This window comes from Myodes glareolus, chromosome 2 (genome assembly GCF_982192425.1).
Source record: "Myodes glareolus chromosome 2, mMyoGla1.1, whole genome shotgun sequence".
In the NCBI taxonomy this organism is placed as follows: Eukaryota; Metazoa; Chordata; class Mammalia; order Rodentia; family Cricetidae; genus Myodes; species Myodes glareolus.
In genome coordinates, this window is record NC_142027.1 from 99,865,284 (window position 1) to 99,990,078 (window position 124,795).

At 46.3% G+C, this 124,795-nt stretch overlaps 6 protein-coding genes and 1 long non-coding RNA gene across 14 annotated transcripts in view; 4 read left to right on the forward strand and 3 right to left on the reverse strand.

The window, feature by feature from the left end:
• The window catches only part of Znf655 (zinc finger protein 655), a 16,439-nt gene extending 12,709 nt beyond the window's left edge, over positions 1-3,730 (forward strand). For all 5 annotated transcript variants that reach the window (XM_087903282.1, XM_048436734.2, XM_087903280.1 and 2 more), the window contains one exon: positions 1-3,730. This exon is cut by the window's left edge and continues 21 nt beyond it. In XM_087903282.1, the coding sequence (XP_087759408.1) occupies positions 1-1,355 (1,355 nt within the window). In that variant the 3' untranslated portion in view covers positions 1,356-3,730.
• Positions 3,731-20,315: 16,585 nt separating this feature from the next.
• On the forward strand, positions 20,316-24,965 carry LOC148123091 (pentatricopeptide repeat-containing protein 1, mitochondrial-like). The gene is made up of 2 exons (XM_087903293.1): positions 20,316-21,225; positions 23,623-24,965. The coding sequence occupies exons 1-2, from the start codon at positions 21,052-21,054 to the stop codon at positions 23,803-23,805; spliced, it is 357 nt and encodes a 118-aa protein (XP_087759419.1). The 5' UTR covers positions 20,316-21,051; the 3' UTR covers positions 23,806-24,965.
• Positions 24,090-32,258, reverse strand: Bud31 (BUD31 spliceosome associated protein). Of its 2 annotated transcripts, XM_087903290.1 has the most exons (6): positions 31,996-32,118; positions 31,064-31,200; positions 29,813-29,929; positions 27,019-27,141; positions 25,826-25,992; positions 24,090-24,322 (listed from the first exon to the last, which is right to left on the reverse strand). In XM_087903290.1, the coding sequence occupies exons 3-6, from the start codon at positions 29,904-29,906 to the stop codon at positions 24,272-24,274; spliced, it is 435 nt and encodes a 144-aa protein (XP_087759416.1). In that variant the 5' UTR covers positions 29,907-29,929; positions 31,064-31,200; positions 31,996-32,118; the 3' UTR covers positions 24,090-24,271. The 2 variants fall into 2 exon arrangements, with proteins under 2 accessions (XP_087759416.1, XP_087759417.1); XM_087903291.1 differs by lacking the exons at positions 31,064-31,200; positions 31,996-32,118 and adding an exon at positions 32,126-32,258.
• A 190-nt stretch (positions 32,259-32,448) lies between these two features.
• On the forward strand, positions 32,449-43,035 carry Pdap1 (PDGFA associated protein 1). The gene is made up of 6 exons (XM_048436749.3): positions 32,449-32,594; positions 36,098-36,189; positions 37,451-37,558; positions 39,656-39,777; positions 41,187-41,338; positions 42,324-43,035. Exons 1-6 carry the CDS (start codon positions 32,582-32,584, stop codon positions 42,380-42,382), a joined length of 546 nt encoding a protein of 181 aa, XP_048292706.1. The 5' UTR covers positions 32,449-32,581; the 3' UTR covers positions 42,383-43,035.
• A 940-nt stretch (positions 43,036-43,975) lies between these two features.
• Positions 43,976-57,891, reverse strand: Arpc1b (actin related protein 2/3 complex subunit 1B). 3 transcript variants are annotated; one of them, XM_048436746.3, is made up of 11 exons: positions 57,746-57,880; positions 53,268-53,333; positions 50,725-50,801; positions 49,882-49,986; positions 48,792-49,014; positions 47,742-47,849; positions 46,593-46,799; positions 46,422-46,497; positions 45,254-45,459; positions 44,671-44,761; positions 43,976-44,461 (listed from the first exon to the last, which is right to left on the reverse strand). In XM_048436746.3, exons 3-11 carry the CDS (start codon positions 50,786-50,788, stop codon positions 44,423-44,425), a joined length of 1,119 nt encoding a protein of 372 aa, XP_048292703.1. In that variant the 5' UTR covers positions 50,789-50,801; positions 53,268-53,333; positions 57,746-57,880; the 3' UTR covers positions 43,976-44,422. The 3 variants fall into 3 exon arrangements, with proteins under 3 accessions (XP_048292703.1, XP_048292705.1, XP_048292704.1); XM_048436748.3 differs by lacking the exon at positions 57,746-57,880 and adding an exon at positions 56,170-56,299; XM_048436747.2 differs by lacking the exon at positions 53,268-53,333 and having other exon boundaries at positions 57,746-57,891.
• A 6,000-nt stretch (positions 57,892-63,891) lies between these two features.
• Arpc1a (actin related protein 2/3 complex subunit 1A) lies at positions 63,892-88,058 on the reverse strand. The gene is made up of 10 exons (XM_048436752.2): positions 87,919-88,058; positions 80,936-81,029; positions 80,257-80,361; positions 76,805-77,027; positions 75,770-75,877; positions 71,389-71,601; positions 67,899-67,974; positions 67,534-67,727; positions 65,544-65,634; positions 63,892-64,275 (listed from the first exon to the last, which is right to left on the reverse strand). The coding sequence occupies exons 2-10, from the start codon at positions 80,997-80,999 to the stop codon at positions 64,237-64,239; spliced, it is 1,113 nt and encodes a 370-aa protein (XP_048292709.2). The 5' UTR covers positions 81,000-81,029; positions 87,919-88,058; the 3' UTR covers positions 63,892-64,236.
• LOC146895509 (uncharacterized) lies at positions 78,841-80,386 on the forward strand. Its single transcript, XR_015000018.1, has 2 exons — positions 78,841-78,972; positions 80,209-80,386. It is a non-coding gene; the product is annotated as an uncharacterized LOC146895509 (long non-coding RNA).
• Positions 88,059-124,795: the final 36,737 nt, after the last annotated feature.

Below are 124,795 nucleotides of genomic sequence, written 5' to 3' on the forward strand. Positions count from 1 at the left end.
ACAAGCTGTTGATCCCTAAGCGGAAAATTTCAGAAGAAGTACATTCATACAAAGTGAGAGTAGGAAAATTCAAACAGAATATTACCCAAGTTCCTGAGACCAGAGAGGTGTATAAGTCTGAGGACAGATTAGAAAGGCTCCAGGAAATTCTAAGGAAATTTCTCTTTCTGGAGAGAGAGTTTAGACAAATAACAATCAGCAAGAAAAACTTCACCAATGAGAAGAACAGTGAACCTGAAAAAAGCTTCAGTCTAGACTCTACACTTGATTCAGATCAGAGAGTTCTTAGAATACAGACCATTGATGACAATAAGTATGACATGAACTTCAACCAGAACCCAGCTGTTGGTGAACAAGAACCCATAAATCTAACACAGAGTAGTGACTATAAAGAAAGCTTAATGGATCTGTCCCACCTTAATAAATGGGAGAACATGCCTACCACTGACAGATCCTATAAATGTGATACATGCGGGAAAACCTTCCATCAGGCCTCAGCTCTTACTAGACATCAGAGAATTCACACAAGAGAGAAACCCTACAAATGTAAGGAATGTGAGAAATCTTTCAGTCAGAGCTCAAGTCTTAGTCGACACAAAAGAATACACACTAGAGAGAAATCCTACAAATGTGAAGCGTCTGATAAATCCTGTGATGCCCCTGAGAAGCCATGTGGCCAGAGCTCAGATGTGCTTCAGCATAAGAAGGTTCAGGCCAAAGCCAAGTCTTACAAGTGTGGCAGCTGTGAGAGAGTCTTCAGCCGAAGTGTGCATCTTACTCAGCATCAGAGAACTCATAAGGACATGGCCTGTAAATGTACCGTGTGTGGCAGTGACTTCTGCCACACCTCATATCTAGTTGAACATCAGAGGGTACATCATCAAGAGAAGTCCTATGAGTATGATGAATGTGGGCTGGCCTATGTGAAACAGCAAGGAGCCCGTTTCCGAGAAAAGCCCTACACATGTACTGAATGTGGGAAAGACTTCAGATTGAACTCCCATCTTATTCAGCATCAAAGAATTCACACGGGAGAGAAACTGCATGAATGTAATGAGTGTGGAAAAGCTTTCAGCCAAACCTCATGCCTTATTCAGCATCACAAAATGCACAGGAAAGAGAAATCATATGATTACAACGATTATGAAGAAACTTTCAGTCACAACTCCGATCTTACTCTGCAGCAAGAAGTTCACGTTAGAGAGAGAGTCTTTGATTGTGATGCATGGGACGAGAACTTCAGTCAGAGAGCACACCTTATCCAGCATGAAAGGGTCCATACCAAAGAGAAACCTTATGAATGCAATGAACTTGGGGAGACATTTAGTCAAGTTCAGGCATCATTCAGTATGTGAGAAAGAAAGACTGCAGAAGTCACATATGTACTGAATGTGGTAATGTCTTCAGTCATAGTCTGGCCCTTGGACAGCATCAGAATTCATACCAGAGAGAAACCCGCTGAATGTGATGAATATTAGGAAGTATTTTGATGTTAAACTCTTCATTGACTCCTGTAAGTCAGTGCTAGAATATATAGGACATGGTACATTCTTCAGCTTATTTTCATACCTTAGTCCCAGTTGGGAATTTGTATTGGAGTAGAATTCCACTGTCAAATGTGAAAAAGCCATCTGTCATCTACCTTGTTGGTTCAGTGTCACATTTGTGCCATGCAGAAAGTCTGTGAAGATAGGTGTGTATGTGAGAAAACTCAGTCATGCCCCAGTGCTTGCTCACATAGAAGAATCAATGCCCGAGAAATCACTTGGGTGTAGTAAACATTGCAAATCTGTGAGCAGGGGTTCATCTGTCATCAGAATATACCAGGTGAGAATCAAGATGATGAAAATGGTAAGTTCAGAACGTCTGCAGCAGTTGAGACTGATAGAATGAAAATGGTGAAACTTAGCACTCTGTTTCAGGCCTTATCCAGTATCAAAGTATTGGAGAGAAAATGGTTACTTCTGTGTGTAATTATTCCTGTTTAGTTCCAGTGTTTTTCAGTGTAGAATAACTAAATCCAGAAGATCATTTGGTGAACGTGTTTTCTCACAGCATCCTTTAATAAGTATTCTAAGTAGGTACGAGTATTTTATTTATAGAACTCATTTTAAGTGAGTTTAATTTGGCCTATACACATTAAAACATGTTTTTCCTTAAAATTGATTCATATTCACAGTTTGCCTAGGATGCTGTTTTTCTACCAATGTTGACATGCTTCTGACAGTAGCTCTGTGAGCTTTCTCTGTTCTTGGCTTGAGTGCCAAGGAGTTGAGTCTCCACAGGAGACTTGGGCCTTTCTTTTCAGAGGACCCTACATGCTATTATTTCTATAGCCATACCCTTGGCTTCCTGTTGATTTCTGCATTCTCATAGGAATCTTTAAATGATGTCCTGGTTGTAACCTTATCTCTAGCTGACACTGTTCTTCTTTGGGATCTTCTCTTCTGTGGTGAAGCTTCTTTTAAAGTTGTATTTCCATATTAGCCATCCACCTTTGGAGGATTCAGTCTTCCTGAGTTTGTGGCAGGCACCCAAACACTTACAAGTAATGCCCGAGTTTTTAGCTGCCTTGTTTGCATCCACAGCCCTCTAGAAGAAATGCCAAGGACATCAGGGAGCTAGTAAGACTCCTGGTGGCCTAGCTACATTCATTCAGTGCCTACTTTGCATGTATGTGTACGTTTAGAAACCTTTTATATGCCTATATTGAAGGCCAACAAAATGCTCAGGTCTGCTTTTGATAGGGAAACAAAGAACACACAAATCAGAGAAATTGGTAAGGAAATACAGCCTTCTAATAAAGATGTTGGCTGTTCTTAGTGATGTATCTAGACAGTATTTCAAGAGAGTGGCAGGTCCGTTCCTGGTAAAATTGTGACCATTAGGATTGCTTCTTTATCTGTCTCCCCTCCGCGCCCTTCATCAAGCCAGGGTAGCATTTTGAAGCTTAGGGCTTTGTGCACAGTTGTTTGTGCATTGCCATACTTTGTGTTGAGATGCGGTCGTACTTTGTTGCCCAGGCTGGTCTTGAATTCCTGGGTTCATGCAATCTTCCTGCCTCCCAAGTAGCTGGGACTATAGGCATGCGCTCCTGTGCCTGGATTTTATTTTTGTATTTTAATAGAATCTACAGGCCATATAAAAGATCATGGCTGTTTTGATTTATAGATGTGATCACAGGTATTGAGTTCAGGGTCCCTGCCCTATACTACATAGAGTTCATGATTCTTTACATGATGTCAAGGCATTTTTTTTCACCTTAAAATTCATAACATTTTATGAATAAGAAAAGTATTATTTAAAATTCTAGTTGTCAATCAAGCAGTTGAGGCTTTCATAGTTCAGATGTTGTAATGTTCCCTAGGATCCTCAACCAATATATAAGATAAATTGCACTCTGTAAACCTTGTGGCTAACCTCTAGGATAGTCCTACCACTGTATTTTACTTCTTTGCCATCAGCAAGCGTAGTGTTTCATCAGGGCAAGAAAATCAACATATATCAAATTGATCTAAATGTAAAAGCAAATGAAAAAAATGCATGTTTTTTTGGTCCCTATCAAACTTGTATACTCTTACTTATAGAGACCAATAGTCACCTGTGGTGGCTGAGGCAGAGGATTGATTCATCCTTAAGTAGCAGAATCTGTAAAAATCACATGTATGCATTTGGGTTAGGAACGTGCTTTTGTATTTCTACTTGAATAAAGGTGTGTTCAATGCTCTTAGACTCTTGTTTTGAACCAAGCCTGGAGGCCCCAGCTAAAAGCACTGAGCAACGTGAAATTCCTCACCTTTTTGCCTGCAGCAAGCTCCTCTGTGAGACTCTTCTCATAAGAAGTGAGTCTCCATAGAGGCCAGAAGAGAACATCAGATCCCTTGAAACTGGAGTTATAATTTTGGGCTGCCACATGGGTGCTGAGAATCAAAATCCTGTTCTCTGTAAGAGCAGCCAATGTTCTTAACCACAGAGCCAGCACTCTAGCACCTGGAGTTAGTGTTGATCCAGTTGGAATGCTTAAGAACATAAAAGCAATCGATTTGTGATTTCAGTAGAGCTTTGAATGTTGTGGTAGGTAAAACAAATTTAAAAAGAATGCGGAAGTTTCAGCTTGTCTGTTCAAGTAGATAAATTTGGTAAAATGACAGTGTGAGTTTCTATTAAGTCTTTGATCCTAGGAGAGGGAGAGAAGTCTGTTAGCTGGACACATTATTTTCATTTACTGCATGCATACACCTATGTAGACATTCAAGCTTGATTTTCAACACAGTTTTGCGAGAGAGCTGGGTTGTTAAAGATTTACTGAGGCACCAAGAAGCTGAAGATCTTAGGGTCTCACAGCAAGTTACTGTCTCAGGGTGTGACATGGCTGACTCCAGACGACAGGGGTTTTTTTTTTTTGCTGCTGTTTTTTTAAGCTCTTCCTATGGTATCCAGTATTGTCAGCTCCAGCTGATCCAAAGGCTCCCAGAGCTAATGTCAGAAGAGAGTATCTTAAGTACTTTTTTTAAGGAAATAATTGGTAGGCTTAAGATAATTTTTGACACAATGGGTTAACCAGGCTACCCACCCCCCTCATTTCCTATTTTTCCTGCCTAGACATCGCTGCCCCATCAGTTTCTCTTGTTCATTAGCTTTTCAGATTTGGTCTTAGCCAAAACTAGCTGATGGACCTAGAACTCTTGATCTGGAGCAAAATAGGTAAGCAAGCTTCATTCCTATGCACATGAAAAAAGACTTGTAGAGCACCATGGAAGAGTGTCATACACAGAACTACATTTTCAATCTGACCTACGTTTATGGGAGTTAAAAGGATGCCCCAGATAGTCACTTCAGCAAAGCACAATGATGTTCCCACACCTGAAACTGTAGGTCCATCCATCCATCTTATCTAGTTGTTCTGTGTATGACATTAGTGCTAGCCAATGTGGCCGTTAATCAAGTGAATTAATCCATGGGATAAAGTGAACTGGTTATTAATGCAATGCTTTGGAAGTAGACATAGATGGGCTTTATTCAACTCTATTAAAGCGTCACTTGAGATTTTTATATAACTCACCTATGCAATAAAAGCATAGTTAAAGATAAATGTAAAGGGTACCAGCCACATAGCAAGAGCTCAGAAAGTTCATGAGGCAGTAAGATGGGTCAGCCTACAGTAAGGATGCTTGCTGCCAAGTCTGTTGGTCCTTCCATCCATGGACTCCATATTCCTGTTGTGCACAGGCACGTTGAAAGTTCAATTTCCAAAAAAGTAATTCTTAAAAATGCAACTTGGGAGATGGCTCAATGTATTAAGCGCACTTGTTCTTTCATAGTAACTATGTTCAGTTTCCAGCACTCACATGGTGGCTCACAGCTTTAACTAGTTCCTGGGGATCTGACACCTGGTTTCCGTGGGCACTGCAAATGTGTATTGCACAGACATACATGGAGGCAAAATGCCATACACATAAAAAATGTTTATTAAATATTTTCTGTTATTTTATCTTTTCTGTTATTTTTGTTTTTTTCTAGACAGGGTTTTACTATGTAGCCCTAGCTGTCCAGCAACTCACTATGTAGACTGGGCTGGCCTCGAAATCACAAAGATCCACCTGACTCTGCTGGAGTTAAAGGTAGGTGCCACCATGTATGCTAGGACCTGAATTCAAGTCCCAGCAGCCATGTCAGGTTACCTACAACTTAAGGCTAATTCTAGCTCTGGGGGTTTTACAGTCTGGGCTCCTCAGTACATCTAAGTACACACACACATACCCACGAGAATGTATTTTAAAACTTCCAAAATTGGGCCAGGAGAATGGTTCAGTATAAAGATGCTGCAATGTCCTGATGACATAAGTTCTAACCCTAGAACCCGATTCTCCCTGTTAATATACATAAAGTTACAAGAACCAATTTAAAGAAGTTGTTAAGAAATGAATGAATAGGGCTGGAGAGATGGCTCAGAGGTTAAGAGCATTCCCTGCTCTTCCAAGGGTCCTGAGTTCAATTCCCAGCAACCACATGGTGGCTCACAACCATCTGTAATGGGGTATGGTGTCGTCTTCTGGCCTGCAGGCATACATACAGACAGAATATTGTATACATACTAAATAAATAAATAAATAAATAAATAGTTTTTAAAAAATGAATGAATAAACATCTAGCTGTGGAAATTTGATTTGTGTGGGGGATGGAAACCCTAAATTTGGAGACATGACTAGAGAATAGTCGGAACTGTTTGCTGTTTGAGTAATCAAACTGGCATCTGTCTCAACGTTTGTGTTCCCCCTTCAGAATACAAGCTAATGATTTAAGACTACAATAGATTTTAAAAATTAACCAAAGCAAAAGTAATGAGCATTGAAATTAATTTACTGACTTTTTCTTCTATTCTTCAAAAAATGAGCCCTTTATATTTCATTCATGTTTTTAAATTGTCAACTTGAGGTGTAAAATAAAAGATTCCTCTTCTGCTCGTTTTACAAATACCCAGTCTTCCACAGCCCATCATGAGTCTAGTTAGATGTTTGGGCTCTGGTTTGATGTGCGGTTCAACACCTATGTTTGTGTTCTTCGTTGTGACTGGTACAGAAAAATAGGAAAAGAGGTGCATGAGGATTAATGACAGGTCAGCTTAAGTGCCCAACAACTGGTGCTGCTGTTTCTGCATAATAAATAATAAATATGAACGATTCACTTTCCCCCTTTTCTCCCTTGCTTCATTACTAAGAAGTATGATTTCTGCCTTGTTCCGGGGGTTTTATCTTCTCTTCTTCCTCTTCTTTCTTTTCTTGCTATTTCACTCACTGGAACTCCTCCTTCTAAAGGTTTGTGAAGGACTGGATGAAGGACTATTGGATGGGAGTTCAGCCCACCGGGGTTGGCTTGACTTTGTGATCATCTAGACAGGTTAGTATGTGGCTGGGGAATTCAGGAGAACTGAGGGGTGCACTTGAGGCCATGATGAAGAGGAAGTTGACTGCAAACCAAACTCCAGGTCCAGTGAAGTGAAGATGGGTAGGTATAGAGTCCATAGGTGATGACAATGGACACCCAAATGATAGGTGTGGTCGATTGGTAATTCGAATTAACCAGACTAGCTTAATATAAAATATTTGGCTTTAATAAATAGAAGAAAGGGAGCTTACAAAACCAGGGTTCCAGCGATCCAGAAGCGCAGGGAACAAAAAGGACAGAGCCAAACACACCTGGACTTTTATTTGTTTTGTGTGAGTTCCTCATCACCCAAAACATCCTATTCCGGACAATCCACCAAGTTAGACCTCTGAGCCTCCTAGAGGGAACCAGGAAGTGCACGCAGATTTTGCCCTATGATCAGTGGCCCAGGTCCTGACGAAAGCTGAGCATCATCTGCCCTGAGCTGAGTAAGGTGAGACAGTGCTAGGCCTGGGCAGTGTTAACCTTGGTGGAGGACTTCTGGAGACAGGAATGGGGCAACTCCATACTGCCCTGTCCCTTGGTCTCAGGTGTCCTTAGCCATTTGGGCAAACTTAAGCGGGGAAGATGGAACTAAATTCTGGGAGAAAGAAGTCAGAGAGCCACCATGAGTCAAACATGCCAAATCTTTCCTGGTAAGCCACTGGCACATGGCAATACACAGATTAATAGAAATGGGTTAAATTAAGATGGAAGAATTAGCCAATAAAAAAACTAGAGTTAATGGGCCAAGCAGTGTTTTAATGAATACAGTTTTTGTGTGATTATTTCAGGTGTAAGCTAGCTGGGCGGCCCCTTCTGCAACAGTGGGCTATATAAGACCTTGTTTGGAAGCGAAAAGCAGTGCTGGCCAGGTAACTCAGTGGATAAAGACACTTGCTGCCATGTCTGAAAACCTGTGTTCCATCTCTGAGACCCTGTGGTGGAGGGAAACGGTCCTCAAATTGTCCTCTGACCTCCATGTGTGTGCTGTGTGTGACTCAGGCACAGAATACACATACAACTACACAGACTTTAAAACAATAGTTGTAAAAAAAATCACTATACCATACAGTGGTGAATGCATTTAATCCCAGCACTCCAAAGGTAGAGACAGGCAGATCTCTGAGTTCAAGGCCAGCCTAGTCTACAGCCAGGACCAGACAGAGAAACCTTGTCTCTGAAAAAAAAAAAATCTGTCTCTGAATAAATTATGCATTATAAATTTTAAAAAAAGCCAGAGAGTTTCTGAAAGTTCTTCTGTTGGGTGTGGTGGTGTCACAGCTATTCTAAAGGACTGGAGAGGTGGCTCGGTGGTCAAGATCAATGGCTGCTCTTCTGGACAACCTGGAGTCAGTCCTTGGAACCCACATCAGGCAGCTTATAATTATAGCTCCAGGGAATCTGATGCCCTCTTCCCACAGGTAGACACATATTCACAGACATAAGACTAATTAAGTAGTTAAAATATATTTATTCTGGGTATTTAGGAGGGTACTCTATTTCCTTCTGAATTCTTTTGAGATAGAATCTTGATGGTCTAGGATGACCTTGAACTCTTGATCCTCCTGCCTTCTTGATTTTAGGCACTTGCTATCATACCTGGCCTCAAATACTTTTAAACACAATTTTAAAGATCAGATCAGGGCTCAGGGATATGGCCCAGAGAGTAAAGCCCTTGCTGTGCACGTGTGCCTGAGTTCCAATCCCTAGAACCCCATAAAAGAAAAGTGGGACATAGCAGTCAGAGTCTCTAACCTTAAAGGATAGAGGGGAGTCCCCAGAAGCTCACCAGCCAGCTAACCCTCAGCCTCAGACAAGATGGAAGGCTAAGACTGACATCCAGGTTGTCCTCTGACCTCCACATGAGTGCTGTGCCCGTTGTGTACATGAAGTCACACACATGCCACACAATTCATACACTCACACGCATTCTTTTAAAAATTAGATCTGAGACTAGGAAGAGGATTCAGTGGGTAAAGTGCTTGCTGCTGAAGTCTGAGGACCTGCCCAAGCCTGATCCTCAGCTCCCGTGTGAAAAGCAGGTATAGTGAGGCACATCTGTAATCCTAGCACCTGGAGTTCACTGCTCAGCCACTCTAGCAGAATTGCTGAGATCCGTATTCAGTGAGAGGCTTTGTCTCAAGAAGTAAGATAGAGCCAGGTGTGGTGGTACACACCTTTAAACCCAGTGCTGAGAAGGTAGAGCTGGCGAATGTCTGAGTTTGGGGCCAGCCTGGTCTCTACGTGATGAAAGATTCTGTCTCAAATGATGATGATAATCACCATGATGGTCATCATCAAGGAAGATGCCTGCATGGGTGCATGCATTCCTTCCCACAAGTGCACACAGTGTCAATTAAAAAAGAATATTCTGCTTATTCTGCTCTGGGTCTAGGGTTTGAAGTGCTGCCTTAGGTGATCCTAGCTCACTGATCACTGGAGTGTAGCTCACTTCTGCCACCTGGTTCATAGCTTTGGCTAGAGTGCAATGAAATTTGTGACCCTAGCTGGGCCAATCAAAATGTTTCCCTGGGAAATTTCGAAGGATGTGGGGGTGAGGAAGACGCTCCTTTCCTTAGAGTAGCTTAGTGTTAGGGCCTGAGTCTTGAGGCTGATGATATTAGGGGGTGGAGCCCAAAAGTGGGTAGATAACCCTTCTGGGCTCTGTGACCTGGCTCCCCACAGTCAAGTCAGTGAAGATCTCCGCTGCCTGACCACTCCCAAACTGTGTGTGATGCGCTGCCGAGTCCTACCATATGCTTCTGACACACAGATCATCCCATCGATAGTGGTTCATTCACACTGCCTCCTCTTTTTTTTTTTTAAAATATTTATTTATGGGCTGGAGAGATGGCTCGGAGGTTAAGAGCAGTGACTGCTCTTCAAGAGGTCCTGAGTTCAGTTCCCAGCATCCACATGGTGGCTCACAATCATCTAGAATGAGGTCTGATGCCTTCTTCTGGCATTCTGGCATACATGCAGGCAGAACACTGTGTACATAATAAACAAATCTTTAAAAAATATTTATTTATTTATTATGTATACAATATTCTGTCTATGTATATGCCTGCAGGCCAAAAGGGGGCACCAGACCTCATTACAGATTGTTGTGAATCACCTTGTCATTGCTGGGAATTGAACTCGGGACCTTTGGAAGAACAGGCAATGCTCTTAACCACTGAGCCATCTCTCCAGCCAAACACACTGCCTCTTCTTACTGTTCTTTGAATGTGAACTGGCTGGAGGGGAGGGGGAGGCGCCCAGCCAGACCCTGCCTCAATTTTTGTTTTTAAATGATTATTATTTTAAATTATGTATAGCTGAGTGTGTGCATGTGAGTGAAGGTACCTATGGAGGCCAGAGGCATCAGACACCCTTGGAGATGGAGTAATAAGTAACTGAGCTGTCTGTCATGAGGGTTTGAGATCCAATTCTCAGGATCTCTGCAAGGAGATTAAACTATCTAGTTCTATGGCTCATTTTTATTTGAGACAGCATCTTATGTAGCCCAGGCTCACCTAAAACTTACTACATAGCAGTGAGTGACCTTGAATGTCCGCGCCTCCTGTCTTGACCTCCTAAGGATGAATGAATTTGCAGCCTTGCTTGGTTTAATGATTGAACCCAGGGCCTTATGCATGCAAGGCCTTTTTCTAACAGAACTCCAGATCCATCTCTGTGATCCTGGCATTTTAAATCTTATGAATTATGCTGGGTGTGGTGGTGCATGCCTTTGCTACCAGCACTCAAGAGGTAGGGACAGATGGGCCTCTGTGAGTTCAAGTCCAGCCTGGTCTATATAGCTCATTCGAGTTCAGCCTGAGCTACAGAGAGAACCCTGTCAAAACAAAACAAAAACAAAACAAACAAAAAAAACCCTACCAAACCAAAACTTTATGAGTTACTTATGGAGATTATGGTGGCTTGAATAAGAGTGGTCTCATGGTTCATACATGAATGCTTAGTCACTAAGGAGTGGCTCTATTTGAAAGGCTTAGAAGGACTGGGAGGTGTGGCCTTGTTGGAGGAAGTGTGTCACTGGGTTTGGACTTTGAGGCTATAAAATGCCACATAGGCCTAGCCTCACTCTCTCTGCCTATGGATCAGGATGTAGCTCTCTACAACTTCCCCAGCACCATGCCTGCCATGCTCCCCACTACGTTGATAATCGACTAAGCCTCAGAAACTTAAAGCAAGCCCCTGATTAAATAAAGTGCTTTCAAAAAAGAGAATTGTCTTGGTCATGGTGTCTATACACACCAATATAACAATGACTAAGACAGAGGTGAGCAGAATCATGTCCTGTGCATGAAAATGGAAGGAACTGGAAAGCATTTGATATAAAGTAGGACAAATTCTGGAAGAGATGTATGTATGGAGTTGTTTCTCTGATCTGTGCAAAAGAGATGTGAAGAAAAAAATTACCTGAATGTAGAAGAGACTATCTGGGCAGGTCAGGAACCAACAGAAGGGAGGAAGGAGACAATAGCTAGGCAGTGGTACCAGCACTTGGGAGGCAGAAGCAGATAGATCTCTAAGTTTGAGGCCAACCTGGTCTACAGAGAAAGTTCCAGGACAGCCAGGGCTGTTACACAGAGAAATTTTTTCAAACAAACAACCCAAAACAACAACAAAAAGAGAGTGACAGAAAGTGAAAACTGTCAAAGTACATTGTTCACGTGCGTGAGAATGTCATAAGGTGACACATTTTATACAGTTGATATGCATTAACAAAAAAGACTGGCCTGGCAAGATGGTTCAGGGGATAAAGACATTTGTTGCCAGACCTGACAACCTGACTTTCATCTTTGTTGTCCTCCACATGTGCTTCATGACACAACTCGCTCTCCCTCCCCCCCATACACACACACACACACAAAATGTAAGAATTTTAGAAAGCAAAGAGTGCTGCTCAACCTGTTAACTCAAGCCTGTAATCCCACATAGTTGTGAGGCAGAAGTAGGAGAGTCCCAAATTCCAAGTTCATAGGTTTCCAGGAAAACTTTTTGTGACTGTGTCCAAAAATGAGGAAAAGCAAAGAAAACAAACAAAAAAACCAAAAGACCCCAGAAGAGTGGGAAAAGACCAAAGGCATTCACAAGACCCTAGACTGTAATCACCATAAATAATAAAGAAAATGAAAGAAAGCATTGTACAGCAATGAACCAACCAAAATCTTTCCCCCCCCTTTGACATTTTTCTTTTATTTTCCCAACTTTTTTTTTTGAGACTTTTTTTAGCTTTGGAGACTGTCCTGGAACTAGCTCTTGTAGACCAGGCTGGCCTCAAACTCACAGAGTTCCATCCTCTGCCTCCTGAGTACTGTGATTAGAGGTGTGTGCCACCACCACTCAGCTCCCAACATAATATTTTTATTGATTATTTGGGAATATCATAATGTACCCTGATCACGCTCACTTTCTATTCCTCCCAGGTTCACCTCCACCCTTGTGCTCTCTGACCCCAAAGAAAAAAATGCACCAAGTCCAATTTATGTTGCCCATATAGTCATTGGAGCATGGTCAAACACCTAGTGGCCAGCCCCAGAAAGATAACTGAGCACAGCCCCACAGCCTGCCCCGGACACCAGACTTCATTAACTGTGAAGAGCTGCATTTCAGCATCTTTATCACAAGTTTTAAGGATTTCCTTCAATGACTTTTTGCCTAGACTGTTTCCCTTTTTTGGACAAAGAGTGCCACAGAAGCCTTCAGCATCTCTCATTGTCAATTCTAAGTCTGCAGTCTCTGTACCACTTCAAAAGAAGCTTCCTTGCCCACAACAGCCAGGGACAGCATGGATCAAGGGCTCCCACAAGGCCTCTGCTGATGTCATGCTTCCAATGAGTTCAGTTTTTTTCTTTTTCTTTTTTTATTGATATTTATTGAGCTCTACATTTTTCTCTGCTCCCCTCCCTGACTCTCTCCTTCCCCCTTCAATCCTCCCCCAAGGTCCACAAGCGTCCAATTTACTCAGGAGATCTTGTCTTTTTCTACTTCCCATGTAGATTAGATCTATGTAAGTCTCTCTTAGTGTCTGCATTGTTGTCTAAGTTCTCTGGGATCATGGTTTGTAGGCAGGATTTCTTTGCTTTATGTTTAAAACCCACTTATGAGTGAGTATCTGTGATAATTGTCCTTCTATGTCTGGGTAACCTCACTCAAAATAATGTTTTCTAGCTCCATCCATTTTCCTGAAAAATTCAAGCTGTCGTTATTTTTTTCTGCTGTGTAGTACTCCATTGTGTAAATGTACTATATTTTCCTTATCCATTCTTCAGTTGAGGGGAATTTAGGTTGTTTCCAGGTTCTGGTTATGACAAACAAAGCTGCTATGAACATAGTTGAGCACATGCCCTTGTGGCACGATTAAGCATCCGTTGAATATATAACCAAAAGTGGTATTACTGGGTCTTGAGGAAGGTTGTTTCCTAATTTTCTGAGAAATTGCCACACTGACATCCAAAGGGGTTGTACCAGCTTGCATTCCCACCAGCATTGCAGAAGTGTTCCCTTTTCCCTACAACCTCTCCATTATGAGTTGTCATCAGTGTTGAACTTGGCCATTCTTTCAGGTGTAAGATGGAATCTTAGAGTTGTTTTGATTTGTATTTCTCTGATGATTAAGGATGTTGAACATTTCCTTAAGTGTTTCAGCCATTTTAGATTCCTCTGTTGATAGTTCTCTGTTTATGTCTGTACTCCATTTTTTTATTGGATTATGTGATCTTTTGGTGTCCAATTTCATGATTTCTTTGTATATTTTGGAGATCAGAACTCTGTCTGATGTGGGGTTAGTGAAGATCTTTTCCCATTCTGAAGGCTGTCGTTTTGTCTTGTTGACCATGTCCTTTGCTTTACAGAAGGTTTTCAGTTTCAGGAGGTTTCATTTATTAACTGTTTCTCTCAGTGTCTGTGCTACTGGGGTTCTATTTAGGAAGTGGTTCCCTGTGCCAATGCGTTCAAATGTACTTCCCACTTTCTCTTCTATAGGTTCAGTGTGGCTGGCTTTATGTTGAAGTCTTTGATCCATTTGAACTTGAGTTTTGTGCATAGTGGTAGATATGGGTCTATTTTCATTCTTCTCCATGTTGATATCCAGTTATGCCAGCACCATTTGTTAAAGATGCTTTCTTTCTTCAATTGTATAATTTTAGCTCCTCTGTCAAAAATCAGGTATTCATGTTAGTGGATTAATATCCAGGTCTTCAGTTCAATTCCATTGGTCATCATCTCTGTTTTTATGCCAATACCAAGCTGTTTTCATTACTGTAGCTCTGTAATAGAGTTTGAAGTCAGGGATGGTAATGCCTCCGGAAGTTCCTTTATTGTATAGGATTGTTTTGGCTATCCTGGATTTTTTGTTTTTCCATATAAAGTTGATTATTGTTCTTTCAAGGACTGTGAAGAATTTTGTTGGGATTTTGATGGGGATTGCACTGAATCTATAGATTGCCTTTGGTAGGATTGCCATTTTTATTATGTTGATCCTACCAATCCAAGAGCATGAGAGATCTTTTCATTTTTTGGTATCCTCTTCGATTTCTTTCTTCAAAGAATTAAAGTTCTTCTCAAATAGATCTTTCACTTCCTTGGTTAGTGCTAACCCAAGATACTTTATGCTATTTGGGGCTATCGTGAAAGATGATGTTTTTCTGATTTCCCTCTCAGCTTCTTTATTCTTTGTGTATGGGAGAGCTACTGATTTTTTTTAAAGTTGATCTTGTATCCTGCCACATCGCTGAAGGTATTAATCAGCTGTAGGAATTTTCTGGTAGAGTTTCTGGGGTCACTGATGCACATTATCATATCATCTGCAAATAATGAAAGTTTGACTTCTTCCTTTCCAATTCAGATCTCCTTGATCTCCTTATGTTGTCTTATCGCTACTGCTAGAACTTCAAGCACTATGTTGAAGAGATGTGGAGAGAGTAGATAACCTTGTCTTGTTCCTGATTTTAGTAGAATCACTTTGAGTTTCTCTGAATTTTATTTGATATTAGCTGTGTGATGTTAGCTGTCGGCTTGCTGTATATTGTTGCTTTTATTATATTTAGATATGATCCTTGTATCCCTAATCTCTCCAATACCTTTATCATAAAGGGGTGTTGAATTTTGTTAAATGCTTTTTCAGCATCTAGTGAAATGATCATATGTTTTTTTCTTTCCGTTTATTTATATGATGAATTACATTGATAGATTTTCTTATGTTGAAGCAGTCCTTCATCTCTGGGTTGAAACTGACTTGATCATGGTAGATAATTTTTTGATGTGTTCTTGGTTTCAGTTTTCTAATATTTTATTGAGTATATTTGCATTCATGTTCATGAATGAGATTGGTCTGTAATTCTCTTTCTTGGTTGAGTCTTTGTGTGGTTTTTGTATCAGGATAACTGTAGCTTCATAGAAAGAGTTTGGCAATGACTCTTCTGTTTCTTTTATGAGGAACACATTAAGGACTATAGGTATTAGCTCTTCTTTAAAGTTTTGGTAGAATTCTGCACTAAAACCATCTGGCCCTGGGATTTTTTTTGATTGGGAGGTTTTTGTTGACAGCTTCTATTTCTTCGTGACTTATAGGTCTGTTTAAATTGCTCACCTGATCTTGATTTAATTTTGGTATATGGTACTTATCTAAAAAATTGTCCATTTCTTTTACATTTTCCAATTTTGTGGAGTACAATCCTAATGATTCTCTGAATTTTCTCAGTGTCTGTTGTTATGTCTCCCTTTTCATTTCTGATCTTGTTAATTTGCTTGTTCTCTTCCTGCCTTTTGATTAGTTTGGCTAGGGTTTTGTCAATCTTGTTGATTTTCTCAAAGAACCAGCTCTTTGTTTCATTGATTCTTTGAATTGTTTTCTTTGTTTATATTTTATTGATTTCAGCCCTCAGTTTGATTATTTCCAGTCTTCTATGCTTCCTGGGTGAGTCTGCTTCTTTTTTCTCTCACTTCAAACATTACTCTTAAGCTTTTTTTTTTCTAGAGCTTTCAGGTGTACTGCTAAGTCTCTAATGTGAGCTTTCTCTGTTTTCTTTATGTGGGCACTTAGTGCTATGAACTTTCCTCTTAGCATTGCTTTCATAGTGTCCGATTTGTTTGGGTATGTTGTGTCTTCATTTTCATTGAATTCAAGGAAGACTTTAATTTCTTTATTTCTTCATTGACCCAGGGGTGATTCAGTAGTTGACTTTTCAATTTTCTTGAGTTTGTAAGCTTTCTGGGGGTAGTAGTGTTGTTAAATTCTAACTTTACTCCATGGTGATCCGATAAGACACAGGTGGTTATACCAATATTTTTTTGTATCTGTGGATGTTTGCTTTGTTACCAAGTATGTGATCAGTTTTCAAGAAGGTTCCATGAGGTGCTGAGAAGAAGGTATATTATTTCCTGTTTAGGTGGAATGTTCTATAGATGTCTGTTAAGTCCATTTGATTCATGACATCTGTTAGTTCTCTTATTTCTCTGTTAAGTTTTTGTCTGGTTGACCTATCCATTGGTGAGAGAGGAGTGTTGAAATCTACTATTTGTGTGTTGGGTTTGATGTGCAATTTGAGTTTTAGTAATGTTTCTTTTACATATGTGGGTGCTTTTATATTAGGGGCATAGATATTCAGGATTGAGACTTCATCCTGATGAATTGTTCCTGTTATGAGTATAAAGTGTCCGTCTCCATCTCTTCTGATTGATCTTAGTTTGAAATCAATTTTGTTAGATATTAGGATAGCCACACCTACTTGTTTCTTAGGTCTGTTTGATTGGAAAACCTTTTCCAAACCTTTACTCTGAGGTAGTGTCTGTCTTTGAGGTTGAGGTGTGTTTCTTCTAAACAGTAGAATGTTGGATCCTGTTTTCGTATTCATTCTCTTATCCTGTGCCTTTTTTAATAGGTGAATTGAGTCCATTATATTAAGCGATATTAATGACCAGTGTTGTTAACTCTGGTTATTTTTTTGGTGGTAGTGTTTGTGTGTTTTCCTTCTTTGAGTTTTGTTGGTGGAGGGTTGTTATATGTCTGTGCTGTTGTGGGTGTTGTTGGCTTCTTTGGGTTGAGGTTTTCTTTCTAGTACTCTCTGTAAGGCTGCGTTTGTGGATACGTATTGTTTTTTTTTAAAGATTTATTTATTTATTATGTATACAGTGTTCTGTCTTTCTGTATGCTTGCTGGCCAGAAGAGGGCACCAGATCTCATTACAGATGGTCATGAGCCATCATGTGGTTGCTGAGAATTGAACTCAGGACCTCTGGGAGAGCAGTCTGTGCTCTTAACCTCTGAGCCATCTCTCCAGCCCCAGATATGTATAGTTTAAATCTGTTTTTTTGTCATGGAATATCTTGTTTTCTCCATCGATGGTGAAAGAAAGCTTTGCTGGGTATAGTAGTCTGGGCTTGCATCCATGGTCTCTTACTGTCTGCAGCACACCTATCCAAGACCTTCTGGCTTTCATGGTGTCCACTGAAAAGTCAGGTGTAATTCTGATAGGTTTACTGCTATATGTTACTTGACCTTTTATCTTTGCAGTTCTTAAAATTCTTTCTTTATTCTGTATGTTTTGTGTTTTGATTATTATATGGCGAGGGTATGGGGTTTTTTGATCCAGTCTATTTGATGTTCTGTTTGCTTCTGGTATCTTCATAGGGATATCCTTCTTTAGGTTGGGAAAGTTTTCTTCTATAATTTTGTTGAGTATATTTTCTGGGTCTTTGAGCTGGAGTTCTTTTCCTTCTTCTACTCCTATTATTCTTAGGTTTGGTCTTTTCATGGTGTCCCAGATTTCCTGGATATTTTGTGTTAATAATTTGTTGGATTTGATGTTTTCTTTGATGAATGAGTCTATTTCCTCTATAGTATCTTCAGTGCCCGAGATTCTTTCTTCTATCTCTTGTATTCTGTTGGTTATGCTTGTCTCTGTAGTTCCTGTTCATTTACCCAGATTTTCCATATCCAGCCATCCCTCAGTTCGTGTTTTTTTTTTATTTCCTCCATTTGGGTCTTCAAGTCTTGAACTGTTTCCTTTACCTGTTTGATTGCTTTATCTTGGTTGTCTTGGATATCTTTGAGGAATTTATTAATTTGTTTTAACTTTTTCTTTGTCTTCTCTTCCATTTCTTTTTTAAAAATATTTATTTATTTATTATGTATACAATATTCTGTCTGTGTGTACGTTTGCAGGCCAGAAGAGGGTACCAGACCTCACTACAGATGGTTGTGAGCCATCACGTGGTTGCTGGGACTTGAACTCAGGACCTTTGGAAGAGCAGGCAAAGCTCTTAACCACTGAGCCATCTCTCCAGCCCCCTCTCTTCCATTTCTTTAAGGGAGTTTTTCACTTCGTCTTTAAAGGTCTCCATTCTTTTCATAAGGTTATGTTTAAAGTTGTTTTCTTCTACTTCTTCTGGGTTAGGATGCTCTAGTCTTCCTGTTGCATGTTTGTTGGATTCTGGAGTTACCATGTTGCTTTTAAGGATATTGGAGGAATTCTTGCATTGTCACCTGCCCGTCTCTTTTTCAAATGAGGCCAGCAGAGTCTTGGCGTCTTGGTCCAATCTTTGCTGTGGCTGACTGAGTACTCAGGAGTTTTTCTTGGTCTTCCCTCTCTTAGGTCCCCTCAGCCCTGAAGCAGGCTGTGTTGGGGGTTCCAAGGATCTCACAGAGAAAAAGGCAGATTTGGGGGTGGGGTCGGATGGAGCAAAGAAAGCCAGCAGCAGGGACACACCCCACTGGATGGCTAGAAAGCCTTAGGGAATTGGAGGGGGCCTGGATTCAGTGCCCCCGGGACTCTCCCAGAGAGTGGCCTTCAGTCTGTCCCACCTTGTGGCAGTTTACTCACCTCTTGGGTTACCCTCAGTACAGGAGCAGGGTCTTTTGCAGGGTTCCAAGTACATCACAGACAAAAAGGCAGCTTTTGAGGGCAGGGTAGGATGGGGTAAAGAAAGCCAGCAGCAGGTACACACCCCGCTGGATGGCCAGAAAAACTTAGGGAATTGGAAGAGACCTAGATTCAGTCCCCTCCCCGGGACTGTCCCAGAGAGTGACAATTCAGGCTGTCTGATCCTGTGGCCACTTACTCACCTCTCCAGTTCTCCTAAGTATGGGAGCAGACATTTTTTTTTTTTAGACAGGATTTCTCTGTAGCTTTTGGAGCCTGTCCTGGAACTCACTCTGAAGACCAGGCTGGCCTCAACCTCACAGAGATCCAACTGCCTCTGCCTCCCGAATGCTGGAATTAAAGGTGTGTGCCTCCACCACCCGGCTTCCTATGTGTATTTTTTTTTCCAATACTGAGGATTGATTCTAGGATCTCGTGAATGCTAGATAGTTCTACCATGTTGCTACAAACACTCTCATGCCACTTTATTTGTAGTCCTTCTGCCTGAGGCTGCTAAGTACCAAGAATCTCAGGCCTGCCTAAGACTTTCTTTTTCGGTTTGGTTCTGGTTTTTTGAGATTCTGTCTCATATAGCCTGGTCTTATTTATAGCAGAGGCTACCCTGTACTCCTATGCAGTTTTGAAACACATTTACATGGGTGCGTTGCACAGTGTATGTGCTCAGGTCAGAGAACAAGCTCGCACCACAGCTTCTACCAAGTAGATTCAGGGACCTAACCCAGGTCATCGAGCATGGCAGAAAGCACCTTTACCTGCTGAGACAGGCTCTGGCCCTCTTTGTTGTTGTTGTGTTTTCTTCGGGACAAGGGATCTATGTAGTCCTGACTAGCTTGGAACTCTGCCTCCCAAGTGCTTGGATTAACTGTGTGGTCTACCACACAGTCTCTCTCTCTCTCTCTCTCTCTCTCTCTCTCTCTCTCTCTTTTGAGACAATCCCAGGAAGCGCAGGCTGGCCTTGAAGTTGATATGTAGCTGAGGACGACCTTGTTCTGACTGTTTTCTACCCCGCAAATGCTGAGAGTGTAAATACCACCCATCTCCTACTCCTCATCCCCAGCCTGAGCCCAGGCTTCCTACCTCAGAGCCACCCTTGTATCTGCACTTCTCTCTTCTTTCCAGCTTCCACACAGAGGCTGATGGGTCTTCCTTCTTTTTCTTCATTTCAGGCTGTGGTGGCACAAGAAGGCCAGCGATAGACCTCATGAGACTTTCCCGGCTCTTTTCCGGGCCCCACCCTATAGGACTGTCTGTCCTCCAGCACTGGGATCTTCTTGGATCTACCCGATGGACAGGGGTGAAGGAGGGACTGGCACAGCTGAGGTCGGCATGGCCACATTGGCAGGTGTCGGCAGCCTTCTGCAGCTCTTCTTCCCATCTGCCCCTGGGCCAGGGGAGCCAGAAGAACACGAACAGCTTCTGCTCTGACTCCAATAAGCTCAACTTTGTGACCCATGAGGAGGAGAAGGAAGGACGAAGAGAGCTTTGGGACCCTCTCTGACAAATACTCCTCCTGGAGACTATTCCACAAGTCAACAGCCAAGCTGGATGCCTCCAGTTCTGGGAGAAAACCCTGGGAGTTCTCAAGAAGAAACTTGTGGGGAAAATAGGACCCAGCAGGATCAAATGAGTATGGAGCAGGAATGGCTGTGACCCACTGTGGGAATGAGTAGATACTGAGCTCAGCCCCCCTAACATCTTAGAGTGATGGGAGCTCTGGACAGAGGAGAGATGGACTAGAAGCTTGGAGAGCACAGGGTAGTTTTCAGCTCTGGCCGCTCTGATGCTCATTCTCAGGCCCTCACAAGGTCTTGCACATTCAATTCCAGCCGACCCCAGCAGCGACCACTTCTATAAGGACCAAGTTGTGTTCCCACATTCTACCCCTCTACTAATGCTTACTGTTAGAGACTGACCCCCACCTTGTGGTGAAGACCCTTTGAGCAGTAAGCTGCAGCCAAGAGTGAGAGTGTGGAGATATTTACACCTCGTTTCCTGTCTGTTGACAGCCGAGCAGTCTTTCTCTCCAGATTCTTCAGGGTTGAAGTGACAGGGCAAACTTGCTTTAGTATGGGGTTTGACAGCCCAGCTGTTGCTGTACGGTTCCACCCGTCTTGTTTCTGGTGCCTAGTCTGTGGAGCAGACCTGTCTGTGGATCGGGCCTAGCAGACTCCCTTGTCCTAGCAGCCACCATCATCCTGCTGACCATGTGATGTCCACGTTCTAGAAATCCCAGATGGCCCCTAACACCCACATCTACAGCACTCTCATCAACGCGGCCCTCAAGAAGCTGGACTATGCCTATCTCATTGATATCCTGAAGGACATGAGGCAGAACAGCGTCCCAGTGAATGAAGTGATCATCCGTCAGCTAGAGTTTGCTGCAGAGTACCCTCCCACCTTTGACCGGGTATGTGTGCCACCCTACACTGCTCACCATTGCCTTAGCCGCTGCCATCTCTGGTTTTGGCCTTTGGGGTATGACGTTCATTTCATTTCTGAAAGTTGTTCAGTAGCTTTCCTTAAGAGAACCCCAGGCCCTGAGCCGTATTGAGTACCCTGGAGCTGACAAGTGGCTGTGAGCTGCCTGGTGTGGATGCTAGGACCTGAACTCGGGTCGTCTGGAAGAACAGTACTTTTAACCACTAAGCCATCTCTCCAGCCCACTTTTCATTTTGAGACAGTCTCAGGTAACTCAGGCTGGCCATGAACTACTAATTCTCCTTTCTCCATCTCTCAGATGCTGGGATTACAGGTGTGCACTGTCACGTCCAGCTTAAGTAGCCCTTCTCAGATATGCTTCCTATTCCCCTACAGATAGTCTTGTAGATAGCCATGGTTTACTAGTTCACATGCGGTTATCCTCACTGAACCACCTAGGCTTAGAGGGGTGGAGACTGCCTGGCTCACCTGGTTCCCAATGCTTGTGTGTTGTTTAGTGCTCAGTACTTATTGTTTAGTGGATTGGCAGATGGCCTGCAAAAGATACACTTTGATAAAGGCTGCTGCACATGCTCCCCCTTCAAGGACATCGGGCTCTGTTGAGCCAGGCCCTGTGCTCTTTCCAGAGCATTGAATGGCAACTATGGTCTAGGACACAAACCAGATGGGGAGGGAGGCAGTGATTGGGTGAGAGCGCACACGTCAGGCAGTGCTCAGGGACGGCTCCATGTGTGGCACGCACATGTGTGGCATTTTGAAAGCTATATAAAAATGAGTGTGTCAACGGGCAGACTTTGCCAAGCATTAGGCATAGCTAAACATCTATGAGCCACCTATTTAAAAAAATGTGTATGGGGCCTGGAGGGATGGCTCAGCTGTTAAAGGCTAGGCTCACAACCAAAAATATAAGAGTTCGGTTCCCAGCACCCTCGGCTGTTCCTCCAGGTACTTAAAATGAAAAAAAAAAAAGTTAAAAAAAAAGTAAAAAAAAAAAAAAGAAAAAAAATGTGTATGGGTGTTTTCTTGCATCTGTGCACCATGTATGTGCAGTGCCTAAGGAGGCCGAATCTCTTGGAACTGGAGTTATGGGTGCTTGTCTACCATCTTGTGAGTGCATGGAGCAGAATCCAGGCAGCCAATGCTCTTAATTGCCAAGCTATCTCTCCAGCCCCTAGACTTTTTATCTTTTTTTTTTTAAAGATTTATTTATTTATTATGTGTACAGCATTCCTTCTATGTGTGCCCGCATGCCAGGTCTCATTATAGATGGCTGTGAGCCACCATGTGGGTGCTGGGAATTGAACTCAGGACCTCTGGAAGAGCAGTCAGTACTCTTAACCACTGGGCCATCTCTCCAGCCCCCAGCCCCTAGACTTTTTTTAGTTCCATGTTCTAAATATCTTATCAGGAGATGGTCTCGTTGCTTAGTGCGTAGAGAGGGGCGTTAGGTGCAACTGAAGTCTTCTGTCACTCTTGGAGTTAATTTCTGAGAGGGTCTCACTGACACTGGAGCCCATGTTGGCTAGACTTGCTGTCTTGTCACCTGTCTCAGCTCCCTAGCACAGGGGCTATCACACAAGGCATGGGTACTAGAGTGAATTTGTCCTGTTTGCATACCAACACTTTACCATTGAACCATTTCCTCAGCACACTTAATCTATTGCTTATTACTGAGACAGGGTTTCTGTGTAGCCTTGGATGTCCTGGAACTTGTTTTGTAGACTTGACTGGCCTCAAACTTAAGATATCTGCATGCTTCTCCCTCCCAAGTACTGGGATTAAAGGCATGTATCTCCACACCTGACTTAATCTTTTTAAATCAAACTTTTAATCTCATAATTAACAGGGTTTTTCCTCTCTTTTTTGGTTTGGCCTATTTTTCCTATGTAATCCCTGCCAGCTGTTTCAGGCTCTTCATAGCTCTCTTCCCTACAAGTGGATGCTGCAGTGGTCCAAGGTTATAGTCAGGATGGGAGCAGCTCAGCAAAGCAGGCAGAATTGATGGGGTGCCTCAATTCTAGCTGTGGGGCTGAGGTGACCTCCACAGGGTTAGAAGCGCTACAGTACCCGTAGAATCGATGGCTGTTAGGCAAAGGGCAGCTCGTCCTGCCCCGCAATACAGCAGTGAATTGAATGTCCATTTTTCTATCCTGTCCACTGTAGTCTCCTTGAAAGAAGAGCAGAGGTCAGCTGCTGTTAGCTTTGGGTGACGTGCAGTGGCTTGGATTGCCTGAGAACATTTCTGAGCTCCCTGCTTTTCTTAGTGTCTTCCGTATTCATTGTACAGCGTGATGGGTCTCATGGTGAAGCTTCTGTCCCTGTTCGTCCCTCACCTTGACGTAGTTCTGTTCACTTCTAATTACAGTACAAAGGGAACAACACCTACCTGAAGAAGATTGATGGCTTTCGAGCTTATTACAAGCAGTGGCTGAAAGTGATGCCAGCAGAGGAAGCCCCCCACCCCTGGCAGGAGTTCCGGACCAAGCCTAAGAGGAACCAAGACACCACTGGGAATGTTAGTGTCCAGGGAGGCCTTAGGGACAAGTGATGGAGCATGCTGCTGCGACAAGTTCCCATCTTTCACAGTGCTGGCGGAGCCCAAGAGCTCCTTCCATTTAAAAGCAGAGAATGTGCTGGTGTCGCCTTTCTAGAGGCACCGCAGCGTTTTACAGACGTAGGCACGAGGACAAAATACTGGGCCCAGGTTGCCCTCCCCGTCACTGCTGAGAAAGGTGTGAGCTTCTGCTCACACACTGGCTATGACACCGAGCCACGACTGTGCCCATCCCCTGCATCCCACAGCCTGCTGCTCTGAAAGAATGAATACAGCCAAGAGGTCTCATGGTTTTATTTTTACAGATTTCAGCAACTGGAAAGCCTTCACCGCTAGAGCCCATGTCCCCTCTGGGTCTCTTCTCTGAGCACCACTCTGAGAAGAGCTGCTCTGGAAGGGGGGTGGTCCAATAGGTAGGAACCAACAAAGTCCAAAGTCCAGAATACCACAGTCACGGTTGTCAGCCAGAGCAACCTCTGCAGCCACAGTGCGTGCACTCGATGATGCGACCCTGTAACAGAAGACCGGGACATTGAATACACTGCTACAACCCTGCACATACCTACTGAAACGTGCTGTACAAGGTGCTGGTGGAACAGTCCCTGTCCCTAGACACTTCCATTTGGATAGTTTAGCTCCTTTGGGAAAATGCAAAGAATTACTACTAGCTGAAAGTTACATGTTTGTATGTGATTACGGCAAGACACACTTGTCACAGAGAATCCTCTGTAAACCAACCCCCACACCACCACTTTTTTTTTTTTTCTTTCTTTCTTTCTTTTTTTTTTTTTTGAGACAGGGTCTCTCTCTGTAGCAATCCTAGATGGCCTAGAATTTGCTCTGTAGACCAGGCTGGCCTTGAACTCAGAGATCCAGCTGTCTCTGCTTAAAGGATTAAAGGTGTGTGATCACCTGATGTAAGCCAGCCTTTTTATTCTCCTGGTGGACCTGCTACTGCCTAAGAGGGCTTTGGCCAGAGTTCTTGAGGATACTGGGGCAAAAGGTATGCACTCAAGTTCCTCTGGCCAGAATAGTCTTGTCCCAGGGGCATAGTGGCTGGCTGGGGGACTGGAGCAATGCTGTCTTGACCTTCTTTTCTGGAGTCCAAGAGCCCATTTTAAGCAAATAAAGTTTTCTGGTAAAGTTTTGCTAAATCTTTGAGACAGGTCTCATAATGGATAAACCTAAATTTCACAGCTTAGTCTACAGATGTGCTTAATGGTAGATGGTAGCTTAGTCTACCACATCTGGTTCTATGGGGTGCTGGAGATGGAACCAGGGCCTCTTGCATACAAGGCTGCCCTCTACCAACTGAGCAACAATCCAGAGGCTGGGACACCAAGAGCCTCCTCTTGGGAAACAGCCATCAACCACTAGCCATGGCTTGGCACATCCATACCAGAACCCCACCCTTAGCACAGAGGGCTGATAGAGCTGCCTGCTGAGCTGAGGCCATCTGCACTGAATGAAAGGTGAGCGTATGGTCTACCTGGCCTGATGTCCTGGTATTCCATTTCAAGGGTCTGGAAACGAGTTCAGCCACTATACCCCAGCACCACTGCCTGGTGCCTGGCCTAGCCTTGAATTCATTATTATATTGAAACACGATCTCAGTGCTAGTCCAGGCTGGTCTTAACCTCCCAAATGCTGGGATTAAAGGCATGAGTCACCACTCCTTGCTTTGGAACAAAGTTATGACAGAAGACATACAGAGACTGTCACCATGAGGCCAGAGAGAAAGGGATAGGTTGCCTAGTAGCCACGCCAATGTAGCCCTTCCATCACCTCAGAGCTACTGCCTAAAAAAGAGGCTTGGTCCAGTTATTTGACCACAGGTAGTGTTGAGACCAGTCTTACATCTCACTAGGAAGGATCCTGATTAGAAGGACTCACTCTTGGGAGGGATGGCAGACAGATTTCCAATGACAAAATTCCTTCCCAAAATACCCATTATGGCCAACTAAGGCAGAGCTTTAAACAGAAAGTAATTCCCCGTCCAGCCATCAGGCATTACCACTTCCAGCTTGCTTTTCGGAACCCGGCAAATGCAGTTCGTCCCAAAGTTGGTGTCCCTGGTCTGAATGCAGCGTAGGCAGCACAAATTCTCGTAGCCTTGCTTTTTCCACTTGGCAATTAGGTTTTTGTCTGCATAGCCTTCTTTAATGCAGTATTCATAGAGCTCTGTCAGAAAGGTAGGGACAAGGCATCAGAACATGGCACAATAAACCTGCCTTCATCCTAGACTAGAAAGGAAAATTAAGCTGGATATGGTGGCCTAAGCCTTTGATTCCAGCACTTGGGAAGCAGAGACAGAAAGATTTCTCTGAGTTTGAGGCCAGCCTGGTCTACAAATCAACAGGTGAGTTATGACAACACACGCCCTGCCTCAAAAAAACAAAACAAAACAAAAACAAACCAAAAAGAAGAAACCAACCAACCAAACAAAAAAACCCAAACCCATTTAAGTGGGGAGTCTTTAATTCCAGAATCTGACAGAGGTAGGTAGAGCATTGTTAGTTTGAGGTCAGTGTGGTTTATAAGTTCCAGGCCAGCCCGGGCTACACTGGTGTAACCTTGTTTCAAAAAAGAAAACACACAAACTTCTTCATCAGTAAATTGATGCTTGCTGGGTTTGCAAAGATAAGAACCATTGCATTTATTTATCTATTTATTTATTTTTGGAGTAAGCATCTCACACAACAGTCAAGGCTTGCCTGAAGTACCCACAGTTTTCCTGCTTCTGCTTTCCAAGTTCTGAAACTATAGGTCTCAGCATTCAGCTTTTTCACCTGTTTTGAGATAGGGTTTCTCTGTGCAGCCCCTCACTGTCCTATAATTTGCTATGTAGATCTAGCTAGCCTTGAATTCAGCCAATCACCTGCCTCTGCCTCCCAAACTGCTGGGATTAAATGTTTGTGCCACCAGACCTGGTGACAGCCAGCTTTTTATGAACCACTATATTTATCTCAAAACTAGTCAAATACAAAAGGTCAGCAAGTTTCCTTAGAGGCCAAGAATGCTTTCCATACAGGCCTAATGACCTGAGTTCAACCCCCCAGGCGCACATGGCAAAAGGAGAGAACCAGTTTCTGAAGATTGTCCCACATCCTCCACACTGAAGCCTTGGAATGCACTTGCTCCCACATGTATATGAATAGAGTAACAATAGCTTTTTAAAAGCCAAGGTATTTAGCCAGTCACATTTACCTCTACTAATGGCTTTCCGCTTATAAAACAGGTCAAATATGTATCGTGTTTTCTGGTGATGGATTCTGAAAATGGGCCACAGAGATTCCACTTTTCTCTTTCCCTCATGGGGTTCGGTTTCAGCTGGAGAGAAAAAAGCATGTATATATTTTAGAAGACCGTCTGTATAGCATGCAGCATGTTTGCTTCCTTAACTATAGCTATGATTATTTTATACCCGTGGGGATAGTAATGAAAACAACGGACAATGACAAGAGTGCACAGAACTGGAATCCTCAAGCCCTGCTAGAGGAATGCAGGACGGGGTAGGAAATGTCTAGAGTTACCATGAGTTTAGGAACACACTGAAGCAGGATGAATACAGTTTTTCACCCACTCTATTCCTTTTTAAAAAATTTTTTATCTTTTATTTTTTAAAATATTTATTTATTTATTATGTAGACAATATTCTGTGTGTATGTCTGCAGGCCAGAAGAGGGCATCAGACCTCATTACAGATGGTTGTGAGCCACCATCTGGTTGCCGAGAATTGAATCAGTACCTTTGGAAGAGCAGGCAATGCTCTTATCCACTGAGCCATCTCTCCAGCCCTCCCACTCTATTCCTTTACTGTCAGAGTTGTGCCAAGAGATCTCTTGACCCATACATAGCAAGCTTGACTACTACAAGTTCTGAGTACTGAACAGAAACTGGCACCAACTGTTGTGAAAAGAGAAAGCAAAGTTAATAATGGCTTAGTAATTATTGTATAGGTATGACCTCCCTCAATAGCAATGATCAGATCAGCTGTAAATATGTATTTCAAAGATTGTTTTAAATAGCAATTCAAAGGGGGCTGGAAAGATGGCTCAGTGGATAACAGCACTGGCTGCTTTTGCAGAGAACCCAGGTTCAATTCCTAGCACCTAGGAATTGAATTATGTTGCAACTCCAGTTCCAGGGATCCAACGTCCCTCTTTCAGCCTTTGCAAACACTAAGCACAAACATGGTACACGTGAAGCAAAACATGAAATAGCAATTCAGGATGGTGATGGGATAGCTCAGTGTAAGTACGCTTGCTCCCAAACTACTATGAGACTGATCCCTGGAATCCTCAGGGTAGAGAGAACTGACTTTGGTAAGTTGTCCTCTAACCTCTATCCACGCTTTGTAGTACACGTTTGTGCAAAAGCCACTCTCACACCACACAGATAACAAGCAAGTACTCATACAGCAAGATGTCTTTTGTTTATCTTGGCAGACTTAGAATCACCTAAAGGGGCCTCATGGGAGTAATGAGCTAGATCAAGTTGGCCTGAGATAGAAGATCTACTCTGAATAGAGGCACCATTCTCGGTGTGTGTGTGTGTGTGTGTGTGTGTGTGTGTGTATCCTCAACTGTCTAAGAGTGAAGAAAGGTAGTTGACTAGTTGAGGGCTGCAGAGATGGCTCAGTGGTTAAGAGCACTGCCTGCCATTCCAAAGGTCCCGAGTTTAATTCCCAGTGTTAGCTAACAACCATCTGTAATGAGACCTGGTGCCCTCTTCTGGCCTGCAGGCACACATGCAGACAGAATACTGAGAATGCTGTATATATAATAAATAAATCTAAAAAAAAAAGCTAGTTGAACTGTGTGAGCAAGCACCATGTGTGCATTTACCACTTTTTTTTTTTTTAAAGTTTCTTAGATCATTTACATATGAGTGTTTGGTCTACATGTATGTAGGTACCCAGTGCCCATAGATGTCAGAAGAGGGACTGGATCCCCTGGAACTGGAGTTATAAACAGATGTGCGTAGACATGTGGGTGTTAAGAAATGAGCCTGGGTCCTCAGCAAGAGCTGCATGTGCTTAATCACTGAGTTATTTCTGTAGCCCTGATCTCTGCTCTTTGACTGTGGGTGTGTGTTGTTTTAGTTCCAGTCTGACATCCCCTCAATGATAGACTCTAACCTGGAATTGTAAACCAAATAAACCCTTTCCTTCCCTATGTTGCTTTTGATCAGGGTGTTTTTATCATAGTGACAGCAACCAAACTAGGAGAAGCTGTGCTCACCAAAGGCTAGCATATACTTGGGGCTTCAGATAAAATGTCCAGAGACAAGCTAACTGCCAGGATTCCACAGTGGGGTTGTGATGCAGAAACTGCTACATGGTGCAAAAACCCAGGGATAAAGATTTTCTAAGACCCAGGGCACTACAAGATGGTGATGGTTGGGGGGGTATGGGATAAAAGATGCTTTATATAATGGGGCCGTTCCTGGCACCCACATCAGGGTAGCTACAAGTACCGTAACACCAGCTTTAGGGTATCTGACACTCTTCTGGCCTCCTGTACTTCCATGCATATGTCCCCCCTCTCCCCCAATGTAAACTAAATCTTAAAAAAAAGAAAGGAAAGAGAGACAGAGAAAGAGACAGAGAGCAAGCGAGCAAGCTGTGCATTATGCTATACCTTAATTTCTGTGCTAGGGAGGCACAGGCAGCTCTCCAAGAGCTCGGGGCTAGCCTGATCTACACAGATACAGGATGGCTAGAGGTATGTAGAAACACTATGTCAAAAGTAATGAAAAAAAATTTATACAGTGAGACCCCGTCTCCAACGTAACACTTAAAGCAAAAAAGACACCTGATCTTTCTCTCAGAAATATGCACTCTAATAACCCCATTTCAGAACTTTTGAGCATTCTGAATTGATAAGTAAACAAAATTGACCACTTGGCAATGAGCCTCTTCTCACAGTTGTCTGTCTATCGTTGGAGGCACCTGAGCCTCCTACATCCAACCTACCCAGTTAGGAACACCACCACTTACCTTCTCTCATCTTTTGATCTAATTCATCCAGTGTTGGTTCGATCAATTCCCAGCCATCTGGAGGAGCTTTCCGGCTTCTTTTGACTTTGGGCATTTTCCAGCAAGATTTGTAAAGAACTAGAAGAAAGTCAAGAGCTTTCTGAGTCTGGGACTGCCAGAGGCCTTTGGCAGACATTCCTGGTGCACATTCATTCATTTATTCAAAGTATGAGCAGTTAAGTACCTCCATAAAGGGACGGACTCCTATCCAGACTCCTGAGTTCACACTGCAGGTCTGTCTGTTTTTCACGTCTGTCAAGCCCAGGAAGTGTAATGTATATTATGTTGGTGAGTCACGTGTATGTGTTTTCTGAGCGCCTCTAGAAGTTGGCTCTCCACCCCCTATTTCAGAGCCTAGCACATGTATCTTGGTATCCTCTCCAGTCCTATTTCTGGGCATGGGCTACCTCTCAAAAAGCCCCCTAACTCTACATAGGGAGGAATGATAACAGCAAAACAGAGCAAGAGTGAAAACACCATGGCCTTGGAATCTGCTGGAAGGTACTCTATTTCTAACAGTTAGTACTGTTTACCTTACCATATAAAAGTGTCTACATTAGAAAGGAGAACCTGGAACTTCAACCATGAGAACTTGAGCTGACTACCTCAATTCCCCCAGTCAGTTTCTGCTGGAGGTTGTGAGTAGCAGATCTGATGACATCATCTCAACTTTTTTTTTTTTTTAATCGAATCCATCTGATGGATACTATGGCCAGAACTCTACTGGGCACTCACTCCAGTTGGTTGCCTTAAACAGCTTCCCCAGTAGATTTTTGCTAGACACTTTGCCATCTACTTCCTCCCCCTTCTCTCTAGCTATTCATTTTGTTACTTTGGCTTGCATCCAAAGTCAAAAGTATGCCCACAGTAGATTATTCTTCAGAAGGCCCCAGGCGGCTACTTAGCCTTTAGATGTGAATGGTTGTACACACTTATAGGTTGGAGGCAGAAGAATCAGGAGGCATTCAAGGCTAGCTTTGGATATATTGTGAGTCTGAGGCCAATCTAGCAACCTACAACCAACCTAGAGTATGTCTCAAAAGAAAAAAAAGTTTTCACTTTCTCACCAGTAAAAATAAGTATAATAAGATATGCCTTATGGGATCATTATTAAAAATAGATTACAAGTCAATTACAACGAAAACCTTTAAGTAAAGGGTCTAAGGGCTGGCAGTTTAAAAGAGTAAAACATAGGTATGAAGAGCACAATACCTTCGATCTCTTTCCTATGAGAATATATAAAAATTCCTCCCTGGTCTTTGCAGTTACAAGCCTGTGTTCTTGACCTGATTCACCAATATTCTGTGACTTTGGGAAGATCACTTTTCTTCTTTGGTCCTCTGTCTCATCTGTAAAAAGAAAGCAGAAAAATTGTTTTTCCTTTTTTTTTTTTTTTTTTTGGTGTTCAAGACAGGGTTTCACTGTGTAGCCCAGGCCTGCCTTAAATTTACAGAGATCCACAGGCCTCTGCCTCCTGGAATTAAAGGCATGAGCCACCAAGCCTTTAATCGCCTAAAAGGCAAAAAGCACCTTTTCAAATTGCATTAAGCTTTCTAGCTGGCCAAGAGAATCCTGGCCACTTATTACCTGTTAAGTACAACTGACTCCTGTCTTTCAAGTGTACGCATTCCCACCCACTGTATGGCGAGTGAGCTTTACAACACCCCCACCCTCACACACCTCTCCTTAACAGTTTTACAAATGACTTCAAACAGTAAGGTGGATTCAGGGTCACCCAGCCGAGAACTGGCAGAGTCTGACTGGAGGCTCCAGACTTCCCCATCAGTGGTCTTTGCACCGGTTCTCCCAGCACAAAAGTGAAGAGGTGGATGGAGTCTGAGTCCTTCCCAAGGCGCGCAGCCTCACTAAAGAATCACTTTCTTCCGACCCAGGAGAATTCAACCGAGGAGACTCCCAGGTCAGGAGAAAGGTAAAATGAGAAGGTGAACGTATCAGGAGTTAAGAGGTGTTGGGCGGTTTACAGAGTTTGGGAGAAGAGGTGAACGAGAGGGAAGTTATTGACGAAACAGTGGGGGAAATTCAGAGACCAGCATCTGAGAAACAGGCGGTATTTAGAAAACGGTCCAGGAAGAGAAAACGATGGGGGGGGCACCGAGAAAGAAAGCGCCTCAAATCCACCATACCCTGTGTAGAACGATAAAGACATCAATTTATCAGGGACTACAGCCTCTGTCGCTTACGCAGCTCAGATCTCCTTGGCAGTAACAGTTGCCAAAGAGACAGTGCTCGAGAACAGAGGAAAGAAATACTCACCGGAAGACCAAGCACCTACGGCCGCCGCTTCTTTATTGACGACTTCCGCCCGGGTGAGAAACACTTCGGAATAAGGCCCTTGCGGGACCCCGCCCACCTCGCGCGGAGATTGCGTCATCTTAGGTGTCCAAACACTGCCTTTGTAGAATTTCGGAGGTCCTACGGCCCTTTTCTTTTTACTTTCTGTGGGGGTGGCTGGCACAGCTACGCGTCTCCCCCGACCGGGATCCCGGGGAGTGCGGTTGCCAGGCAGCACGCGGTCGGGCCATAAAATCAGGCAACTCGCAAGACATCCCGGCCTCGGTGAGGTCCCCGTTTCTCGCGGCGGCGGCGGCGGTGGCGGCGGCGGCGGCGTGCCGGGAGGCACTGCCCCGGGCGGAAGAAGTCGATCCCAAGGCATTTCCGGTTCCGGTGTCAGTTCGAGGCGCCGCCGCCGCTGCAGCAGCCGGAGCCGAGATGCCCAAAGGAGGTGAGGGAGTGGGCGCGCGTGGTTCGCGTGACTTCGCTAGGGGCGGCCGTGGGTGGGCTGCCACTGTCCCCTCAACCCGCGGACCTCTAGGAGATCCGCGCCGAAGGAGGCCATTCCCGCCGCCTCACAGCCGAGCGTGGGCCTCGACGCTCAATTGTCCTGCCTGGGAAACAGGATCGCAGTGGTCGAGAGCCTCGCCATCGGGGATTTTAAGGAAATTCCTGGGCGTTAGGTCCTCGCCCCCGAGGAAAAGGGGACCCAGAAGTCGGTCCTCGGAGCCTGGCGAGCATCTGGAATTGCCCTCCCTTTTGGCCGGCCGGAGACTGAGTCACCGTGTCCCGCGCTGGTGCGGAGCCTGTCCGCCGCGAGCAGAAAGTGTGGGTTCTGTGGGGCTCCAACTCGGCCACGCCTGCCTCATAATAAGACCTCGACTTAATGATGTGGATTCTGGCCCACCTTGTTTTGACTCTCTCCTTGCACGGTAGCCATTAAGGATGCGTCTCTGAGCCAGTCGCCTAACTTTCTTTGTGTCTCGGTTTTGTCGTTTCCAAAAGGGGAGGCATTGATTATATCTCTACCTCTTGTTCCGTTTCGAGGCGTAAACTAGGTGGCCCCCGTACTCAGTCTAGTGCCCCGTGGCCCCTAAATGCCCAGGCAAGCCCCCAAAAGACAGTAGAATTGGGAGTTTGAATACCAGATATATCACATCCTAATTCTGTTGCCTCAAACAAGATTTTAGCCTCTTCTAGTTCGTTTTCTGGACCTGAACTACACGGGTGTGAGTTGAGTTGGGGACGCTAGAAGACATCGCACTAAGGACCTGGATAGCTCTTGGCACCGAACAGATGTTCTGTTAATGTTGGGAGCTCACGTGTTAAGCCAGTTAATTCAGTCAGCCTACAGGAACATCTGCCTGGAGCTTTTTCAAGCCTAAATTGCTTCCTGTCAATATGCAGACATTGGGCTTTACAGAGCCAAGTGCGGCTAAACCTAGTTCTCTTCCGATGTATTCTGTGTCTGGAAGAACACTGTCTTTTGTTCCTCTGTCTCATCTGTGAGAGGCAAAGGAACTTTTCCAGCTCCCGAACTCTGACTCCGAGGTTGGAGATTCCAGTTTCTCAGTCCTAAATATGAAATACTGCCTAATGGTCTTTTGATTTGTGAAAAGCCTTGCAGGCAGACAAGGCTTGGGTTATTATGATAAAACTATAAAAAATATATTTTTAAAAAATTCCCCAGGAGCAAGAGACAGATTCTTTTTCTTCATACTGAATTGTTTTCAGAGCCTTGAAAGAGCCTCTGTAAGCCAAGCTAAGGTCAGTATCCCATAGAGAAATGTCGGAAATAAGGGCCAGTAATGACCCGTTTTGAGTTGTTACCGCTGCCTGGAATATTAAGAAGGCAAGAAAGGGTGTTTTGGGAACTTTTTTGTTGTTGTTGTTGTTTAGTTTGTTTTTGTTGGGTTTTTGGATGGGGGGGGGTTCGACACAGGGTTTCTCTGTAGCTTTGGAGCCTGTCCTTTGGAGCTCTTCGTAGACCAGATTGGCCTTGAACTCACAGACATCCACCTGCCTCTGCCTCTGCCTCCTGGGTGCTGGGATTAAGGGTGAGTGCACCACCACCCAGCTGTTTTGAATGGCAAGCTTGGTATCTCACAATAGGCCTTTCATGAGCACACCTAGATACCCTTGGGAACTCAGGTAGTCATTAAAAATGGGTGGTGTGGGCAGTGGCAGCCCAATTACAGCTCTGCAGCTGCTGTCTAGGAAATCAGTGTCTCTGCAGTGTTCTCTAGAGCCTGGAGTAGTTGTGGCTAATTGCAGATTCTCTACTCACAGCAAGGGGCTTTGGGAAATCCAGAGAGGTCATGTTGCAGATGAGCTGTAGCAAGAACTGGGCTAGTGTGCTCCTAGAGCATCAGAGTTAACTTAACCTCTTAGATGAATTGTCACCGATAGTCCAAGTCAGTGTTAGACTGCTGTTGTTGGATCTGTATTCAACATTAATTTTGCCAGTTTAATTTTTCTTGTGTGAGCGAGACGTTTTTGTCTGCATGTATGTAAATGCACCATGTGAGTACAGTCCCAGAGAAGTCAGGAGAGTACATTGGATCACACTGCAACTGGAGTTACATATGATTTTGAGCTGCCGTGTAGGTGCTGGGAGCCAAACAGGACTGTCTCGCAGCTAGTGCTCCTAACTGCTGAGCCGTCTCCAGCCCTATTGGCTAGTTTAATTCTGAACACAGAATTTCCGCTGGTATATTTTTTGGGCTTTTTTTTTTTTTTTTTTTTTTTTTTTTTTGGAGACAGGGTTTCTCTATAGCTTTGGAGCCTGTCCTGGCACACTCTCTGTAGACCAGGCTGGCCTTAAACTAACTCACAGAGATCCGTCTGCCTCTGGCTCCCAAGTGCTGGGATTAAAGGTGTGTGCCACCATCACCTGGCTATTTTGGGCTTTTATCCTGTAAGTATTCTCTTCATATCACGAAGATAAACGTGGAATATTTATTCTTTCTGCTGCCATTGGTGACAGTTCACTGACGGTGCCAGTGGTACCTTAGGTTTTTCTACCAACAGGGTATTAGAACAGATTAGCAGACATTTTGTGTCTTATCCAATGCCACTCACAATTCCAGTTGCTTTCTCTCTCTCTCTCTTTTTTTTTTGTTTTTTTTTTTGTTTGTTTGTTTGTTTTTTGAGACAAGTTTTCTCTATGTAACAGCCCTGGCTGCCCTAGAATTCAGTGAAGGGACTAAAGGCATGTGCCACCATGCCCGGCCTTGCTGCTTTTTGAATGGTAACCGGTTTATTTCCATGGCAGCCTTTATGGGGGGGAACCCCCAAGGCTTTAGGAAAGTGTATACCTGCCCAGAGAGCCACACATTTAGGAAGTGATAAAGCTAGATTGGTACCCAGAGATTTAGGCTTCAGAATTCTTCCTCTTTTGCACTTTGCTTGACAGTAAGTCTCCTTCCCTGTGGTAGAAAACCAGCAGTGGCTTTTGTATTGTACCTTTGTTCTAAGGATCAGATGAGCTGTGACAGAGTGATATTAGCGTAAAAAGCTTTGTAATGCCAGAAAAGGCATACATTTTTTTATGCTTCTCTACTTGGTCTCTCACTATGTGCCCTGCCTAGCTCGCAACTCCTTATGTAGACCAGGCTAGCCTAGAACTCTAGAGGTGTGTCTATATCTTCCCTGCCTCTGCAGTCTGGACTGCAAGGACTAAAGGTGTATGCCACTATACCCAGCCATATTTGGATTTTAAGAAAACAGGATTAAGTCAGACTCCTTCTTATTTTCCTCACCTCAAGTCTTGTTACAAATCTACATCTGGCAATTTGTGCATCAAGTGTCATAAGCTGCTACCTTTTTTTGGGAACACTGTACTTGGTGGGGGTAGGTGAGGTTCCCTTTGTCCCAAGCATACAGCCTCCTGTGGGTCAGTGCAAAAATGGCAGCCTTCTCTCTCACCTTCCTGAATTTCTGATCTTTGTGCAGGTAGAAAGGGAGGCCACAAAGGCCGGGTGAGACAGTATACAAGCCCTGAAGAGATCGATGCCCAGCTACAGGCTGAGAGGCAGAAGGCCAACGTGAGTACATGTCTGATCCAGTGGGCCTGCGTGGTGCCTTGCTTCTGGCTACTGGGGAGGACAGGAGAGGACTGTTCTCCAGGAAAAGTCACCACATGGGGTGGGAAGGGCAGCAGATGGCAGGTGTGATTGGACCAATAAGAAGGGACTTTGCGTCCACTTTGTAGTAGTTGCCTTAGTGGCCTCCACTCTTGGTCCTGTGTGCCTGCCTTGTAGAGGCTTTCCCTCTACCTGCCACTGTCCATCTACAGCTCTGATTTCCTGGAATCACATAGGGAGAGCCAACTTCCCACACCCTCAGCATTGCTCTTGATTTTGTCAGCATCACTGCTACTGTGACTCTTGCTAGTGTTGCCTGTCCTCCTCCAGTCCAAGCTGAACTAGTAGTTCCCTTTCCTCTGGGCCCAGGATACCCTGTCCAATCCACTATAATTTGCATCTCCTGTAATACTGAATACCTACACCTTGATTAAGGGCCTAAGGGTACAGACAGCCCCCTCTCCTACCCCAACCATGAGAAAGGGAGGAGCCATATCTAGCTGGGGAATCTGGTAGGGCTTTGTGGAGTTGCTGGCATTTGCATGGGACCTTGGAGAATGTATGGGTGGGTGTTAAGAGAGAATGGACATAAGGTTTTTATTGGGACTTTTTAAATTTGGTTTTGGGGACAGGATCTCACTATGTGGCCTAGGCTGGCTTTGCACTCTCTTGGCAATCTTTCTGCCTTATTGCTGTGTGCTGAGATTATAGGCATAAGTCATAATGTGGGCTCTTCCAGGTGATTCGGAGGGGGAGTGTCGAGACAGAAAGACTAAAAGCAGTTAGCCTGCCGAGATGTGGTCTTGGGCATTGGGTGCTAAAGGGAGTTTGTGGGCATGCGTGACTATGGGAACATAAAACTAGGAAAGTCACTTTGGCAGCTGCATGCAGCAGGTACCAACTGAGCAGGCACAGTTTTCAGCTCCACATCTGGATCTTTCTCACTTGTGAGATTAGCTGCTTCCCGGACTGACCAAGGTGGCTATGAAGAGAATCAGGACCTTTTGTGGCTGTATCAGAAGCTTTACTGGACTGAAGGGCTGGTCTCTGGTCCATGGTGCTGAGTTACAGGGGTTACAGAGTTAGGACCCTTGTCATACTTGGCCTGAGCCTTCCAAGGATTTAATGTGAAGGTCCACAGTCAGGGGATAGTTGTGGGTATTACATTCTCGGGGGTCTGTTTTGCATTTTTGATTCTGCAGGTTGTCCATTTCTGAAACAGGAAGAAGATGAACAAGAAGAAGGTGGAGATGGGGCTTCGGGTGACCCCAAAAAAGAGAAGAAGTCTCTAGATTCAGATGAGAGTGAAGATGAAGATGATGACTACCAGGTGAGTCTGGAGACTGCAGGCCACACCCATTCTATGGACAGATGAGACAGTCTCATATAACTTGGGCTGGTTATGAACTCCTGACGATTCTGTCTCCGCCTCCCAAAGTGCTTGGTTTATGAACATGTACCACCATGCCCAGTTTGTTAAGTTTTTAATTGGAGGAACATCCATACATACCATGTTGGCATAGGAAGTCAGAGACCGGCTGTGGAGTCAACTCCCCTTCCACTTTGATGTAAGTTCCAGGGATCAAAGTCAGGTTGTCAGGCTCGCAAGGCAAGTTCTTTACCCGCCTAACTATCCCTGGCCCTCTTGTTTTTGTTTTGTTTTGAGTCAGGGTCTCATGTATCCTGACTTGGCCTCAAACTTGCTATATAACCTGTAATCTATCCTGTCTCTGCTGCCTGTGTGTTGAAGTGACATGATATCTGCAAATTTTGAGGACACATTGATTACTAAAAGCTCTTGATGATGATTTTTGAGGGAGTGGGGTTCGAGACAGGGTTTCTGTTTTTTGGAGCCTATCCTAGAACTCACGCTAGACCAGGCTGGCCTTGAACTCACAGAGGTGCATGTGCTGGCATCACCCAGCTCAAACGCTCTTGTTTTTGGTTTGGTTTTGGGTTTTTGTTTTGGTGGGTTTTTTTTTTTTCTTTGAGAGAGGGTTTCTCTGAAACTAGCTCTTATAGACTTAGCCTTGAACTCACTGAAATCTACCTGCCTTAGCTTCCTGAGTGCTGGGATTAAAGGTGTGTGCCACAGCTGCCTGACTAAAAGCTCTTGTTCTTTAAGGACTCATAAGCTAATCAGAACATGTAGTGAAAATAAAGTAAACGAACAGTGCAAGTTCAAACTGAGAAATCCTATGAATCGGTGTGATAGAGGATACTTGAACTGGCATTGTGCTAGTAAGGTGGTTTATGACAAGCCAGGTTAAAACAAGCAAAGAGACAAACAGCAGATGCTAGGCAGAGCAGTTGACCATCAGACTATTAAGTGGAAAGGCCCTGGGATGAGAACAAGCTCTGTATGTTTGAAGAGCAGAAACTGGAGAGCTGTGAGTTAGTGGTCAAGGGCTATTTATGGTGAGGGTCATCATGGGTGTACAAGCATGCTATAGTGTATGTGTGGTCAGACAAACTGCAGAAATCATAGGTCCTTGTGATCAAACATTAAGCTTTGCAGCAAGCACCTTTACCCCATCTAGCCTATCATCATCCCAAGGTTTACTTGCTCTGTAGACCAGGCTGGCCTGGAACTCAGATCTGCCTGAGATTAAAGGTGTGTGCCATCACCACCTCCCAGCTTAAGGTTTACTTTTTAAAGGGCACTGGTTTTAGCTTTTCTGGGGAGCAGATACTAAGGTGTGGTAGAAGCTGGAGACGACAGCTCATGTCTTGCTGTTTAGTTACTGGCATTAGCAGGGTAGAAGAGTGAATAAAATCCAACCATATTTTGTGCACATGAAGGAGAGGAGAGCTCTGGTTGTGTGAGGGTAGTTCTCAGGTCAAGCTGTCATGGATGGGTGCATGTTGTAGAAAGAGAAAGTCAAGTTGAATGTAGACACTGGAAGCTCTTCCTGGTCATTTTGAGGAGAAAAACCAGTTTTGATAGAGCTCATGATTAAGCAAACCTACTGTAAAACTTTGTTTTCTTGGGCCTCGCCAGGTAGGATGGCTTAGCTTCTTAGACATGTGAGCCAAAAGCTCCTTCATCCTGGTGTCATATTTCCTACTCAAAGCTGAGATGGGCAGGAATTGCGCCACCATGGCTCACCCTGCCCTAGAACCCAGCATGTGGTCATTATAGGGAAAATCAGACTTAGAATTCCATGGGAAGCTGCTTCTAGAGACATATTGAAATAGTACTGCTCTCTGTTGATCTTGGGCAACTTACTGAAGCCTGAGCTGCCAGTCTTCCTGGGGCCTGACACAGGCTGGGCTCTCATTGTATGCACTTATTTTCCTTGCCCCTCCCAGACTGCTGAGATACTCTTAAAGTGCTGTTCCCATCCTGATGGGCTCTTGGGAGGTGGTGGACTGACCTTCTGAGGCACCTCAAGACCTAACCTTTAACATTCCTGCTCTATCTTAGCAAAAGCGAAAAGGTGTGGAAGGGCTCATTGACATTGAGAACCCCAACCGGGTGGCACAGACAACCAAGAAGGTCACACAACTGGATCTGGATGGGCCAAAGGAGCTTTCAAGGAGAGAACGGTAATGTCTGCTGGGTGGACCTGCAACCTAAGAATACACACTAGAGCCCCAAAGTAGGCACTCTGTGTTCTAGCCACACCTACAACCTCATTGACTTCCCAAGAGTAGACAACCTCGTGGCCTTTTAACAGACTGAAAGCTGCTAGGATTCCAGCCTACCACCTTGTGCAGATCCCAGGATGACTGAAGAACATGTTTCCAAACTTTACAGAAAAGGGGTTTGGCTGTCGCTAGGGCTGTCACTCTGTTTCTGTACCCCCTCCATTAGTTTCCTTTTTGTGGTTGACTCCCAGAAACCCAGCAGACTGGACTGTTCTTTCCAGAGCAGAAGGGCTCTAGTGCCCACCAGGGTTTTGCCACTTCATTGAGCAGACATGGATAGGTTACTGTCCTCTATTGACCTCAAGTCAAAAACTTGGATCTCTGCGTAACAGAGATGCAGAAATGATGATCATGAAAGACAACACGCTGCCAGTACTTGGCCTTCACTGATTGGGTCCTGCAGAACCTTGAAGCAGCTTGGTTAGTCCTGCATAGCCAAGAGACATTTCAGTCTGGCGCATCCCTGTCAGGGTGAACCTGCTGACCCAATTGTGCTATCTCCACACCTCCATAGTAGATGTCTTGTCTAGTCTCCTGAGTGTAGTATTTCCCCATTGAGCCCTAGCTGGCTGAGTTTCCCCTTGAAGCAGGCCATGCTTTGCTTCCTATTACTACCCAGCCTTGTGGACTGGGAAGGCCTCCAGAAAGCCCCTCTGCTGCTCCTGCCAGGCAAGGCTCTTTCCTCCTTTGCTATTTGACTCCTCCAAGGTTTCAGTGCAAATGGAGTCCTGTGTTCTCACGTCCTAGACAACCCTCTTAGTCAGAACCACACAGAGATTGATGGCCTTTCCTACTCTATTTAGACAGTTGATTACTGACCACACCCTTGTCCCAGGGAATCCTGCTTTTGTTCTCACACCCCACTTGAGGGGGTTAACCTGTTTGGGAGGTACAGGTAAGCTACTGTAAGAATATGCCCTGAAGTCAGGTTCTGTCTCTTTACCATCATTTGTGGCTTGAATTCCCTGCCCTGTACCTTTTTGGTTATGATTATCTTCTCTGAAACACAGCACACTTGTTTTGAGTTCCACCTTCTCATTTTGGCCACTAAACTCAAGTTTTCAGACATCAACCTTGTCCCTGCGACAAGGCATTGTCCCTTCTTGTGCCAAGGTTCTCTCACAGGTTTGCCTTCTGGGCCCATTCCCTCTCCTTGCTTGTTTGAGGGGTGTCCACAGAGACACTTGGAACCAGAGCGTACCCTCAGCACAGTGTCCTTTTCCTTTGCACCTGAGTGCTTACTCCCATGTCTAGCCCAGCTAACAGTGGTGGGAAAACTAGCCCATGACAACATTTTATACAAACAGAGAAGAAATTGAAAAGCAGAAAGCAAAAGAGCGCTACATGAAGATGCATTTGGCTGGGAAGACAGAACAGGCCAAGGCTGATCTTGCCCGGCTGGCAATCATCCGGAAACAGCGGGAGGAAGCAGCAAGAAAGAAAGAAGAAGAGAGGAAAGGTAGGTCCAGGTCTGTTGACTCTGGGTGCAGTTACCTGCTTGGTTCTAGGCAGGGCCCTGGACCCTCCCTGTCTGTGAGGTGGGAGGGGCTAAGGAATGACAGCTGCCTGATCACCTTGTGACCCAGTAAAGCCGTGCGATCTCTGGGGGAGATAGATACTCTTGCCCATCATCATGGAGCAGATGAAGGTTGGGAATCAGTAGAGCATTATCTAACGGTCACTGACTTCAGCAGCAGGCAGCCTTTTGAGAGGCAGCTCAGGTCTTTGAAGTTGCCACCATCCTTTCAGGGGCTTGAGATGGTGGAGCTATATATAAAAGAAAAAGATGCCAGGCATCATACCTGTGTCCACTCCTCACCCTACCCCTGGGTATCTAAAGGTTATCTAGGTTCTCACAGGCCTTGGGGTGTCTAGTATAGGGAAACACTTTACTTGAGACCTTCCATGGGAAAGGAGGCAAGGATGGCTATGAGAGCCCTTAGCTCTCTTTCCTATTTACTGAATTATTAGGAAACTGAGACCTAGAACTGTGAACTCACCGGGGCATCCATCCCTTTCCTGTGCTTAGTTATCCTAACTCATTTGGCTTCCCAAACTCTAAGCAAGGAAGAACTTGACATGTAGCTAAGTGTTGTTGCTGACTTAAGACATTAGACATACACGAAGGGTAGAATTGCAGGGTTCTGCCAGGAATGCCAGAAGTTCTCAGTAGTCACCAGACCATATGTTGGTGGGCCTGAATGGACAGGCAGATTTGACAAGGTAGTGATGGCCATTCAAGTGTAACAGGAATCTGGGCCACGGGGGCAGAAATCCTCTCCCTCAGGTGGCAGCCTGGATCCTTCTTGGCTCTCTTCCTATCTGTTAGCCAGTTTGCACAAAATGTTTTTTGAGGCCTTAGTCCCGAAGTCCTGTGATTCAGAGGGATGTGGGAGTTGTTTTTGCTGTGTTCTAACCCCCACCCTTCCCTTCCAATCCTTCAGCAAAAGATGACGCAACTTTGTCAGGAAAACGAATGCAGTCACTCTCCCTGAATAAGTAAGCTGGCCTGTGGGAGGAGATGCCGGGGAACTGGGCCGTGCCGCCAGGACCTCTGCCATGTCTCACCCACCCTGTGCCCTGGCGCCGCTGCAGCAGCCCCTCATGGCCAGGAGCCCCCACGGCCTGGGGCCTCCTCTTCATCTTGGCACAGAAATTGTTCAGGGGATGTGGGGAGGGCTGGGGGGAGGGGCAAGCTGCTATCTTTGAGACAGAAAGATGCGGGACAGCATTTCATACATAACCATTTGAATGTTTTTGCTGTTTTTAAGGGGTGCCTGGGAAGTGGGGTAAAGAGATTCCATTTGTCCAGTAGATTGCACGTGGGGGAGGGGGGAGAATTAGTGCCAGCAGGCAACTGCTGTGGGAGTTGATGACAACCAGCCCAGATTGTTGTCTGGGTGCTCACTCAGGGGCTGTCAGGAAGCCTGTGCCCCTAAGGGTCCGAGGTTTGTGCCTGGCCAGTTCCGTCCAATGAGGCCTCTCCTCTCTGACCTGTTCTGCCCCCTTTCCATTCACCTGGTCAGGGCTAGTAGCCATTTTTAACCCTACCCATTGATCATTTCAAGAAACCTCTGGTTACTGTGCATCACCCAGACAAGACACGCTCCTTAAATTCAACTTGTATATTTGGCAGATTAAACAACATTATCGTAATCTTTGTATGACAATTCATCTTCTGGCCTCTGTACCCTAATTTTCCTCATGGCAGGGTTCAGGGCACACACCTACCTGGGAAAACAGTCAAACTTTTGCACCAAGCAAGGTGCAGGGCCTAGATCTCAGTATCAGAATAGAGAGAGTACTCAGCTACAGCAGACAAGAGCAGTGCTGAGCTTCCCGTGGGCCTCCAGGTGCTGCCTGCCTGACCATTTCCTATTCCTCAAAGGTAATGCCCAGCACTTACCACAGCCTAAGCTACCAACTTGATCCTTAGCATTATGGCCGTTGAAGCAGCAGATGTAACATAGCCAGTGAGTTACTTGTGCATTCGGGACCAGTGAAAGGCTCATGTCCTGTCCCCATCTGAGCAAGATGCTTCATCTGAATAGCATTGTCCTTTGTGCATCCTCAGAGATCAGGGAGCTTGTGGGGGGTGGTGTCTATGGGTATGTCGGGGTACAAATAGGGGTGGCGCGGTTGCCAGAGGATCAAGCAACATGATGGCATTGAGTCCATTTCCTAGTGATCTCTACCATATACCCTTGGGCCTAAGTCTAATTGATAGCCTCTAGAGGGGAATCCTGTAGCCCAGATTCAAGTTTGGCTCCCAAATGAAGTCTCTCTCAGGGCCAAAGAAGGTGGTAGTGGAGTGTGGTTCAGGGTTGGTGGAGCTCTTTGCCCATCTGAAGAAGACCCATGAATGGCCTTCAGCATAGAATCTGTCATGCAAACTCTTGAGACCTGGGTTGAATCAAGAGCTTGTATGGCTTGGGGCTATCTCTTAGTCTTACAGAATGATGGTTTTCCCTCATTAGGAAATACTTGATGGAATTTGCCAGCTCAGATGCTGGTAACCCAAAGCATGTGACAAAAAGGTCTCAGGCTAAAACAGAAAGAGGAGACTGCATAAAAACCAATGAACATTTGCCAAAAATCAGCTGCCCACATCATAAAAGATTTTTATTATGATCCAGAGCAATGTGTAAGTCTGTTAGAATCTAACCTGAAGCGTAGGTTAGAGAAGGCCCCTTGTACTGAGGGTCAGTATTTTTTTTTCCAGCAGCCCACACCCATACAGCTTCTTTGAGACACAGGCAGGCAGTCCACAGTTGGTGTATTTATTACCCCATATTCTGAAGCGATTCATGACCAGCATTGTGCTTAGGGGCTTTTTTTCTTTCTTTTTTTAAGCAATAAGTGAAAGCATTTCTTTAAAAGGCACATGTTCCTTAAATAGGTAGGAAAGTTCCTACCTGTCTTCTCCCTTCTTGGGGAGCAGCCCCCTACTGGCACCCTAGAAGCATTCAGCAAAGCAACCCTTAGCCTCCCCAGCCCCTTTCCTTCTTTCCCAGCAGCTGGGATGAGGGTGGCACTCCACAACTCATTTGATCTTCAGGTCCTTCAAGGCTGACTCCAAGCTCTGCAAGTAGAGAATGGACAGGCTGGGTCTCCACTGTCCTGCAGACACCCCACACCCATCTTGGCCCCAGCACAAAAGAAGGCAGAGTCATAATCCCAACAGAAGGGCATGCAACCACATAGGTCAGGAAATGATCCCCCACCGTCCGTCCCAGGCCCCAGGGCAGCTGCCAAGGAGAAAATGGGGAGGGCATGCAGGGGCAGCTTTACCTTCACATCCCAGATGCTCATGCCGCCATCCATGCCTGTAGTGCAGAACTGCGAGCACTTGGCCTTGCCTCCACTAAGCACCGAGATTTGACTGTAGGAAGATTGGGTTTAGAGGCTTGGTTTGCTGGCCACAAGCTCCCAGACCTATTCCCATGAAAACTACAAAGATGGAGTAGGGCTAGCCAGGAACAAGGCTTGGAGGAATAGCGTGTAAGACTCTAGATGCCTAGGCAAGGACAAGCCCGAGTGTATAGAGAATGCAGACTCCCTGATTCCTAGTATGCTATAGGGCAGACCCCCGTGACTCTGGGGTTTTGGAGGGTCTCTCACACTTAGAAGGAATCTAGCAAGGGACCCGCCCCCAGGAAGCCCACCAGTCACTGCAACATCCTAGAGGCCCCACCATGCCTAGGCAAATCCCACCAGCCACACAAGTAAAGCTAGGCTGACTGCTAAGTAAGTTCCTACTATTTGAGTGCAGCCTGCTTCCTCCTAGTACATCCTCCAGCACCATGCTATTTCAGCCCCACCTCCCTCTGGCTCCCACCCCAGCCTAGTGGTTCTTCAGTGTCTGCAGAAGCACCTGACACTGTTCTTGTGCAGTGAGTCTAGGCCAGCGCCCGTGGCTGCACCACCCTCAGAGCTGGCCTTCTTGTCCAGGTTCTGGAAGCGTTCACGGGCTGTCAGGCCACGCTGGGAGCTCTGCTTGGGCACGTCCAGCCGACCACCAAAGCTCAGTGTCCCCGCAGCACTGTCATAGGTAAACAGCACAGGAAAGCAGTCGTGGCCCTGAGAACGGACAGGAGTACCATTGAAGCATCATCTGAGGTAGGGATGCTTCTTAAAACAGGGAAACTGAGGTGTGAGGTGAAACATGGCCATGAGGGCATCTGGCAGCAACTGAGGGCTACCAGGAGACCAATGCCCCAGCTACCAAGACCCAGAGAGAGGGACCTCAGCCTCAGATGTATCAAGTAGGCAGTTAAGAAGGCTGCCCTTCCTCCACTATGCAAGGCAAGCATGATGCCCTATCTAGACCCTTTTCATTGGGTGGACCTCCAGGAAGAAAGCAAACTTGGCAACCTCCATATTAATAGAATAGTGGGCAGAAGGAACAGTAGCTTTCGGGACACTCGGTGACTCTTAGTTCATTCCCGCGGGCCTGCTTCTAATTTGGTGTGTATGGGTGCATGTTGAGGTCAGAAGACAACCTGTGAGAGTTGGTTTTCTCCTTTCACTATGTGGGATCCAGGAGTTGAACTCAGAGTCATCAGAGTGGGCAGCAAGTGCTTTCACCCCCAGAGCAATCCTGTAGGCCACAGGCCTGCCTTTCTAGTTAGGAATGACCCTGTCATTTGCACTGGTCAGTGTAAGCAAAGATGTTAGGGCACGATTCTAGGACTCTTCTGCACTCAACCTGGGGAAGCATTGGGAATGAAGTCTCCTTCAAAGTCAGAGTCGTCCCCCCTTCCCCAACACCCACACTGGATAGATGTGCCGGCAAGAACGTGCAGTCCCAGTTCCTCAGGAGGCTGGCCTGGAGAACTCAGAGGGAAAAGGGAAGACTAGCTTAGGCAACATAATGAGACCCTGTCAAAAATACCTTTGTGTCATGCCACACAGAGCAGGGAAATTTTGTTAGTACAGCATAACCCAAACAGTTGTACATAATATACGGATGCGGGAGGGAGGGATGAGTGAAAAGGGACTACTTACTGGCCTCTGCCCTTGTATCCCTAAAGGCCACTTACCGCTGCCACTAGACTGTTTTCTGTGATGAAGGTGATGGCCAGGAGTGGCAAGGTTTCCGAGGCCAGGGTTGCGACACTGAAAGAGAAATGGGTCAGCCACACTGTCCCTTTCACTCCTGCTCTGTGCTCCGTTACCACTGTCCTCCCCACAGCCTCTGTCCCCATACTCACGCCATCTTCTTGTCAGCGTCTGCCAGACACACAGTGCTGTCATGGCTGACCCAAGCCACACGGCTCCCACTGGCTGAGAAGCAGACGCCATGCACCCAGCCACAACTGCTGCTCGACTCAAACATTAGCTCCCCAAAGGGCATCTTAGAGCCCCATGGTGTCGGGGCTGGCCGCTCCTCTACCTCCTTGATATAGGCAGAGAAGATCCTATTAGGGGAAACAAAGGGGCCTGAGAAGGGGATTCTCCCCTAAGTCTTGGGTCCCAGACCTGACTCTGCAGGACTGCTGTATTCAGGCTTGAGCCTCTGCCCTCTATATACCAAGATGGGGCCAGGATGGGGGGCTTAGTTCAGAGTCCTGTGACCTCCCAGCACCCATGGGACCCTAACATGAAAGGTGACTGTTCTTAACTGCTACAGATGGCTCTAGGGGGTGTCCCAGTCCCTGCCAGGCTACAACAGCTCCTGTGCTCCAATTCTGCCCTCCTCTTGGCCCCACAACACCATTCCCACACATATTAAGCTCTTCTTGATCCACCTGTTTAACATCCTTAATAGAAGACCATAAGTTTGAGGACAGCCTGAGCCATAACAGCAAGGCACCAGTTCATGAAAACAAAAGCGGGTGGGGGCCAACAGACCAGCTCCCTGGCTATCAACCTAAAGCCTTGTGGGAAGCCACAATCTCTGGGCCCTGGATCAGGAAACTATAGGCCTATAGTTTCCCAGGTTAAAATTCAGAGATTTGGGAGGAATTTGGGTTCAGTGACCAAGAGAGGTTATAGGGCCGTAAGTAAAAAATAACCAGGTCATCAGCCATTCATATCTTAGTAGGAAGTTTACACTAAACACCATCCTCCTTCAGTAGAAATCAGGACAGCTGTATTGGGGAGGCAGGGAAGGAGGACTTGTGGGAACCCTGCTGACATTCAAGAGACAGCAAGGGACAAGTTTTGCTAAGACTCCATCCTGCGGTGCTAGCAGGCCATGAGGGTGAAAACCCTGTCTGATGCCCCAGGGATCCCCAGGTGACCTGGCTGGTAGCACAGGAGCTGGTCTAGGAGGAGGAGGCGCTTGAGGTTCTTCCTCCATCCTTCAGTCCCTGGTATTGCTTGGCTAGGGTTCCCTCTCAGGTGGATGTCCAGCTTACCTGCACTTGAAGTCACAGGAGCCGGCAGCCAGGAGCACATTGTTGGGGTGCCAGTCAAGGCTGAGGACGGTGGAGCGGATGGGTTTTTTGATGTGCTTGCACACCCACCTATACGCATGGGTGAAAAAGGCAGGCAGGTGGGTGACTGGACAGCAGTGTCCTGAGGGCACTACTGCGTCAGCACTTGAGTGCCTACTCCTGGCAGTGATATACTTTTGAGGTGAGAACTTGCCACCACCAACTGTAGATCGTATGGTTCTGTGGCTAGGGTGGGATTTGAATTCTGGTTTTCCAGACTCAAAACTGTCCTTGTCCTCCAACACTGGCTGGGACAGGCATCTGGTGCACACAAGTACTAGAGAATTGAATTCAAGAGTAGCCTTAGCTACAGAGCAAGATCCTATCTCAACCAAAACTAGGGCTGGCAATGTGGGTCAGTGGCAGAGAACTCTTATCTCACATGCAGGAGACCCTAGGTTTTAATTCCCTAGAGCTGGAAATGTAGTTCAAATGGTGGAGTGTTTGTTCAGCATTCATGGAGTCTTCCGTTCCATTCCTGTCCCTGCATAAATCAGGCATGGTGGTGCATACCTGTCATCCCAAGACTAGGGAGGCAGAGGCAGGGGGACCACAAGTTCAGGGTCACCCTGGCTCTACACTGAGCTTGAAGCCATCCTGTGCTGGGTGTTTGTGAGTGGCCCTTGAAGTATGGCACACCTGAAAGTGGGTAACAGGCCCAGTCCACAGTACTACCAGATAGCTGTGGCAGTGTGTGCAAAGGGCTTGATGGAGTATCCCCCGAAGTAGCACTGGGGTGCTCTGTGTCAAGTCAGAACTGTGGGACCTCAGTAATGACCATCTGCCTCCCCAGTGAGACTCAGTACAGATTTCCCTGGAGTCCTGGGAGCAAGAGCCTTCGCATTTCATTTGCTGCATTCTGGGGTCACTTTGACCCCCCCGTCCCCTGCAGTCCCGAGCTCCAGCAGCACCCCTGCCCCCACCCTGGACGCTCCCACCCCCAGCCTTCTCTGGCCCCGACAAAGCACCCACCAGTCATTCTCCTGCTCAAAGTAACAGATGGAGATGACACGGGAGCCACTGCCCACAGCGAACTTGTTCTCATTGGGGGCCCAGCGCACACAGCGGGCAGCTCGGTTGATCCGCAGGATGACCAGTGTGGGTTTCCACGTGCGGCCCTTCAGTGTCCACACATAGGCATTGCGGTCTGTGCCGCAGGTCACAATGCGGTTACTCTCAGGGGCCCAGTCGATACCTGCAGGACAGGGGCAGAGGACACAAGCTAAAGTCACCCAAGTTCCAGTGACCATGCCTAGACCTGTAACTATGGTGCCCAGTGCCTTGCTCAGACTAACGGGTATGCTACTACCGAGACATGCCTCTAGACCCTCAGTGGGTGATTTTAGGCATGACCCCTGCCCCTGCCTGGGGAATTCTATACAAGTGCTCTACTGCTGAGCCACATCTCCACTCACTAGCATTCCCCACCCCTAACAGACACTCTAGGGGTGACTACTGAAGCTTATTAGGGGGACTACCAATTTCCACAAGATAATCCCAAACATTCTGGAGGTAAAGCTAAGAGACAGGTCATAGTAATGCTGAGCTGCTGGATCTAGCCTCTTGGGAAGTCTACAATCTTTTTACCACTGAAGCCAATTTGACTTTTTGTTTGTTTGGTTTTGGTTTTTCGAGACAGGGCTTCTCTGTAGCTTAGGAGCCTGTCCTGGAACTCACTCTGTAGCCCAGGCTTGGCCTCGAATTCACAGAGATCCACCTGTGTCTGCCTTCCAAGTACTGGGATTAAAGACGTGCGCCACCACTGCCTGGCACCAATTTGACTTTTAATTTTAAAAATTATTTATTTAGTGTTTGTATATGCTAGTTTGTGGAGGTCAGAGAACAATATGCAAGGACTGGTTCTTTTCCTTGTGAGGTCTGAGGATGGAACTCAAGTAAGTCCCCTTTATCAGCTGAGCCGTCTTTATGGTCCCTAAGTCAGTTTGAAGAGGTTTGTTTTCTCTGCAACCCAGACTATTCCCACTAATACAGTGAGTGAGTAGTCAGCTCTGCCTGGACCTGCTGTGCCTTTGCCTCCTCTCAAGAGGGGGTCCTCACCCACCTGTCACCTGCCCGTTGTGCTCCTTAAGCTCGTGAACCTTGTTCCACTTGGCGCCACTCTTCTCATAGATGTGTACCTCATGGTTGTTGGGGCAGATGGCGATCTCTGTAGGAGACAGGCATGACTTTCGGGAGGCAGTGGCACGGGTGCCCACCCTTCCCACCTCTTGTCCTGCTGGGCCACCCATGCCTGGACCCATCCCCTGAACTTCCCACCAGCAATTTGAGGACCCTGGAGCTGCTCCTCCCATCATCCCACAGCTCTAGCACAAGCCGTGCGTGTGTGTGCGGATGGGAGTGCACAGTACGTGAGCGGAGGTCAGAGGGCAACTGAGAGCAGTCAGTTCTTTCCTTCCACTATGTGGGTTCTGGAGAGCAAACTCGTCAGGCTTGGCAAGCAATGCTGAGCCATCCCACTGGCCCATTTTGTTGCTTTTGGAGAAAGGTATCCACTATGTAGCTCAGCCTGGCCTCAAACCCCCTGCCTCAGCCTCTTAAGTTTTAGGATGCCAGGTGTCTACCACCACGGCCTGTCCTTTGTGCTGTTCATAACAATTCTTTCCACTACCCTCCAGAACTGTTCCAGGAGACCCAGGCTGTTAAACCGCTGTCCACCCAATATGCCAACATCTCCTTTTTTACCTGCCTGCCCCTCCCCCCTTGCTTGTTCTTCAGTTCTTTACCCCATTCCAGGAGCACTTGCCTTAAGCACGGAGGCCCAAGGTGTGGAGTCTGGCTGCACCCCACCCCTCAAAGCTGTTTCACTGCCCTGTCACCCCATTGTCCCCAGTTCGTCCCAACCAATCCCAGTTTAAGAGGCCACCTTGCAGAAGTGAGCACTCACGTGTACGGTCCTTGTTCCAGGCATGGCAGCTGATGGGCTCCACCAGGAAGCTGTGGTAAGCCATAGTCACTTGTCTCCTGGACCCAGGGGAGGGGACAGAATGTGCGTCAGCTGTGCCCTGTCTTGGCAGAGTAGCCGCTTGGGTCACCCTAGTCTCCTGACTGGCCAAGCATGCTAGAACCTCTCCTTGAGCCCAGCGTCCCCCATCCCCAAAAAGCAGGTGTCACAAATGTCCTGGGCTCTAGAGAACAAAAGATGGGTTTGGAACGAAGCTTGGGATTGAGGGCAATGACACTATGAGTGGGGGGCTGGGACCCTGAACCACACAGCCTTGTCATCGCCTCAGTTTCTTCATGGTACACACACACACACACACAAACGTCATAAATATTAAAGAGCCCAATAATCCACTTCAAACAAAGCCCAGCTCACAGCAGTTAGGCCTGTCAGTGCCCTGGTCCTCCCTTCCCAAGCCCTGCACAAAGTGGCCAGGCAGATAAAACAGGTGACATTCTAGGGCTAGGCTCACCAGAGCCACGGCTGGGCTCCCACAGCTTCCCCACCCCCATCCCCACCAGCCCTGCCTGGCCTCCCCCTAGGCACTCACCATGCTTCTCAGACAACCTGCTAGATGTGCCTTCCTGGCTACTCCTATCCAATTTTCATGCCTCAGAGCTTCTCTGTTGTCCCCTCCATTCTCCACTAAGATACCCATCCCAAAATACCCAGAGGTCACTTCCCCTAACCCCTGTTCTGCCCATCCCGCAGTCATCTCCCCAGAGTCAGGAGGGTTCCAGAGTGGACAGGCATCATGGCCCTGTTTGCCAGCCATGTGACCCAGAGCATGTCATCTACTGTCTCTGCACCTCATTTCCTCATCAGCATAATACAATAGTAACTACCCTCTGTGGGTGGCAGGGCCTGACAGCACATGCCTGTAATTCCAGCCATGGTAAGAGTAAGTCAGGTGGTCATGAGTTCGAGGCCACCCTGGGCTACCCAGAACTTGTCTCAGAAAACAAACAGGACTGGGGATGTAACTCAGTTGGCAGAGTGCTGGCCTAGCATTCATGAGGACCACATAAATTGGGTGTGGTGACAAGAGGCAGAGGCAGGAGAATAATCGCAAATTCAAAGTCCTCCACAGCATAGCGAATCCCAGGCTAGTCTGGACTACAAGAGATGTTGTCTAATAACAACAAAAGATGCAGCACAGCTGGGGGTGGTCAGGAAGGGGTCCATCAGTCTAGATGGACCTACATGATGGAACGGGAGAACCAAATTCCTCAGGTTGTTCTGTAACCTCCACATGCATGCCTGGCACAAGCATGAACACACAATCTAGTAAGTAGATACAGTTTCTTTTTTTAAGGTATGTTGATGCCAGGCGACAAACCATGCTTTTGTTCCAAGATATGCATGATGCCCTGCCTCAATTTATTCACTGAGACACACCCTCCCTGACCCTACAAGCTAACCCTCAGCCACATGGGCATGCTCCTGCCTCAGGCCTCTTCACTAGCTGTCCGCTCAGCCTGTAATACTCTTCACTCAGGCACCTACACACACACACACACACACACACACACACACACACACACACACACACGGCTCGCGCCTACTCTTGTCAGTTCATTCTGGGCTCAGCTGCATCATGAACCTTCTACAGTATACTCCTTGATAAGCCCTGCCCATGGCCTGCTTAGCTGGTGAAAACTTCTTGTTTCCAGACACAACAGGAACATTCTAGACAGTTCCTAGGGTGGCATAGGACACATCTACCAGCAGAAACCAGGACTGTATCTGGCTCCCCATGCCCAGAATGGGAATCCAGTGAACTCTCAGAAAACCTGTGCTCAGAAAGTGGCCCGGGCTAGATGGAAGGACTCAAGCCTTGCACACGGGCCAGGTGTCATCTGTAGATGCCATCCATCTTGCTTTTCAAAGACAGGAAACCACGTGTCTGCCTCCTCAACACTGGCATTACATGTGTGCATCACCACACCTAGTCATTTCTTTCTTCTTTTTCTGCTTTTTTTTTTTTTTTTGGAGACAGTGTTCCTTTTATAGCTCTGGTTGTCCTGGAACTCGTTCTGTAGAGCAGGCTGGCCACGAACTCACAGAGACCTGTCTGCCTCCCCAGTGCTGGAATTAAAGGCATGTACCACCATATACCCTGCTGGGTTTTTTTTGTTGTTGTTGTTGCTGTTGTTTTTAATTATGTGAAGTGGAAGGACACAAGTGCAAAGCGCAAAACGGCCAGGAGAGGGCGTCTGATTCCCTGGAACTGGAATCACAGTTTGCTGTGAGCCGTCCTACCTGGTTTATCACTGATGAGCCATCTCTAACACCACACCCAGCCTTTTCACGGTTCTGGAGCTCAAACTCAGGTCCTCAAGCTTGCAGGGCACACTTAGCATACATACCTATTCTTTTTATAGATGAATCACATGGCCCCTGCTACAGCAGCCCCCACTAACGCCCTGACTTCTGAGGCACTAGGATAAGGGAGGAACTGGGAAGTACAACCTTGAAGCCCTCACCTCAGCAGGCAGGCTAGATGGCGATTTCCCCAAGCACTTGTGGGTTGATGTTCCAGCCAGGGATACCTGACACCGGAGAACAAAGACAAGACTCAGCAGCAGAAAGGAGAGTATAGGCATAGAATCAAAAGCTCACTGGGGGTATTGGATCTGGTTGTTTGTTTTTATTTTTCTTTTTTCCACCTCCACCCCTCAAGACAGGGTTTCTTTGTATAGCCCTGGCTGTCCTGGAACTTGTTCAGTAGACCAGACCAGGCTGGCCTCGAACTCAGAGATCCACCTGCCTCTGCCTTCTGAGTGCTGGGATTAAAGGTGTGCACCGCCACCACCAGCTTAATTTTTTTTTTAAAGGCATGGTCTCACTGTGTAGTTCTGGCAAACTTGAAACTTACTACATAGACCAGGTTTGCCTCAAACTCAGAGATCTGCCTACCTTCCACTCACCTGCCCCACGTGCTGGGATCAAAGGCGTGCACCACCATGACCAGCATGATATGCTTAAATAACAAATATTAAGAAACATATATGAGTGGAGGGCAGAGCTATCACAGGGAGATAAAGATTCTCTTCACATTTAAACAAGTAGAAACAGGTAAGCTTGAGTGTCTCCTATCAAGAGCCTGTCTTATTTATCTCCTGAGTATATCTGCTACCTATCAAATAAGTGGAAGAGGGATGAAACCAAATGGGGAAAGGGAAGACCCATTTCCCTCTTCTTACAGCTTCCGAAAGCAAGCAAACTAGCAAGACCTCAGACCTACAAAAGGGATGGGGGTGTGTGTCATCCATGCCTGCCATCCACCTTGTTGTAAAAAGTACCCAAAAGCTGTGTTTGGTGGCCCCCACACACCTTTAGAACCCAACACTCATGACAGAGGCAAGGGGATCTCTGTGGGTTTCAAGGCCAGCCTGGTCTATGTAGTGTGTTCCAGGCCAGTCAGAGCTGTACAGAGAAACACTGTTCCAAAACAAACAAACAAAAAACCAAACAAAACAGAAATGCAACCAGGAGTGGAGTAGGGTGATACAGTTGTAACTTTGGCATTCAAGAGGCAGAGGAGGGGTTTTCACTTAGGTGCTGCTCATTGCTGAGCTAGACCCTTCGCCCTCTCATCTGTCTGTCAAAGGGGGCTGTGGAGGGTGGCTCTGAGGCTGCTCCTGCTCTGTTACTGCCCTGGAAACTGGGGGAGACTGAGGGACTGGGTCTCTCTGTTCACCCAGGAGCCCTGCCCATGCAGGATTACTCCCTGCCAGCAGACCCAGGGCTGGGTAGAGCAAGGGAGGGACAGTGGCATGTCATCCTGAGGAAGGGTCTGTTTCCCTCTGAGTTCCAAGCAAGGGCATGGAATGGTGCTTTGGGTCTTCAAGGCGAGTTGTTTTTATCCTGAGAATGCCCAAGAACACTGAACTAGGGTCTTTGACAGGACCCTAATTTCTTAGATAGGAATCTTTCATTATTTTTTGTTTTTTGAAACAGGGTTTCTCTGTGTAATCCTAGCTGTCTGGAACTTGCTCTGTAGACCAGGCAGGCCTCAAACTCAAAGATCCGCATGCCTCTGCCTCCCAAGTGCTGGGATTAAAGGTGTGTGCCACCATCGTTGAGCTAGACATGAATTCTTAAACTGTTCCTGCTGGAATACACTTGCACTCTAGAGACTGAGGCAGGAGGATTATGAATTTGAGGCTAGCTTCAGGTTTTTCCTCTTTCACGGTATTGGGATGGAACCCAAAGTCTGTGCATTCTAGGCAGGTGCACCACCACTAAGCCACACCCTAGCCCTCCAGGAATACTTTTTGGCCACTACTAAATGAATGCTTTCCACTCTCCTGTTGCTGTCTGTCTTGAGGGATGGTGAGGCAGGGACCATAGCCTGCTGCATCACAGCAATGCATCAACAAGTGTGCGGGGGGGGGGGGGGGGGGGGGGGAGCTCTGTTCTAATGAAACAAGTGGTCAGAAAAGTCAGACAGAAGCCTTTACCCTAGGCCATCTCCTGTGGCTGGGGAGGGCTGATACAGCTCCCCTCCCACATCAGCTAGCCAGAGCCTCAGCTGCTGTGCAGACAAGGACACTCTTCCAGGTTTAGGGTCTCAGAATTCCTTCTGAGAGTGCTGGGTTAAATAAGAGGGTGTGGTGCCACACTGAGATACCAGCACTCAGGAGCCTGAGGCTGGAGGATCATGAGTTTGAAGCCAGCTTAGATTTCATAGTGAGAACCTGCTTTGGATAAATAAATAATAGGGGCTGGCAAGATGGCTCAGCAGGTAAAGGTGCTTGCTGCCCAGTCTGATGACCTGAATCTGATCCCCTGGACCTACACAGTGGAAGGAGGGAACCAACTCTTGTCCTCTAACCTACCTACCTACCTACTTACACACACACACACACACACACACACACACACACACAATGCAATGATACATACATGCATACATACATACATACATACATACTCTAGCTCTCTCATCCTGGCTAGATATCCTCCGCCCCACAGACACAGCCTGCTGGTCCTGCCTTGCTCAGTTGACTTTTCTTGGCTCTGTTTTCTTGAATCCACAGTTTGGCTGGATTTGAGACTTAAGCCAAGCAGGAGTTGCCTGCAGCAAGGACCTTGGCTCCACAGGCAATCCAGGAAGTCCCCGCCCAGCTCAGGCGCTTGCTCCGGGCAGACAGCAGCATTTTTTTTTTTCTTTTTTATGGTGCTAAGCCTTACTCAACTTCCTGTTGTGGGTAGGAGCCTGGGTGGTGTGAGCAGCCCTCGAAACCCCCAGTTCTTCCTCCTCTGGGCTGCACTTGAAGTCTTACAGAACTAGGCGAAGTCAAATCCAGCAACACAGATTAAAATAATTTTAAAATAAAATACTGTAAAACATCAGTTTACAATAATCAAAACAAAACACACCTCCAAAACACATAAAACTCAGTGCTGGCAGGGCTGTGGAGAGATCCTCAGTTGTTCATTTGTTCTGTGTATTTGATGGTCGGTGTGCTAACTCCAAATTCCAACAACTCAAGAAGGGACAGAACAGGGGCTGAAAAGGTGACCTGATTAAGAACACGCGCAGGGTGCGCGCGCACACACACAAATCAATGAGAGTGGAAACGCTCACATACCATGGGGGGCTGGACGGTGTGGCTCATTGATAATGCACTTGCCTAGCAATTGTTGAGACCCTGAGACCAAGACAAAACACTAACCCATTCGGAGGTTATTTTTTTAAAATGATGCAAATGTGTGTTCACCTTTAATCTCAGCACTGGGGAAGCAGAGGTAAGCAGAGCTATATATAAGAGTTCGAAGCCTTTCTGGTCTACATAATGAGATCCTGTCTAAAAAAGGATAGCCAGAAAATTTCGTTCACACAGAACTTTACATTACACTCTGGGGTGTGTGTGTGTGTGTGTGTGTGTTGGAGGACAACCTCGGCTATCTCATCCCCACAATAGGAACGCTAGGATTACAGACATACCCCCAGCTTCTCGTCGATGCCGGAGATTCGAACTAGGTCTTCACACTTGTACGGTTAGTGCTTTTATGGCCATCTCCCAGCCCCACACATTCTCTTATAACCGAAGTCAGCCTGCCTGGTAAATCTGTTTCTTGACTTCTCTCAAGAAGTCTGCGGCTTGGGATCCCACCCCACCCTACCGCCACACAAGGCCAAGTTCAGCCGGGTGCAGGAATGAGGTCGGCAGCAGCAGGCAGGCACTCTGCCAACTGTGTTGGCCACATCTGGCCTCTAAGCCAGATCTGGATGGTCCCCATTTTCCAGGCAAGACAAGTTGAGCTCCACAGCGGCTGGGTGGCTCGCCCGCGACACCGACCACGCCGCCCCAGGCTGGAGCTGCCTGGGGGAACAAGTTCTAAGGCCAGCACCTGGGCTGACTCCTAGTTCGGGATTCCCGGGGGTCCGATTGGACCTGCCCAGTCTCGAGTGGCCGGCTGGGCTACTTTCGTGCTGCCGGAGTCCGCTCGTCCCGTATCGGGTGAGACCTGAAGTCCTGAATGCTAGTGGGGTGGGCATGGTCGCTGGGGGCGGAGGGATGAGGCGGGGCGGGGGCGCCAGCTCATTTCCCGGTCGTAACAACCCGGAAGGCTGCGGACCAAGGGGGAAGTGACTGGGCGTGGGGCCCTGCACCCGAAGTAACGGGGCGACACGGGGAACTGAGATCTAAAAGCTGACCCAGGAAAGTGGAGAGGGGCGCGAGGGCTGGGGCTGTGCCGCCTTGATGGCGTCGAGTGCGCGGGGAATTTCTGCGTTCCTCCCACCGCACCCCGCATCCCCAGAACGCCGCCCCCAATAGCTCCCTCCTCCCCAGTCCCACCCTCGCCGGGAGTCCCATCAAGGCCCCCAAGCACACGGCCCTTCATTTCTCTTACCCCCATCCCCCTCACCGTCGAATATAGCTTCAAGTCCCCTGACTTCTAGGTGGCCTTATACCCCACACACACCGCGCGATCAACCCACGCCCCTCACCTCGGGGCGCCCCGGCCGCGGACTCTGGACAGTCGACGCGCCGAACCGGCTCTGAGACCCGCTCAGCGCAGCAGCCACTTCCTCGTGGGCGGGGGGCGGGGCCTCCGGGCACAGCCCCGCAGGGACCGGGGGCGGGACCCGGGCGGCTGTGGCCAGATCCCAGGGCACGCCCACCCCTCGAGGTAAGAAGCCCGCTTGACCGTAGTAAAGTCCAGTTCAGCTCAAGATGTCGCTAGGAGAGCTCACGTTGTCTCTCCGAACTACTTTATGCGTGGGGAAACTGAGGCTGGGAGAGAGGGGAGTCCGAGCTCGGGCCACCAAGAATGCAGAGGCTTTGAGACCACACACAGGCACCCCGGAACTTAGTGACCCCTGCGTGCCTCCGCCCCTCACCCTCTGGGATCCACCCCTGACGCCCAACTGGAGGCCCTGGCGGTAGGCCGCCCCGCCCCGCAGATCCTCAGTGTCCCAAAGTAGCCGCCGAGTCGCTGGTGTCCAGGCAAGGGAGCATCTCCACCCCAGGTGACTTCTTGCTTCTGTCGTCCCACACACTTCACTCCTGCAAGTTACCAGGGTCATCCAGGCCCGTTGTTGCTGTGGTCACTTTACCCCCTACCCTGTGAGAGACCCTCCCTAGATTCCCAGCAGTATCCTGTGTCACTAATTCTAGCATCCTTTACACTGAGAAGATCCTGAGCACTTCCTCAAGGAATGGCTATCATGGTTGGAGGTGCTTAAGCCTGTGGCGACCCACAGCTGATCAGGTTCAAGTTCATCATTGACTGCATAACCAGTTCAAGGCCAGCCTCAAAAAAAGCAAAGGGGCCGTCAAGATGGCTCAGATGGCAAAGGAGCTTCCCACCAAACCTAAGGACCAATTCAGTTGCATCCCAAGAAACCACAAGGTAGAAAGAGAAAGTAAACTCATTCAGATTGTCCTCTGACCTCACACATGCCATAGTGCACTATAGTGTAAACACACACAGAGAGTAAATCAATATATGTAATACGTTTATGTTTTTGTTTTTCAAGACAGGGTTTCTCTGTGTAGCCCTGGCTGTCCTGGAACTCATTCTTAGACCAGGCTGGCTTCAAACTCACGAGATCCACCTGTCTCTGCCCCTGAGTTCTGAGTTCTAGGATCAAAGCTCTATGTCTGGTAAAATTTAAAAAAAAAATTAAGTTTGGAGTGGTTCCCACAGCCCGTGCCCAGTGCATCTTTTTCTTTTTTCTTACTGTGGTTTGGGATTCAAACTCAGGACCCTACACAGTCAGCAAGCATTCTGCGGTTGAGCTACATCCCCAGTTTTTTTACTTTTTACATTGTCTCCTTAAATTTCTGGGGCTGGATTTGAACTCAGGCAGGCAGGCTTTGAACTTGTGATTCTCCTGCCTCCATTCTCCCTGTGCCACCAGAAGATTTAGCTCAGATTTTCATGAGTTACTGCTCCTGTCACCAAGACAGAGGAACCCTGATCCTGGGACCCTACCTTGCTGTTCCTGTAGGTTTGTTTCCTTAGCCTTGGCAAAGTCAGGTTTCTTTGGTTTGGCTAGGAAAAAAACACTGTACCAGCGATCTTCCCATGGGACAGTACTTCCCTGGCTTCCGTTCTGTCAGTAAGAGCCCAGGGTAAAAGCCTGGAAATGGCCCCAGGAGGCCTTGAGTGATCTGACTCTGTAAGCTTGTGGCGTCCTCTGTCCTGAACTAGTGACCTAAAATGACCCAGCGTCTTTAGTGGGTGAACAAAGTAAAGCCAAGCCACTCTAGATAGTGACCCACTGCAGTGAAGCCCTTTCTGCGTGAGCTGTATGAGCAAAGGGCAGGAGCCTGGAAGAGGAGATGAGGCCTCAAAGCAGGACACAGAACAAGGCAATCCCACGGAGAAAAACAGAGCTCTGGTAAACTCTAGTCAGTTTGAGCTCAAGCTGCCTTCAGGAGGGTTGAGAGGCATGGACCAGGCTCCTTTCACTCCCTCTCCCCTCTCTTTCTCTTTCTGGTGGTGTTGGGTAAGGAACCTAAGGCTTTGCACATGCATGGAGCTACACCCCAGCCCCTCACTGGGGGTTCTAGGCAGGGGCTCTACCATTGAGCCACACCCCAGCCCCTCACTGGGGGATTCTAGGCAGGTGTTCTACCACTGAGCCACACCCCAGTCCCTCACTGGGGGGATTCTAGGCAAGTACTCTACCACTGAGCCACACCCCAGCCCCTCACTGGAGGATTCTAGGCAGGTGTTCTACCACTGAGCCACACCTCAACCCCTTTGAGTCAGCTTGCAAGTTTTTTATGAATCCCTGAGGACTGTTTCTTCCTGCTCTGGAAATGGACCCGAACTGAGGTAGTGACGGGATGAAGAAAATCATGATTTGTGCTGCAGCAGCCATGTTCGTATCACTGGCTCTCCCGTCCTCAGACCCTCCTGGAGAAGCTGCTGGTAGGATTCACTCAGCGCCATCCAGAAAATGAGATGATAAAGCTGTGCTAGAAAATGGAATAGAATTCTGGTTCTGCCACTTAACCCTTGCTCTGCCTCAGTTTCCACATCTGCAAAGTGAGGCTTTCAGGCTCTGCCTCTGACCCCTGCATCATGAAAGGAAATACTAGATATTAAGCAACTTCTGAAGCCTTCTGTTAAAGGGCCTCCTGCTGATAGCGCTACTGAGATGTGATTGGATCAGGAAGGTGCTGCCTCAAGAGCGGGCAAGTCCACTGTTCTTAGCTGAATTCAATGCTAGGAGCTGAAACCCAAGAAGAAAGTCACTCGGGAAGTGCCTTGAAGAGTCCATCTTCACCTGCTGGCTCTCACTCTGCTTCCTACCTGCTGTGTAGTGAGCAGCTGGGCTCCACTACACCCTCTGTGCCGTCATACTCTGCCTGGAGCTGAGTGACCAGGGGTCGAGCGATGGATCAAAGCAGATTGTGCATGTGTGTGTGCGTGCGTGTGCGTGCATGTGCTCGTGCATAGATGCTAAAGGTCAGCCTCCCTCAGACAGCTTGTTTTGAGTTTCTCCTTGGCCTGGAATTCACTGAGTGTTAGGTTGGCAGGCCTTTGCACCCCAGGAATGTTTTCAACTCCCAGTGGAGGGATTATAGGTACATGCCACTAAGCCTGCTTTTGTTAATTTTTGAGACAGGTTCTCACAGTGTAGCCCTAGCTGGCCTGCACTCACAGAGATCTGCCTGCCTCTGCCTCCTGAGTGCTAGGATTAAAGACATGTGCTATCATGCCCAGATAGCTTTTTTATTTATTTTTCTTAACATTTATTTTATTATGTATAGTGTTCTGCCTGCATACCAGAAGAGGGCGACAGTTCTTATTATAGATGGTTGTTAACTACCATGTGTTGCTGGGAATTGAACTTAGGACCTCTGGAAGAGCAACCAGTGCTCTTAACCCCTGAACCATCTCTCCAGCCCCGCTTTTTTATATTTAGATTACTTTTATATGTATAGGTGTTTTGCTTGCATGTATGTGCACAACATGTATTCAGTACATGCCAGGGTTGAAGAGGGCATCAGATCCCCTGAAGTGAAGTCACAGATGGTTGTGAGCTGCCACTGGGAACTAAACTCAGGTCCTCTGAAAGAGAAGTCAAATGCTCTTAACTACTAAGCCCGCCCTCTCTCCCTCCCAAGACAGGGAGTCCTGGAACTCATTATGTAGACTAAGCTGGCCTCAAACACACTGAGATCCCTGTGTCTCTGTCTCTGTGCTGGGATTAAAGGTGTGCACCACCACACCTGGCTCTTTATTTTATTTTATTTTATTTATTTATTTTTTTAAGTGACTTCTGGGGCTGGAACTCAGGTCCTGGCAAAACAAGCACTCTGCCATCTTCCCAGCCCCTTTCTTTCTTTGGTTCTTGTCATTTATTTATCATAGCCATTAAAACCAGGTGGTGTAGATGGTAATGGCTTCTGCCAGTTGTCCTATGACCTCCGCATATGCACTGTGGTGTGCATGCCCCCAATATAAAATAAACAAAAACACAGAAACGGACTTTCAGACTGCAAAGCAATAGGAGGCTTGTTTTCCCCTCCCTCCCCTTTCTCCACCTTCCACCTCAGGGTCTCAACCTATTTCAGAATTCAAAATCCTCCTGCCTCAAGCTCCCTGGTACTGGGGTTATATTGACATGGGCACCAGAGGGGGAGCTTTAGGACCTCAAATGAAGCAAGTCTTTGGTGGGGAGGAGCTCAGGGAGCTCAGGGAGCTCCATCTTGGACAGCTTTCTGTCTCTTCCAGGAATCTGCACAGTGCCTTAGGAATGATCATGACCTGCTCTATTTTTTTCTGCATCTCTAGTTTCCAAAAAATGCAGCCTCATGCACACTTAGGAAGAGGGAGCGGGTGGGGCTGCTACAGCATCTTCCATTAGCATGTGCTGGCTCTCACTCTGCCCCCACCCGCCTTGTTGCCTCCTGCGCACAGTGGACTGGACTGGCCAAGAAGGTAGTGGAAGGCCTTTCACAGCAGCTCAATATAACCTCCTTTTTGTTTCAAGGGTCAGAGCAAGCGATTGAGATCTGAGAACAGTCAGCAGAAGAGAAGGGAAACTTCTGGCCACCCAAGGCCAAAGGTCCAGAGGGGGCAAACCACCACAGTCATGGCATCCCAGCCCAGCTCTCAAGGGCACTCAGCTGCACACCCACCTTCTCAGTCAGAACAGCACACTGACAATTGAGAAACTCAAGTCTAGAGTGAAACCCTTCAAAGTCTGTTCCTTAGGAAGGTCCAGAGCCTGGTGCAGTAGTGAGCACCCGTACCTCCAGCACTCGGGAGGCTGAGGCAGGAGGATGCCTAGCCTTGCCCAGTGGGGAGCATGCACAGTGGTTACTGCTGGGATTCTGGTTATTCACTTCCTCTGGTGCACACGAGTTTTGTCAGCTCCCAAGTGTAACTGGAACAGCAACTATAGAGGTCTTGTGCGCACTCAGCAGTTACCTTGGCATAGTCAAGCACACACGGCTGTGTTGACGGAGGAGCTCCTGATGTCAGGGGTGCCAGGAGGACACTGCAGCACAGGGGTGACTGAGGCAGGGCCAACAGGCCAGCTCCCAGGTGCTGCAGCCACTCTCTTAGAGATAATAAGGTCTGCCATGCATCATCAAAAGGGTCATTTTCTTTCAAATTTCTTAACATTCTTAGACCCTTGCTAACCAGTCCCCAACAGAGACAAACTGCCGCCCAGAGGCCTGGGGCTGTGGCCCAGTTGGCAGAGTGCTGGCCTGGCACACACAGGGTTCTGGATTCCACTCTCAGCACCACAGAGCACACCTTACAACTCTGGAGGTGGAAACCACAGTTCTTCAATGTTATTCTTGCTTGCATAGGGAGTTCCAGGCCAGCCTGGGCTACACGAGACCCTGTTTAGTTGTCTATCTGGCTTGTCCTGTGCAGTGGAATGAAGAGATGGTCACACATTACACTGCTTCAGATTCATTCATTGATTTTGGTGTTGGGAGACAGGATCTTAATATGTAGTCTTGGCTGGCCCAGAACCTATGTAGACCAGAGCAGTCTCAAATTTATGGCAATCCTCCTACCTCCACCCCACAAGTGATCCTGCCACTCATTTAGATTTGCATCTAGAATGATCCTTAGTCTTGCCCCATCAAATGTGATACTGAGTTAGGATGGAAATAGCTCAGGCTGCACATAGGGATCTCTAAGCCAAGATGGCAGCGGCCCCCTTTTCTCTGCTCATGGGTGGAGCACAGGAAAGAACCTGGCTAAGCAACGGTTTCCAGAGCAGCCTCTAACTGGCTCTGCCCAGCAGAGGAGGAGGGCTGCTTCATGGCTCCTCAGCTATCCAGAACAGGGTCCTGGGCTCCAATTTGCAGAAGGAATGCTGTGTTTCCAGAACAGACAACCCTATCCCCTGTGAGACATGATACACTGTTTTTGTGCCTTGAACTTGTTATCCTCCTATCTCAGCCCTTAGAGTGGTAGGATTATGGATGTGCACTACATGCCTGTCTCAATAACTACCTCTCCCTGGTTGAACGTTGTAGAGGACAGTGCAGTTTAGGGACCTGAGGTCTAGGGCCTGACCCTAAAACCGAACTAACCTAATGAAGATGGATTTGTGCCACTGCTAACAACACAAATAGTATGAAGGGAAAAAAAACAAATCAAAACACATTTGCACACTTGGGTTTTTAATTTTTTAGCAGACAATACACACTTCCCTTACCCTGTAAGTTAGTGTGACAATCTTCCATAATAAACTACTTAAAGAGAAGCTTTGGTCAAAAATGGAATGAGATAACAAAATCAAAACAAAATGAAAAGATAAGAAAAAACAAAACAGAAACCCCTGCTGTCTTTAAACCCACACTTCACCCACAACATCCACACGAACACACGCTAGTTGCTTGATAGTTTGACAGTGTTTCCATGGGCCGGCGGTCCTCACCAGCATGCCAATGGCAGAGTGTGCGCAGCCCCGTCTGTTTCTTGTGCTGGATGGCAGAGGCTCACTCAGCTTCACATTATCCGGAGGCCCTGGATGGAAGACTCCAGGGTCTTGAGAAGAGCAGAACATTTATTGGTCAGTCCTGAGGATTTGCTGCCCGTTTCCTGAGATGCCACACTGCTGCACCCCTCCCTGGTAGGTACACAAGCTGACCTTCCTCACCCTGTACTCTCCAGACCTTGGCTCCAGGCTGGTTCCCCAGACCTGGACATCTCTGTTCCCAATGGGCTCACACCATTTCACTCCTTCCTTCCTTCCTTCCTTCCTTCCTTCCTTCCTTCCTTCCTTCCTTCCTTCCTTCCTTCCTTCCTTCCTTTCCTCCCTCCCTCCTCTGTTCCCAATGGGCTCACACCATACACCATTTCACTCTTCCCTTCCTCCCTCCCTCCTCTTTTTTTTTTTTTTTTTTCTGTGTAGTAATGGCTGTCCTGAACTCGCTCTGTAGACCCGGCCAAGCTGAATTCAAACTCACAGAGACCCACCTGCTTCTGACTCCTGAGTGCTGGGATTAAAAATGTGCATCACTACGTACTTTTTTTCAAAGATTCACTTATGAATTTTTATGTGTATAATGTTTGTCTGAATGCATGTATGTTTGTCACATGTGTGCCTGATGTCTGTGGAGGTCAGAAGAGGGCACTGGATGCTAGAACTAGAGTTACATTTGGTTGTGAACTGCCATGTGGGTGCTGGGAAATGAACCCTGAGTCCTAAGCAAGTGGTCTTAACTGCTGAGCCATCACTCTAGACCCCTATACTATTCTTGCACTACCACACATGGTGTGTGTGTATGTGTGTGTGTGTTCTATCTTCTCAGTTCACTGCATTATTTGGGGGCCGGGAGAGCAAGGTCTTATTCTCTAGCACAGACTGGCATCAAATTCAAAACAATCCTTCTACCTCAGCTTTCCAAGTGTAGGTATTACAGGAATGAGCTCCATGCCAGTTGTATTTATTAAATAAATTTCTGTAAACTATGAAAATCTGTCTACACATAGAAATGTAGGCTAGTGGCCAGTACAGGGCCTGTCTCAACAACAGCATTCAAGTTTTCTTGAAATCAAATACTATTAGGAGATATCAACCACCCACTGGGAATGGTGGTCCTCCTCGTGCTTAAAGGTCTGGGGCCAGTGCTGCTGCCATACACTGAAGGAAGAACTCGTTCTTTCAGGAAAAGTTTGAGCACAATCATGTAGAGTAGGAACACCTGGAAATCAAGGCCAGGGTAGTCCAGTAGAAGAGAGCTCTCTTTAACAAGTGTGAGGCCCTGGGTTCCATCCCCAATGCTGCATAAACCAGTACCAGGAAGAAATACCTTGAAATCCCAAATTGTCATGGCTCCATCGATGCCAGTAGTGCAAAATTTCCGACAGTCTTGCTTGTCCACCTCATAAATAGACACCTGACTAAAAGAAAAGCAAAATCAAGAGATTGTGAGATCTGTGTGGAGGTGAGTCCAACCCTCTTCACTTACTGTAAGGTCCACTAAAGGAAATGAACTCACTTCTTACTCTCAAATAGTAACATGTCCATCAGCATTGGGCCATAACAGTCAGAGTCAGAAAATATCCCAAAGATAGCTGGGCTCAAATTCAAGATTCATCAAGATAACATAGCAAGATTCTGTCTCAAAACAGGAAGGGGTGAGGGCCCTCACTAGCTTGAGATGTGGCTCAGTTGGCAGAGGTCCTGGTTGGACCACCATTAACATCAAATGTGTATGTCGGCACATGCCTATGTACCCTAGCACTTGGAAGGCAGAGGTAGAAGATAAGCTTAAGGTCATCCTCAGTAACACAGCAATCCTCTACCCCAGCCTATTTAGTGAGTCCGAGACCAACCTAAGCTACATGAAATCCTATGTCAAAAACAGAGGGGGGGGGGGGGACATGTTGGCACATGCCTTTAATCCTAGCACTCAAAAGACAGAGGTCATCAGATATGTGAATTACAGACCAGCCTGGTCTACAAAGCAAGCTCCAGGCCAGCCAAAGTGCTATATAGGTTGTGTGGGGGTGGGGGGTGGGGGGGTGATTTTGTTACTGAACAAAAGGGAAAGGCAAAAGTGGAAAGATGAGACCAGAAGAAGAGACAATGGCCTCACAGCATGTGATGGGTACAACAGGGCAGGGACTCAGTAGTGATGCAGATGTAAGGAACTGTCTTGATTTTTCAGATACAGGCGTGTCCAGAGCAGGATTGAAGCCAACTGGTCTCCAACAAGTCCTTTCAAATCAACCTTCCAGGACAGCCAGGGCACAAGGCCCAACACCTTCCTTGCATTGTAAATTTGTCTTTACAAGGGCAGGTGCTGTGCCTTGGTGGTGGAGTGCTTGCCTAGCAAGTCTTAGGTCCTGAGTGCAATCCCCAGTCCTAAACACAAAGAATTCATAAATAAACTGATTCATCACAACGCCAGCAGCAGGCAGTCACTCCTCCAGATTCCAGCAGAGCCCAGCAGATAAGGGAAACAACCTGCGTGAGCTAATCATGTGGAAACCTTCCAAGATGCAGCTTCTCTCCCATCTCAAATGTCCAGATGAGAGTCTGCCCTCTAAGGACACAGTACACTACAGCAAAGGACTACGTGTGCAGCCTAGGAGCTGGGAATGGCTTTACACAGGTTACAATTCCTTCAGCTAACTGCCTGTGTATATGGAGGACAACTTTTGGGAGGCAGTGCTCTCCTTTCGCCATGTAGGTTCTGGTAGCATACTCAGTCTGTCAGGCTTGGCAGCAAGCACCTTTATCCACTGAGCCATCTTGTTGGCATTCTTGCCTCAGCCTCCCGGGTATTGGGGCTATAGGCCTGTGCCACCATGCCCAGCATGAACCTACCTCCCATACACATTGGGAGACTACTAGCCAGTCAGGCCTTCTCTGATAGGGGTCACACTCCTCCTTCTGCATGCCTGGTGCTAATTGTATCTTGAAGGCACAATGATGAGGTGGTGGCAGCTCACTTTTTGTTGCTGAGACAGGGTTTCACCATGCAGTCTTGGCTGGTCTGGAACTCACTATGTAGGCTATGTAGACCAGGCTGCTCTTGAATTCACAGATTCACACCTGCCTCTGCCTCCTAATGGAGGGATTAAAGGCCTGGGTCACCACATCCAGCCAACTCTTCTGTTACAATAAGCCCTTAGGGATGAGGCACAGGCTTAGCACTGCCCTCATCCCTTCAGGGAGCTGGGGCCTGCAGCACAGAAGGCTTCTGTAATGAAATGACAAGGAGTGGGCACCTTGGCCAGCCACTTCTTTACAGAAGCCCAGTGCCCTGGCTTCAGGCAGCTAGTGACACCTACGTGATGCTATTCTGGTGCAGCGTCTCCAAGGCTGTGTTGCGGTCCTCAGTTGTGGCTCTCTTGTCCATGTTGCGGAAGCGTTCCATGGCAGACATGTTGCGCTGGATGCTCTGTTTTGGGACGTCTAGCTTGGACACAAAGGTCAAACAGCCACGGTCGTCATAGTTAAATAGCATCGGGCAGCAGTCGTGGCCCTGAAATAGAAGGTCAGTCAGTCCAGAGAGCCCCTGCCCACTTGCCAACCCCAGTAGAGTGCTCCCAGCCACAGTTTCTCTGCAGGGGTGAGCTCTGTGCCTATCACAGAGCATGCATTATTCCTGGCTTGGAGATGCACGTGGCACACTGCAAGGACAACAGATACTTACAGCGGCAACAACGCTGTTCTCTGAGACGAACGACACACTCAGCAGTGGCAGGAACTCCGTTTTCAGAGTAGAAACCCTGAACACAAGAACACTTGTTACACTGGGGAACCACAGCCCACGTCTTCTTCACAGACAGAGGACAACAAAGACCCCATTCTCACTGTGGCTTCTGCTGTACCAGCCAATACTTCTCTAAAAAGAGCCCCCTGACCTCTCCTTGCAGGAATCTTAAGCATGAGGTGACCCCAAAGTGACCTTCAGAAACTGAGGCCTTGAGGCTGCGAATATAACACACGTAAGGCCCTGGTTTGACCCCTAGCTCTCTATCAATCAATCAATCAGATAAAAGTAAAGGACTGGCTCTCTCTAGCCTGTGCTTGGCCCGCTGCGAAGGTGTTGCTGTTTATGGCCCCCAAGGAGTCCTTCCTTTCTGTCTTGTCCATCCAAGGTTTGAAGTCCTCAAACCTTGGCTCTGACCATTGCCTCTGCCTACACTGGCTTTTCCTTTCTTACCTGCCACAGCTCTTGCCGTCATTCCTGCTGGTGAGATGACTCTTCATCTTAGCCAGCTCACACTCAGCAGCCGTGTGTGTGTGTGTGTGTGTGTGTGTGTGTGTGTGTGTGTGTGTGTACATGTACAGATGTGCATAACCAGTTGTGGCAGAAAAACACCTAGCGATAAATTTTTCTATTGTGAATGTGAAAGCTGGAACATGTGGTGGCCAGGGCAGGACACCCGATGTCCTGCTCTATCACTCTTCTTTTTTTTTAAAAAAAAATTATTTATTTATATTTTGCGTACATTGGTGTTTTGCCATGAGTGTTGGGTCTCCTGGAACTAGAATTACAGACAGTTGTGAGCTGCCATGTGGGTGCTGGGAATTGAACCCGGGTCCTCTGGAAGAACAGTCAGTGCTCTTAACCACTGAGCCATCTCCCTAGCCCCCTCTATCACTCTTCTTCCATCTGAAACCCTCAGGAAGGATCTCTCACTGAACCAGAAGCTCAATGTTTTGGCTTCCAGGCTGGCCAGCAAATTCCCAGGGTCTGTCTGTCTCTGTCCCTCAATGCTGTGGTCACAGGCACATGGTCATGGGTGCTGGGAATTTAAACTCAGGTCCTTGTAAGATGGCTCTTACCCACTGAGTCACCTCCCCAGACTACAGGATGCATTTTGGAAAGGCAGTTGGTACACACCTATAATACTAGCATTTGGGAGGCAGATGCAGGTGGACCCGGGGTGATAGCCCAGTCTAAAGGCCATAGTGAGCTTGAGGACAGCCTGGCTCAAAAAGACTCTGTCCCAGAACACATCCACGTACCCCATAAAAACAGCTAACTGCTTGTGTCTCGGGAGGCCCCTTAATCAAGTAGCTACAGAATTAAAGGACTAACACATTATCAGAAGCTCAAGCTGTGGCATATTTACGCTAGAGAAGGGAAGGGATAGAGTGGACAGAGCTGAAACAGGCAGCTTACTAGTGAGAATGAATGCAGAGGAGACACGCAACAGTAGTAAGTGCTGAGAGCTGCAAGTGCTTCAACAGCCAATACAGAACCAGCACTGCCATTAAATACCACTCAAAGTAAAAAGACTAAATGCGAATGCACATACGTATGCATATTTGAGTGCATGCGCATCATAGTATGTGTGCAGTGATATGACAACTTGCGGCAGCCAGTCTCTTCCTCCATGGAGTGGATGGACTCCAGGGACCAAACCCAGGTCATCCGTCACCTTTACCCACTGAGCCATCGCCCCAGTTTCACGTTTGATGTTTTGAGGGTCTTACTATATAGCCCTGGCTGGCCTCAAACTCATGACCCTCTGTCTCAGCTTCCTGAATGCTGGAATTCAAGGCTAGTACCACCATGCCTGGCTTATAAAACTACATTTAGAGCTGGAGAGATGGCTCAGAGGGTAAGAGCACTGACTGCTCTTCCAGAGGTTCTGAGTTCAATTCCCAGCAGCCACATGGTGGCTCACAACCATCTGTAATGAGATCTGGTGCCATCTTCTGGCATGCAGACATACATGCAGGCAGAACACTATACACATAATAAATATATATTTAAAAAAAAATCTATGTTTATTTGGGAGGCTAAGGCAGGAGGATCATAAGCTTGCCACCAGTCCAGGATACATAGCAAGTTCCAGACAGTATTTTTTAACAAGGGTGAGCTTTCACAAAAGAATTCCTATAGTAATTCAGCTTAGGAGAGAAAATGTAACCTCTGCAATGTCATGTTTTGTGCCTCCCCCCATGACACAGAGTGGCCAGTCTGGAGACCGTCACAATGAACTTTCCTCAGCTACCATGGGGAAGGGCTCACAGCAAAGAATGGATTCCTAAGAAGAATTTCCAGGCTTCTTCCTCTGCTACTGAGCAAACTTTTACTCCCATATCTGATAGTGCTTCAAGGCTGAGAGGGTGACTCCCTCACGAATGAGTCATTGCAATTCGGGTTCTTCCAGCAGACTTCCCAAATAGCATGAAGGCAGCATTGTTCTCCAACTGTGTGGAATAAGAATGGATCGCCTTTCTATTTTTTGGGTGGTGTAAGGGAAAGGAATTGAAGGTGTGTGCATACCACACAGGTTCAACAGACTCAGTCCTGTTTACTGAAAAAGGGTCTCAGTATGCCCAGGCTGGCCTTGCACTCATCCTCCTGCCTCTACCTCCTGAGTGCTATAAATATGTGCCACCATACCTCACTGGGATTTCCCTTAAGGTTAGTAGGTAACACTGACATTAGAAAACAATCATAGACTTATTAGTGCTGTCCTCCAAGCCTAACAGCCTTCATCTTCATCAGAGAATCTGTGACTATTTTCTAGAGACCCTCAAGGTCAAGCCTGTTGGCACTGCCTAATAGGAGGAGGCAGAGTTACTGGACCCTCACCTGCGGTCCCAGCTGCTCTTTCCTGTGCCTCTCAGCTAGCTGTATGTAATTCTGCCCTAACTTCAGGTAGTCTAGGGAGAGGCTAGAGTGTATTGAGTGTGGAGGGCTAGGTAAAGTAGGGGAATCCCATCTATGCCTCTATGGACAGGTCATCCCTGGAAGATGAGACTGCTTTGGGGTCGCCCACGCTCTGTGCCTAAGCCCAGGAAGCTTACTGCCTGGGAAGCTGGACCTTGGTAGGATCGTCCTTTGGTTGTTGTATTCACACTGCCTCGGGTGAGCAGGTACTTGTTCACACCTCCCCCAGGAAAGACACAGAATAACCTGGCTATTCCAAAGGCACCCTTGTTAACAGCACACCAGGAGGGTCTTCAAAGGGACACTACCAGTACTTCTACCAAGAAGTGTTTCTGGAAGGAAGTCCCAACTCCTTAAAGTCTCCCAACAGGTATTTAACACCTGCCTATAACTTTAAAGGCAGCTACAGCTGTTGGGGTGCTCAAAAGATACTAGGAAAGCAGCCTCAGTGTGCTGCTGAGAGCTTTCACGGAATGTCCCATCTTCCACCTGCAAGGCAAATACTCACTGCACACTTTTTGAAGCATCAGCAACGGACACAGTGCTGTCATGGCTGACCCAGGCCAGGCGGCTCCCACTGGCAGAGAAGCTGACCCCATGCACCCAGCCGCCAGTGCCACTGCCACCAAATTCAGACATCAGCTGACCAAAAGGCATCTTGCTGCCCCAGGGAGTGCTGGCTGGCTTCTCATCCACCTCTTTGATGTAGGCAGAAAACACTCTGTTGTTCAAAGCATAGGAAATAAAGAAAAAAGCAAATGAAAATGTGTAAATATGGAGCTGGTGAGATGGCTCAGAGGTTAAGGTTGCTCTTCCAGAGGTCCTGAGTTCAATTCCCAGTAACTATGTGGTGGCTCACAACCATCTGTAATGAGATCTGGTGCCCCCTACTGGCATGCAGACATGCATGCTGGCAAAACACTGTATACATAATAAATTAATTTCAAAAAAAGAAATAAAGGGCCACTGGCAGCTACTGGAGGCAACACAGAACAGAGGGGTCGGCCTGAAAATGAGCAAGGCACAATGGGTAAGTTCAGGTCCACAAGTGGCTCCAGACACAGAAGAGTTAGGGTCTGATAGCCACAGTTAGGAGGTCCTGCTATCACTCCACGTCAGACTGTACTCACAGCAAAACACCCTTTGCTGCCTCCTACAGCACCAGCCTCAGCACACACTCCAAGAGGCCCACAGTCAGTGACAGGAGAGGAAGCTGCTGCTACCCTAAACAAGCCAGATATCAACTCACTTAAAGACAGATGAATGAGCTGGTAAACTGAGCAGGGCATATCTTTAATATCAGTACTCAGGAAGCAGAGGCAAAAGGATCTCTCTGAGTTCAAGGTCAGTCAGAACTATGTAGTAAGATTATGTCTTTCAAAAAGGGGCAGGGAGGGGGAGTATGGGTATGGCAGCATGCATATGTAACCTAAGCACTAAGCAGGGTAGAAACAGATCCTGGAGGCTCAGTCTAGCTGAAACAGAAAACATCCAGCTTAGTGAGAGACTTTGACTCAAAAAATAAGGTGTGGAGAGAGAGAAGAGAGAGAAGAGAGAAGAGAAGAGAGAGAGAGAGAGAGAGAGAGAGAGAGAGAGAGAGAGAACAGTAATTGAAGTTGACTCTGGTCTCCATACATGTGCCCGCATGAACACATGCATATACCACACTGAGATAAATAAAAAGTGGAGTTTTTACAGCTGAAGTCCTCAGTCTTTTCCCAACTCTTTGTCTCCAGCTTCCCACAGCTCTATGTAATGTATTTTAGCCAAGACTTAGGAAAGGGAGGGACAAAGTATCAGAGGCCGTGGGAATATACAGCAGGTGTTCAGTGGTCAATCCACCAGAGGAATGATTCTCTGATGGAGGAGAATCCCGTTCAGGCAAGGCTTGCAGGACCACTGACTCTGGAAACTGTGCTCCTGTCTGTAATTTCATATGTGCAAAAACAGCTTTGGTGTCTTCCCAATACTATATTGCACTGTAGTGTGCAATCTTACGTAATATGTATATGTAATCTCATGACTGCATCTCAATATTATGGGCACATATACCTGTGGATGGTCAGGAAGATGACTTCTCATTAACTGTATGGTTCTGATATATAGAAAATATACTAGAATATGCTTCATTAGATATGTCCCACGAGAACTGTAAGACACTTAAATCTGCTTTGTTCCTTTTACTCAAACTATACACAATTAACTCATTTTTACCTCAGACAAAGTTCAAACTAGACTGTTTCTGTAAATAGATCATAAGTTAAAAACTTTACAGATATGCACAAGGCCTGAGTTGCAGATGTTGAACCAAGGTTATTAACAGAAAGCAACCTAAAAAGTCATGCCAATTCTTTTCTTGCCAAGTCTGGCTGAGGAAGAACTATGTCTCGCAGCCTGTCACACTGGACACTGTGCCCCTAGCCTCTGGTCAAAGTCTTACCCCAAAACCCATGAAACCTTGTGCTGCCATGGTAAACAGCTCTGTCCTTATCATTTACCCAAGGAATATGCTATGACCAATGACATATAATTTTTGTAACTTTTATTCTTATTGCCTCAAGCCTTCTGTTAGAAAAATGTATTTAAGCTAGGTGAACAAAGAAGCAAGAAAGAATTGGAACAAAGAAAAACTAGAAAGAATTAGAAGAAAATTAAAGGACAGAAAAATAAAGAACATGACCCAAACAGCATGTGTGTGAATTTATTCCTTATCACTCAGACAGAAAAACATTTAAGTTCAGTTTTGCTACACTGTGGAGCTTTTCTTCAAACCCTGGGAATAGCCTTCAGGGTTACTAATAACAAAGATCAGCTGGAATCTGTCTTCCAGTCTCTCCTTACCCCTCTTCTCTTTAAGAAAACATCTGAGCCTGTGTGGTGAGTGCCCACAACTCCAGCCTCAGGAGACTAAGGCAGAAGACCAGAAGTCAAAGGTAGCCTAACTAAGAGGGGCAAACTACATCTTAAGACTGCCTAAAAGAACTCTGGTCCCCTAAGCCCAACTCCAGATTGACAGTGGCAGCTGAGGCTCTAGAAGGGTAAGGACATCTCCTGTGTGTGGAGTTGTAGTCACCTGCCAACACGTCCAGACAGTATTATCTTGTCTTGTTTTCCAAGGGAGCTAGAATAACTGGATAAATAACAGACAACAAATTCCTGAACATAAAGTCCCTAGACTACCATAACGCCATCTCTTTTTTCTTTATGGCAGTGCTCCTCAGCCTTGGGCCTTGAGCTTTGCTACATGCCAGGCAAGTGCTCTACCACTGAGCCACACCACCACCCCTCATTGAGGGATTCTAAGCAGGGGCTCTACCACTGAGCCATACCTCACCCCTCACTGGGGGATTCTAGGCAGGTGCTCTACCACTGAGCCACACCTCCAAGTTCCCCACTGGGGGATTCTAGGTAAGCACACTACCACTGATCCACACCAGTCCTATTTTCTGTTTTGTTTTATAATTAAACCCTAGTATTTTAAAATATAAATCTCTGGCCAAGTTTTCTAGAAAATTTTCACATAGGTACTGAACATGAGTGTGTCTCAACTTTGCCACCCAAGAGTCAACAAAGAACAACTTTTAAAAGAGCAATTCCATTCCCCCTAGCTGCAGGCTAATGACAAACACTGTAACTGGAAAGGCCAGTGCAGTAACAGCTCAGCAGCACAATGGTCAATGATTCAGGACATTTGGTTAACTTCAGGTTCACTTTGTAGTCTGTGGTCTGTGGTCTGTGATACAAAATGAGGAACTGGCTGGGTGGCAGTGGCTCATAGCTTTAGTCTCGGAAGGCAGAGGCAGGTGAATCTCTGTGATTTGAGGCCAGCCTGGTTTATGAAGTGAATTCCAGGGCAGTCAGAGCTACTTGTCTCAATAAACCAAAAAAAAGGGGAGGGGGATTTGAAGCTGTGATCAAGAAAGATGGGCTGGCAGGCATGAAGTTGCAGCTCGTAATTCAGCATAAGGGGAAGGCAAAGAAGGATGATGAGCTCCAGAGCAACATAGGCTACACAGTCCATGTTTCAAACTTCTTGTTCCATCAAAAACTGAAGAATAAGGGCTGAGGAGATGGCTCAGCAGTTAAAGAAATGGGACTGGAGAAATGCCCCAGTGGTGACGAGCACCTGCTGCTCTTGAAGAGGACTGGAGTTGGGTTCCCAGCACCTGTATCAGGGACTCACAGCTGCCTATAACCCTAGGTCCTGTGGAATCTTTCATCCTCGTCTAGCTTTTGCCAGACACACATACATATATGTATACAGATAAATGAAATAAATCTATTTAAAAAATAAAACTGAGAAAGACAGGTTGAAAGAGAGAGAGAGACAATGGACACAGCATGGGTTACTCCTGCACTTGGAACTACTGACACTCTGCCTAAAGAGTCTGGTCTGGCTGACCTGCTGCAGCCCCCGCTTACCCCAGGACCACATCCATCATAGCCTTTGCTACTTGTTCTTTTAATCACTATGCATCAGTTCACTAGCTCACCTGCTTGCTTTCCTCCATCCCTCCTTTCCGCTCTTTCTTGACATGGGGTCTCATACAGCCTAGGCTGGCCTCAAACTTACTATGTAGCTAAAGATGACCATGAACTTCTGATCTCCCTGCCTCTACATCCAGACTGCTGGGATTACAGGCATGCAGCACCATGCCTGGCTTACACAGTGCTGGGGGATGGGACCCAGAGTTTTGTGCAAGCTATGCAAGCACTCTACCTGCTGAGCCATACCCCCAACCCCCAGTTCCTTTTCCAGCCCACAAGTTCCCTTCACAATTGAGTCCCTCACAGTGCTATTACAGAGCCTTGGAAAGAAAGGAACCCCATGGACACTTGTCAAAGCCGAACAATGGGCAGCTCAAGTCTCAGTGTTCACTTATCCCCACCTGCACTTGAAGTCACATGAGCCTGCAGCCAGCAAAACGTTGTTGGGATGCCAGTCCAAGCTGAGAACCGTGGAGCGAATTGGCTTCTTAATGTGCTTGCTCACCCACCTAAGAAAAGAGAAAAACTAGTTTACATTGTCCTCACAAATAAAAATGGTAACATTTTTCAAGCCACCCAATAAACTCAATTCAATTCAAATAGCTAAACTACATATATTTTTATAAATATAGCTTAAATTCTAAAATCCACAAGAAATGTTAGCTATATTTATTGAAGTAAGTCCTGTAAATCCAATTATTTTTAATGTTCTAATGATTTCTCTGATGTCCTTTGATGTATAACTGAGTCCTTTTTTATGGGATACATTCAGCTTCTCCTGATGAAGGGTGGTCCACATGTTTGCTCTTTGTTAGACAAGAACTTCCCATAGAAAGTTCAGACTGACCTTGAACTTGCTACATAGCTCAGACTGGTCTCAAATTCTTGAATGCTAGGATTACAGGTGCTTGCACCACACGTGGCCTGACGAAATGTCACAGAATACACAGCTTATTTTCAAAGACCACATCTGAGATGGCAGTCTAATTTACCTACATAGGGGACAATTTCTCAAAGAACACAACAGTAAACAGTTACTGCGGTCGAAGCTCAGCCAGGAGGAAATGTTTCCTGTATATTTAAATTTCCTATATTAAAAAAGTTGGGGGCAGGAATGGGAAGGATGGAAATGAAGAAACTGAAGGAGAGAATGAAGGAGGGAGGAAGTAACAGAAGAAAGGTAGGGAAGTGAAAAGGGAAGGGAAGGAGAAGAGAGGAAAAAGGAAGATTAATAGAAAAGATGTGGGAACTAAGTCGTGTGCATAGGAAGAACAACATTTATTTATTCTGGGAAGAGAAATTCACAGGGAGAAACCACTTTCCAGTCAGAGAGGGGCCACTGCAGCAAAGCATAGAGCCTTAACTAGTCCCAAGAGCACAGTCATCCAAGCATGGACTATAGAGAGAGGAAAGAGAGAGGGCACATCGTTGCTCACCAGTCATTTTCAGACTCAAAGTAACAAACAGAGATGAGCCGGGCCCCACTCCCCACAGCAAACTTATTCTCGAGTGGGGACCACTTCACAAAAGTGGCTGCGCGGTTAATCCTCAGAATCACCAGGGTAGGCTTCCAGATGCCGTCTTTCTGACTCCAGACGTAGGCGTTCCGGTCTGCCCCACAGGTGACGATGCGGTCGCTCTTAGGAGCCCAGTCAATACCTGCAAGTGAGGCACAGGTCACTTGCTGCACCTGGCCAATGACAAGGGACTGGACCATTGGCAGTGAGAACTGGATATGGGGTAACATTGGGCTTGTTGATTTCCTCCCACGTTTCTCCCATCTATAACTATCATCTCATAAAAAACCAAGGCTGTTTCCCTCCCCGGTGTCTGGGAGAACTCAGGGTCCTTACAAAGTCAGCTAGAACAGAACTGGGGATTTTTCTGCTTCTTTTGGGACAAGGTGTCAAGAAGCAAAGACTGGCCTTGAACTCACTATGAAGCTGAGGGTACTTTTAAACTCCTGACCCTCCTCTGCCTCCTAGAGTTGAACTATAGGTGCCACCATGCCTAGTCACTTCTTTTTTTTGAATCACTTTACATTTCTATAAAAAGCAGGGAGGGAACAGGACGAGAGAAGGGAGGAGAAACTGCTGTTGAGACATAAAATAAATTTAAAAATTTAATTAATTAAAAACTGTGATAAAAAAGATTGCTATAATAAAATAGTTTTGGGTTTGCTTTGTTTTTGCATGTCTTTGAACATGTTCCATGTGCCTGTGGAGGCCTGAAGTCATCTTGAACATTCTCCACCTTTATTTATTGAGGCAGGAGTTCACCAAACTCATAGCTGGTCAGTTCCTGATGGTCTAACTACCTAGCTTGTGCTGGCAAGCCTGACTCTTTCCTTCAGAGCTAGGATTATGGGCAGAAGCCTGCCCAGCATTCTGTGGGTTCTGAGGACACACTTTATTTACTGAGTCTTCTTAGCCCATAAAAATGTTTTTAAGTAGCTGAGCATCCAGGTGTGGTGGCACAGGATTTTAATTCCAGCACACAGAAGGCAAAGACAGGCAGATCTCTTAAGAGTTCCTGGCCATCTAGGGCGTGAGACCCTGTGCAAAAAAAAAAAAAAAAAGTGGTGATCAAGTTGTTAACCCTGAGGAATAAACTCAGAGAACACGCCGGAATGCTGCCATATGCTACACTCTGTCCTATGAAGTGCTGACAGGCTTTTCTAGAATGTCAGGTACCCCTACCCCCACCCTGAATATTTACAGTTTGAGAAAACACTGGTTTTTTGTTTTGGTTTGGTTTTGGTTTTTCGAGACAGGGTTTCTCTGTGTCGCTTTGTTGCCTGCCCTGGAACTAGCTCTTGTAGACCAGGCTGGCCTCGAACTCACAGAGATCCAGCCTCTTGAGTGCTGGTATTAAAGGCGTGTGCCACCACTGCCTGGCTGAGAAAACACTGTTAATCCTGGAATCCGTTAGAGGTATATTTAGACTTTTCCAAATTCTTCAGATCTAAAAGATGTTGTCAGAAAATGGGTCCAAGTTCAAAGGACCTCAAAAGACAGGGAGAAAATTTATGAATATTTCAAAAATTTTGAGAGGAAGGTAGAAAGGGTCCTTTCATCTTTGTCTTTCTCATTTAAAAGTATTTCCTAATGCTAACATTCAAACTGATTGTCCTTATTCATAAGCATAAAGCCATTGGTAACAGAACCTAAACAGGCCAAATCTAATAGAAATAATGTCATGGACAGCAATGGCAACAGTGCTGACTTTGATGACACGTGAAGCCCCAATGCTCAGGAACATCACATACTAATCGCCCAGTAGAGCAGGAAGCATGGTTAGGAAGCATGATGGGGATGCTGAACACCTGTGTTTGTGCATGTGCATGGAGGCCAGAGGTCAACTTTGGGCATCTTCCTCTACTGCTCTTCCTCTATTTTTTTGAAATAGGACCTCTCCCTGAACCTGAAGCTCACTGTTTCAGCTAGACTGGCCAGTGGCTGCGGATCTGCCTGTCTAGCCCACTTCCCACACCTGGGTTTTGAGGATTCAAACTCTCACATGTTTGTGCTTTTGTGGCAGGTACTTTTATCTACTGAGCCATCTCTCTAGCCCTAATGCTGAACAACTTCCAAGGATACAGAAGGTAAAAACACGCTAAGTTATATTTTTGTTGTTTGTTTTGCTGATCTGGGCAAGAATAACTTTGAGCTAATGAGTATAAGACAGTCTCGTGTAGTGCCTCAAACTTCCTTATATATCTAAGGATGACCTCGTCTTCCTGCCTCCACCTCTCAAGTGCTACACCTCTCAGAAAGAAAGACAAATATAGGAGCAATCTATAGGCAATGAATGGTTCAGTGGCTGCAGGATAGTTTCATGCTGCAGCACCGAAGACATGTCCTGAATGTATGAGCACACACATGTAGAACATGCCTGGATGATGTCAGAACAAGTCACAGATGGTCTTCTGGGAAAGCAGAAAAGACCACACACAAGAGAACTTCGCCTCCTTCCTTATTCCTGCAGCTCTTTTAAGTGTTCCGGTACAGAAGCAAAGACATTTCCTCATACAGGAGAATCTGCTAACCGTTGTAGGAGGTAATCTGACATGGGTGTTTGCTACATCACTCCTGCTTCAATTTTATCAACGTTGATTACATCTATTCAGAGTGTGTACATATGGGCTTGTGCTGTCATGGCACACATGGATGTCTGATGACACTGGTATGAGTTAGTTCTCTTCCTAGTGGGCACTCAGGATTGAACCTGTGGCAACAGATGCTTTTACTCTCCAAGGCAGCTCACCAGCCTCATTCAGTATTTTGGAAAGCTGTTCTGGCTCCTAAAACAATACAAAGGAAGGTGTGTCCCACAGCAAAGACAGTTAACCTCAGCTTTCCTTGGTGCTCACACTTCATAGGGTCTAGCCTTGGCTTTCCTGGATCATCTCAATCTGCACAGCAGGTTCGGTGCTCTCCATACACTACCAGAGAGCTATGTACCACCGGGGTCACAAGAAGCATATAATTAAGGTTACTATTTTTCCCCTCAAATATTCTATAAAGAACAACTTAGCGAGCTGCCTTTAATTTCAGGACTCAGGAGGCAGAGGCAGGCCAATCTATGTAGGTTCAAGACCAGCCTGTTCTATATACAAGTGAGTTCCAAGACAGTCAGGACTACATATAGAGAACCTGTCTTAAAAAAAAAAAATCTGAGAAAAAAGAAAGGCAGGGAGGGAGGGAAGAAAGAAGGAAGGGAGGGAAAAGAAAGAGAAATAAAAAAGAAAAGAGAAAGGAAGGAAAGGAAAGAGAAAACAGTCACTCTGGGGCTTGAAATGCGAAGGCCCAATTAACTTGATGTGTCTTTACTTACACAGGAGAGGGCTTCGTTTGGAAACAGTACACTGAGTCAGCAGCTGCATTACCTGTGATGTGTCCATTATGTTCCTTCAGCTCATGAGCTTTTGTCCACTGGCTCCCATTCTTCTTGTAGATGTGCACTTCATGATTATTGGGGCTAAGGGCAATCTCTGCGGAAAAAAGTCAAACTGTTAACACTTTGCCATCCGTTGTTATTATCTGCGGCACTGGAGTTTGAATCCAGAGAATCAAAACTGCAAGGACCTACTACTGAGTTAGGCTCCAGTCTCTTCTTTTTTCTCATACACAGAGTCTCACTCAGTAGTCCAGGCAAGACCTGAACTCCTGCATCAGCTTTCCAAGGGATTTCAGGTCTGAGCTACCACAACCAAAAATGCACATAGAAGCAAAATGAGGGGCTACAGATATAGCTCAGATGGTATGTGCTTGCAATATAAGCGGGAGGAGGACCTGAGTTTGATCCCCAAAATCCATGTAAAATCTGGGTCTAGCAGCATATGTCTACAACTTCAGCACTGCAGTGTGAAGACAGAACACCTGGATCTCAGTGGCCACGGGCAGGCCAGCCTAGCCAAACTGAAGTACTCCAAGTTCATTGATAGACCCCGTCTCATTTAAAAAAAAAAAAAAAAAAAAAAAGGTGGTAAGACACAGCACCTCTGGTCTCCGCACACCTCAACTCCCCCCCCCCCCCACGCAGTAGCAAATTGAAAGTACACTTACGGGTACGATCCCTGTTCCAGGCATGACAGGTGATTGGCTCTAGCAGAAACTGATGCAGAGACATGATTCTTAAGTGTTTTCAAAAGTCAGAAAGCTGTATTAAGCAACAGGAAAGAAGATACTTAAAATGTCATACTACAAGTGTTTAAGTTGTCAGAGGAACCCAAACTATTTGGGGCTAAATACAATATTGATCTCCCATTAGAGTCAATCTCAATGCAAACATTAATTCCATAACTAGAACCAGCCCCATAACCGCCAGTGGAGAATTTATTCTCAAGGGTCATCAACGGACTCTCAAATCACAGGTTAAAGACTGTGACAGAGTGGGCGGGATAATCAGTCTCAAACTACCACTCCACACAGCTCTTACTAATTACAAGGGAAACATGCCTTCATAATAAAGAAATCTGGTAGTCGTCACTTTGACCAAGTGATCAAACCTAGAACTACAAATGGGAGCAGAGCAATCTAATTCGACAGTCCTTCTGGAACGTGACCAGCACATAACTTGAAAACAATGATTTTGTCATCCACACCAGGATACTTGTAAGAACAAAACAGATAAGACAGAAAGGACTGGGGGTATGTGTAGCTCCATGGGATAATGCTTACCTAGAATGTGGAAGGCTATGGATGCAAACCCCACTGAGGAAGGAAGAAAGAAGAATGGGGGCTGAAGAGATGGCTCCATGGTTAGGAATGCATATTGCTATTATAGAGGACCAGAGTCAAATCCCAGTACCAAAATGAACAGCTCATAACACCTGTAACTCCAGCTTCAGGGGATCTGATGCCCTCTTCTAACCTCCACAGGCACCTGCACTCACAAGGACATACCCCCAGAGACATACAATGCAAATAATTTTAAAATAAAAATAAATCTGACCACGTGTGGTGGCACACACCCTTAGTCCAATCAGGGCAAGAGGAACTCTGGAAGTTCAAGGCCAGCCTGATCTACATAGTGTGTTCCAGGATAGCCTGGGCTACACAGTAAGACTCTGCCATAAAAGAAAGTCAGTCAGTAAATCAGTTGGTATAACAAGACGTTACAGGATCATCGTACACAAACTTTGGAAGACCACCAACCCAGCTATGAAACTACGAAGTAAATATGACAAACATATTTACTCTAAATCCAGTCGAGCTCTGGATCTCATTTTCAGTTTATAGGAGACAAAGGGGGAAAGAGTCATTAAACAACACTGAGAAACAAAGTAAAAACTGATGGAGGTCTTTGGAGATGCTCAGCGGTTAAAGTGCTTGCTGTGTAAGCCAGATGACCTGAGCTCCAATCCGCAAATGCTCAGGAAAGCTGGAAACAGAAGCTTACTTATGTCTCTATGGTCCCAGTGACTCTACAGGGAGATAGGAGGTGGAGGCAGGAGACTCTCCTGAAGGCCTCTGTCTCAAACAAGGTGGAAGGTGAAGACTGACTCCTAAGGCTGCCCTTTGACTTCTGGCATGCTTTGGCACATTCCCAAGCAAGCACACACACACACAAACACATACTCACACACTCTGTGTCTGTCTCTCTTTCTCTCTCTAGATTAACATTCCCAAAGATGTCCACTAGAGAACAACTTGCCTGGGTTATCTTAAAAGGCAACATGGCCAGGTATGGCAGCAAACAGCTGCGATCCCAGCACTTGAGAGGCAGAAAGAAGAGTCTGTACTAGCTTTCAAAAGAGCTATGAAAATCAAATTTCATAAAAAGACAGTTGATTATAATTGGTATGTTTAAAAATAACCATAAAAGACATGTGTTGTGTAACAAGTTTGAATTTGAACTCAATTATTATATAACAGCATGAAATTATTTTAATTTCCTAGCTATGATAATGGTACTGCCTTAGGTAAGAACAAGTCTTATCTGTTAGGAGATAAAGGGTGATCACGTGTTTGTGATGAAACAGCCTTTCTTCTTATTACATAGCCTTGGCTGTCCTGGAACTCACTATGTAGACCAGGCTGGATTCAAACTCATAGAGATCTTCCTGTCTCTGCCTCCTAAATGCTGTGATTAATGTCTTTTCATTTGAGATAGGGTCTTACTATGTAGCCCAGGCTGGCTTCCAATTAACAACCCTCCTGCCTTAGCTTCCTGAATGCTGGAAGAATTGCAGGCATGTGCCACCATGTCCAGTGAGATAGGAATTCTGACACCAGCAGAAAATGAATGGAAGGGACACCAGAAGGTTGTGAGGCAAACAACAGGTAAATGTGATCAGCAAAAATGAGTGCCTGTGGCCGGAAGACTCTGATCAAGGAACCCAAAGGTCAAAACTAAAAAACATCTGCTATCTATCTTCACCTCACACACTCTGCTCAAGAGTGAAGATATTTTTGCTGGATATGGTGGTGCACATCTGTAAAACCAGCACTCTGGAGGTGGAGACAAAAGGATCAGGAATTCATTTAACAGCAATACAGCAACTACAAGGTCAGCCTAAGCTATGTGAGACTGTCTCAAAGAAAACTAAAGGAAAAAGGAGTGAAATATTTATTACATTTTTCCTTTCTCATGCTCTAGAAAGCAAATTGTAACTCATAGTCCTTAATTTGACTTTCATCTCAATAAATTAACTTACTTTTTTTAAAAAGGGGAGTTTTCACATTTTAAAATTATGTGTGTGTGTCTGTATGCCTGTCTGTCTGTCTGTCTGTGTTTATACACGGAAGTACAGTGTCTGTAGAGCAACTGTGTGTGTCTCAAGTAAACAAAAAACCTTCTAGATGAACACTTCAGTCTCTCCTTGTTTCTGATATCTCATGTGCTTACCCTATGCTCACATATTAAACTCAAAATAACATCTTGTGGGAGCAGGGAAGAGAGAAAGTTCAGTGTTTAGGAGCACTTGCTGCTCCCTGGGTAATGGTGCACGCCTTTAATCCCAGCACTTGGGAGACAGAGGCAGGAGGATCTCTGAGTTCGAGGCCAGCCTGGTCAACAATTTGCATTCAAGAGCAACTAAAAGTAGGCACACAGAGAAACCCTGCCACAAAACCAAACCAAACCAAAACAAGTGAACACTTGCTGCTCTTCCAGAGGACAAAAGTTAAGTTTCCAGTATCCACATCAGGCAGCTTACACCTCTGTTTAACTCCAGTTCCAAGGGATATGACACCTCTTTGGCCTCTACAAGTGTGTGTGTGTGTGTGTGTGTGTGTGTGTGTGTGTGTGTGTGCGCGCGCACACACACATAAATCTTTTAAAAACAGCTTGTTACAGATATTACTAATTGGGGCTGGAGAGATGGCTCAGGGGTTAAGAGTACTGGCTAATCTTCCAGAGGTCCTGAGTTTAATTCCCAGCAATGACACTGTGGTTCACAACCATCTCTAGTGGGATGTGACTCCCTCTTCTGGCCTAAAGGTGTACATGCATATAGCACTCACGCATAAAATAAATAAATCTTAAAAAAAATATTACTAACTGTAGCTGGCCGGAGGTGGCACATGCCTTTAATGCCAGCACTCAAGAGGCAGAGGTACGATGATCTCTGTGAGTTCATGAACACCCTGGTCTACAAAGCCAGTTCCTGTACAATCAAATATACACGGAGAAACCCTGTCTCAAAACACAAAACAAAACCCACACATATTACTAACTGTAAGCAATTTAGCATAAAACCCCACTCTGTTAAGCTCACTTGTTAACTGAACAAAACTGGTTTGCAAGCTAATAACTCGGATATTCATGTGAATAGGGGCAGCTATGTCATGAATAGCTGAAACTACACAAGTGCAGAAAAGGGCTTTCTCATTCTTCTATTCAGTTTTCTATGCACATAGAAGATTCCAAAAGAGGTGAGCAGTCAGCCACACAACAGCAGAATTACTTCTACAACTGCACTTCTAATTTTGTTAGATCAGTTGTTCTATAATTGAATAAACATTCACGCATATCTGCCGTGGAGTATTACTTTAACTACGTAAAGATGTGTTAGATTTGTTTATGCTCATTTGTTTAACTATGTAAAGATGTGTTGCTCTTTCATCTTACCTGCCTGAGGTACCTGATTGGTCTAATAAAAAGCTGAATGGACAATAGCGAGGCAACAGAGGGATAGGTGCGGCTGGCAGGCAGAGAGAGAATAAGTAGGAGGAGAAATCTAGGCTCAAGGGGAGAGAGAGTGAGGGAGAAAGAGGAGACTTCAGGGACCAGACAGACAGACATGGAATTAGCAAAAAAGTAAGGTAAACAAAATGAAAGAAAGGTAAAAAGCCCCAAGGCAAAACATAGATGAAGAGAAACAGGTTGAACTAAGTAATAAGAGCTAGTCGGACAAGCCTAAACAAAGGTAGACCATTCAAACCTAATAATAAGTCTCCACATCACAATTTGGGGGTTGGTGGTCCCAGAAAGCCCCTTTATAAACATTTGGTTATTTTAAGCCTGAATTTTGTACCAAGTAAAATAAGCCTTCATGCATATGTTGCTAATTCTAATCTCTAAACTGCAGGTGCTCAAAAAGAGAAAAGGGAGCACCATAGGTGAGGACATGAACTTAACGGGTTTTTCTAGGCACTCAGGAGGCATAGGGGCAGAAAACTCTCTGAGTTCCAGGACAAGCAGGACTAAGACCCTGTCTCAAACAAAATGAAACAAACAAAAGCCAGGCTTCTGTTGTCCATGCCTAGCTCTGAGGGATGGAAAGGACTGAAGAATTAGGATGACTCCAAAGGTTCCCACACTACTCAGTTACCACTTAGTATAGTCTTTTCTTCCTGTGGTGCTGCTGAGCCAACTCAGGCATTGTGCATAGCACACAAGAAGTGCTCTACCAACTCAACTATAACCCCAGCTTTCAAGAGGAGTCGTTTTAAAGTATGGTCAGCCATGGGCTCTGGAGACAAAGAGACCTGAATTTGAATCCTGGCTTTGACATACATAATAAGATGCTGGGCCAGTCACTCTTTATTTCATCTGTAACGTAGGTCTCCAAGTGACAACACAAGACTAATGTCAGATGGCACATAAAAGCATGTCGAACCAAAACCAGCCCCAAACTGATCTCAGTAGGTTAGTTCTCTGGTCTTTTTGGTTATAAGTCTAGCCTTTAATGCTGGAGCCATCTCGGTAGCCCAATAAATTAGTTCTTTTTCTTCCTCTGACACAAAGCTTTGGGCCACCCCTAGAAGGAAGGAGTCTCTGAACTTGGAAATGATGCCATATGTTGATTTCTTGGCCTCATTCCACTGGAGCTTGACGAATTCACATAAGTTGGAATTTCCATTCCCTGTTAGGGTCAATTTCAAGTCTGTGATTCATCTAGTTTCTAATCGCTCACATTACCCAACCCAGCAACACTAGGTACTCTGACAAGGTCACCACACCCTACCAATGCTCAGACAAGTTCACTTCAAATTCCAGCTTCAGCAGACCATTCTGCACTCCCTGTACCCAATCTGTTTGAACATAACACTAGATATTTAGACCAAAACACTGTCATTCATCCTCCAAGGAAGTTTGTAATTTCCAAAAAGATCTCCCAATTGGGGTACAGCAGATAAACTGGAGAAGGCCCCCAGGTACTCTGTGGTAGGAACCAGCCAGCAAGACTCTCTCTAACAGGGTAAACACCCTAAAATGATAATCTGATAACTTCTAGAGACCTGAAATACTTTTTTTTTTTTTTTTGATTTTTCGAGACAGGGTTTCTCTGCAGCTTTGGTGCTTCTCCTGGAACTTGCTCTGTAGACCAGGATGGCCTTGAACTCACAGAGATCTGCCTGTCTCTGTCTCTCCCATCTGAGTGCTGAAATTAAAGGCATGTGCCTCTACCACCCGGCTGAAACCTGAAATCCTAAAGCCAACATGGAAACAAAAAGATTAAGCAAAATTAGACAGATGTAGTGGCACAGGCTTTTAATCCCAGCACTCAGGAGGCAGAGGCAGGCGGATCTCTGTGAGTTCAAGGCTAGCCTGGTGTACATCAAGAGTTCCAGGACAGCCAGGGCTACACAAAGAAAACCCTCTCTCGAAAAACAAACAAGAAGGTTAAACAAAATTGATAAAAGAGGGTGCAAACTAGGTCATTTCAGTAAATTGGGCAACAAGTAGACAGGAGAAAGACTCCCAAGCCACAGCATGACAAAAGATGACTTTATAATCAGAGATCCTCAGCTACAATTTATTAAGCACCTACCATGTTCCCAACAATGTTGAGTATTTGAATGAGGCCAGAAACAAATAAATCCTAGTTTTCAAGTACAAGGAAAGAGAGAGGGAAGGCAAGGAAGGCAGGCATTCGTAGAATGTCTAAGAAGCATTAGTAACGGCTATTATTTATTTTCCTTATTATTTGAACAGCTACTCTTGAACCTAATAAAAACCAAGTAGACGAAGAATCTTCTTACTGCAGCTGGGGAAGCCGAGGCACCGAGAATCAACCTTCCCAGGGTCACCTGACAAAGTGGCAGAGTCAAATGAGAACTTTGGCGGTCCTACATAAAAGGACTTTATGCAATGAATAGAAACGCAAAGAAGGGCACAACTTTGACGGGAGGTGGGGGTGGAACCGAAGAATCTTAAGGTTACTCGGAAAGAAAGTTATTGAGGGTCCCCCAATAACTGACGGATCACAGGCTGCTGTAGACAACATCCTAGACGTTGAAGAAATGAACAGATACTCGTGACAAGTCATGGGGGAGGTCAGCCCGTCTAAACCGATTTTACAGATGGTGGTGAATGCTCACAGTAGGGAGGCAAATGGTACTGTGGGGGTGTCGGAGGCCAAGCTGTCTATTCCCTCATCCGAGACGGAGGGCAGCTGGAAAGCGCTCAGAAACGCTCGATCTGTGCGTGTGGGGGGTGGGCACCAGGGACTCAGGGGTCACCACGAAGAACGGCGATCCCGGCCCCCTCAGCCCGAGACCCCGCGCCTAACACCCCGGGCCCGCTGCCCCCGCGTCCCATAGAAGATGCGAGAAATGGAGGCGAACCGGGCCAGGCGCTCAGCCCTGTGGCCCCTTACCTGGGGCCGGGGCGGTCCGGAGGGCCGGAGCGGACGATTCGCGGACTCTGGTCAGTCGACGCGAACAGGCTCCGGCGAGCGCCGACGGAGGAGGGAGGCCCAGAGGGAGCGGCTGACAGATCCCGGAAGTGACCAGGACGCCTGCGCAGCGCGCGACGCGCAGGTGGCGGGCGCAGGCGCAGAGCTTAGCGCGCGATGGGAGGCCGTGTCTGAATAGCTGCCGTTAGGTGAGGCAGTTTGTGTTAGCGCTAGGGCGTTCCTGTGGAGCTGGGTGGGAGTTCTATTCCTTTCTTTAAGAATGAATAAAAAAATTATATATACATACATACACACATGTACATACATACACACATATACACACACACATACACACACACACACACATATCCGTGAGCCATGGCCTAGGTGTGAAATGTTGGTTTTTGTTGTAAATTACTGAGGATTAGGTTCCCTCGGACCTCATGGGTCTGAAGAGCTATTTGTTATCTATCCATCTATCTATCTATCTATCTATCTGTCTATCTATCTATCTATCTATCTATCTATCTTTTATTACACATACAATATATATGCCTACACACCAGAAGTCACCAGATCTCATTATAGATGGTTGTTTATTTGTTTATTACATATACCACACGTATGCCTGTACACCAGAAGAAGTCACCAGATCTCATTATAGATGGTTGGTTATTTATTTATTTATTTATTACATATACAACATGTATGCCTGCACACCAGAAGAGGTCACGAGATCTCATTATAGATAGATGGTTGTGAACCATCATGTGGGTGCTGGGAATTGAACTCAGGACCTCTGGAAGAGCAGTCAGTGAGTGCTCTTAACCTCTGAACCATTTCTCCAGCCTGAGCAATTCAAAATTTTATATATATATAAATTATGTGAATGTCTGTGTTAATATGTGCATGTGAGTCTCCAGGTGCCTTTGGAGGCCAGAAGATGACATTAGATTCTCTTGGAGCTAGAGCTATATGCTGCCTGACATTGATGCTGGGAACTGAACTTAGGTCCTCAGCAAAAACAGGACAGTTGTTTAGCTGAGCTGTCTCCTCTCTGCAGCTTCTGCAGCTAGGTGTGTGTTCCGTCACAGAGGTTGGGTCAGAACTGGTAGACCACTTTTTGCCGGGAGGGCTGCCTCTGCCATTCACCCTCTTGTAGAAAGTCTCATGTCATGTCTCCTTGACCGGTCCTGGATCAGGATCACATGTCCTGCACCGCAAGAAGGAACAATGACAATATGGCCAGAGTCTGTTTGCTGTGTAGATGCAACTTCTAAAGAACTACCCTGAACCCCACATCCAGTCCGACTGCTGCCCCTGCCCTGGAAAAAATTATGAGGCAAACCACACAGGTTCTCCTACTGGTAGACATCTCAGCCCTTGTTTTGTCCTCTTGTGGTGGTTCCTGTATTTGCCCCAGTGGACAGTAAGCACTGTCTTAAAAGAAATAAGGAAATAGTTTATTCTGAATCAAATATGTGAGCATTGCCCAGCAATTCTCAGATTCATTACCTAAATGCATGTTCTACCTTGAAACCAGTTACATTATGATTTTTAGAATTGTTATTATTGGGAGCTAGAGAGGTGGCTCAGTGATTAAGAGCTCTTCCAGAGGACCCAGGTTCAATTCCCAGCCCTCACATGGATGCTCACACTGTCTATAAATCCAGTTCCAGGGGATCCGACACCAATGGCAAAACACAAGGCACATAAAATTAAGTAATAATAATAATAAAAAAGAATTGTTATTATCTCATTTGCATGACATGTGTATGGGTAGCATTCTTATAGAGGTCAGAAGACAGCATGGTAGAGGCAGCTCTCTGCTTTCACCTTTACGTGGGTTCCAGGGATCAAACTCAATGGGGTCAGGATTGCTCAGTAATTGCTTTACCCGCTAAGCCATCTCCCTGGCCTTTCATGAACTTGTATATTGCAAGACAAGAGAAATCAATGCATTTAGCAGAGTTACTTTGGTGGGAATGTCAGGTAAGAGGGATGCAGCAAGAAGAGTCCATCTCTTCCGTAGGTTTCAAATGTTAAGAGTCCTTTCAGCTTCCGGGTTGGTGGAAACTAGAGGTCTGCAAAGTATAGCAATACACTGTAAAGGGCTTCCGTAACAAGTCTGAGAATGTCAAGCTAAGTATAAAAATAAAGATAAGGGCTGGGGATGTAGCTCAGTTGACAGAGTGCTTACCTAGCATGCACACGAAACCCTGGGTTGGATTCCAGCCCTGTGTAAACCTGATGGAACACCACATGCCTGTAACCTCAGCACTTCAGGGACCAAGGCAGGACGATCAAAGCCAGACTAGGTTATGTCAGGGGGTTGAGGGCAGCCTAGATTACATGAGCTCCTGCCTCAAAATTACAGAGGCTGCTGTCCCGTCACCGCTTCCTGCAGCCATGCCCAATGCCACCGTGTTCTTTGACATCTCGACATCTTGGCCGGTGGCAAGACATCTCCCTCAAGCTGTATGCAGACAAAGTTCCAAGAAGAGCAGAAAACTTTCGTGCTCTGAGCACTGGAGAGAAAGGATTTGAATATAAGGCTTCCTCCTTCACAGGATTATTCCAGGATTCATGTGCCAGGATGGTGACTTCACACACCATAATGGCACTGGTCCTTATGTAGGGAGAAATCTGAGGATGAAGCATCCAGGTCCTGGCATCTTGTCCATGGCAAATGCTGGACCAAACACAATGGTTCCCAGTTTTTTTATCTGCCCCACCAAGACTGAGTGGCTGAATGGCAAACATCGTCTTTGAGAGGCTGAAAGAAGGCATGAGCCTCATGGAAGCCATGCAGTGTTTTGGGTCTAGGAATAGCAAGACCAACAAGAAGATCGCCATTTCCAACTGTGGACAACTCTAATTCTTTTTGATTTTCGGGCATCTTACCCACCAGATCATTCCTTCTGTAATTCAGGAAAGCAAACCCACCCCATTTGCTCGAAATACCCTATAATCTCTGCTCTCGCTGAAATTCTTTGGGTTCTGTATTTTCTCCATTCCCCTCCAAGTCTAACTGTATTGCAGAGTTAAGTTTGTGATTATGAATAAAAACTAAATAAGAAAGAAAAGGGGAAGTAAAGCCTAGTGAATGACGACTCCTAAAAAGCCCAAGATGCCCCGAGATAATTTGGTCTTGGAATCTATACCATTTGATCTCTCACTCCATGTTCTAGTCAAGCAAGGTCAAGCAGTCCGCAGGATCTTTACTGTAGACCGAACTTCAGGGAATTTCAGTTCCCAAGTCCTTGACTGTAAGGTACTGTCTACAGAGGTGAACTTGCAAAACTCCCAATTTCACACCTGTACTTTATAATTTGCAGTTAAATAGTCCAGTTATTCATGGAGCCCTCATGACTTAAAGTCCTTGTTTTTAATCTGTACTCATTACAGATTTGTAACGAGTCTTTCTCTGTCCCACCAGCCAGCTCCCAAATAATGACATGGAGACTTCTTATTAATTTTGAAAGCTTGGCCTTAGCTTAGGCTTGTTTCCAACTAGCTCTTATAACTTAAAGTAATCGATTTCTGTTTATTTACATACTGCCGCGTGGCTCGTTGCTTTTACCTCTCCTCCTGCATGCCCTGCTTCCTCTGCGACTGGCTGGTGACTCCCCACTTCTTCTTTTCCAGCACCTCTCTGTCCCCAGAAGTCCTGTCTGACTTCTTTCTGCCTAACTATTGGCCATTCACACACTCTGTGATTGAACCAATCACAGAGATCATCTTCACACAGTGTAAAGAAATATTCCATAGCACAGGTTCTGTCATGGGGGAGCAAGAGGACGGAGCAGGAAGAGAACTGTAAATTAGATGTCTCTCCTAAGAGACAACCCGACAAAGGAAGAACAGCATTTGTGGAAAACAAGTATTCCTTATGCGTCTGTAGGTTAAGTGAGCCAGTTCATGGGTGGATAGAGTTGGTACCCAGAGCCGAAAACAAGCAAACAAGGGAAAACTCAGCTGTGCTTTATCGAGACTCTAAGTCTTTACAAAGGATGGTTTCTTCTTTGGAGAAGTTTAGTCTGGATAGATAAAAATATACTATGACAAATGACAAGTGTGCATCCATGTCAGTCTGTCCCTTTACTGTTGCGATAAAATCCACAACAGAGACCACTTAAGGAAGAAGGAGTTTATTTTAGCTTGCAGTTTGAAGAGATGCTGTCCTTCATTGCAAGGAAGGTATGGCAGAGGAAGCTGGAGGTTATTGGTCACCAGGCAGGTGCCCCTTCATCTGATCCAGGCTGGGCAGCAAAGAAATGAAGGATCCCAGCTGTGGGATGGAGCCACCACAATCAGACATGCCCAGATATGTGTCTCCTAGGTGATTCGAAATCCAGTCAGGTTGACAAAGCAAAGCATCACAACACCAGTAAATAAGAGCCATGTAGTGGATCATCTGACTCCATGTTTGTTTATTTTGGTTTTGGTTTTGTTTTTGTTTTGTTTGATTTTGCAGACAGGATTTCACTATGTATACCTGCCTAGTCTTGGAACTTGCCATGTATCCCAGGCTGGCCCAGAATTCGCAGGGATTCGTCTGCCTCTCCCCTCCAAATGCTGGGATTAAAGGTGTGCACCACTGCAGTCAGCTTCAGCTCCATCCTTTTGAGTCACTCTTTAGCATGTTAGCCTAAATAAAGCCACTAGAGTACCCGAGTTTAGTTCCCAACACCCATGTTAGACAGCTTTAAAACACCTGTAATTCCAGCTATAGGGGATCTAGCACCCTCTTCTGGTCTCCACGGGTAGGCACCATGACCCTTCCTGCTATAAACAAAATACTAAATAAATAAATTCTTCAAAAAAGGAAATACAGAATGCTAGCTTCATATTTGTTTCTGTGATAAAACACACTGACCAGCTGGGCAGTGGTGGTGCAGGCTTTTAATCCCAGCACTCAGGAGGCAGAGGCAGGCGGATCTCTGTGAGTTCAAGGCCAGTCTGGCCTACAGAGTTCCAGGATAAACTCCAAAGTTACACAGAGAGACCCTGTCTCGAAAAAACAAAACAAAACAAAAACCAAAAAAACTCAAAACAAACAAAAAACCCCACCCTGACCAAAAGCACTTGGAGAAAATGGGGTCGTTTGACTTACATTTACAGGTCATTATTCTGGGAGAGTCAAGGTAAGAACTCAAAACATCATAGTCAAAAGCAGAGCAAGAATAAATGTCTGGATCTTTTGCTTGCTTCCCTCTCAAACTGCTCAGGATCCCCTGTGTAGGGAATAGTGCTACACTTAAGGGGCCGGGTCTTCCTATATCAGTTGATAATCAAGATGATCCTACATACATATATCTGCAAGCCAATCTGTTCTAGACAATTCCTACACCAAGGCTCTCTTCTCAAGTGACTTGAGTTTTAGTAAACCGACAATAACTAACCATCATAACTCTAACTACCGACTTTGATAGCTAAGCAGGGCAGGATTCTATACAGTATCATTGGCTTTCCTTTGTGATCCCAAGGCCGATTGACAGCTGCAGCTCACTGCCCTGGCCAGTGTCACAAGAAAAGGCTCCAATCCATATTGCTCACCTTGGGAATTGCAAAATTCAGAAACTGAAGCCTGGTTTCTAATAAATTTGTATCATTTCACCCCATCATAAAATTGAAAAATCAGAAGTCAAACTATTGTGAAATGGTTTCTATGCTGGCTGTCCTTGGTTGTCAACTTGTCTATAACTGGAATGAATTATGATCCAGAAATGGAGGGCACACGTGTGACCCAGATCATGAGGTTGGAAGACAACATGCCTTTGATCTGGATCTTAAGGCTGTAAGACACGACTTTAATCTGGGCCACACTTTCTACTGGAAGCCTGTATAAGGACAATGGAAGAAGGAAGAGTTTGCTCTTCACCTGCTTGCCTCAGAACATCCATTCCTCCCTTGGGTTCCCAGGTGAGACACCCAGCCATGTGGGACTGAGCAGCTACTAGATTCTTGGACTTTCCATTCATAACTAGCCTTTATTGGATGGTAGCCTATATGTCATTCCAATAAATTCCCATATTTATATAGACATAGATACAGATATAAATAGATAGATAGGTAGAGATTCAAACCATAAGTTCGGTGACTCTAGAGAACCCTGATTAGTACAGCTTCTATCTGTATTTCTCCCAAGTGTCTCCATTTGACTGTCAACAAGTTTACCACTATTTAACTTCTAAGAACAGACCGGGCATATTCAGGAGGTGTTTCTTATTTTGCCACAGATAATATTTTATGTGCCAACCTGACTAGATTACAGGGTGCCTAGATATTTGGTCAAATGTTATTATGGTTGTTTCTGTGAGTAACATAAATTAGATTGCTATTTAAACCAGTATGCTAACTCGGATTGTATTAGGTCCATATCCAGACAGTTGAAGAGTAGTAACTGGACCTAATGGCTCATGCCTATAGTCCCGAGGCAGGAGGATTGCCAAAGTTCAAAGACGTAGTTCAGTGGTAGAGTACCTGTATAGAATCTCCAGTGAAGGACTGGAGGTGTGGCTCAGTGGTCGAGCACCTGCCTAGAATCCCCAGTGAGGGGCTAGGGTGGGGCTCAGTGGTAGAGCCCCTGCCTAGAATCCCCCAGTGAGGGTTTAGGGTTGTGGTTCACAGGCAGAGCGCTTTCCTAGTATGTACAAGGGTCAGAGTTCCACTCCTCGTACCAGCAAAGAGAAAGCTAAGAAAAGCATCTAGAAATTACTGAGACTCTTGATAGGTCCTGGATTTTAGTTCCTGTCTTTGTGCTTCTGAGAAGCTGTTAAAAGTACTGCTTTGGCTCTCAATCTCCTGGAACCAGAAAGTCAGGTGCAGTGGTATGCTTCTGTAGTCCCAGCTACTCAGAATCCTGGAATTTGGTTCTGGGCGCATAGCAAGAGCTTATCTTAGGTGAGGGAAAGCAGTCCCACATATGGGGTTGGCGCTCTCTCTCTCTCTCTCTCTTTCTCGTTCTCTCTTTCTCTCTCTCTTTTGAGACAGGGTTTTTCGCTGTAGCTTTGGAGCCTGTCCTGGAACTAGCTCTTTGTAGACCAGGTTGGCCTCAGATTCACAGGGATTCACCTGCCTCTGTCTCCCAAGTGCTGGGATTAAAGATGGGCGCTGCCACTGCCCGGCTGGGACTGATTCTCTTAAGTACTCTTTCTTCTTCGTATTTAACCTTGTAGATTTTGCCACCTTATTCATTCTATCTAATCATTGGGCACATATTTTGCATATTTTGTCTACCTTTCTAATAATCATGAATAGGACGATTGCCTGTCCCCTCTGTGGTGGTTAGGCTGAAAAGTGTTCTGCCACACGTGTCCAGTTATATCATTGTTCAGTTAATCATACATGTTGGTTTCAGGGTAGTAGGGGCTATTTATTTATTTATTGAGGCAGGGTCTCTGGTTATTTGAAAGAAAATGGTTCCCATAGAGAGTGGCACCACTAGGAGGTGTGGCCTTATTGGAGGAAGTGTGTCACTGTGGAGGCCGACTTTGAGGTCTCCTATGCTCAAGCTATGCTCTTTGTGATACACAGTTGCTTCTTCTTCCTGGGGATCAAGACGTAGAACTCTGAACTCCTTCTCCAGCACCGTGTCTGCCTGCATGCCACTATGTCCTGTCATGAAGATTCATAGAGATTTCATAAATCTCTGAAACTGTAAGTCAGCCCCAATTAAATGTTTTTCTTATAAGAGTTGCCCTGGTCATGGTGTCTCTTCACAGCAATAGAAACCCTAGCAGTCTCACTATGTGGCCCAGGCTACCCTTTCAGTTTGTTTACTTGCTTTTGTTCTATTCTTGAACTCTTTCTAAGGACCAGGCTGGTCTCAAACTCACAGAGATATGCCCATCTCTGCCTCTCAAATTCTGGGATTAAAGGCATGGGCCACCACCATCCAACTTGCTTTTGGTTTTTTTTTTTTTTTTTTGAGACAGGACCTTACTATGTAACTCTGGTTTTCCTACAACTCACTGTGTCTACCAGACTGACCTTGAACTCACAGAGATTTCCCCTGCCTCTGCCTCCCCAGTGCTGCCAGGCAGTGGTGGCGCACGCCTTTAATCCCAGCACTCAGGAGGCAGAGGCAGGCTGATCTCTGTGAGTTCGAGGCCAGCCTGGTCTACAAGAGCTAGTTCCAGGACAGGCTCCAAAGCTACAAAAAAAAAAAAACCTGTCTCAAAAAACCAAAAAAAAAAAAAAAAGTGGGTGCCAACATACCTACATACCTGGCTCCCAAGCATCTTTTATATATACAATGTTCCACCTGCATACCAGAAGAGGGCACCAAATCTTGTTATAGATGATTATGAGTCATCATATACATGGTTGCTGGGAATTGAACTCAGGACCTCTGGAAGGGCAGCCGGTGCTCTTAACCTCTGAGGCATCTCTCCAGCCCTGGCCTTGAGCTCTTGATCCTGCCATTTTATCCTCTGTAGTGCTGGGATTCCACGCACGAGCCACTATACCCTGCAGGAATATGTAACTGATACTCAGTAGAGCGCATGCCATCATAGGCTACTCACAAACATGATCATTATGGAGTTTATTAGGTCCTAATTGGATAATTGCTGTTCAAATGTTTATATCATATAGAATGGTTTGGGAGATTATTTTGGAAGTGGCAGAAGGTTCTAGTAATATTTAGAGAGATTGACTTTTGGGGCAGGGTGGGAATACATTCTATTTCTCAAATAAACAATGCAATATAGGCTCTTTTATTGTCATTGTTGTCTGTTGAGGAGGAGGTTGAGACAGGGTTTCACATAGCTCTATTGGCCTCAAGTTTCCTGTATAACCAAGGATGTCTTTGAATCTCTGATTCCCCTGCCTCCACCTACAGCATGCTGGGATCATAAGCAAAAGCTACTTGGCCAGCTTGACTCTTTTGAGTGAGATTGTTTTCAAGAATGGATCAGGGACTGGAAAGGTGGTTCAGTGTTTTAAGAGATCTTGTTCCTCTTTCAGAGGACAGGAATTTAGTTCCCAGAAACCAAATTGGGTGGTTCCCCTATAGCCTGTAAATCTGGCTCCAGGGCATTGCAGGCCCTCTTCTGGTCTCTGCTGGCATTGCACACCATGCAGTATAACCTGAACAGGCATACATATATTACATAAAAAAAGTAAATCTTTTTTAAAGGTTGGATTCACCTGGAAGAACTGTAGTTACAATTGTATATATAGCATGCATCTGTGCTATATGCATGTTTTTATGAGCTTCTAACCAAATCACATTCCCAAATGGTGATTGTATTTATTTTTGTTGATGTGTTAAACGGCAGAAACATCTTAGGGGGCAAAGGTTAATTCTGGAGTAGGGTTTCAGTCCATGGTTGTGGGGAAGTGGGACACAAGCAACCAGGTCCATGGAAGGGGCTTGCAGCCATTGTTCACAGTACCAGGCAGGGAACAGAGAAAGCAAGCCGGAAACAGGGGCGTAGACACTTCATGGCTTGCCCTGCTAACCTCATTCCACCTGCCAAGTTTGATGTCCCAAGTGTTCCATAGCCTTTCAAAACAGCACCAAGAGGACTGTTTTGAACTGGAGAGACAGCTCAGTTGAGAAAACCTGTTTGTTATTCTTCCAGAGGTCCCTGGAGTTCAGTTCTCAGTATCTACACTGGCCAACTCAATGAACATTGAGCTCATTGCTGGGAACTCAAATTCCTGGGCATCCAATGCACTCTTCTGGCCTCCTCAGGCACCACACACACCTCTCTCCCCTCCCTCTCAACACACACACACACACACACACACACACACACACACACACACGCATTTTAAAACTCTTTAAAAAAATAAAGTCATGAAAAACTGAGAACCATGTGTTCAAACACATGGAATTTCACCTTTGACCTGTAAGACTCTAGCAACCATCTAGTGATTTCTTAGCTGGAAAGGAGGAGTATATCTAAACGCAAGTGTCTCTAGGAACAAGTTGAAAAGGATGGGAAATTTCAAGTTTGTTTTCAAGACAGGGTTTCCTCTGTGTACTGTGTAGCCCTGGCTGTCCTGGAACTCACTCTGTAAACCAGGATGGCCTCAAACTCGCAGAGATCCGCCTATCTTTACCTGCCGAGTGCTGGGATCAAAGGTGTGCACCACCACTGCCCAGATGGGAAATCTCAAGTTCGGTGGTTATTTCTGTAAGAGCGCTGAGGAAGATTGCTCCTGAGCATCATGGTTCCTGGTTGGCTGCTGCATCTGAGCCTTAGATGCTGCTGTCGAGGCTAAGAGCTCCCTCCACACACATCCGCTCTGTTGCTGTGACAAATAGCACGACTGAAAGCAACTTAAGGGCGACAGGGTTTCTTTTAGCCTATGGCTCCGGAGGGTGAGTCCACTAACGGTGGGAGAAGCAGGCCAGGAAGTGGGGCAAGGCTATAAACCCTCAGGGTCCACCCCCAGTGACATTTTTCCAGCAAGTCTCCACGTCCTAAAGGTTTCATAGCCCCCCACCCCCAAACAGCACCACCAAGTGGGGACAAAGTGTTCAAGCGCAGGAGTACTTTGGTGTGTTGGGTATTTCTCATTTGAACGTTATCTTCTGTAAGTCCTCTGACCAGTTCTAGGCTTCCGTTGTTCTTGGAAACCAAGTGTTTCCAGGTTCTTGGTATCTGTTCAAAGGGTTGAGGAAGCATGCACGGAGGAGTAGAGCAGCGAAGGGTTTTATTCAGAAGCACAGCAAAGGTACAAGAGTGGATGTACTGCAAAGGAGCACTGGGCTGAGCAGACATGCAGCTCAATAGTGTCTGCTCACCAACAGAGGCTTCCAGGAGGGGGAGCTGGTTGCTAGGGGGTGGGGTGGGGATGATTTTCTATGTGTGAGGTGTATGTGTGTATATATGTTTACATGTATGTATGCATGCACAGGTGCACAAACATGTGAAAGTCCAACGTTGATAACACATGTCTTCCTCCATCTCTCTCCACTTTATTTATTGAGGCAGGATCTCTCCCTAGACCTGGAGCTCACCAGTTCCAGCTAGCCTAAAAGCCAGCAAGTCCCAGGGATCCTTGGGCCTCTGCTTCCCCAGTGCTGGGATTACAAGCATGCGTCACTGCCCCTGGCTGTTTTACCCGGGTTCTGGTAAACTTAGGCCTTCATGTTTGCTTGGTGAACACTTTACCAAGTGAGCTATTCCCCAACCCCAGCTCCCGGATCAGATTTTGTTTGGTTCTATTAGCCTAAGCCGCAGCAGCATAGGAAGAAAGAGAAAGAATAGTTCTTTGTGAGCTGGGAGTGTAGCTCTGTTGGTAGAGTGCTTATTCATCACATCCATCACACACGGGACCCCCAGTTCCAACCCCAGCACTGCAGCAGACCAGGCAGGGAGGACTAGCAGTTCAAGGTCATCACAGGGAGGAGGCTGAGAGGGACTAGCCTTGTTCACGTGAGACTCTGTCTTCAAAACAAAACGAGGCAGAATAACAACAACACAGCTGCCTCTAATAATTGCTAGCCAGTTCGCTTTGATTCAGCTCCAACTCGGCTTTTCTCCAGTCGATCTCCAGCCTCGGTTCCTGGGAGATCGTGAGTGGGAGACTGCGGAGGTTTGTCACGATTTCCTCAGTCTTAGCAACACCCACGGGTGTGCCACACAAGGAAGTCTCAGAACCTTCTGAGTTTCCTACAGGGATTCACAATTTGTTCCCCGAGAAAAGGGGGAAGAAAGGAACAAGCAACTGGGAATACAAATTTTCAGCCTTTAAGCCTGGCTCTGGACACGTAGCAAAACCATCTGAATAGTCTTTGGGCCATTTTCTCTGCAGAAGTGTGGAGTCGGTGCCCTGACTCCTAGTATTGTGCAGAAGAACTGTCTCTGTTTTTCCAAGGTCAGAGATCGTACATTCTGTAGGTATCAGTTACTCTTCTCATTGTTGTGACAAAGTCCCTGAGGACAGCGACTTGTGGAAGGTTTCTCTTTGGCTCACCATTTGAGGGTGCAGTCCATTGCGGTGGGGAAGGCACAGCGGCAGGAGCTGGTCATACTTGGTCAGGTCAGGAAGCAGAGAGACAGGAATGCTGATGCTCAGCTCGATCTCTCCTTTATACGCAGCTCACCAAAAGGTGCAGTTCACATCTAGAGTAGAGTTCCCATCTCAATGAACACAGTTCAGAAACCTCTCCCACAGATATACTCAGAGGGGCTCTCTCTGTCCGTCCTTCTGAAGAGGTAACCATTGCCTCTTCCTTCCTCCTTCCCCCTTTCTCTCCTCTCTTTCTCTTTCTCTCAATTTTTCTCTTCCCAAGACCACAACGTCTACAAATAAGCAGGAAGCAGTCTTGAGAACCCGACGTCCCCACTCTCTTAACCTGCCATGCCTAACTCCTCTGCTTATTATAAGAGAAAGGTGGAAGTGTTATCATTCTGCTGACCTTCCCTGTCACCTGGGTACCCTGTACCTTTAAGAGACAAGATCTGCCCACCCCCAATCTCCACCGCCTTCACCGCTGAGGCAAGGCACAGGTACCTTCTTTTAAAGAGGTAACCATTGCCTCTTCTTTCCTCCCTTCCCTTTTCTCCTTCCTTCCCTTTCTCCCTGTCTCTGTCTCTCTCTTTCTTTCTTCCCTCCATAATTCCCTTACCCTTACATCCTTTCCAATATTCACTAAATAAACTCTATACCCCCCCCCAAAAAAAACCCAGCCAGCCAACCAAACAAACAAACAAAAAATAGACGTATTCAGAGGCTTATCTCTTGGTTGATTCTAGAGCATGTCAGCTTGACAATCAATATTAAGCATCAGCGATGGAAAGATGGCTCAGTGGTTAAGAGCATGTTCAGAAGACCTGAGTTAAAAGCACTGGCTGCTCTTCCAGAGGACTCAGGTTCAATTCATAGAACCTACATGACTGCTCACAAAAATGATCTGTAACTCCAGTTCCAGGGATCTGGTGCCCTCTTCTGGCCACTGTAGGTATTACATACATGTGGTACACAGACTAAAATGCAGACAAGACACCAGTAACTCTAAAAAGTAAATATGTATTTTTAAAAATGCATTTCATTTTATTTGTTATATGTGTGTATGTGTGTGGGCATACCTGCCATGGCATCTGTGTGGAGGTCAGAAGACCCTAAGGTTGTGTGTGTTTCTGGAATTCAACACAGGATGTTATGCTTGGTTGAAAGTGCCTTTAACTGCTGAGCCATCTTACTGCTCCCTTCCCCTACTTTGGTTTTTGCCAAGCCAAGGTTTCTCTGAGTAGCCCCCTAGCTGCCCTGGAACTTGCTCTGTAGACCAGAGCCTTGAGCTCACAGAGATTGCTTGCCTCCTCCCCGCAAGTGCTGAAATTAAAGGCTTGTGCTACCGTGCCTGGTTCCCCATTTTTTTTAAAGGCTCTTTTATATCCCAGGCTGGCCTTGAACTTACTATATGGCTTAGAATGACTTTGAACTCCTCATCTTCTTACCTCTACCTCCCTACTGGGATTATAGCTGTATGTCACCATGTTTAGCTTCCCCCTTCTTCTCTATTTCTCTCTCTTTCAACTCTTTACCTCTCTCCTTCCTTCATTCCTTTCTTCCCTCCCTCCTTCTTCTCCCTCCTTCTTTTATTCCTTCCTTCCCTCTCTCTATCCCTCCTTTCTCCTGTTTTGTTTTTTTTTGGGGTGGGCAGGGTCTCACTATATAGACCAGATCTGCTTGCCTCTGCCTCCTGCTTCCTTTGTATGTATGTGGTACTAAGGACCCAGAATTTTAAATATGTTAGGCAAGCATTCTACCACTACATATAATCCCCTTTCAAAACTTTTAGAGCCAGGCGGGAGTGACGCACACCTTTAATTCCAGCACTTGGGAGGCAGAGGCAGGCGGATCTCTGAGTTTGAGGCTAACCTGGTCTACAGAGTGAGTTTCTGGACAGCCAGACCTACACAGAAAAATCCTGTCTCAAAAAAATAAAATTTTTATTTTAAAATTTAAAAATTTTTGGGACAGAGTCTTTTCAAGTTGTTCAGGTAGACCTTGAACTTGTCAGCTTCCTGCTTCAGCCTCCCCAGGAGCTGAGATTACAGGTGTGTACCACCGTCTGGAAGTGATTCTTTATTTCTTTCCTTCCTTCCTTTCTTCTCTTTCTTTTCTTTTTCTTTTCTTTCTTTCTTTTTAAAATAGATACTAAGGCGGAACATTTTTGTTTTTTACATTTTATTTATTTTTATTTCATATGTATGGTGCCTTTCCTGAGTGTATGTCTATGCACATGTGTGTGCAATGCCCATGGAAGTCAGAAGATGGTGCTAGATCCCCTTGAACTGGAGCTGCAGATGGCTGTGAGCCGCCGTGAGCATGCTGGGAATTGGACCTTCTGCAGACTTCAGAACTTGGCAGAGTCACATGGGGGTCATGTCCCACTCATTGCAAAGCGAGAGGCTGTTTAGAACTCCTAGAGTGTGGACAGAGACAGACCATTTCCTGAAAGCAGTGATGCTAAGGTCTCATGGACCATCCTGGGATCTCTCCAGCAAGAGTGCTGCAGCTGTTGGCTACTAGAGTGATGGGCCTGGCTAAGACTTCCTTTGGGGACCAAAATGTTGAAGTTCTACAGAGCATTTGAAGAGAGATAGCGAATGTCTAATTGTCATGTGATTTGGCTTCTGTGCTTAGTTATTTAAACTTCACATTCTGGGCTGAGGAGATAGCACAGTTCATAAAGTATTTGCTGTGCAAACATGAGGACCTTGGTGTGAACCCCCGAACTCATGTAAAAATGTGAGGAGCAGTGGTGCATGTTTGTAACTCCACCCCAGGGCTCACTGGCCAGTCAGTCTGCTCTGATCGACAGGTTCCAAGTCAGTGAGGAGAGACTTCGCTCAAAAAACAAGCTGGGGTTAGGTGTGGTGGTAATGCCTTTAATCCTAGAACCAGAAGCAGGCGGGTCTCCGAATGCAAAGCCAGTCTGGTCTACATAGTGAACTCCAGATCAACCTCGGCTGCATAGTGAGATTCTGTCAAAGCAAACAAACAAGCAAACAAACAAATAAGTTGGGGACTGGTGAGAATGCTCAGTGGGTAAAAGTACTTGCTGCCAAGCCCGACACCCTGAGTTTGGTAGGAGAGAACCGATTTCAGAAAGTTGTCCTCTGACCTCCATACATGTGCCATGGTATGTGCCCTACACCCCCGTCCTGTTTCCAATGTAAATAAATGTTTAAAACATTGGGGTCTGGCGCCAGAACCTGGAAACAACCTGAATGCCCCTCAACTGAAGAATGGATAAGGAAAATGTGGTACATTTACACAATGGAGTACTACACAGCAGAAAAAATAATGACATCTTGAAATTTGAAGGCAAATGGATGGAGCCAGAAAACATCATATTGTGTGAGGTAACCCAGACACAGAAAGACAGTTATCACATGTACTCACTCATAAGTGGGTTTTAAACATAAAACAAAGAAAGCCAGCCTACAAACCACAATCCCAGAGAACCTAGAAAACAATGAGAACCCTAAGAGAGATATACATGGATCTAATCTACATGGGAAGTAGAAAAAGACAAGATCATCTGAGTAAATTGGGAGCATGGGGACCTTGGGAGAGGGTTGAAGGGGAGGGGAGAGGCAGGGAGGGGAGCAGAGAAAAATGTAGAGCTCAGTAAAAATCAATAAAAAAAAAAGTTGGGGGCTGGCAAATGACCCAGTGAGTAAAAGTATTTACCTCTAAGCTTGGTGGCCTGAATTCAACCCCTGCATTCACACGGAAGGAGAGCACTGCTTCCTGCAAACTGTCTTTTGACCACTACACGTGTGCACTGACACAGACCTACGTTCAGTTCCTGGAGTCCACACGGCAGCAGGAAAGAACAGACTCCTGTATGTTGTCCTCTGATCTCACACATGTGCTGTGACGCTCGTGTGTGCTCGCTCACACACACACAAATAAAAGCTTTTTAAAAAGCATTAAAAAATGTCGGATGGCTCCTGAGGAACACACCAGAGGTTGCTATTTGGTCTACAAAAACACACACACACACACACACACACACACAGACACACAGACACACAGACACACAAACACACACACAGACACACACACACACACACACACACTCCTTCACATGTATGTACATAGAGGCAAATATAAACTTCACATTCCTACGAAGCAGATTCTTATGTTATCCCTATTTCAGAGTTGAAGAAACCCTCCCAACACCCTCGAGTAAATGGAACTGGTATTTAGCTTAAATGTGTGTGGTTTAGACTTAGATGGTCATAAATACAGATGTTAGAAGAAAATAAAGGGCCGATACAGTGTGATCTGCTTTGAAGACATTAAATGGAACTCTGACTGTGAATACCAGTCCAAATCAGAACGGGCTGCTCCACCCCACTATGCATCCACAGTATGCATCAAGTAGATATTGGGTTACTGTCTTTTTCAAGAATTTTACAGACTGTCTGGTTGGCTAATGTTTTCTAAGGTTCTGTAATTGATCTCGCAGCAAGTTCTCAGGTACAGCAGTGGAGACCCTGACCACCAGAGGGCAGTGTTGACACATTTGGTCCAGTTGCAGAGGCACTAACGAATTCCCTCTGGAGCTGTCTAGTGAGTCTAGAACCAGCCCCAAGGGGCTCCCTGTATAGCCCAGGCTTGTCTTGAACTCATTATTTAGCTTAGGGCCACATAGTGAGTTTCAATCTCAAAACAAACATAATAAAACCAAACAAAAAATTCTTTGAGAGCTCAAACACTGGCTTAGCAGCAACAGCCATTCCTGCAGAGGATCAAAATCCAGTTCCCAGGATCCACATCACTCACAGTTGCCTGTAATTCCAACTCCAGGGGGCTAGGTGCTCTGGCCTTCTTGAGTACCTGCATTCATATATACAAGCTCACACAGTTTTTTTTTCTTTTAAAGAGCCCTACAGCTAGGTGTGGTGATGCACTCACTCGTTTAAACCCAGCACTCAGGTGGCAGAGGCAGGTGGATCTCGGTGAGTTTTTGGCTAGGCTGGTTTACAAAATGAGTTCCAGGACTCTCAGGGCCAAACAAAGAGTTCTAAAACTGGGCATGGTTGGGTACACACCTGCCACCCCATCACTCAGGAGCTTGAGGTAGGGAGACTTTTTTTTTTTTTATTTCAAGGGCATCCTGGGCTACATAGAGAATTCCATTGGTTAGCCTGGGCTTCACGGCAAGACTTTATCTAGAAACAATAAGTCAATAAAGCAAGCTCTAGTTGTTTATCATGTTTCTTTTATTGTGCCGTATTAGGACAAGCACTGCAGTTGCCACCATGAGGAATTATTTCATGACAGCCAGGTCACAAACGTGAACCACACATTCTGTCCTTGACATGAACACATAGACTGTCAACCAGAACGGAGTCATCGTCACAACATCATGACACCGTTTAATTGCTCCAGTGGCTGGGAATTGGTCCCCTTCCCCCCATACTGTCTCTGCTCTTCAACACTGACTTCTGACGTGTGCTCTGTGCAGGAACAAGTGTCAAGGTAGGCCCTGTTTCCCGCCTTCTTATGTTCTCCCTCTCCAAGGACTGCTGTTGAGACCTGTCACCCTGAGTGAGAGCAAGAGAGACTTAAAGAAGGTCCACACAGGGGCAGGATGGGAAGGGGAGTCTATTTTAATTAGTTTGTGTGTGAATATCATGCCATGCATATGAAGGACAGAGGACAACTTGTGGAGGTTGGTTCTCCTCTTCCACCATGTGGGTCGGAAACTGGATTAGACTTGGCAGCGAGAGCTTTCATCTACTAAGCCATATAAAATATTTATTTATGGGTCTGAAGAGATGGCTTAGAGGCTAAGAGCATTGCCTGCTCTTCCAAAGGTCCTGAGTTCAATTCCCAGCAACCACATGGTGGCTCACAACCATCTGTAATTAGGCCTGGTGCCCTCTTCTGGACTGAAGAAAGAATACTGTATACAGAATAAGCAAATAAATAAAGATTTTTAAAAAAAATATTTATTTATCTATTTATTTATTTTGTATACAGTGTTCTGTCTGCATGTATCCCTGCCCACCAGAAGAGGGTGTCAGATCTCATTACAGATGGTTGTGGGCTACCATGTGGTTGCTGGGAATTGAACTTAGGATCTCTGGAGGAGCAGCCAGTGCTCTTAACTGCTAAGCCATCTCTCCGGCCCACCCCTACCCTTTTATAAAAAACCTTTTATTTTATGTGCATTGGTGTGAAGGTGTCAGATCCCCTGAAACTGGAGTTACAGACTGGTGTGAGCTGACACGTGGGAACTGAACTCCAGACCTCTGGAAGAACAGTCAATGCTCTTAACTGCGATCCATCTCTCCAGCTCTGCCAAGCATTTTTAATGGATTATCTCCTGCGTGTAATATCTAGTCTCCTTTGCTCATGTTGGGGAGAATAAGGTGCCAAGGGCACCAAGCTCAGGAGAGTCATCTCTAGCCTCACTTTGGCCCTTTCAGTGTGAACCAAGGCTGACGAGGCCGTGGACTGGGAAGCAGTGCTGGGACAGCGAAGTAAGGAGGTACGGACACCCACTGCCTCTTTAACCTGCGCTTGTAGACTATCAGCTTGTTCCGAAGCTCTCTGCGAGCTCCTACCTGTGCTGGGTCATCTTGTGGGCCTCCTCTGTCTCTGAGACCGATTTCCTGACACAGCGTCAACTTCTAGTATAGAAACACCTAACATCAGTTAGGTGTGGTGACGTACTCCTTTAATCCCAGCACGCAGGAGATGGAGTCAGGAGGATCTCTGTGATTTCGAGGCCAGTTGGGTCTCCAGGACAGCCAGGACTGTTACAGAGAGAAACCCTATCTTGAAAAACAAAACAAAACAAAAAACAAAAAAAAGAAGGAAGAAAAAATGGCTGACATCCCCACTAGCTTTCCTTTTCTTTAAAAAAAATTATTTATTTATTTATTTATTTATTATGTATACAATATTCTGTCTGTCTGTGTGTCTGCAGGCCAGAAGAGGGCACCAGACCTCATTACAGATGGTTGTGAGCCACCATGTGGTTGCTAGAATTGAACTCAGGACCTTTGGAAGAGCAGGCAATGCTCTTAACCACTGAGCCATCTCTCCAGCCCCCCATTAGCTTTTCTTCTAACCCTACAAGCAAAAGTGGCTGGACTAGCTGGACTAGGGAATCCTGTCTCAACACCAACACTGAGCTGTGTCATCGTTTCATTAACATGGACTCGCTGGTCATCTGGTTCGGGTTTTGCACAGCATCGTGACTGTCGCCGTGTGACTCTGTTCAGCTCTGTCTCCAATACCTTTATCTGGGGGAGAAGAAGAGAACAAATGTAACCGAGTATAGAAGTGATTTTGAAGTTCAGAGTTCAGGGAGTCCTGGACAGGGCATCACGGCTACTGCATCCACCTCTTGCCCAGGTATAAGTGGATCAGATTTGCACGGGAGAGTTGGATGGATGCTGCCTCTTCCGGGCATCCGATCTGAGGATTCCTTCTCTGGGAAAAAGGTGTCAGGGAGTTGGATGAAGTGACAGATTTTTTTTTTCATTTATTGAGACAGGGTTTCTCTGTATTAACCTTAGCTGTCATGGAACTCACTCTGTAGACCAGTCTGGCCTTGAACTCAGAAATCTTTCTGCCTCTGCCACCCGAGTGCTGGGATTAAAGGTGTGCGCCACCACCACCGGACAAAGTGAATGGTTATTACGAACCATTCCAATCCTTGGTCCTGTCATCTTGTAGGGTAAAGACTGAAACCAGGTAGAATGGCTCATGTCTATTATCCCAGGCTGTGGGAGGATGAGGCAGGAGGATAGTGAGTTTTGAGGCATAACTAGCTCCTGTTGAGAACAAAACGTGGGACCTGTTTGCTGTGAGAAGTCAGAGGAGAGAACCATGTTGGAAGGACACAAAGGAAGAATGTAGGGAATTGCCTGACTGGGAAGTCATGCACATTCTAGGGGAAAGGTAATGGGGAATGGGGAACTGCTTGGTGGGTAAAACACTTGCTTTGCAAGCTTCAGGACCACACTACAGATTTCTAAAACTGCACATTAAAAAGCCAGGCAGAAGCTGAGCAGTGGTGGTGCACGCCTTTAATCCCAGCACTCAAGAGGCAGAGGCAGGTAGATCTCTGTAAATTCAAGGCCAACCTGATCTACAGAGAAAGTTCCAGGACAGCCGGGCTACATAGAGAAACCATGTCTCCAAAAATAAAAAAAAAAAAACAGGAAAGGAAGGAAGGAAGGAAGGAAGGAAGGAAGGAAGCCAAGCAGGCATGGTAACTGCCTGTAGTGAGGGGCTGCAGGGCAGGCCTGCTTTTTGCCTCACCCGGCTCCCGCATGGCTAGCTTAACCCCAGAAATAATTACACATAAGTTGTATTCATTTAAATACTGCCTGGCCCATTATCTCTAGAGAGTTAGTTACTGACTAACTCTCATATCTTGATATTAACCCATTTCTATTAATCTGTATCACACCACGAGGTGTGGCTTACCGGGAAAGATTCATCATGTCTGACCTGGTGGCTGGCTCCATGGCGTCTGGCTCATAGCCCTCTTTCCAGCATTTTGTTCTGTTTACTCCGCCTACCTAATTTTCTGTCCTATTAAGGGGCCAAGGCAGTCTCTTTATTGACCAATGAAAATAACACAATAGACAGATATCCCTCCTCCATCAACTGCCTGCAATCCTTACACTGGAGGTGAGAAGGTGGGATATCTGGGGTAAGCTGGCTAGTTACACTAGCCCAGTAGGCGAGTTCCAGGTTCGTCAAGAGGCTATGTCTCAGTAAACAAAGTGGAGGGCAGTCAAGGAAGATGCCCAGAATCAACTTTGAGCATCTGTGTGTACCTGAACACGTATGCGCACCTGCACATGTATGCGCACCTACACACATGCAAACACGCTTGCTTATACATGCCTATCTCTCTCTCAAACACACACACGCACGCGCGCTCACACACACACACACACACACACACACACATCTTGTGGGGGGAGTTAAAAGGATTTTTGGATAAATAAATTGGAGCTGCTGTGTTCCCTTTTCCTTCCTTCCTAGTACTTGTGTTACCCAATTCGTCATCAAAACAGGGGAGACTTTTGACAAAAGGCACACTACCCCCCATTTGAGACAGCTCAGTGTGGCTCTGACCTGACTTTCACCTTCACAGTTGTGCTTTTCCCTCCCAGTGGTGCCTGCTGCTCCACCTCCTTGAGGCATCTTGACCTTCAGGTCTTTAATGGTGACCTCTTAGCTCTCGGTTTTCTACAGCTCCTGTCAGTTGGTGACATTCAAGTAAAACCATTCACATCATACACACAAGGGACACACAGTCAGAAGCGGGAAGGTTCAGAACAATATACTATAGAGAGGAAGTGCATTGTCTAACACGGTTACAACCATGCCAAGGACCAGTGCCTCAGTCCCATGCAATGGCAGAGCCTTCCCCGGGTGAGGCTCAGGGATGGCAAAGCCTTCCTCTGGTCTGAGGGCAAATGTTGGCAGCGTGTGCAGACAATGCCTGGTAGACCTTTCTCCCCTGGAAAATGCTCCACAGAGCTTTCTCACCCTGGGATATTTATGGGCTGGAGACTGCTCTCCTACAGGGATGGTCCCTACCCATTAGCTAAACCTGCCCCCTTCCTTGTTCAGCTGTAACAATAACCCCACCTCCCTATTTATTTGTGTGTAATAACCCCGCCTCCCTGTTTATCTGTATGTAATAACTGGCCTCTCTGTTCAACTCTGTATAATAAAGAAACTAGGGGGCTGTGGCTTCTCTATCTGAGAGCCAAGGCTACCCAATCCCAATGTTTTTGCCTCTCTCCGTGTGCATCTGCCATTTCTTTATCGCCTCATTGCCCTGGTTAGGTCAGTCCCTGGAGCCAATCAGGACATAGCAGCCTCCTACATTAGCAGTTACCCTCTCTGTTCCCTCATTCCCAAATATGTTCCAAATGTAGTCAAGAAAGCCACACTCTATGCCATACATGGGTCTATGACCTTGAGGCTGTACCAAATAAAGCCCACAATGTTCCCGAGCTCTTGACATTTCCAGCAAGCAGAAAGGCTGAGGATGAACATCTGTATCCCTGGAGACAGAGCTCTCTGGTGAAACACTTGCCCAGCACATCGAAGGCCCTAGGTTTGATCCCCAGTACCGCCAAGTCCACATTCCTTTATCTTCAAGGTTTGTGTGAGTCCTGAAGGGACACAAGCGAAAGTGTTTGGTGGCACACCTTGCTGATAACCATCTTTTGCCTACTTACGATCAAGTAGAATGCTTCCCCTCCTTCTTGAAAGGTCCAACTTCAAAGACTCCTTTGTTCAGAGTCTGCTGGCTTAATAGTCAGGCTCAGGTGTAACTTGTAATTCTTTCCCCACGTCATGTGTTTGACTTTGGGCCCCTTCAAAGCAGGTTTCCATGTCCCCTGCAGGTCTCTGTGAATGAATCCACAGAGGCCCTTCAAGCTGGGCTGGCCAGGCTCTATCTACTAACTTGGATGACACCTGCACGTCTGTCCGTCATAGCCATGCGTCCCCTCCCAGTGACTGAGCAGAACTCACTGATAAGTTCCTAGTGCTCATAGATGTGCTGGACGTCTGACTCCAGCTTGCACTCGACCACAGGAGCCTTTGGTTCCAGGGGGAGAACAAAATCATCACATGAAGATTCAGGAAGGAAAACTACTCTCTTAGATATACTTGCTAAAAACCCTTCAGAGTTGACTCTGGACCTGGCATGGGTGAGGGTCTCTACTACCCTGGGCACTGGCATGGGTGAGGGTTTCTGAGCCCCAGCAGGAGTGGGGTTCTCTAGTGCACTCCTCTCTGGATAGCACAGAGAGGGTTGTAGTCTTAGAACAACCCTGAACTCAGAACTGGTTCAAGCCCTAGGTCAGCCGTCCTAATGCTGCTACCCTTTAACACAGTTCCTCAAGTTGTAGTGACTCCCAACCATAAAAGTATTTTCATTTGCTACTTCATTCATAACTATAGTTTTGCTGCTGTTGCAAATTATAATGTAAATAATTTTGAAGATCAAGGTTTGCCAAAGGGGTTGTGACCCACAGGTTGAGAACCGCTGCCCTAGAGCTTCTACCTATGTGAGAAAATTCCTTATTTCTCTGGACTTTGGTCTTATCTCTAAAATGTCTATATGTCTCATGCACATTATAATTTGGAGGTAGGAGAGTTGATGTGAGCTTATCAGGATTTAGCTACGTGGTAAACAAGTGTGCCATGACCAGAAGCAGTGTTTCTGCTAACACCAGGATCAGATGTGAGCCGTCAATGTGGACTTTGGGTAAGCCACTCAATTCTCTGGGCTGTGGCTTTTCAATTGTGTGTGCTTATGTATGTATGTATATGTATTGGTGAGGGTTCTCTAGAGTAGAATTTATAGAATGAACCTTTTTACACACACGCAAACACACACACACACACACAGACTTATTAAAATCACACCACACACAGGTTCAACTGACCCTACAGTGGAGGGGTATGACTGGGAGGTCCACGAATCCAGAAGCTGCTCAATCCACAAAGCTGGATGTTCCGGCTGAGCTTCCGAATACACTGGAACCCTGAAAAAGTCGTCTCTAATGCCAGTGAAGGAACGGACTTGCTAGCAAGTTGGCAGCAAGCAGGCAAAGAGTGAAAGCATCCTTCCTCCATGTCCTTATGTATCGTCTTCCTGCAGAAGGCGTGACCCAGATTAAAGGTGCACCTTCCCACCTCAAGATCCAGATCAAAGGTGGGTGTCTTCCTACTTCGAAGGTCTGGACTAGGAGTGGATTTAGATTTATCCGCTTAAAACCAAGCAAAAATAATCTCTCCCAGGTGTGTCCTCCATTTCTGGATTGTAGTTCATTCCAGATGTAGTCAAGTTGACAATCAAGAACAATCACCACAGTGTACATGCATGTTGAGCTCGGAGGACAACCTCCTGAGTCAGTCCTTGCCTTCCACGTTCCTTGAGACAGCATCTCTTGTTCACTACTGTACGCCAGGCTAGCTGGCCCATGAGCTTCTGAGGATCTGTTTGTCTCTGCCTCCCATCTCCCCATAGGAATGCTGGAATGACAGACACGAGCAACTACCTTTGGTTTACATGCATTCTGGGGAATCCAGCAAACTCAGGTCCCCATGCTTTTGAGGCAAGCCCTTTACCCGCATCTCTCCAGTCCCAGATTTTCATTTTCACAATGACCGGCAGGGCTGGGGAAATAGCTCAGGGGCTGAGAACTTGCCTAGCAGGTTTGAGACCCTGGATCTGAACCATGCACTGTAAAGCAAACAAACAAACACGATTTAATGAATGTCAGACTGTCAGGATATTCAGGATACCTTATAATCCAAAATCCAGTCCTCAGCTACACTCGATGTAGTGGCGATCCTCAAACTTGGCTAAATCATAATTTTCTAGGGATCTTCTGAAAATCAGAGCTCAGAAATCTCTAGGAGTCTGAGTTTTGAAAGCTCCACATTTATGGACAGGGTGTGGTAATGCAAGCCTTTAATCCCAGCAGAAGCAGGTGTTTCTCTGTGAGTTCGAGACCAGCCTGGTCTACATAGTTTCAGGCTAGTCAGAGCTACACAGTGAGCCTCCCCCCTCCACATACACACACAAAAACAAATTTAAAAAAATAGGAAAAGTCCATATTTATAATAAACATATCCATGCTGTTATTTAAAGTAATTAGGATAATATAATTATGTTACAATTTATTTATTGGTTTTCAAGAGAAGGTTTCTCTGTGTTACAGCCCTGGCTGTCCTGGAACTCACTTTGTAGCCCAAACTGGCCTTGAATTCACAGAGATTCGCTTGCCTTTGTCTCCTGCCCGAGTGCTGGGATTAAAGATGTATGCCGCCACCACCCAGCTTGTTACAGATTTTTTTTTAAGTATTTTTTTGTTTGTTTTTGGTTTTTGAGCCAGGGTTTCTCTGCGTAACTCTGGCTGCCCTGGAAAATCACTCTGCAGACCAGGCTGACCTCGAGCTCAGAGATCCACCTGCCTCTGCTCCCGATTGCTGGGATTAAAAGCATGTGCCACCATTGCCCAGTGTTTTTAAACAAGATTTTTTTTAAATTAAAATTTATTTTAATTTTATGAGTATGTGCAGATGCCTGCATGTATGTGTGTGCGCTGAGTGCATGCCTTGTACCCCCAGAGGGCATTAGATCCCCTGGAATTGGAGTTACAGGTGGTTGTGAGCTGGCATGTGGGTCCTTGTGAACCACTTAACACGGGGGATGGGACCCAAACTCAAGTCCTCTGGAAGAGCAGAACGTGCTCTTAACTGCTAAGCCATCTTTTCAGCCCCAGATTTTTTTTTGTTTTGTTTTGTTTGAGACAGGGTTGCTCGACAGAGAACTTGCTCTGTAGACCAGGTTGGTCTTGAACTCATGGAGATCCATGTGCTCCTGCCTCCTGAGCTGCCCAGCTCTCCCCACCTTTTTCTTTTTTTGTTGAGACAGGGTCACGTAACCAGGCTGGCCTTGAGCCCACTACATAGTTGAGGATGACCTTGACCTCTGATCCTCTTGCCCCACTTCCGAACTGCTAGGGTCACAGGAGTGCACTGAACGTCCTGTTTGGGGATCCCGCCCAGGCCTCAATGGATGCTATGCAAATGCCTTCCCAGCTGAGCCACACCCCCAGGGAAGGCTGACTTCTGTCTCAGAGGGATGCTATAAGGACTAAGGGGGGTAACATGGGGGAAAGCAGTCAGGCTCAAAATGTGAGGGAGCATTATGACATGGGATTGCTTTACAGCCCGCTAGTGAAGGGCTCTCCCTCACTACCATAAAAAACAGGCTTTAGGTAGAACCAACACATCATGGCCCTAAAGGATCTGGCTGTGGGGAGACGGGACAGTAATGGAGGAAGGTGCTTAAATACCTCATAAAAAAGAGAAGCAGCTCCATGTTTTCACTCACGGCATAGGCATGGGGCAGCTCATCACCCAGAAAGCGAAGCCAGCTTTCTCTGGTTATCAGAAAGAGCTAGAAACAAGTTGGGAACATGTATGTAGTATGTATGTATGTATATATGTATGCATGTATGTATATATATATAGCATATATGCATGTGGAGTGTGTGTGTGTGAATGTGTGTGTGTGTGAGAATGTGTGTGTGTGTGTGTGTGTGTATGTGTGTGTGTGTGTGCGGCACTTGGGTACCTGTAAGGCTGAGGCAGGAGGATCAGAAGTTTGAAGTCTGCCTGAATCTAGTTAACTCAAAACTTCAGAACTCGGTTGAGGAGTAAAGTGTAAGTTCCAGGTTGTTGTTTGATTGAAGCAGGGTCTAGGAAGCCCAGGCTAGCCTTGAGCTGGTTATGCAGTTGAGGCAATCCTCCCAGGTCCACTTCCTTTGTGCTGGGGTTACAGGCATATGTACCAGAAAGCTCCATTTTTGGGTTTTTAAGTGGGTCATAAGTGCAGACCACAGTTGGTCGTATGATGTATGCAAGCATGTATGTGTATGAGGGTCTATGCTCATGTATGTGCAGATTGTCTGCCGTGTGTGTGTGGGAGGGTATATGCTCATGTATGTGCAGATTGTCTGCCGTGTGTGTGTGGGAGGGTATATGCTCATGTATGTGCAGATTGTCTGCCGTGTGTGTGTGGGAGGGTATATGCCCATGTATGTGCAGATAGTTTGCTCTGTGTGTGTGTGGTGTGTGTGTGAGGGTCTATGCTCATGTATGTGCAGATTGTCTTCTCTCTGTGTGAGTGTGTGTATGTGAGGGTATATACTCATGCATGTTCAGATTGTCTTCTCTCTCTGTGTGTGTATGTGAGGGTATATGCTCATGTATGTGCAGATTGTCTGCCCTCTGTGTGTGTGTATGTGAGGGAATATGCTCATGTATGTGTAGACTATCTGCCAAGTCAAGCACTACTCCTAAGTTACCCTCTGTCACAATGAGATGCAGTTCTGTCACGCAGCTGTAGATGGACACCTTGTGCTACCAGCCTGTGTGGCCCTTAAGATCTCAGTGGGACTTTTTTCCCTCCACAGGAAAGGGGACAGCTGCAGGGTGGCCCAGACCCAGTGAGTCAAAGTCAGGAGGCTACTCTGAGTCAGCCTGGATTCGCCTGCCAGCTCAAGGCTTAGACTCGACGGATGAGTGAGCTGGGATTACCTGGATTTCATCAACCAGGCCCTGCCCGTATATGCTGCCAGACTTAGTCAGGTCCAGGACCTTGGCTGTGAATGGGTTTTGTGTGTGTGTGTACTCATGCATATGGTGACCAGAGAACAACCTGTGTCTTGTTTCTCAGGTGCTGTGCACTTTATTTTGAGACAGGATCTCTCACTGGCCTGGAACTCACTGCTTTGGCTAGGTTGGCTGGTCAGCGAGCCCCAGGTATTCTCCTGTCTCCATACATCTGACAAAGGGCTTACGAGTGTATCCCCAATCCCCAGCTTTTCTGGGGACTGAGCTATCTCCCCACTTTTCCTCCAGAAAAGCAGCAAGCACTCTTAATCCCTGAACTGTCTCCCAGCTGACTTCTTAAAATTGTTAAGCAGGGCCTGGAGAAATGGCCTGGGTTAAGAGTGCTTGTTGCTTTTCCAGAGGACCTGAGTTCAATTCCCAGTACCTATGTTTTGTGGCTCACAACTGTGTGTGACTCCATCTCTAGAGAATCAGACATCCTCTCTGGCCTCCGTGGACACAAGTAGCATACAGACACTCAGAAGATAGTTAGCCTGTGTCTTCCGATGACCTCTCTGATGTATGAATGGTCCCTTTTCTATAGCTTGGATCCTTCAAAGGAAGTGACTGCCCTGGGGTAGCCCAGTGCTTTGGAAATCTTCCTTCTTGCAGTATTTCCTTGTTGGCTGTACTACGGAAAGTTTTCCCAATAACCGTCAAACTCTAGAGAGTGTAGCCAGCTCTGAAGACTGAGAAGGTAACTCTTTGACACAAGATTTAAACCTTGTGTTTCTGGGGGTGGAACTCAGGGTCTTGGGCACACTGGACATGCACTGTAGAGCTGAGCCACACTACAGCCCCTCACTGGGGGATTCTAGGCAGGGGCTCTACCACTGAGCCACACCTCAGCCCCTCACTGGGGGATTCTAGGCAGGGGTTCTACCACTGAGCCACACCCCAGCCCCTCACTGGGGGATTCTAGGCAGGTGCTCTACCACTGAGCCACACCTCAACCCCTCACTGGGGGATTCTAGGCAGGGGCTCTACCACTGAGCCACATCCCAGCCCCTCACTGGGGGATTCTAGGCAGGTGCTCTACCACTGAGCCACACCCCAGCCCCTCACTGGGGGATTCTAGGCAGGTGCTCTACCACTGAGCCACACCCCAGCCCCTCACTGGGGGATTCTAGGCAGGTGCTCTACCACTGAGCCACACCACAGCCCTCACTGGGGGATTCTAGGCAGGGGTTCTACCACTGAGCCACACCACAGCCCTCACTGGGGGATTCTAGGCAGGGGTTCTACCACTGAGCCACACCACAGCCCCTCACTGGGATTTTAGATTCATTCACTCTATCACTGAACTGTATACTTTGTCTTTGAGTACTTCTTATCTTTAATTTATTATATTGAACAGTCCATTTATTTTGTACTGTTGTTTGGAGAGAGGGTCTCCTATATAGTGCAGGCTAGCCTGGAAGTCAGGCTTTTCCTGTATCAGCCCCATGCATTCTGCTCTTGCAGTCAGAGGCGCCACACTCAGCCCACACAGTGCTTTTGAGTCCAAAGACGGAGCAACTGGACTAGACCTTTTCAAAGGCGGCGTTCTACCCAATGCTCTTATGCTTCTGTGACATCTTTGAAAGGAAAGAGACTCTGATTAAAGAGAAAGCACAGGCAGAGAAACGAAATCATTCTACCCTTGCCTGCGATGCAGCAGGTAGGCCGTCCATCACACCATTGGAAGGAAGGGCTGGGGTTGGTGGGTGATGGAGCCCAGGGGGTCTCCAGGCAGCCCTTACTCACCCTGTAGAAGTTGGTACACATCATGAAGAAAGGCCCCTCGCTTGTGCTGCTTGCTTCCAGCTGAGGAAGAGGCAAAGCGTGTTTTGTGTCAGTCTCTAGCACAGGAACAGACAGTCCCTTTAAGCAGTCTGTGCCAAAGCAACTGCATTCTCTAGTGTAAAAATGCTTTTCTGCCTGGGCAGAGGTGGCACACAACTTTAATCCCAGTACTCAGGAGTCAGAGGCAGGCGGATCTCTGAGTTTGGGGCCAGCCTGGTCTACATAGTGAGTTTCAGGGTAGCCAGGGATACATAGAGAAACCCTGTCTTGAAAACTAAAATAAAATAAAATAAATAAAAATGTTTTTCTGGAGTGGGAACAGTGATATATGCCTATAATTCTAGCATGGGAGGTTGAGGCAGGACGCTAGTAAACCCAAGGCCTGCTTAGTTGGGTTACAAAACCAGATTGTCCCAAAATTCAAATCAACAACCAAAACAGCCTTTCTAGACACTAGGCATGCATTCGGTAGTGAACAGGCACTGAAGCCATAGCATTGGCAGATCCTGTCTAGTCAACAGAACGACTTTTCCCTCTGGGGCTGTGGCCTTCTTCAGCACAGCCAGCACTACCGGCTACACTGAGCCTCCTTGACACTCAGGTCATTTTCTACATAGAGCTTGCTGTCTGCCATTAGCTCTGACTATGAAAATCTTGAACTCTATGAAAAAAACCTCCATGAGGGCTTCCGGACTCTTTGCTGAAGACCCTGCAGGTTTCAATCTGAAGGGTCCCCAGATAGAAAGGGCACTCCCTCCATGCAGGGAGGAGATTCTATCCCTCCAGATCATTTTTCTTATTTTGATATGTGCCTCTGGTAAGATGGATAAGGAGAAAGCAGCCTTCTAGATCCTTCCATTGAGCAGAGAGAACTGAAAAAAAGTGAAAAGTCAAACCTGTGAGCTTCCCCTCTCCTGCTTGACCTCTCGCCATCCGTCCCCTCAGGGCTTGCTTTAGGTCCTTCGAGGAAGCTCACAGGTCCCATTTGATTTGGGGTTTTCCATCACTCTAAATAGAGCACTCGCTTCACTCCAGTGTGGGAGAGGAAGACAGAACACAGCAATCTTCTTCCAAACCTTCTGCTTGCTCAGAGTCTCTGCCCAGTTCATTTGTGAGTAATTGGCATCGTTTGGGCTGGTGATATGAAATCTCGGCCTCGGTGCCCAGTGCAATCGCAGCTTTCCCGACAGTGCTGCTGAAGGCTGCTGCTTCCTGCAGTTAAACCCACAGGGGTTCTGTGAGCTCTGCTGGTAACAGGCGCATTGATGCTTACAGCCAAATTAAAATCCAAGGGAAGTCAGCCCCTCCTTATAAGCTAGATGGACAGGCGCTAGCTTCTCATTCATTATCCACAGAGAACCCTGGTCCTGTCTACACTTGATTTCCTTCTTTCCCAATGACTACGTTTGTCATGAGGGAAAAAGTCCCCGGTCTACAGATGTTCAGATGCCCCTTTATTGGTCTGACATATACAAACAATCAGAAGGACATATTGAGTTGGGAGTAATTAATAGGCTCATATGTTCCTCTTTGCCCATCTCTCTCTCTCTCTCTCTCTCTCTCTCTCTCTCTCTCTCTCTCTCTCTGTGTGTGTGTGTGTGTGTGTGTAGGCCTGAGGTTGCCAGCCTTCCACCTCACTGAGTCAGGGTCTCTCAGTCAAACCCAGAGCTCACGGCTATAACCAGCTTGCTCTGGGGGAATCTCCTGTCTCCACCTGCCCAAGGCTACGATTATAGCAGGCTGCATATATGCCCACCTGGTATATATGTGGGTTCTGGGAATCCAAACTTAGATCCTGACGCTTGCTTGCATGGTGCCCAAGTTAGTTTTACCGTGAGCTTGTCATAGTCTAGAGTCGTCTGAGATATGAGTCGACTGAGGGACTACCCAGATCAGACTGGTCTGTGGGCATATCTGTGAGGGACTGCCTTGATTGTTAGTTGGCATAGGAAGGCCCAGGCTACTGTGGGTGGAACTGTTCCCTGGGCAGATGGTCTTGGGCAGAATAAGGAATCTAGCAGTGCATGAGCCAGAGCAAATGACTGAGCGCCAGGCCCCTGTTTCTTCTCTCTGTACTTCCTTGGCTGTGAGTCAGTTAGCTGGTTGGGGGTTGCACTGTGTGGGATAGTAGCCAGTCTCGTCTTTATGCTCCTGCCTGAGGGTCCTGCCCTGACTGCCCTGGATGACGGATGACGGATTGGGACCTGAAAGTATAAGATGAAATAAACCCTTTCCCCTCCTCAGGCATTTTGGTCAGGGTGTTTGTCAGAGCAACGAAATGGAAATACATGGGCAAGAACTTTAATCACTGAGACATTCCTTCAGCACAGTGTGTGTGTGTGTGTGTGTGTGTGTGTGTGTGTGTGTGTGTGTGATCAATTCAAGCCAGCAGCAATGCTCAGTCATCCGGAAGAGGACTATATGTCCTGGCATTGCTCTAGCGGGTCTGATGGCACTAACTCCTGGTTGCGCCCTAACAGGCATCCTTGGTCTCATGACTTTGAATTCTCCAAAGGAAAAGGGATGAAATATGTCCCATGGTTCATTTCAATTGGCAGAGTACCTTGTTACACTGTGGTTGTGCCAGTTAGAGAAGGGAGCCAGTGATGGGGCAAGGGGATGAATGGCAGTGTGCAGGTAGCTACAGAAGTCACCAAAGCTGGCACTTACGGTGCCTGTGTAGTGAATGAGCTTGAAGTAGGTTGTAGGTCCCTTCCCCTTTGCCTACTTTAGGCTTGAGGAAGGTGCTGGATTTCCAAGTGATGGTCATACACGGCTGCCTTGAATGTGGCCGTATGGCTTTGGGGAAGAGACATGATTCTTCTAAGATGGAGAAGATGCCCCTGAGGCTGTAAGGAAGAAGACAGAATGGAGTTAGAGGAGGCCTCAGGACCCCCAAAAGTTACCTCTGTGGCCAGCAATAGAGATGTGGAGACACCCACAGGCGTGAAAGAATAGCTCACGGCACTCCTAGGCTTTCTCTTTTCTTCTTTGTTTCTTTGTTCCTTCCTTCATTTCCTTCTTTCCTCCCTTCCTTCCTTCTTTTTCTTTCCCTTCTTCCCCCCCTCCTCTCTCTTGAGACAGAGTCTCTCTAACATCGCCCTGGTTATCCTGGAACTCACTCATATACCAGGCTGCCAGGCTGATCACACTCATAGAGATCTCCCTGCCTGCCTGCCTCTGCCTCCCTAGTGCTGGGATTAAAGGCGTGTGCAACTGTTGCCACCACTTAGGCCAGGCTTTGCAAATTCCATGGCCACTTAGACATGAAAGAGGCTGTATCCTCGAGTCCAACAGAAGGTAAGGGGAGGTCTGGAGGAGCCACATGCCCAGCTTCTTTATGTGGGCTCTGAGGATCAAATTCAGGTCCTCATGTTTACTTGGCAAGCATTGTACTGACTAAGCCAGCTCTCCAACCCCGGAAGATACCATTCATATGAAAGGCCTCCAATCAGACCACCACAGACAACCTGTGAAGAAGAGCCTGCCCCTCCAGCTGCGGCTACTTCTTCCTCAGATCCTTCCTGAGCCAAGTGAAGACCCAGCTGGTTTCCAGAACACCTGCCAGCTCACCTGGTCGAAACAAGGCTGGAGGGAGTGACTCAGAGGCCCCAGTCTCAACATGAGAAACTGTGTGTCACACTCTCAGCTCATTCTTGGGTTTTCTCTAGTTTCTTTTCTTTTTCTTCCTAACATTCCCATTTAATGATTCATTTGAAAACTCACTGTGTTGCTGGGCGGCGGCGGTGTGTGCCTTTAGTACCAACACTCAGGAGGTAGAGACAGGCAGATTTCTGAGTTCCAGAGCAGCCTGGTCTACAGAGCCAGTTTCAGGGCAGCCAAGAATACACAGAGAAACTCTGTTTTGAAAAACTTAAAAAAAAAAGAAAGAAAGGAAGAAAACTCACATTATCATCATTATTTGAAGGAAAAGCTGCAGGTGTTTGTTCCCATTTGCAGTGAAGTGAAGATTTCTTAAAGGTTTTATTACTTTTTTCTTTGTCCTATTTTTTTTTAGATTTTTAAAAATTATGTATAATGTTCTGCCTGCATGTATGCCTGTGCACCAGAAGAGGGCACCAGATCTCATTCTTTATGGTTGTGAGGCACCATGTGGTTGCTGAGAATTGAACTCAGGACCTACGGAAGAGCAGCCAGTGCCCTTAACCACTGAGCCATCTGTCTAGCCCCTACTTTTTTTTTTTTTCTAGGCAGGGTTTCTCTGTGTAAGAGCCCTGGCTGTCCTGGAACTCCCACTGTAGACCAGGCTGGCCTCCAACTCCCAGAGATCCACCTGCCTCTGCCTCCCTCTAAAGTGCAGGGATTAAAGGAGTGCACATCAACACCTGGCTCGGCAAGCACTCTTAACTGCTGAAACAGTTTAGCTAAATTGGCAATCTTCAACTAGAGACCCTTCTCAAAATACTGGGTAAATACTGAGTGGCCAATTCTAGAAACGTCTCCCCAGCTCCAAAGTGGAAAGTTTAGAAACTGTATTGGGAAAGACAAAAAGACAAACAGAGCTGGAGATGTGGCTCAGTAGGTAGAGCACTCGCCTGGCCTGCATTAAGCCCTGGGTTCCGTCCCCAGTACAACAGAAACTAGGTGCACACAATTGTAATCCTCCTACTTGAGAGGTAGAGGCAGGAGGATCAACATCATGTTTGGCTACATTTTAAGTCTGAGACCAGTCTGGGAGCTGTGAGAGCATGTCTCAAAAACAAAACAAAAGAGTAGCTCCCATGCAGGTGCCCGTGAGCAGGAGACTGAGCCTACACAGTGCCCCTCACTCGTAAAACACCCAAGAAATCTCTCAATGAGTTCTTCCCATGAGAAATCTCCCTGCTACAATAAAAGGGAAGTGTGTGTGTGTGTGTGTGTGTGTGTGTGTGTGTGTGTGTGTGAGATATGTAATAGCATTATACTGCCACATGTAGTGGGGGCATAATTTTAATCTTAGCACTTGGAAGGCTGAGGTTGGAGGCCTATCAATTCCAAGCCAGTCTCATTATGTATATCAGTGGTTAGTGCTTACCAGGCATGAATTCAGCTTTGAGATTGATCCCCCACTATTACATAAACTGGTTGTATTGGTGTACACCTATAATCTTCACACTCAGGAAATAGGATCAGAATCAAGTTCCAGGGCTCCCTCAGCTAGAGAGAAAGAGGAAAGAAGGGAGAAAGGCCAGGAGATAGGAAGGAAATAGACTGTTATCTTTTGTTTTAAAAAAGAGGGAGGATCAGGGCTGGCGAGATGGCTCAGCAATTAAGAGCACATACTGCTCTTGCAAAGGGCCTAAGCGCCTTTCCTGTCACCCACATAGGGTGGCTCACAACCACCTGTAATTTCAGCTCAAGGAGATTTGAAGCCCTCTTCTGACTTCCTTGGGCATACACACGTGTGGCATACACTCAACCATATACATATGTCTTAGTCAGGGTTTCTACTGTTGTGAAGAGACTCCATGACCACGGTAACTCTTATAAAAGAAAACATTTAATTGGGTGGCTCAGTTCAGAGGTTCAGTCCATTGTCGTCATGGTGGAACATGGTGGTGTCCAATCAGACATAGTGCTGGAGAGGTAGCTGAGAGTTCTACATCTTGTGCAGCAACAGGAAGTGAACTGTCTTACTGGGTATAGCTTGAGCATAGGAAACCTCAAAGCCTACCCCCACAGTGACACACTTCCTTCAACAAGACCACACATACTCCACCTACCCCACCAAGGCCACACCTTCCATTAGCTCCACTCCCTTTGGGGGACATTTTCTTTTTTTTTTTTTTTCGAGACAGGGTTTCTCTGTAGTTTTTGGTGCCTGTCCTGGAACTAGCTCTTTTAGACCAGGCTGGCCTCGAACTCACAGGGATTCGCCTGCCTCTGCCTCCCGAGTGCTGGGATTAAAGGCGTGCGCCACCACCGCCCGGCTTGGGGGACATTTTCTTTCAAACCACCACAACATACTAACAAAAAATAATTCTGAAAATCTTTAAAAATAGGGAGAATGGGCTAGATGTGGCCATACATGCCTTTACTCCCAGCACTAGGTAGGCAGAGGCAGGTGAATTTCTATATAAAACAAACTCAGTGTATATCTGGGGGGTGGGAGTTGAGCACTGAACAGACTGGGAATTCTAGCTGTGGACATGTCCACACAGTGGCTGAGTTATATGGTATAATAACTAACTCAAACTAACTCAGAATAAAATGGAGCAAAGAAATTTGGGCATAGTGGCACACGCTTTTAATCCCAGTACTTGGGAGGCAGAGGCAGGTGAATCTGAGGCCAGCCTGGTCTACCTGGTGAGTTTCAGGGCAGCCAGTACAATATAGTGAGACCTTACCTCAAGTAAATAAATAAATAAATAAATAAATAAATGCCAAAGGAGAAGGAGGAGAAAAGAGAAGTCTTCTTTTGCCAGCTTATCTCAGATTGACAGTTATTCCTGAAGGAGATCCATGTCAGTGGCGTTCTGAGTTAACTCAGTCAGTGATAGCCCAGACAAGGGAACTGGCTGAGGCCAGCTCACCATTTTCATCTCCTCCTACCAGACCTGTGCAGGCCTGTTCTTCATGCAGCCCTTCCAGGTGGCTGCCTAGCTATGGGGTCTGGGTGTCCAATATAAACAGGGGCAAGAAACACAGAGAGATGCCACCCCACCTCTCCTCTTCGTCTCCTGCAACACCTACCGTGACGAGCTCTGGGGCGCATGCCGGTGGGCCTTCTGGGGCTGAGCTGCATCCCCAGGCCAAGATCTTTACTCTTTATGTTGCTTTACAAGTAAGGAGCTGTGAAATTCTTGGCCCTTTCTGCAAGAGTGTACCTGGCAGTGGGCACGTGGCCACAGGTGCCTACCGATGTGGGTTTGAGCTTCCGAGTGCAGTCAAGGCTGTTTCTGAAGCCGAGAGGGATTTTGCAGAAGGGCTGGCTGCTTGGGTAGGGGACTATCAGATGCTTAATTTCTAAACGTTTCCTAATTACATCTTCCTGTGGCTGTTTTCCTTCCCACAGATCGTGAAAATCAGTCTATGCTAATCACGTAAGTGTCTCTTCCGTCTCTCAGTCTATATACATATAATTAGGCCTGTGCCTTACACATATAATTAAGCCTTCTTGGAATTAATCCGGGGACTTTGAGCAGAAGTCTGCAGGCTGCGAGCGGGCTCAACAGGGCGAGGGAGGCTGCACCTGCTAAGGGCACAGGGTGGTGAGGGAAGCCTGGTGTCTCCTCACCTGTTCCTCTGTCTGGTCTGAGGGAATGAGACATGTGTAGAAAGGTATCCGTTCTATGGCTTCCCCTCTCTGTGGACGATTCCCTGCGACCCCTCCACTTGTCACCTTCTGCTTTCCACCGACAGTGGGTGGAGACTCTGGCGCTGCTGACTGGGAACACAGAGGAAGTCATTGCTTACCAATGTTAGGAGAACTGGAAAACAAGCCCCGCCCCCAAGAAGGTCTAGCTCCCTCTTCAGATTTAGTGGTTCTTGGCTGCTCTGTGGGTTAGTGCTATGAGAAAGGAATATGGATTAGAGAGAAGTAGTTGAGGGTGGATGTCATACAGGGAAGGGGTGGCTATAGACCCTGGTTCCTGTGCCAGAAGGACAGAGGCTGAGCCCCTTGCACCTGTAAAAGGAGAGATGGGAGCAGGGACTTCTTGTTAAACTATTTCCACAAGGCCCTGGTCACTCCTGGAACACAGGATTCTTTGTTGGGTCATTATAAAAAGCTAACGGAGGGGCCAGTGGGAGTGGGGATGGCTCAGGGGGTAAGGGTGCTTGCCACTAAACCTAATGACCTAAGTTCGATCCCTTGGACCTACGCAGTGGAAGGAGAGAACCAACTCCAATGTTGAAGGTGGGCATGTGCTCTCCCCATAAATGAACAAACAAACAAATA

Bases quoted from the DNA above. Each gene is read 5' to 3' on its own strand.
- LOC148123091 (XM_087903293.1), top strand. From the start codon at position 21,052: ATGGCCCCTAACACCCACATCTACAGCACTCTCATCAACGCGGCCCTC. The intron at 21,226-23,622 runs GTATGTGTGCCA...TTCTAATTACAG, and splicing joins ACCCTCCCACCTTTGACCGG to TACAAAGGGAACAACACCTA.
- Arpc1b (XM_048436747.2), bottom strand. From the start codon at position 50,788: ATGGCTTACCACAGCTTCCTGGTGGAGCCCATCAGCTGCCATGCCTGG. The intron at 49,015-49,881 runs GTGGGTGAGGAC...CCTGTCCTGCAG, and splicing joins GCACAACGGGCAGGTGACAG to GTATCGACTGGGCCCCTGAG. The intron at 44,462-44,670 runs GTAAAGCTGCCC...CTCTACTTGCAG, and splicing joins TGAGCATCTGGGATGTGAAG to AGCTTGGAGTCAGCCTTGAA.
- Arpc1a (XM_048436752.2), bottom strand. From the start codon at position 80,999: ATGTCTCTGCATCAGTTTCTGCTAGAGCCAATCACCTGTCATGCCTGG. The intron at 80,362-80,935 runs GTAAGTGTACTT...TTTTTTCCGCAG, and splicing joins CTGGAACAGGGATCGTACCC to AGATTGCCCTTAGCCCCAAT. The intron at 64,276-65,543 runs GTATTTCTTCCT...GCTCTTCTCAAG, and splicing joins TGACAATTTGGGATTTCAAG to ACCCTGGAGTCTTCCATCCA.
- Bud31 (XM_087903291.1), bottom strand. From the start codon at position 32,243: ATGACGCAATCTCCGCGCGAGGTGGGCGGGGTCCCGCAAGGGCCTTAT. The intron at 29,930-32,125 runs GTGAGTATTTCT...ACTTTCTTCTAG, and splicing joins CGTAGGTGCTTGGTCTTCCG to TTCTTTACAAATCTTGCTGG. The intron at 25,993-27,018 runs GTAAATGTGACT...CCTTTCTGACAG, and splicing joins GCGGAAAGCCATTAGTAGAG to AGCTCTATGAATACTGCATT.
- Pdap1 (XM_048436749.3), top strand. The intron at 37,559-39,655 runs GTGAGTCTGGAG...GCTCTATCTTAG, and splicing joins ATGAAGATGATGACTACCAG to CAAAAGCGAAAAGGTGTGGA. The intron at 39,778-41,186 runs GTAATGTCTGCT...TTATACAAACAG, and splicing joins GAGCTTTCAAGGAGAGAACG to AGAAGAAATTGAAAAGCAGA.